The sequence below is a fragment of the Oncorhynchus tshawytscha genome, linkage group LG06, assembly GCF_018296145.1.
Source record: "Oncorhynchus tshawytscha isolate Ot180627B linkage group LG06, Otsh_v2.0, whole genome shotgun sequence".
Classification (NCBI taxonomy): Eukaryota; Metazoa; Chordata; class Actinopteri; order Salmoniformes; family Salmonidae; genus Oncorhynchus; species Oncorhynchus tshawytscha.
In genome coordinates this window covers 7,338,814-7,458,963 of record NC_056434.1, presented here as the reverse complement: position 1 = coordinate 7,458,963, position 120,150 = coordinate 7,338,814, and the positions used below count along the sequence as shown (strand labels likewise).

Below are 120,150 nucleotides of genomic sequence, written 5' to 3'. Positions count from 1 at the left end.
TATTTAGATTTTTTAAAAATTAAAAATAAACAATGACAACTAAAACATTGTGTTACTGTTATTGTTATTCATATGATTATTAATAATTCAAAATTAACCCCAAACATTTATTCAAAAGGTTCTTTGAGGATCCATCTAAAGGTGTCCTTTGAAGAACCCTTTTCAAATGTTCTTCTAGGAACTTATATGGGTTCCCCCACAGTTTCAATGTGAGGAACCCCTAAAGGATATTCCAGGAACCATTTATTTTTAGAGTGTAAAATGTAGAAAATAGTAAAAAAATTAAAATAAATCCTTGAATGAGTAGGTGTATCCAAACTTTTGACTGGGACCTTAACAGCTGCCCTGTGGAATTCCTGATTCCTGATTATGTTGAAGAGACTTCCACTAAAGAACACCCTCTGTTTTCTGTTAGACAGATAACCCTTTATCCACAATATAGCAGGAGATGTGAAGCCATAACACATACATTCTTCAAACATCAGACTATGATCGACAATGTCAAAAGTCGCACTGAAGTCTAACAAAACAGCCCCAAAATATTTTTATCATAAATTTCTCTCAGCCAATCATCAGTCATTTGTGTAAGTGCTGTGCTGGTTCAATGTCCTTCCCTATAAAGTCTGAAAGTCTGTTGTCAATTTGCTTACTGTAAAATAGCATTGTATCTGGTCAAACACAATTTGTTTCTAAACCTTTCTAAGGGTTGGTAACAGGCTGATTGGTCAGCTATTTGAGCTAATAAAGGGGGCTTTACTATTCTTAGGTAACGGAATGACTTTTGCTTCCCTCCAGGCCTGAGGACACACACTTTCTAGTATGATTAAATTGAAAATATGGTGGCTTCCACTGTTATCCTCAGTAATTGTCCATCCAAGTTGTCAGACCCCGGTGGCTTATCATTGTTGATAGACAACAATAATTTTAAAATCTCTTCAACACTCACTTTATGGAATTTAAAATGACAACACTTGTCTTTCACAATTTGGCCAGATGTACTTGGATGTTTAGTGTCAGCGTTTGTTGCTGGCATGTCATGCCTAAATTTGCTAATCTTGCCAATGAAAAAATCATTGACGTAGTTGTCAATATCATTTGGTTTTTGCGATGAATGAGCCATCTGATTCAATGAATGATGGAATTGAGTTGGACTTTTTTCAGAAAATGTCAAAGCTTTTTACTATCATTCTTTATCATCTATCTTTGTTTCATAGTGTAGTATATTCTTATTTTTCTTCAGTTTAGTCACATGATTTCTCAATTTAATGTACATTCGCCAATCGGTTGTGCAGCCAGACCTATTTGTCATTCATTTTGCCTCATCCCCCTCAACCATACAATTGTTCAATTCCTCATCCATTCATAGGGATTTAATTTTACATTCATTTTCTTAATGGGTGCATGCTTACTAGTAACTGGGATAAGCAATAAACCTCTCTGTTGATATCACATACATTATCAAGCATGTCACACATATTATTCAGAAAATGATTGTTAGCACTTGGTAGTCTACAGCAGCTTTCCACTAGAATGGGCTTAGGTGAGGCAGATGAACCTGTAGCCATATTACTTCAACAGTATTTAACATGAGATCCTCCCTAAAGCTTTACAGGAACGTGGTTCTGAATATAAACAGCAACACCTCCACCACTGGCATTTCTGTCTTTTCTGTAGATGTTATAACCTTGTATTGCCGTGTCTTTCCTGGTTGCATTATATGGTCCCTTGATGAGGTAGCCCCGTCTGTGACTTCAAAGTTAGTCTTGGCACCATAGGGAACCCGGGTTCTTATCCTGCCATTTACAAAAGCACACATGTCAAACTTACAAAACCACATGTGAAATATTGGGAAACATAGACAACAGACAGAGAGAGAGATACAGAGAGAGGAGTGGAATAGACAACAGACGGAGAGAGAGTTACAGAGAGGAGTGGAAGAGACAACAGACAGAGAGAGGAGTGGAAGAGACAACAGACGGAGAGAGGAGTGGAAGAGACAACAGACAGAGAGAGGAGTGGAAGAGACAACAGACAGAGAGAGGAGTGGAAGAGACAACAGAGACAACAGACAGAGAGAGGAGTGGAAGAGACAACAGACAGAGAGTTACAGAGAGAGGAGTGGAAGAGACAACAGACAGAGAGAGGAGTAGAAGAGACAACAGACAGAGAGAGGAGTGGAAGAGACAACAGACAGAGAGAGGAGTGGAAGAGACAACAGACAGAGAGAGGAGTGGAAGAGACAACAGACAGAGAGAGGAGTAGAAGAGACAACAGACAGAGAGAGGAGTGGAAGAGACAACAGACAGAGAGAGGAGTGGAAGAGACAACAGACAGCGAGAGAGGAGTGGAAGAGACAACAGACGGAGAGAGGAGTGGAAGAGACAACAGACAGAGAGAGGAGTGGAAGAGACAACAGACAGAGAGAGGAGTAGAAGAGACAACAGACAGCGAGAGAGGAGTGGAAGAGACAACAGACAGAGAGAGAATGATAAAAAGATGGAGGGGGTGAAAGAAAAGAGAGATAGGGAAGATACACAGTGAGGTTAATAACAGAGGGAGAGAAAGAGAGAGAGGGACCTAAAGGAAGATCCCAGAGTGAATTCCCAGAGTAGGACACGCATGGCTGAGTTGGACTGACTCACACGGCCTGGATCTATGTGGGGTGAGGGGTTCCTGCACGTCCAGCTGGAGAAAGAGAGAGAGAGATAGAGAGAAAGAGAGAGAGAGAGAGAGATGGGGGATGGAGGGATAGAGACAGAGTGGGATAGAGGGATAGAGACAGAGGGAGAGAGAGAGGGAGAGAGACAGAGAGAGAGAGAGAGAGAGAGAGGAGAGATGGATGGATGGATAGAGAGAGAGAGAGAGAGAGAGAGAGAGAGAGAGAGAGAGAGAGAGAGAGAGAGAGAGAAGAGAGAGAGAGAAAGAGGGAGAGAGGGGGGATGGATGGAGACAGAGTGGGATGGAGGGATAGAGACAGAGGGAGAGAGAGAGAGAGAGAGAGAGAGAGAGATGGATGGATAGAGAAAGAGAGAGAGAGAGAGAGAGAGAGAGAGAGAGAGAGCGAGGCCTCTGGATGCTGACAGGTGTAGCCTCCTCTACTCCAGCTGGGACATCACAGCTGACCTGGATACATTCCTGAGTCCCTCCCAACAACACATGCTCCTGTTCTCAGGGTTTTACACACACGCACACACGCACGCACACACGCACACACACACGTACACACACACACACACACACACACACATAAAAAGCACTGGGATGTTGCACAATGTGTCTACTATTCAACATGACAACCTGCATTTCATAGCTGATTAACTGATATTGAGGAAGAAATTGTAATTTTTCCCATAATTAATATGTTTCATACTATGTCCCATCTATCCAGTCTTATTCATTTCATTTTTAAGATAAGGTTTATTCATCATCTTTCACTTAGGTTTTATTTGAAGCCAAAATAATGCCCTCCCACTGGGCAAAAAAAAACTGGTTGAATCAACATAGTTTTTTCCACGTCATTTCAACCCAAAAAAATGTAATGTGATGATGTTGAATCAACGTGGGAAACTGATTGGATTTGCAAAAGGTCATGAATGTAAGGGATTTTATAAAAATCATTTACCCAACTTTTAACCTAAATCCAATGACATGGTGACATATTTTATTGATTTCAAGTTGATTTCTCATTTAAAAAGTATATGTACACCCCTTCAAACGAGTCGATTCAGCTATTTCCGCCTCACTCGTTGCTGACAGGTGTATAAAATCGAGCACACAGCCATGCAATCTCCATAGACAAACATTAGCAGTAGAATGGCGCTACTAAAGAGCTCAGTGACGTTCAACGTGGCACCATCATAGGATGCCACCTTTCCAACAAGTCAGTTCGGCAAATTTCTGCCCCGGTCAACTGTAAGTGCTGCTATTGTGAAGTGGAAACTTTGAGGCACAACAGTGGCTCAGTAGCGAAGTGGACACACAAGCTCACAGAATGGGACTGCCGAGTGCTGAAGCACGTAGCGAGTAAAAATTATCTGTCCTCGGTTGCAACACTCACTACTGAGTCCCAAACTGCCTCTGAATGCAATGTCAGCACAATAACTGTTTGTCAGGAGCTTCATGCAATGGGTTTCCATGGCTGAGCAGCCGCACACAAGCCTTAGATCACCATGCACAATGCCAAGCGTCGGCTGGAGTGGTGTAAAGCTTGCCGCCATTGGACTCTGGAGCAATGGGGTGGCAGGGTAGCCTAGTGGTTAGAGCGTTGGACTAGTAACCGGAAGGTTGTGAGTTCAACCCCCCGAGCTGACAAGGTACAAATCTGTCGTTCTGCCCCTGAACAGGCAGTTAACCCACTGTTCCCAGGCAGTCATTGAAAATAAGAATGTGTTCTTAACTGACTTGCCTGGTTAAATAAAGGTTAAAAAAAATAAAAAAATAAATGGAAATCGCTCCCTGGATTGATGAATCAATCTTCACAATTTTCTAGCCTGACAAACACGTTTGGTGGATGCCAAGAGAATGCTACCAGCCCGAATGCACAGTGCCAACTGTAAAGTTTGGTGGAGGAGGAGTAATAGTCTGGGGTTGTTTTTCATGGCTTGGTTAATCAGGTGTCCACATACTTTTGGTCGTGTTGTGTACCTTCAACAGTAAATTCAGCATATGACATTTGACTAATTAACCATGTACCCTGAACTAACCATGTACCCTGAACTAACCATGTACCCCCAACTACAAATGCCTAGGTGTCTGGTTAGACTGTAAACTCTCCAATCCAAAATCAAATCTAGAATCGGCTTTCTATTTCGCAAAAAAGCCTCCTTTACTCACGCCGCCAAACTTACCCTAGTAAAAATGTCTATCCTACCGATCCTCGACTTCGGCGATGTCATCTACAAAATAGCTTCCAATACTCTACTCAGCAAACTGGATGCAGTCTATCACAGTGTCATTCGTTTTGTTAACAAAGCCCCTTATACCACCCACCACTGCGACCTGTATGGTCTAGTCGGCTGGCCCTCGCTACATATTCGTCGCCAGACTCACTAGCTCCAGGTCATCTGTAAGTCTATGCTAGGTAAAGCTCCACCCTTTCTCAGTTCACTGGTCACGATAACAACACCCACCTGTAGCACGCGCTCCAGCAGGTATATCTCACTAGTCATCCCCAAAGCCAACACCTCCTTGGGCCGCCTTTCCTTCCAGTTCTCTGCTGCCAGTGACTGGAACGAATTGCAAAAATCGCTGAAGCTGGAGACTTATATTTCCCTCAATAACTTTAAACATCAGCTATCTGAGTAGCTAACCGATCGCTGCAGCTGTACATAGTCCATCTGTAAATAGCCCACCCAATCTACCTAGCCCATCTGTAAATAGCCCACCCAATCTACCTACCTCATCCCCATATTGTTTTTATTTACTTTTCTGCTCTTTTGCACACCAGTATCTCTACTTGCACATCATCATCTGCTCATCTATAACTCCACTTTGCTTTATCTTGGCCAGGTCGCAGTTGTAAATGAGAACTTGTTCTCAACTAGCCTACCTGGATAAATAAAGGTGAAATAAACATTTTAAATTAAAAAAACCTGAACTAACTATGTACCCCAAACTAACTGTGTACCCTGAACTAACTATGTACCCTGAACTAACTATGTACCCCAAACTAGCTGTGTACCCTGAACTAACTATGTACCCCAAACTTGCTGTGTACCCTGAACTAACTATGTACCCTGAACTAACTATGTACCCGGAATTAACTATGTGCCCTGAACTAACTATGTACCCCAAACTAACTGTGTACCCTGAATTAACTATGTACCCTGAATTAACTATGTACCCTGAATTAACTATGTACCCTGAAATAATCATGCACCCTGAACTAACTATGTACCCTGAACTAACTGTGTACCCTGAAATAATCATGCATCCTGAACTAATTATGTACCCTGAATTAACTATGTACCCTGAACTAACTATGTACCCTGAACTAATCATGCACCATTAACTAACTATGCACCCTGATCGGACTATGTACCCTGTACTAGCTATGTACCCTGAACTAACTACGTACCCGTGATTCCGGGTACATAGTTAGTTCAGGGTACTAACTATGAACTAATCATTCATCCTGAACTAACTATGTACCCTGAATTAAATATGTACCCTGAAATAATCATGCATCCTGAACTAACTATGTACCCTGAATTAACTATGTACCCTGAACTGACTATGTACCCTGAAATAATAATTAATCCTGAACTAACTATGTACCCTGAATTAACTATGTACCCTGTACTAACTATGAACCCTGAACTAATCATGCACCCTGAACTAACTATGCACCCTGAACTAATAATTCATCCTGAACTAACTATGTACCCTGAACTAACTATGTACCCTGAACTAACTATGTACCCTGAAATAATAATGCACCCTGAACTACCTATGTACCCTGAACTAATTGAATTCACCTCACTAGTTCATGTAATAAGGCAACCCTTGACACCTCCTCTATTGGTAAATGTATGTTTGGACCTCGAATGATAAGGACAGAAAATCAAATAGCTTGTTCCCTGAGACATTACAAAGTCTTTATTAAATTCCTATGAAAAAAAAACACCACTATATTAAATCCAATGTTAAATCCTTTGAATGAGAATGGCTTAATTTGTTTACAGTGGACTAATTAGCATTAGCAGAAAATGTGTACTCCTGAAAACTAGTTCATTTACAGTATGAAATAATCCGATTTTTTTAATATAGTGCAATCTGTAACAGTAGCTAGGTTTCCGTCCAATTGGCGACAGAATTTTATGTAAATACTCTAAAGTGTGCATGTAAAAAGTATGTGCATTTTCCCACCAGGAGTATTTCCAACAAACAGATTTTTTTAGATAAAATGCTGTGTGTGATGACGTAATGCACATTAAAACACTTTTGCGCTCAAGTTTTAACGTAGGCTACCGAATATATATTTTTTTTAAAAGTTGAACTGTGTTTCCGTTTGCATTTTCAACTCTGTGACTCTCTACGCTCTACACACAGATACATATAGATTTTGTGTTGTAGATATGTGATAGTAGAGTAGTGGCCCGAGGGAACACAATGTGTTGTAGATATGTGATAGTAGAGTAGTGGCTCGAGGGAACACAATGTGATGTAGATATGTGATAGTAGAGTAGTGGCCTGAGGGAACACAATGTGATGTAGATATGTGATAGTAGAGTAGTGGCCCGAGGGAACACAATGTGATGTAGATATGTGATAGTAGAGTAGTGGCCTGAGGGAACACAATGTGTTGTGGATATGTGATAGTAGAGTAGTGGCCTGAGGGAACACAATGTGTAGATATCTGATAGTAGATATGGCCTGATGTGTTGTAGAGTAGAGGGGCCTGAGGGAACACAATGTGATGTAGATATCTGATAGTAGAGTAGTGGCCTGAGGGAACACAATGTGTTGTGGATATGTGATAGTAGTAGAGTAGTGGCCTGAGGGAACACAATGTGATGTAGATATCTGATAGTAGAGTAGTGGCCTGAGGGAACACAATGTGTATGTGATAGTAGATATGTGATAGTAGATATCTGATAGTGGCCTGAGTGATAGTAGAGTAGTGGCCTGAGGGAACACAATGTGTTGTAGATATGTGATAGTAGAGTAGTGGCCTGAGGGAACACAATGTGATGTAGATATCTGATAGTAGAGTAGTGGCCTGAGGGAACAATGTGTTGTAGATATGTGATGTGTTGTAGATATGTGATAGTAGAGTAGTGGCCTGAGGGAACACAATGTGTTGTAGATATGTGATAGTAGAGTAGTGGCCTGAGGGAACACAATGTGATGTAGATATCTGATAGTAGAGTAGTGGCCCGAGGGAACACAATGTGTTGTGGAGAGTCTTATGAAAGGAAATGTCAGGTAATATTTGACCTGAGGAAGAGTAGCTACTGCCTTGGCAGAAGCTAACGGAGATCCTTAATAAGAAATAAGAAATACCCTTGATATTTAATGGACATTTGCATGAAGCTCACAACCACGCACATAACCACCATAAATGATGAAGTTATGAAGTTTATCATAACTTAATCCATCTGCCAATAAACAAAACAATATCCCACATTGTTCAGCGTATTTTGTTTTGTTGACATAAACCACGTTTCCATCCACAGTTTTTATGCGATTGGAAACATTAAGTTTCGGTATAATTTTATAAATGCCGACCCGATCATTTGTTCGTTCGACATGGTGGGATCTTTTTGTGTCGTTAAAATTGATCATGTGAGAAATGACGGTGGAAACGCCTTTAGGTGCAAATATTGATACAACAACCATCATACTGTATCAAAGTAAAGTTGGAGTCACGCAATGATATGGTGTGGTTCTCCCACTACGGCTCGGGGAACCATGCAATTTATTAGACTACAGATTAAATAAACTCCACAGGGTGATGAGCTTGATATCCTTTCCAATAAATATCAAGGGTATTATTCTGGTGACAGTTTAATTTGTCAAATGGCAGTCAAGCATCGATCATCATCATCATTTAATTTATTATCCATAATAATCCCATCATGAACAATACTCTACCCTAGGTTGAAGATACTGTGGTTTATTACTAAAGCCAGGCCCCTCAGAAGATTGGAGAGGCATGGCTTTAGTAGGGGCATGGCTTTCAGATAGTTATTTTTGGACACCTGTGAGAGTAAATGTCATTCCTGTTAATCTGTTCTGTTGTATTGTCATCACGTTAAGGTTGAGCACTGACAGTTTTGTAGCTTCAATGAGGCTTAATAAAGATGTGTATGAGTCCCTCAAGAGCCTATGCAAATCCCAAAGTTGGAATAGTTACCACTTTGTTACAATATGTAATCAGCAATGTTAATATTATATTAGAATATGTAATATGCATAAATATTCAAGGAAAGTTGACAGTTGTAGTGTAGAAACTTAATATGATGAACAGGAATGACATTTTCTCTCACGGGTGGCCACAAATAACTATTTGAAAACCTCCAATAAGCCATGCCTCCAATCGACAGAAAGGTTGAAAATCTGAGCTGTTTGGAGTGGGCGATGTGCTATAGCTTGACAGTGCCAGTGGGAAGGCTGCTGTTACACAATCTGTAATAACGCAGGTCGTAAAAATTGAACCCTTCCCATCACAAAAAAGATTCCGTTTTAACCTTTACACAAGCAGCCCAGTAACAGTGTACTGTATAAGGGCCAATCTCTGAAGCTTTTGCGAAAAGATATGTGTCATGTCACACGGGCTCCTCAAGGAAACTTTTTGACCTGGGGAAGGTTACCCCGTTTGGCAATCTTTTCAACCCCAAAAGTTTATTTGAGGCTCATTTACTTCTAAGAGTGAACACTACAAGCATGCAAACATACACACCCATGTGGATTAATATCAGCAGTCCTCAGTCCTCAGCTGAACGCCAAGGCCTGTCCACTAGTCTCCTACTACCGTGGTCAGGGGAGGTTGTCTTTATCTGGGCTACAAGACTGTCCGTCCCTCCCTCCCTTCCCCCAGCCTTTGGCTCATGGTTTGGGGGCAGATGCCATGCCAGTCCCCAGTGTGACTTTGGGGCCAAACCTATAACTCTTTCAAGCTTAAGGGAGATGCTTTGCTTTAAGCAGGAAGTCCCTGTCCCTCCTGCCTCACCGTGTGATGACCACACACGACAGATGGAGGTGTGTGTGTTTGTGTTTGTGTCCAGGGCCCTGGTCCAAAATACAGCATTTGGTGGACTTCTGGCTGACATTTAGGAAAAGCAAAACACGACAATCTGTTTTTAGGATACAGTAGGTACAGTAGAACTTTCATTCAGCTATTCATTTTTTATGTATGATAATATCAGTCAGTTAACATGACCTTTATGTTGTGTTCTATGATAATATCAGTCAGTTAACATGACCTTTATGTTGTGTTCTATGATAATATCAGTCAGTTAACACAACCTTTATGAATTATCAAGCCTTTATGTGCTTTGTGTGCTTTTAATTTAATTTAGAGAAATTCACAAAATGTGACGTTTGCTGATGAAGAGTTATTGCCTACAAAAAGATGCCATTACTATTTCTCATAACAGGTGTGTACTAGACCAGCTCAACTCATGTATAGATTGCATCAGTTGTAATTTTAATAGCTCTCAGGCCTACACAAGTATTGAGAAAATAACACACACTTTCATTTTGCTGAGAACAGGTGCTTTCAGAGTAGTCTGAAACTCTTAGATGAGCATTAAAACCATCAAGGTTAACTGTACTCTCAAAAGCTTCTCTCTTCTCGGCAAATTATGCAAATGTTCCGAAACGTCAGTCTAAATATAGGAGAAAGAACAAAGCGCAGATTAGCTCACTCTGTGATCTTCCGGTAAGACTGTTTTTCTCTGATCTCTCTCTCTGAGTGGCATTGGTTTTGTCTCCACACCTGCATGCTGGCAGTTGGATGCTGTTTGTGGGTATGTGATCCAAACTGAGATGTTTTTACATAGGAAACAAAGAGTAAAAAAAATGATAATAATTTGGATGTGGAGGTTGGGAAAATAAAATACTAGAATCAGTTCAAATCAAATCACATTTATTAGTCACATGCGCCGAAAACAACCTTTCAGTGAAATGCTTGCTTACGAGCCCCTAACCAATGATGCAGTTTTAAGAAATAAGGATAAGAATAAGAAATGAAAGTAACAAGTAATTAAAGAGCAGCAGTAAAATAACAATAGCAAGACTATATACAGGGGGGTCCCTGTACAGAGTCAATGTGTGCGGGAACCGGTTAGTTGAGGTAATATGTACATGTGGGTACTACATAACATTGCAAAAATCATAAACTTTCTGTCCAAAAATGATGCAGAAAAATGTATCCATGCTTTTGTTAGTTCCAGGTAAGACTACTGCAATGCTCTATTTTCCGGGTACCCGGATAAAGCACTAAATAAACTTCAGTTAGTGCTAAATACGGCTGCTAGAATCCTGACTAGAACCCCCAAAAATGATCATATTACTCCAGTGCTAGCCTCCCTACACTGGCTTCCTGTCAAGGCAAGGGCTGATTTCAAGGTTTTACTGCTAACTTACAAAGCATTACATGGGCTTGCTCCTACCTATCTCTCTGATTTGGTCCTGCCGTACATACCTACACGTATGCTACGGTCACAAGACGCAGGCCTCCTAATTGTCCCTAGAATTTCTAAGCAAACAGCTGGAGGCAGGGCTTTCTCCTATAGAGCTCCATTTTTATGGAATGGTCTGCCTACCCATGTGAGAGATGCAGACTAGGTCTCAACCTTTAAGTCTTTACTGAAGACTCATCTCTTCAGTAGGTCATATGATTGAGTGTAGTCTGGCCCAGGAGTGGGAAGGTGAACGGAAAGGCTCTGGAGCAACGAACCGCCCTTGCTGTCTCTGCCTGGCCGGTTCCCCTCTTTCCACTGGGATTCTCTGCCTCTATTACAGGGGCTGAGTCACTGGCTTACTAGGGCTCTTTCATACCGTCCCTAGGAGGGGTGCGTCAATTGAGTGGGTTGAGTCACTGATGTGCCCCCCTTGGCTTGTGCCGTGGCGGAGATCTTTGTGGGCTATACTCGGCCTTGTCTCAGGATGGTAAGTTGGTGGTTGAAGATTTCCCTCAAGTGGTCTGGGGGCTGTGCTTTGGCAAAGTGGGTGGGGTTATATCCTTCCTGTTTGGCCCTGTCCGGGGGTGTCCTCGGATGGGGACACAGTGTCTCCTGACCCCACCTGTCTCAGCCTCCCGTATTTATGCTGCAATAGTTTATGTGTCGGGGGGCTAGGGTCAGTTTGTTATATCTGGAGTACTTCTCCTGTCCTATCCGGTGTCCTGTGTGAATTTAAGTATGCTTTCTCTAATTCTCTCTTTCTCTCTTTCTCTCTCTCTCTCTCTCTCTCTCTCTCTCTCTCTCTCTCGGAGGACCTGAGCCCTAGGACCATGCATCAGGACTACCTGGCATGATGACTCCTTGCTGTCCCCAGTCCACCTGGCCCTGCTGGTCATTTATGAACATTTGAACATCTTGGCCATGTTCTGTTATAATCTCCACCCGGCACAGCCAGAAGAGGACTGGCCACCTCTCACACCCTGGTTCCTCTCTAGGTTTCTTCCTAGGTTCTGCCCTTTCTAGGGAGTTTTTTCAGAGCCACCGTGCTTCTACACCTGCATTGCTTGCTGTTTGGAGTTTTAGGCTGGGTTTCTGTACAGCACTTTGAGATAGGGCTTTATGAATGTGATTTGATTTGATGTAAGACTACATTATGAATGTACATTATGACTGTACTTACAGAGATACAGTGATGTATGACCTATTTTTGCAGACCGAATTTTGCTTTCATAATGATGCTGTGTGTGTTTGTGTGTGTGTGTGTGTGTGTGTGTACCAGTTTTATACACTGGGATGATGAAGTGTGACAGGGCTTAAATCTCTAAAGGAAGTGCTATGCTGGTTTCTGGTAAATGCTTCTGTCGCGCGCTCACTTCTAATACCGTTAGCGAGACCAGCATGACACGGCCAGTGGCTTTTTCTGCTGATACAAAATGGCAGGAAAGGGGAACCTTTCGTAACTACGTGGGTGACAAATACTGATTTTGAGAAAAGAGGACACGTGTTAGGTTATTTCACAATATGTGTCATTTTTCTGATTATCAGTCTTTCTCAACCACCGTGTCTTAGAAGGTTCCATTTTTTTAAACCATTTCCATTGTGAGAATATATACGGAAATAGTGCTATTATAGAACCAAAAAAGGGTTCAAGGGCTCGCTTAAGGCTTGATTGTGGTATTCAAAAAGTTCCTATGAATTTCTGCGGTGTAGCATGCCTGTAAAAGCTATGATCCTCCAACCATCCACTGATATGTGTTTTCATTTTGGCAGTAGATCAGATAACAGACCAGTATTGTGTAGTGCTGCACCATCTGTAGATCAGATAACAGACCAGTATTGTGTAGTGCTGCACCATCTGTAGATCAGATAACAGACCAGTATTGTGTAGTGCTGCACCATCTGTAGATCAGATAACAGACCAGTATTGTGTAGTGCTGCACCATCTGTAGATCAGATAACAGACCAGTATTGTGTAGTGCTGACCACCATCTGTAGATCAGATAACAGACCAGTAACAGACCAGTTTGTGTAGTGCTGCACCATCTGTAGATCAGATAACAGACCAGTATTGTGTAGTGCTGCACCATCTGTAGATCAGATAACAGACCAGTATTGTGTAGTGCTGCACCATCTGTAGATCAGATAACAGACCAGTATTGTGTAGTGCTGCACCATCTGTAGATCAGATAACAGACCAGTATTGTGTAGTGCTGCACCATCTGTAGATCAGATAACAGACCAGTGTACTGCACCATCTGTAGATCAGATAACAGACCAGTATTGTGTAGTGCTGTACCACAGATCAGATAACAGACCAGTATTGTGGTACCATCTGTAGATCAGATAACAGACCAGTATTGTGTAGTGCTGCACCATCTGTAGATCAGATAACAGACCAGTATTGTGTAGTGCTGCACCATCTGTAGATCAGATAACAGACCAGTATTGTGTAGTGCTGCACCATCTGTAGATCAGATAACAGACCAGTATTGTGTAGTGCTGCACCATCTGTAGATCAGATAACAGACCAGTATTGTGTAGTGCTGCACCATCTGTAGATCAGATAACAGACCAGTATTGTGTAGTGCTGCACCATCTGTAGATCAGATAACAGACCAGTATTGTGGTACAGCGTCAGATAACAGACCAGTATTGTGGTACAGCATCAGATAACAGACCAGTATTGTGGTACAGCATCAGATAACAGACCAGTATTGTGGTACAGCATCAGATAACAGACCAGTATTGTGGTACAGCATCAGATAACAGACCAGTATTGTGGTACAGCATCAGATAACAGACCAGTATTGTGGTACAGCATCAGATAACAGACCAGTATTGTGGTACAGCATCAGATAACAGACCAGTATTGTGGTACAGCGTATTCTATCGGTGAACAGAAAACAGACCACAGCTTGAGTACAGTGATTGAGTAAAGGGATGTACCAAATAGCACCCTATTCCCTATATAGTGCACTTTCCATAGGGCTCTGGTCAAAAGTAGTGCACTATATAGGGAACAGGGTGCCATTTGGGATGCCCTCCTTTATCTCTTGCATGTAATACTTTCTCCACTTCTCTCCATTTAATAATACATGACTGTATTATTGTGTGGCAGTGGCTCATATATGACCACATTCAGAACAAGGTACAGTGCATTCAGAAAATATTCAAATCCCTTGACTTTTTCCCACATGTTGTTGTGTTACAGCCCGCATGAGCTGTATATGAGCCGGTGCACAACTGACCGAGAGGACAAATACATTAGATGGTCTAGTTTGAGAAACAGACACCTCACAAGTATTCAACTGGCAACTTCATTAAATAGTACCCGCAAAACACCCGTATCAACGTCAACAGTGAAGAGGCGACTCCGGGACGCTGACCGTCTAGGCAGAGTTGCAAAGAAAAAGCCATATCTCAGACTGGCCAATAAAAATAAAAGATTAAGATGGGGGAAAAAAAAACACAGACACTGGACAGAGGAACTCTGGAACTCTGGAACACTTTGGATGGTGTACCAATACAATGGTAACTTCAAAACAGTTGCGGAGTTGAATGGCTGTGATAGGAGAAAACTGAGGATGGATCAACAACATTGTAGTTATTCCACAATAGTAACCTTAATTGAAAGAGTGAAAAAATGTGGCAAAGCAATTCACTTTTTTTCTTGAATACAAAGTGTTATGTTTGGGGCAAATCCAATACAACACATTAATGAGTACCACTCTCACTCTTTTCAAGCATACTTTTTTTTTTAAAACCTAGGAAAGTCAGAAGAAATTCTTATTCATAATGATGGCCTACCCTGGCCAAACCCTAACGACCCTGGCCAAACCCTAACGACCCTGGCCAAACCCTAACGACCCTGGCCAAACCCTAACGACCCTGGCCAAACCCTAACGACCCTGGCCAAACCCTAACGACCCTGGCCAAACCCTAACGATCCTGGCCAAACCCTAACGATCCTGGCCAAACCCTAACGACCCTGGCCAAACCCTAACGACCCTGGCCAAACCCTAACGACCCTAGCCAAACCCTAACGACCCTAGCCGAACCCTAACCTGTACAACACTGGGCCAATTGTGCGCAGCCTTATGGGTCTACCAATCACAGCCGGTTGTGATACAGCCAGTAATCGAACCAAGTTCTGTAGTGAAGCCTCTATCACTGATGCAGTGCCTTAGACTGCTGCGCCACTCGGGAGCACTGGTGGCTGCATCATGTTATCTGTATATTTGTAATCATTAAGGACTGGGGAGTTTTTCAGGATAAAAAATAAACGGAATGTAGCTAAGCACAGGCAAAATCCTTGAGAAAAACCTGGTTCAGTCTTTTTTTCCACCAAACACTGGGAGACAAATTCAGCTTTCAGTAGGACAATAACCTCAAATACAAGGTCAAATCCACACTGAAGTGCCTTACCAAGAAGACAGTTAATGTTCCTATGTGGCCGAGTTACAGTTTGGACTTAAATCTACCTGAAAATCTATGGCAACACCTACAAATAGTTGTCTAGTAATGATCAAGAACCAATTAGACAGTTGAATCCGTTTTTGAATTCAGGCTGTAACACAACAACATGTGGATTAGTTCAAGGGGTCTGAATACTTTCTGAAGGCCACTGTATACCACATTTAGTCATGAATATATTGTAGATTTGATTTGATTTGATTTGATTTAGATTCTGATGATCTGTTTACAATGGAGCTATAACCTGTGTCTATTCTGACATGTATGGAAGTTAACCCATTAAAGTATCTATGCAATACAGGTGCCATAACCCTTCAGTACACCCCCATGCCGTAACATAGTAAGCATACAAACAATTCAGCCTCTTGTAAAACAAACCTATTCACCTGTAACCTATAGTTTAAACAATATTGCATAAAATCAAAAAAGTAGCACATTTTGTTGTGTTGAACATCATAAGGGTAAATCGCCTATAGTAATATTCGCATGTATCAGATTACCTACTAATTAACTTCTGTAAAAAAAAAAAAATCTACAATTGTGTAGGCATATTTCATCTACAGTGGGGTCTGAAATTATCAACGCCTTTGATAAAGATGAGCAATAATCACTGTATTAAATTAATCATTCAAATACAAAGATATATTGTATGCTCAAAGAATGGTGGAAATGATATTATTTCATACTAATAACATTGCTCAGAGAAAGAGATTTTGTTCAATATGTAATACTTTTTCTCTCAAAAAGGTAGTCATAAAATTATTGACACCCCCTAAAGATTTGTATAAAAAAAAGTAGTCAAAAGTTGAGTATTTGGTCCCATATTCCTAGCACTAATTATTGCTATTGTGACTCTACAAACTTATTGTGACTCTACAAACTTGTTGGATGCATTTGCAGTTAATTTTTGGTTGCGTTTCAGATTATTTTGTGCCCAATAGAAATGAATGGTAAATAATGTATTATGTCATTTTGAAGTCATTTTTTAAAATTGTAAATAAGAATATAATGTTTCTAAGCACCTCTACATTAATCTGGATTATGATTACGGAGAGGCCTAAAATCTTGAGTGAATCGCTAATAATGATGAGTGAGAAAGTTTCAGAGTGTCAAAGAATATACCCCCAAGACATGCTAACCTCCCTTGTTATTGGTAATGGTGAGAGGTTAGCATGTCTTAGAGGTAGGAACTTTTTCACTCTGTAATTTTCTCACTCACTATTATTAGCAATTCACTCAAGATATAGGCCTATCATTATTCACAATTAATTCTGGATTATCCATAATCATGGTAGCATCAACATTAATGTGGCAGTATTTCGAAACATATTAGTATAATAAAATAATTTTGACCCCTACCTTTTTGAGAAAAACAAATATTACTTGTTAAACAAAATATATTTATTTGAGAAATTGTACTAGTATGAAAAAATATCATTTCCCATTTTGGGGGGAGCATACAATATTGCTCAGAATTTGGATAATTTATTTTAAAGAGTCATTATTGCTGATCTTTATCAATGTTGTCTCTCATTTTTATAACACGGTCTTGCATATAGCTTTCTCTAGACTTCTTTAAATTATGAGTATTATACTTGTATTTGTTATTAGACTTGTATTTGTTATTCTTGACCACAAAATCAAAATGATTTCACCAATTTGTTACTGTTCGTTTTTGCTGGAAATTGTGGACACCGCTCACCGCACACCGCACACACATTCTTTCACACAGATCACCCTCGCTTAGGAGGCGCCTCTCTCAGTCCGTTCCCGTGCTAGTCCAATGGAACAAAGACCAGCCTTATCAATGTATGCTTTCCTACTAGCCAATGGCGCGACTCCTCATAGCTCACATGACAGATTCCTCTCGCGTCTCTCCACACAGCGTTCAATCGCGGGATTCTAGCGTCACTGAAGAACCGAGTCCGGCGCGGCAGGACGTCAACGACAGCGCAACAATTATTAGGTATGAAGACAAGTTTTCAAGGGACCAGACACATTTTCGAATGGACTGACTGTTGGCAGCGGAAATTCTTGAGCCGTACGATACTATGAGTCATCTTCAGTCATCATCTTCTAAAATGAACCGTACGTAAGTGTTTTTATTACTTCACTCATATTTATTTTTGATGATGCGCGCCTATCAATGGTGACTCATTGCTTGTCTTGTTTTAAAAAGTTGAGCCATTTCTGTTTTTTGCTCTTCACACCTTGCACCCCACGTCCTGTGTTTGCACGCTGAGAGAACCATTTCGTCATTTCTAAAATACATGTATTTTATTTATAAAATGGTATAATTCATCCGTATACTTTGAGGTTCACGCCTATAGGCGTATCCTACCTCCCCCGTGGTTTTGGTTATAAACAGTCCGTAAAAGGTAGCCTAAGTGCTCTGTTTTTGACAGGATATATGTTAGGGCATGACAGCTTGAATAAAGGCCCGCCAAACACGCTGACCCTAAAAGTCAGTACAGGGCTGTCCAACCGGTCGACATGGCTGAGTGAGGGAAATTACCCAAGTTTCCAACAAGAGGACATGGAGCACCTGAGGGGAAAAGCTCAGCAACAGGGATGAGGGAAAGGGTGTATCATTCTCCAATTTCATTCTCCATTTCCATGCCAAATATTCTGACAAAACTACACTTAAATGTTGATATCTTTTAAGCTCAGTTATAAGAAGACTGAAGTCGGCAGTATTGGCTAGCCTACAAGAGTGTTCTCTCTGTCTCACTACCAAACGTGCCTTTGCTTGAGAGGGATCACATTCCAATCAAATTGAAAAGACAGGCTATATGAGGTTATGTTAACCCTATGATTGATTTCAACACAGAAGGGAGGGAAAAAAATTATATATTTTGAGCCTCAATAAAAAATGCTCTGAAATCGAGAAATTTAAGGATCTTAGAAAAGAACAGGAAATGAGATGTTTTGAAAGGCTTCCGATGGTTTTAACTAGATCTATAAAAATGTATTTGTCCCATTCCCGGGGGGAAAGAAAGGGGGTGAATGAGAAAAAAACAACCCAACACAGAAAGTCTCCCCAGTGGAAGATGCCTAATCAAATGTTTATAACCTCATTGTTTCCCTCCCTGCTTGCAGCTGGTAGGCTCCTTCTTCTTTGTCTGGTTCTTCTGTTATGTACACCTCACCCAACTGCCGCCAACTGCCGCCTCGAGACACCTGAAAGATAATGTTCCAGTCAGTCTGGAGAACAGCCAGTTGTTTTATATGCCCCCCCGTCCCCCCCCTCTACTGCTGCCCCTGTCTGCCTGCCTGTGTTTGCCTGCCTATCTTTTTGCTTGTCTGTTTCCCTGTTTGCCTGTCTGTCTGTCTGTCTGTTTGCCTGTCTGCCTCCTTCCTCCATCCACAATCAAGGAGCCAGCACACTATGCTTGTGGGTGGCCAGTTCCGCTGTCGTTGTATATGGCAGGGGATGGAGACACACACACACACACAGAGAAAGAGAGAGGAGTAAGGGAACATGAAAGACAACACTGCTACTGTTGAGAACGTGTGTGTGTGTGTTTTCTACCATAATATTTTAGCAAGGCTGTGAAACATAGTTAAAACAGAACCTAGGTTTTTTTTATTTTTTAATGCAAACGGAGTTGAGGGCTTATTCACACACAGTATGGCAGATTCTTTTTTGAAAGCTTTAAAAAAAATTATATATATATATTTTTTTACTGACTTGGATCATTAGCCTGCACATTCTGTCTCATTCCACGGCATAAAGGCATTATTTACCTTTGCACCTCATGCTCTTGCATGCGTAAATGGATCATGTTGTTTTAATTGGAACTTGTTCCTGTTTCAGTACTACATTGGTGGTTCTACTCAGGCCTTTTGAAGACGGTGTCATGTTCTAAATGATTTGGCCACACTCACTGCTATAAGCGAATGTCTGTCACCTGGGGCTGAACGCTCAGGCATGGAGGGTTCTAATGAGTAAACAAAAGGCTGACTTACCAAGCTCTCATTAGGACTTGCGAGTTCATGAAAACCCCTTCAATGGAAAAATTGTCTTTGGATGAAAGGAGCTTTTGTGAAGCCTAAAATATGGACTTTCTCACCCACAACTTCAATTTAGCCTGCTTTAATCTCATAACGACAAGCCTATATCTGTTATAGGAGAAAAACAAAAATCCCTCTTGTGGTCACGCGTCTTTCTTCTTGGAATGCCTTCGTTGATCTGTCGTCTGAGGAATGCTGAATGATAGGCTAGCTTTATGGAAAATGGCTGAATGATAGGCTAGCTTTATGGAAAATGGCTGAATGATAGGCTAGCTTTATGGAAAATGGCTGAATGATAGGCTAGCTTTATGGAAAATGGCTGAATGATAGGCTAGCTTTATGGAAAATGGCTGAATGATAGGCTAGCTTTATGGAAAATGGCTGATTTGAGTGGTCTGTGTGTGACACTCACAAAATGGCTGATTTGAGTGGTCTGTGTGTGACACTCACAAAATGGCTGATTTGAGTGGTCTGTGTGTGACACTCACAAAATGGCTGATTTGAGTGGTCTGTGTGTGACACTCACAAAATGGCTGATTTGAGTGGTCTGTGTGTGACACTCACAAAATGGCTGATTTGAGTGGTCTGTGTGTGACACTCACAAAATGGCTGATTTGAGTGGTCTGTGTATGACACTCACAAAATGGCTGATTTGAGTGGTCTGTGTATGACACTCACAAAATGGCTGATTTGAGTGGTCTGTGTATGACACTCACAAAATGGCTGATTTGAATGGTCTGTGTATGACACTCACAAAATGGCTGATTTGAGTGGTCTGTGCATGACATGCACAAAATGGCTGATTTGAGTGGTCTGTGTATGACACTCACAAAATGGCTGATTTGAATGGTCTGTGTATGACACTCACAAAATGCTCATTCATTCAGGTGAAATAAAAATAGACCTACAGCATTCCACGTCATGGAATATTTTTCCTAACATTTCTGGGTGACCACTGTGTATTCTATTTTTGAAACAAGATACAAATCTTACTTTGATCAAATTAAGACTTATATGATTGATTTTTTACTTTCTTGCAACCAAGCTTTTAAATTCCATATTCAAACCTTTTGCATATGTTTTAAGAGTATGTATAATGTACAGGAAATGGATCTCTCTATTGAAAGAATAATCCCCAAGCCTACAAAGTAAGGAACATGTGTGATAGGCTATGGAAAATATGAGGGCAGCTGGAAAGGAAAACAATCTGTTTTTCTAAGGCCTACTTTGAGTGTCATGGCATTAAGGACACTCCTAGATCTGTCCTCGGCTGAGGCATTAAGGACACTCCTAGATCTGTCCTCGGTTGAGGCATTTTAAGGACACTCCTAGATCTGTCCTCGGCTGAGGCATTAAGGACACTCCTAGATCTGTCCTCGGCTGAGGCATTTTAAGGACACTCCTAGATCTGTCCTCGGCTGAGGCATTTTAAGGACACTCCTAGATCTGTCCTCGGCTGAGGCATTTTAAGGACACTCCTAGATCTGTCCTCGGCTGAGGCATTTTAAGGACACTCCTAGATCTGTCCTCGGCTGAGGCATTAAGGACACTCCTAGATCTGTCCTCGGCTGAGGCATTTTAAGGACACTCCTAGATCTGTCCTCGGCTGAGGCATTTTAAGGACACTCCTAGATCTGTCCTCGGCTGAGGCATTTTAAGGACACTCCTAGATTTGGCCTCCTCTAAATCCCAAATAGAACCCTAGCCCCTATAACAGTGGTCACCAACCTTTTCTAAGTCAAGATCTGGGCGACCCAGACTATTTGCAATTGTCCCCCCCCCCTCTTATTTACACTGCTGATGCTCTCTGTTTATTATCAATGCATAGTCACTTTAACTCTACCTACATGCACATATTACCTCGACTAACCGGTGCTCCCGCACATTGACTCTGTACTGGTACACCCCCCCTGTATATAGCCTCCACATTGACTCTGTACCAGTACCCCCTGTATATAGCCTCCACATTGACTCTGTACCCCCTGTATATAACCTCCACATTGACTCTGTACCCCCCTGTATATAGCCTCCACATTGACTCTGTACCGGTACCCCTGTATATAGCCTCCACATTGACTCTGTACCGGTACCCCTGTATATAGCCTCCACATTGACTCTGTACCGGTACGCCCTGTATATAGCCTCCACATTGACTCTGTACCGGTACGCCCTGTATATAGCCTCCACATTGACTCTGTACCGGTACCCCTGTATATAGCCTCCACATTGACTCTGTACCGGTACCCCTGTATATAGCCTCCACATTGACTCAGTACCGGTACCCCCTGTATATAGCCTCCACATTGACTCTGTACCGGTACCCCCTGTATATAGCCTCCACATTGACTCTGTACCGGTACCCCTGTATATAGCCTCCACATTGACTCTGTACCGTAATACCCTGTATATAGCCTCCACATTGACTCTGTACCGTAATACCCTGTATATAGCCTCCACATTGACTCTGTACCGGTACCCCCTGTATATAGCCTCCACATTGACTCTGTACCGTAATACCCTGTATATAACCTCCACATTGACTCTGTACCGTAATACCCTGTATATAGCCTCCACATTGACTCTGTACCGGTACCCCCTGTATATAGCCTCCACATTGACTCTGTACCGTAATACCCTGTATATAGCCTCCACATTGACTCTGTACCGTAATACCCTGTATATAGCCTCCACATTGACTCTGTACCGTAATACCCTGTATATAGCATCGCTACTGTTATTTTACTGCTGCTCTTTAATTATCTGTAACTTTTTTTATTTTCCATTTTTTACTCATCTATTTTTTTACTTAACATTTATTTGTCTTAAAACTGCATTGTTGGTTAAGGGCTTGTAAGTAAGCATTTCACTGTAAGGTAAATACCTGTTGTATTCAGCACACGTGACAAATAAAACATTTGATTTGATCACTTTCTGAGTCAAAAAGCAAGCCAGCCTCTTCCTCTCCCAATTTTTTTTTTAAGAACATTGATTTGCTCTATAAGATAGCCTAGTGGTTAGCGTTGGGCCAGAAGATAGGGCAGCAGATAGTTTAACGTTGGGCCAGTAACCAAAAGAGTTTGAATCCCGAGCCGACTAGATAAAAATAATAATACATCTGTCGATCTGCCCTTGAGCAAGACACTTAACTCTAATTGTTCCAGGGTCGCTGTTGATAATGGCTGATCCCTGGCCGTGACCCCACTCTCCGAGGGTGTCTCGGGGGAGTGGGATATACAAAAAACACATTTCTGTTTCACAACACACTGTACAGGTTATACACTTACAGGGTACACACTATGCATCTAATTTTTGCCCTATTAGTTTAGATGTTCAGTAAATTTGAATTATCTTGGTTGAATTTAGCTAAATTGTAATGAGTAGGGATTTTTTGTTTCTTTTGGAAATTGATGTGCACTGGATTTTTGTTTCCTTTGGAAATTGATGTTGCACTGGATTTTGTGTTGCACCTTTTCATTCCACATTCATCTTAACACAAAACCACATTGCATTAGGGGTAGGTTGTAAAATAGTAGTAATATTTGCTTATGCGAATCACTGTTTGCCAATGGTTATTGAGAATTATATGAAATGGTTTTATGTATTTTGTATCCAGTCTATAAATCTGTACTGAAATAAATTATCTTTATTGCATGATAATATAACACCCATGCTGCTAAGGTCATTGGACAATCACAAAGCAACAGTTAAGGATTTTTGATGTCAGATTTACATATGATTGACCAATGTCACGGTCATGAATGTAGTAACAAAACAATAATTAGATGGGTGCTTATATTTGTCCTAATTCACAAATGTACAAGTGTGTTTATTTATGTGTGAATTGGAGAATTATTTTTTTTTTTTTGCATATCCCGACTCCCCCTGAGACCTTCTCGGAGACCTGGGGTCACTGACTGTAAATGGAGGATTCATTCAATTACCGATGTGCACTTTCCTGGGAAAAGTCTGCGGTCCATGAAGAGGTTAATTGTTTTAGAAAATGTTCTAAGGTGAGGATAATTGAGCTGCCGGTTGTTGCGTGTGTTATGGATTACTGCGTTTCTCCAAAAGAAAGAGAAGAAGGAGAGGGGGAACAGGAGGGGAAAAAAGGCCCATATTGTGCCACGCCACCGCAGGGATTGTCTGGCCTCCTCAGGAGAGCGAGCTAGTCCCGTTTTAACTCCGTGAGGAGACCCTGACCTTGCATGCTCCTCCCTGCTCCAGGTGCAAGCCCTCTCTCCGCCTGAGCTCACACACACTGGAGGACCTGGGGGAAACGCTGTGTGAACACACAGATCCTTTTCACATGTCTTTTCTCCTCTTTGTATTGGCTTGTGGTGAGGGTTCTAAACAGGAAGGTCTTAGTGTCATTGTATTGGCTCGGGGTGAGGGTTCTAAGCAGGAAGGACATTATATTGGCTCAGGGTGAGGATTCTAAAAGGAAGGTCATTATATTGGCTCGGGTGAGGGTTCTAAGCAAGAAGGTCACTGTATTGGCTCGAGGTGAGGGTTCTAAACAGGAAGGTCTTAGTGTCATTGTATTGGCTCGGGGTGAGGGTTCTAAGCAGGAAGGACATTATATTGGCTCAGGGTGAGGATTCTAAAAGGGAAGGTCATTATATTGGCTCGGGTGAGGGTTCTAAGAAGGGTTCTCTGGGTGAGGGTTCTAAGGAAGGTCATTCATTTGGCTCGGGGTTCTAAGAGGAAGGACATTATATTGGCTCAAACAGGAAGGTCTGTTCTAAGCAAGAAGGTCATTGTATTGGCTCGGGTGAGGGTTCTAAACAGGAAGGTCTTAGTGTCATTGTATTGGCTCAGGGTGAGGGTTCTAAACAGGAAGGTCATTATATTGGCTCGGGTTCTAAGAGGGTTTATATTGGCTAAGGGTTCTAAGAAGAAGGTCATTGTATTGGCTCGGGGTGAGGGTTCTAAACAGGAAGGTCTTAGTGTCATTGTATTGGCTCGGGGTGAGGGTTCTAAACAGGAAGGTCTCATTGTATTGGCTCGGGTGAGGGTTCTAAGCAGGAAGGTCATTATATTGGCTCGGGTGAGGGTTCTAAGCAAGAAGGTCATTGTATTGGCTCGGGGTGAGGGTTCTAAACAGGAAGGTCTTAGTGTCATTGTATTGGCTCAGGGTGAGGGTTCTAAGCAAGAAGGTCACTGTATTGGCTTGAGGTGAGGGTTCTAAACAGGAAGGTCTTTGTCATTGTATTGGCTCGGAGTGAGGGTTCTAAGCAGGAAGGTCATGGTATTGGCTCGAGGTGAGGGTTCTAAGCAGGAAGGTCATTGTATTGGCTCGGGGTGAGGGTTCTAAGCAGGAAGGTCATTGTTTAGGCTCGGGGTGAGGGTTCTAAGCAGGAAGGTCATGGTATTGGCTTGAGGTGAGGGTTCTAAGCAGGAAGGTCATTGTATTGGCTCGGGGTGTGGGTTCTAAGCAGGAAGTTCATTGTATTGGCTCGGGGTGTGGGTTCTAAGCAGGAAGTTCATTGTATTGGCTCGGGGTGAGGGTGCTAAGCAGGAACGGGGTGGTGATTTGTCCCGCATTCTTTTCTTTGTGGGTTGCCTAAACCCCACTCCATAAGCCCCTATATTCAAATGAATGAAGAAAAACTCAGATGGTATGGCATGGTGTAATAATCACAAGATCATAAAATCAGAGGCTTGTCATAATTATTACACCGTTTGATAACGCCAGAGCAAATGAGCCCCTGGCCGTAGTTGTAGCGATGTACGCTGAGAGTCAGGAAGCAAGTTCAGGGAGTGAATATATTCAATAAATAAACAAAACAACAAATACCGACATCAAATCAAAGTTTATTTGTCATGTGCTCCGAATACAGCAGGTGTTGTTCACCTTACAGTGAAATGCTTACTTACAGGCTCTAACCAATAGTGCAAAAAAAAAAAAATTATTAGGGAACAATAGGTAAGTAAAGAAATAAAAAGACAGTGAAAACAGTAGAGAGGCTACATGCAGTAGAGAGGCTACATGCAGTAGAGAGGCTACATGCAGTAGAGAGGCTACATGCAGTAGAGAGGCTACATGCAGTAGAGAGGCTACATGCAGTAGAGAGGCTACATGCAGTAGAGAGGCTACATGCAGTAGAGAGGCTACATGCAAATCAAATCAAATCAAATTTGATTTGTCACATACACATGGTTAGCAGATGTTAATGCGAGTGTAGCGAAATGCTTGTGCTTCTAGTTCCGACAATGCAGTAATAACGAGCAAGTAATCTAACTAACAATTCCAAAAAAAACTACTGTCATACACAGTGTAAGGGGATAAAGAATATGTACATAAGGATATATGAATGAGTGATGGTACAGAGCAGCATAGGCAAGATACAGTAGATGATATCGAGTACAGTATATACATATGAGATAAGTATGTAAACCAAGTGGCATAGTTAAAGTGGCTAGTGATACATGTATTACATAAGGATGCAGTCGATGATATAGAGTACAGTATCAACGTATGCATATGAGATGAACAATGTAGGGTAAGTAACATTATATAAGGTAGCATTGTTTAAAGTGGCTAGTGATATATTTACATCATTTCCCATCAATTCCCATGATTAAAGTGGCTGGAGTAGAGTCAGTGTCATTGACAGTGTGTTGGCAGTAGCCACTCAATGTTAGTGGTGGCTGTTTAACAGTCTGATGGCCTTGAGATAGAAGCTGTTTTTCAGTCTCTCGGTCCCAGCTTTGATGCACCTGTACTGACCTCGCCTTCTGGATGACAGCGGGGTGAACAGGCAGTGGCTCGGGTTGTTGATGTCCTTGATGATCTTTATGGCCTTCCTGTAGCATCGGGTGGTGTAGGTGTCCTGGAGGGCAGGTAGTTTGCCCCCGGTGATGCGTTGTGCAGACCTCACTACCCTCTGGAGAGCCTTACGGTTGAGGGCGGTGCAGTTGCCATACCAGGCGGTGATACAGCCCGCCAGGATGCTCTCGATTGTGCATCTGTAGAAGTTTTTGAGTGCTTTTGGTGACAAGCCAAATTTCTTCAGCCTCCTGAGGTTGAAGAGGCGCTGCTGCGCCTTCCTCACGATGCTGTCTGTGTGAGTGGACCAATTCAGTTTGTCTGTGATGTGTATGCCGAGGAACTTAAAACTTGCTACCCTCTCCACTACTGTTCCATCGATGTGGATGGGGGGGTGTTCCCTCTGCTGTTTCCTGAAGTCCACAATCATCTCCTTAGTTTTGTTGACGTTGAGTGTGAGGTTATTTTCCTGACACCACACTCCGAGGGCCCTCACCTCCTCCCTGTAGGCCGTCTCGTCGTTGTTGGTAATCAAGCCTACCACTGTTGTGTCGTCCGCAAACTTGATGATTGAGTTGGAGGCGTGCATGGCCACGCAGTCATGGGTGAACAGGGAGTACAGGAGAGGGCTCAGAACGCACCCTTGTGGGGCCCCAGTGTTGAGGATCAGCGGGGAGGAGATGTTGTTGCCTACCCTCACCACCTGGGGGCGGCCCGTCAGGAAGTCCAGTACCCAGTTGCACAGGGCGGGGTCGAGACCCAGGGTCTCGAGCTTGATGACGAGCTTGGAGGGTACTATGGTGTTGAATGCCGAGCTGTAGTCGATGAACAGCATTCTCACATAGGTATTCCTCTTGTCCAGATGGGTTAGGGCAGTGTGCAGTGTGGTTGAGATTGCATCGTCTGTGGACCTATTTGGGCGGTAAGCAAATTGGAGTGGGTCAAGGGTGTCAGGTAGGGTGGAGGTGATATGGTCCTTGACTAGTCTCTCAAAGCACTTCATGATGACGGATGTGAGTGCTACGGGGCGGTAGTCGTTTAGCTCAGTTACCTTAGCTTTCTTGGGAACAGGAACAATGGTGGCCCTCTTGAAGCATGTGGGAACAGCAGACTGGTATAGGGATTGATTGAATATGTCCGTAAACACACCGGCCAGCTGGTCTGCGCATGCTCTGAGGGCGCGGCTGGGGATGCCGTCTGGGCCTGCAGCCTTGCGAGGGTTAACACGTTTAAATGTCTTACTCACTTCGGCTGCAGTGAAGGAGAGACCGCATGTTTCCGTTGCAGGCCGTGTCAGTGGCACTGTATTGTCCTCAAAGCGGGCAAAAAGTTATTTAGTCTGCCTGGGAGCAAGACATCCTGGTCCGTGACTGGGCTGGGTTTCTTCCTGTAGTCCGTGATTGACTGTAGACCCTGCCACATACCTCTTGTGTCTGAGCCGTTGAATTGAGATTCTACTTTGTCTCTGTACTGGCGCTTAGCTTGTTTGATAGCCTTGCGGAGGGAATAGCTGCACTGTTTGTATTCAGTCATGTTACCAGACACCTTGCCCTGATTAAAAGCAGTGGTTCGCGCCTTCAGTTTCACACGAATGCTGCTATCAATCCACGGTTTCTGGTTAGGGAATGTTTTAATCGTTGCTATGGGAACAACATCTTCAACGCACGTTCTAATGAACTCGCACACCGAATCAGCGTATTCGTCAATGTTGTTGTCTGACGCAATACGAAACATCTCCCAGTCCACGTGATGGAAGCAGTCTTGGAGTGTGGAGTCAGCTTGGTCGGACCAGCGTTGGACAGACCTCAGCGTGGGAGCTTCTTGTTTTAGTTTCTGTCTGTAGGCAGGGATCAACAAAATGGAGTCGTGGTCAGCTTTTCCGAAAGGGTGGCGGGGCAGGGCCTTATATGCGTCGCGGAAGTTAGAGTAACAATGATCCAGGGTCTTTCCACCCCTGGTTGCGCAATCGATATGCTGATAAAATTTAGGGAGTCTTGTTTTCAGATTAGCCTTGTTAAAATCCCCAGCTACAATGAATGCAGCCTCCGGATAAATCGTTTCCAGTTTGCAGAGAGTTAAATAGAGTTCGTTCAGAGCCATCGATGTGTCTGCTTGGGGGGATATATACGGCTGTGATTATAATCGAAGAGAATTCTCTTGGTAGATAATGCGGTCTACATTTGATTGTGAGGAATTCTAAATCGGGTGAACAGAAGGATTTGAGTTCCTGTATGTTTCTTTCATCACACCATGTCACGTTGGCCATAAGACATACGCCCCCGCCCGTCTTCTTACCAGAAAGGTGTTTGTTTCTGTCGGCGCGATGCGTGGAGAAACCCGCTGGCTGCACCGCTTCGGATTGCGTCTCTCCAGTTAGCCATGTTTCCGTGAAGCAAAGAACGTTACAGTCTCTGATGTCCCTCTGGAATGCTACCCTTGCTCGGATTTCATCAACCTTGTTGTCAAGAGACTGGACATTGGCAAGAAGAATGCTAGGGAGTGGTGCACGATGTGCCCGTCTCCGGAGTCTGACCAGAAGACCGCTTCGTTTCCCTCTTTTTCTGAGTCGTTTTTTTTTTTGGTCGCTGCATGTGATCCACTCGGTTACACTGGTTGTAAGGCAGAACACAGGATCCGCATCGCGAAAAACATATTCTTGGTCGTACTGATGGTGAGTTGACGCTGATCTTATATTCAGTAGTTCTTCTCGGCTGTATGTAAAGAAACCTAAGATGAGCTGGGGTACTAGTGCTACATGCACTAGAGAGGCCACATGCACTAGAGAGGCCACATGCACTAGAGAGGCCACATGCACTAGAGAGGCCACATGCACTAGAGAGGCCACATGCACTAGAGAGGCCACATGCACTAGAGAGGCCACATGCACTAGAGAGGCCACATGCACCACATGCACTAGAGAGCCACATGCACTAGAGAGGCCACATGCACTAGAGAGGCCACATGCACTAGAGAGGCCACATGCACCACATGCAGAGAGGCCACATGCACTAGAGAGGCCACATGCACTAGAGAGGCCACATGCACTAGAGAGGCCACATGCAGACACCAGTTAGTCAGGTTGATTTGAGGTGGTATGTACATGTAGATATGGTTAAAGTGACTATGCATATATGATAAACCGAGAGTAGCAGTAGTGTAGCGACATGAAACAGCAACAATGACAACCAGGGAAGAAACCAAAGGGAGGGACATATAAAGGGCCGGTAATCAAGGAGGTGATGGAGTCCAGGTCAGTGTCATTATGCGCGTAACGCTGGTAACAGGTGTGCTCCCTAACGAGCAGCCTGGTGACTTAGAGGCCGGAGAGGGAGCACATGTGACAGTAGTTAACGTTTCCTGATGCTATTAAGGCGCTTTCTTTAAAATAAAAACATTCTCTGATGGACTGAACCATCTAGAGTACATGGCCCAGTGGTTAAGTGCTGTTAGGTTAATGAACTAAATTACGTCTGTTCTCCTGCCATCTGGATGGAGTGGCTAGACAGATGCTCTGCCCTATTTCATATAGATTTGGGAGTTGACAAGGAGGAATGTATAATTTCTACACAGACTGATCTCCATGAGAAATCAATCAGACTTTTGGCCTCATTAAGGGGAAGGTTTTTGATAAATTAACTTTATAAACCAACCGTCTTGCGGTTGTCGTTCTACTGCGGTCACAAAAATGTGCAGAGATTTTTCACCATTGTTGCTGGGATTGAACTGGCCAGTCGACGGCATGTGCCATTGATCTTGGTGAAGGCAGCACTTACAGCAAAACCTTTCCAAAGGGAGGGGTCTGCCTTTCCAAAGGGAGGTGTCTGCTTATCCTTGAGCTATCTGAAACGGAGCCGGTCAATGACATTTATCACAGAGAGAGAAAAGGGATCAGCGTTCAGTCCACTCGTCTGTCCTCCCTCATCTTGGAGCTCATGTTACACACGGATAATTCCCGCCATTCCCAGTGTGTGGAAAAAGATGAGGTGAAGCCTGGCGGTGGTCAGTAAGGGGAGCGTGGAGCAGAGGGCTGTTGGCAGGGCCAGTATTACTCCCCTTCTGCTGGAATCCGATTACGCAGCCGAGGCCTTGGGGCAGCACTATCTGACAGATATCCTTCCGACCGGCACAGAGTATTAGAAGATTGGATCTTGGAGACTGGCAAACCAAATGCTGATAGGCCTACAGAATAAAGCCCCACTGTGTGCATCCCGTCTCTGGTTAGTTATCCCTTCTCCCGGCTCTGGTTAGATTTTCATCCCTTCTCCCGGCTCTGGTTAGATTTTCATCCCTTCTCCCGGCTCTGGTTAGATTTTCATCCCTTCTCCCGGCTCTGGTTAGATTTTCATCCCTTCTCCCGGCTCTGGTTAGATTTTCATCCCTTCTCCCGGCTCTGGTTAGATTTTCATCCCTTCTCCCGGCTCTGGTTAGATTTTCATCCCTTCTCCCGGCTCTGGTTAGATTTTCATCCCTTCTCCCGGCTCTGGTTAGATAGTTTGGGATTTGACAAGGTGTCAGAGTCTTCGAGTGTTTGTCTCCGATTAGCTCCCCGCGGGGGGAGTGGGGGGAATGGAACAATGCCGCTAGGATCCGAGATGAAAGAAAATTATTTGCACAATTTCCTATGAGACCGGTATTTGTCCTGTCGGGTTGTTCTATCAAAGCTGAACAGCCACTGAGGAACATGATTTAAATGGTGGGTAAGTGACAAAGCTTTCCAGGTAAATGATGAACATGGCCACTCGACTTCCTCTCTCTTTTCAAACGACTGTAAATTCTACAGACGTCGTGAATCTGTCAGCTAAAGCTTATTTTCTTCAAATGGAGCATGTATTGCCTTTTAAGTGATAACGATGAAACCATTACTGTAGTTGACTGTTTTTCAAATTCAACCTTGAAAGATGGAATTGACAGCTGACTTGATCTCCAGCAAAAAGAGACATGATTTCGTCACTTGTGCCATTAATGTAGTGCTGGGTGATACCTAAACTGGAACCATGTTCAACTTCTCCCTGCATTGTTCTAAGAAACACAGCAGGGTTTTTGAAAGAATACACTACCACACACCGAAGAAAGGAAAGAAGGAATGTGGGAGAAGTGTGGAATGGTGAGGACAAGAGAAGAGTCCGGAAGAGAGGTGAGCTCCACACTTGCTTTTGTCCATCCCAAAAATGTGAAATACATTCTACAGTCGTGGCCAAAAGTTTTAAGAATTACACAAATATAAATTTTCACAAAGTCTGCTGCCTCAGTTTGTATGATGGCAATTTGCATATTACTCCAGAATGTTATGAAGAGTGATCAGATGAATTGCAATTAATTGCAAAGTCCCTCTTTGCCATGCAAATGAACTGAATCACACAAACATTTCCACTGCATTTCAGCCCTGCCACAAAAGGACCAGCTGACATCATGTCAGTGATTCTCTCGTTAACACAGGTGTGAGTGTTGAAGAGGACAAGGCTGGAGATCACTCTGTTATGCTGATTGAGTTTGAATAACAGACTGGAAACTTCGAAAGGAGGGTGGTGCTTGGAATCATTGTTCTTCCTCTGTCAACCACGGTTACAAGAAAACACGTGCCGTCATAATTGCTTTGCACAAAAAGGGTTTACAGGCAAGGATATTACTGTCAGTCAGATTGCACCTAAATCAACCATTTCTTCGGATCATCAAGAACTTCAAGGAGAGTGGTTCAATTGTTGTGAAGAAGGTTTCAGGGCGCCCAAGAAAGTCCAGCAAGCACCAGGACCGTCTCCTAAAGTTGATTCAGCTGCGGGATCGGGGCCCCACCAGTACAGCGCTTGCTCGGGAATCTGCATGCACAGTGAGGCGAAGACTTTTAGAGGATGGCCTAGTGTCAAAAAGGGCAGCAAAGAAGCCACTTCTCTCCAGAAAAAATATCAGGGACAGACTGATATTCTGCAAAAGGTACAGGGATTGGACTGCTGAGGACTGGGGAAAAGTCCTTTTCTCTGATGAATCCCCTTTCCGATTGTTTGGGGCATCCGGAAAAAAGCTTGTCGGGAGTGACAAGGTGAGCGCTACCATCAGTCCTGCGTCATGCCAACCGTAAAGCATCCTGAGACCATTAATGTGTGGGGTTGCTTCTCAGCCAAGGGAGTGGGCTCACTCACAATTTTTCCTAAGAAGACAGCCATGAATAAAGAATGGTACCAACACATCCTCCGAGAGCAACTTATTCCAACCATCCAGGAACAGTTTGGTGACGGACAATGCCTTTTGCAGCATGATGGAGCACCATAAGGCAAAAGTGATAACTAAGTGGCTCGGGGAACAAAACATCGATATATTGGGTCCATGGCCAGGAAACTCATCAGTCAGGATGTGGCCCAGATGTTAATTGACAGCATGCCAGGGCGGATTGCAGAGGTCTTGAAAGGGGTCTTGAGGTCTTGAAATATTGACTCTTTGCATTAACTTCATGTAATTGTCAAAAAAATCCTTTGACACTTATGAAATGCTTGTAATTATACTTCAGTATTCTATAGTAACATCTGACAAAAAATATCTAAAGACACTGGAGCAGCAAACTTTGTGGAAATTAATATTTGTGTCATTCTCAAAACCTTTGGCCACGACTGAACATCACACCCATGGGGGAAGACGTTCTATAGTACACCTCTATAGTACACCTCTTTGAGACATTGTTTTATCACCTGAAATCCAACACATTTTCACTTCACCCCGCCCTCCGTCAAACCCTTACCATTTTGAACGGGATACTGTGGTCACTGAAGAGTTATTTCATCAGCCAATAAGAGGAGGCATTACGCATAATGAAGTGGGGATCCTCAGTGGGACTTCCGACAGACTCGTGATGAGAAACGTTCATCTGGGCATCTCACCTTACAGGGTCTCCCTCCCTTTAATTGCAGACGGTATGATGGGATGATGCCTCCTTGGGGTCCATTCTACACAGCTGTATAGTACTTGGCGACGCAGTATAATGGAAACGTGCCTGTCTTTTACGGTAGAGAGATCCGCATTGCCTCTTGTGTGAGTACGGCAGCTTGTTCAATTTAGAGAGGAGAGGACGGACAATTAAACTATAGCTCCCAGGAGGACGTTCATTTGGTTAACGTTCATTTGGTTAGTGTCCCACTCATAAATGCCCCTCTGTCTGGAGTTGGCTGGGGGGGGGGTCTCTGAAGGGTTGCAGAGGCTGATTAGGAGCGTTGAGTGGGGGTGCAGTCAGGGTATCTCGACTAGGGAATTGACACGTCTATTAACCTTTTGAGATATGGTGCTGGAAACACTCAAGGGTCTATGTTGGGTAGTTTATTCTCACCTCTTACGTTTATTGACGATCTCTTTGGTAAATCTGATGGTTAGGAGGAGGAGGAGGATGCTGCTGCTATTGGCTGATGTTAAGTAGAGGAATAGAGAAGCCTCGAGTTTGAAAGAAAGTGACATTCTATTATTAAGATATCACCAACTATAAGAACACTGTGTACATTGATACATGTCACCGACGATATTATAAAGCATTTTAAACATACACAATTAAAAGTCCCCAACTTCCACGGGTGGATAACGTTTTAAAAGCTTATTGTAGAATTGGTATCTGAGCTGTTGCGTCGATTTCATCTGGAAGTTGGAATACCAGGAAATGACCCACATTCTTTGGTTGAAATGACAAAATCTTCCTGTGGTAGTGACATCAGTTTTAGAAGAAAATAATAATAAAAAAAAATTAATTGGAAATTAAATTGAGATGGCAACTTTGAGAGAGCAGTTTCTTTTTTTAAACACTTCGTAGTCTACCCGCTGGGCCGTAGTCTACCCGCTGGGCCGTAGTCTACCCGCTGGGCCGTAGTCTACCCGCTGGGCCGTAGTCTACCCGCTGGGCCGTAGTCTACCCGCTGGGCCGTAGTCTACCCGCTGGGCCGTAGTCTACCCGCTGGGCCGTAGTCTACCCTCTGGACTGAATGATAGTGCTTAACCAAATGCAAGAAACATATATAATGTTATAAATTACATATTGTGTCTATATATTACTGTTGTCAAGTTTTTTTTTTTTTTAAGTTTCAAATAATTCGAAGGGAAACACAAGTCATATTTTCAAGCTGACATCTCACATTATAATGTTTGGTTTAACTCCCCAAAGGCAGTCCTTCTAACCACAGAGAGTAAATATGACAGTCTCAGAATCGCTTCCGGGCGCTTCTTGGTTCTCGGACCAACGTGGCAGTTAAGTCAGGAGAACCCGAAGCTACTCCCCCCCTTCACACAAAACCTCCCTGTTCTGAGATTGACAGTTTGATTCGCAGATGTTCACATGGGACGCCTCCCAATCACCTGTGTACACTTTGGCTGGAGTCTTGATCACTCATCTCTGTCAGAGATGTGGTGTGGGCCTATAAAGAGCAAGACATGACATAACCGAGCAGTCTCAATTTGCTGCCAAGCCCTTCCCTACCCTGACTGTGAAGAGTCTATAGACATCAGCAGAGCAATGGGGTAGCTTCCACCATATTGCCTTCATCTAGCAGGTCGTACAAGCATTGAAGTACTGTATATTTAGTTCTTAAGGAATTTCTCTGGATTCACATTTTAAAAGAGAGAAGGAAAAATCCATAAAACCACATAAATGTGTTCATTTTTATTGCGGGGGTTCATGTTTGTTACATTGAAGGAAGATGAGGGATAGACTTTCAGAATTGTACAATAGGTTAGAACCATGTTTATTGCACTCGGGGTGAATTAGCATTTTCTCATTTGTATTAATCACATCCAGAATCAGTTTCGTCCCCAAATGAATAAGAAACCATCTCAGATACTGAATCCCTGATTTTAGAGCCAGTGCATTTTTATCTCCACATTTGAGATATATATAAGCTAGGTTTTCATTTCATTTATATATCTATATCTATATATCTATATCGTTCAGATTATCTTTGCACATTTAGGGAACTCTTTCCATATCTGCCCCCCTCTACCCTTGGGGATTGACAGCCCGTCTCAAACACAGACTAGCGTTTTCCCTCATGGCACGACGGGGTGTCTTCATCGGTCCTATTGATTGAGATCCCAGCAGGGGCTTAGCTTGGCAGGAGAGACAACAGACACCATCAAGGCTGCTCAGTTTTTCATTTTTTAAAATATTTTTTTTGTAGATATCACGCATGTAGATAAAAATGCACAGTCTCACTCACTCGCACGCGCACACACACACACACACACACACGCTCATGTGTACACTCCATCTCACTCACACAGTCAGTCTTGCACCCTCCAAATGAATAAGCAAGGCGCTTTGGCTGTGTACAGAGCTTAAGCCTGGGAAGACATTTTTTTCTAAACGTAATGTTTGTAGATTAGCTGAGGTTAATGATCCGATTGCCTGGGAGGCTAGGCGTCTTTAAAGTATGGGTTGGGGAAAATGAGCTGTTCTTAGCAGGGAGGCTCCCTGATTACCACCAGGCACCTACAGTACTGCAGGCAACATATAGCATAGAAATATAATTGCAGAATGTCCATTCTAGTCATTCGGTTTCTATGCCCACTATTTGGGAATGGGTTTGCTAAAGGAGCAGCTCAGAAAACTGTCTCCCATAATGAACAGACTGCATGTTTCTTTGTTTTAAAGGAGGTGTACCCCCCCCTACCTGGTTATAAAAAAAACAACACATAACCCAAGGCCTGAGCAATACCATGGCACATTATTACTGTAGTCTGGAATGTTTTATTTCCAAACAAATGCAAAAATTAAACCTTTTCTCGTTGTTCTTGTGAAGCCACAGAGCCTCTTAAGTCAAACTGTTTTGTCTCTCCCCGGTGTTTAGTTTGGACTTTTTGTTTATGTTCTGATATAAAGTCCTTATATAGGCCCCAGCTATGGGGTGTGGCTGACCTCCTGTAGTGGTTAGTTCAGAGGTCAAACCTTACTGCTGACCCCCTCTCCCAAGCACACTCTGGTATTGCAGAGTTGACAGAAAGGTGGAGGAATGAGAGCGAGAGACCCTCCCCTTCTCACCCTTCTCTTGGCTCTCACTCCCTCCCTGCGCCTGTCCAGGCATGCCTCCCCTCACAACCGATGTGGGCACAGAGGGAGTGAAAGAGCGACGGGGGCCGAGAGGAGAGGAGGGCGAACAAAGGAGCACTGTCATTGCCTCCCCAAGGTTTTTTGGGGAGGGTCGGCGGAGGCAGGCGGTGCTGGAGAGGAGGGAGGGTGCAGAGAATAAAATATTAAGAGGGGTTATATTGAGACAGACAAAGAGCACAAGCAGTGAGTTCACTGACACACACACACACACACACACACACACACACACACAGTAGGGTTCTCTTGCCCATGTTTCCTTGAAGCGAGGTGCGAGGAGTAGAAGGTCTGCTGTGTTTTACTGTTCTTTGTGTAATATTTGCTTAACCCTCTATCTGTGCGGCTGTATGATCAAAAAAAAAAGGGCCGGGGGGGTTCTAACTAGCTGAATAGGAGCACAGCTGTTAGCAATTTCATGAGTACACTCATAACAGTGGTGGATTCCCCTCTAGCTGACCCCCTCCCTCTCCACACAAGTTATCTCCCTGCAGTATGCTGCTGCTGTTCGGCCCGAACACAGTCCATTATTCTGGCTTCGCTGCTTCTCACCTTTTTTAACTACTGAATGCATTGAAGCTTTTGGACACCATCTTACCCCTGCATTAGAAATAGCTGCTCTCATCCACCCTGGTATTATTTCCAAGGATTTTTCTCCCCCTAATATTTTATATCTTTGTTGTAAACCATTTTGAAAGATAATCGAAATACTAATGTAATGATTGGGATTCAACAACCTGGGCACGACTCTCTCGACAAATGTAGTTTTTTAATGGAATGTTCCCTGCCCTCTGCCTGTTCCCTGCCCTCTGCCTGTTCCCTGCCCTCAGCCTTATGACGATGAGGATGACTCCATATGCTGGAACCATTTCTTTATCGGGTTTCCCTCTGTCCTATTGCATTTCATAGGCTATCAGAAAGCGGACAGGAAAATGGAGAGAGGGAGAAGGAGAGGATGAAGAGAAGTGGCCCGAAGGAATGGAAGAAGCCCCAGAGCAGAACCAGAGGGAGGGAGGGATAACTGCTGTGACATGAAAGAGTGATAGAGGTAAGAGACCTGAGGTCAAACTGAGCCTTGTGTGGTAGGGAAGGTGAGAGTGTGGTGGGGAAGGTGTAGTAGGGAGAGGGACTTGTCATTTAAAATCTTAACAGTGATGTTAGGTAAGTCAATTTTGTGGAGCAGGGCTTTGTAAACAAAAAAGGGTGTAATGATGTGATCTACGTGACTTTAAAGAGGCCCAGACAACCTTTTTGGTAAATAATTACAGTGATAAGTAATACAACGGTCTTCTGTGATTAAACAAAGGGCTCTATGAAAAACAACATCTACGGGTTTAAGAATAGAGGCAGCTGCACTTTGATAAATAGTATCTCCATAATCAAGAACAGGTAGATGGTTTGACTGCACAATCTGCTTCCTGGTGAACCAGAGAGAGACCAGATCTCTTTATGTAAAAAAATAAAATAATAATAATTCTTGGCACACCCATCCTGTTAGCGGGATCATTTTCGTCAACATTCGCTGAATTGCAGAGCGTCAAATTAAATGACTAAATTACTAAATATTTAATTTTCATGAAATCACAAATGCAATATAGCAAAGCACAACTTAGCTTGTTGTTAACCCACCTGTCATGTCAGATTTCAAAAAAGTTTTCCAGCAAAAGCTATCCAAGCATTTGTTAGGACATCTCGCTCAGCAGACAAAACATTACAAACAGCTAGCAGCAAAGTAGATTGGTCACGAAAGTCAGAAAAGCAATCAAATTAATCGCTTACCTTTGACCTTCGGATGTGTGCACTCACGAGACTCCCAGTTACACAATACATTTTTCCTTTTGTTCGATAAAGATTATTTTATATCCAAACACCTCCATTTGGTTGACGTGTTTTGTTCAGAAATCCACAGGCTCGTGCAGGTCATGACGGGCAGACACAAATTCCAAATAGTATCCATAAAATTTGTAAAAACATGTCAAACGTTTTTTATAATCAATCCTCGGTTGTTTTTACAATAAATAATCAATAATATTTCAACCGGACCGTAGCTTTTTCAATAGGAGAGAGAGAGAATGTCTGCTCCAAGCTGCGTGTGCAAAACTCTGCTGGCACCCAGCCATCCACTGACACGAGTGATCGTTCTCGTTCATTTTTCAGAATAAAAGCCTGAAACTATGTCTAAAGACTGTTCACACCATGTGGAAGCCATATGGAAAGGAATCTGGTTGATATCCCTTTAAATGGAGGGAAGGCATGCAATGGAACAGGGAGATTTGTTTCTCTTAGGCACTTCCTGGTTGGATTTTCCTCCGGTTTTCGCCTGCAATATCAGTTCTTGTACTCACAGACAATATTTTGGCAGTTTTGGAGACCTTAGAGTGTTTTCTATCCTAATCTTGACAATTATATGCATATTCTAGATTCTGGGCCTGAGAAATAGGCAGTTTCATTTGGGTATGTTTTTCATCCAAACATCAAAATACTGCCCCCTACACTCAACAGGTTAACAAGCTCAGTCGTGTGTTCTTTAAACGCTAAATCATTGTCAATCTAAATACCAAGGTATTTGTATGCAAGGACTCGTTTTGATTTATAGAACCATCCGATGAGTAAAGATGTCATCCTTCTGAGACAATTACCAGAACTTAAAAACAACATATATTTAGGTTTGCCATTTATTAAATACCAGTTTTAAAATAGTAAGGGCATCCTGTACAGCTGCAAAATCAGACTGACACAGACAGGTCAGCAGTCAGGGCAATTGAGTACATAATCGTATCATCCGCATATAAATGTTTTATTTTTAACAGATTGACCAATAGCAATTATATAAATGAGTGAAAAGAACAGGTCGTAGTATCGACCCCTGCGGTACACCTTTATGTACTTCTAGACTTAACCCCATCAATCACGATGGTCTGAGTTCTGTCACTAAGATAATCATGAAACCATGAACAGGCGTCAGACCTCAGGCCTATCGAGGACAACTTATTCAATAAAATAGCATCATCAACTGTATCAAAAGCTTTTGACAAGTCAAAAGCAGGACATTTAATTTTAGTGTCTAAAACATTGACAAGTTCATTAACAACTATGGTGGTTGCTGTAATAGTGTTGTTGTCGAGGACTAAACCCTGACTGTAGCGGTTGTTGTCCAGGACTAAACCCTGACTGTAGCGGTTGTTGTCCAGGACTAAACCCTGACTGTAGCGGTTGTTGTCCAGGACTAAACCCTGACTGTAGCGGTTGTTGTCCAGGACTAAACCCTGACTGTAGCGCTTGTTGTCCAGGACTAAAGTCTGACTGTAGCGCTTGTTGTCCAGGACCAAAGCCTGACTGTAGCGCTTGTTGTCCAGGACCAAAGCCTGACTGTAGCGCTTGTTGTCCAGGACCAAAGCCTGACTGTAGCGCTTGTTGTCCAGGACCAAAGCCTGACTGTAGCGCTTGTTGTCCAGGACCAAAGCCTGACTGTAGCGCTTGTTGTCCAGGACCAAAGCCTGACTGTAGCGCTTGTTGTCCAGGACCAAAGCCTGACTGTAGCGCTTGTTGTCCAGGACTAAAGCCTGACTGTAGCGCTTGTTGTCCAGGACTAAAGCCTGACTGTAGTTGTCGTTGTCCAGGACTAAACCCTGATTGATTTATATTCAAAATACATTACTCAGAATTTTTTTTTAGCAAAGTTGTACATTTACCAAGGATTCTAGAATCCTAGACAAGGAAGCCTTGGAATGGGGTGATATTTATTGAGATCACTACTTTCCCCGTCTTTATGGAGTGGCAACACAAGAGCTGATTTCCATACTTTTGGAATATTTCATATTTCCTGATAACAATGTTAAATAAGAAATGTGTGTTATTGAGCCAACAATGATGGGCTCTGGACACTTAAGCAGACCAGGATCCAATTGGTTGGCCCCTGTGGTTTTTATTGTCTATTGCAGCCTAACCCACTGCATCTCAGTGCTAGAGGCGTCACTACAGACCTGGGTTCAATCCCGAACTGTATCACAACCGGCCGTGATCGGGAAGTCCCATAGGGTAGCGCACAATTGGCCCAGTGTCGTCCCGGGTAGGGGAGGGTTTGGCCGGGGTAGGCCGTCATTGTAAATAAGAATTTGTTCTTTAACTGACTTGCCTTGTTAAATAAAAATACATTTAAAAAGCATTCTGGACTTCTTTTTTCTGTAAATAGTCTAAATGAAAAGCTTTGACAATCATTTATTTGATCATTCAAGAACTTTCCCCCATCAGCATCCAGCCCAATATCCTTGTGAATAGGCTTAGAAGTTCTTTCTCAAAGAAAGATGATATAACATGCTTTTTAAATGCATCAGTGAAGGCATTTGTTCTTCTGTAAATGTGGACTGTGTCTGAATTCATATGTTGTGGCAGAGAGGAGGAAGTAGGACCCTAGAGGGATTTGACAGTTTTCCCAGATTGCACAAAAGTGAAAATCCCACCCACCTGGTATTTCAGAAAATAGTATTTGCTTCACATCCAAGTCAACCTGGTTCAATCGACCGAATACTGGAATACAGAATAAGTCTTGTTTAGCTATACAATGACCATAGCATGGGAGGATAGATAAGATGGTCTATTGGTTGTTCTTAGGATTCAAATAAGTATTTTAAATGGCCAACTGACTAAAAGGCCTGAGACATTTTCATGGCGTTACCAAAAATATGAGCCCAATTTGATAGCTGGTGTCAAGCTAAAAGCTACTAATGTGAAGCAACTCTTAACACATGAAGGAGAGATTTACTCTGGGCTTTTAAACTACAACCCCCTACCACACGAGACACCCTTCATACCACACAAGGCGGGAGACTCCTTTGGCGTCTAGAGTTAGATAAATCCGCTTTTAATTTCCTTGCACCTTACGTGTGGAATGATTTAAAATGGGATGTCTTGGTGCCTCTAGGTAATTTCAGACGGTTGTTCGGGGACCTTTTTACAGAAGAATGTGTCTGTTTTTTATGATTGTGTTTAGCTTTTTGTGTATTGTTGTGTATAACATATTTGAATGTGCATTTTATTGTGTATTTTTAGGTATCAGCATTGACTGCCTGTCTAAATAAAGACCTTGGTCTCAGCATTGACTCTCTGTCTAAATAAAGACACCTTGGTCTCAGCATTGACTGCCTGTCTAAATAAAGACCTTGGTCTCAGCATTGACTCCCTGTCTAAATAAAGACACCTTGGTCTCAGCATTGACTGCCTGTCTAAATAAAGACCTTGGTCTCAGCATTGACTCCCTGTCTAAATAAAGACACCTTGGTCTCAGCATAGACTCTCTGTCTAAGTAAAGACACATTGGTCTCCGCATTGACTCCCTGTCTAAATAAAGACACCTTGGTCTCAGCCTTGACTCCCTGTCTAAATAAAGACACAATGGTCTCAGCATTGACTCCCTGTCTAAATAAAAAGACCTTGGTCTCAGCCTTGACTCCCTGTCTAAATAAAGACACAATGGTCTCAGCATTGACTCCTGTCTAAATAAAAAGACCTTGGTCTCAGCCTTGACTCCCTGTCTAAATAAAGACACCTTGGTCTCAGCCTTGACTCCCTGTCTAAATAAAGACACCTTGGTCTCAGCATTGACTCCCTGTCTAAATAAAGACACCTTGTTTTCAGAATTGACTCCCTGTCTAAATAAAGACACATTGGTCTCAGCCTTGACTCCCTGTCTAAATAAAAAGACCTTGGTCTCAGCATTGACTCCCTGTCTAAATAAAGGTTGTATGTTCAAAACAACATATGTGTGAACGGGTCAAAGCAAAAGGACGGAATACAAAGAGAAAGACAACTACTGGATTGTGTTGTAGGGTTCCCACGTCTCTGCCACTTAACCTCCGAGCACTCCGTCTTTCCCTCTCCCGGGCTAAAAGCTACAGTAAATCAAATGCTAGTCTGTAGCGTGGTCAGACCGGGGCTCTAAGATTCCAGGCCGAGATATAAAGAGGATGCGGAATGCCAGAGAGCTGTCATTTCTTCCCTCTCTTCTTCTTCCCTCTTTCTCTCTTCTGTGGTACAATTCAAAACCGGGTGGTAAGGAGGTAGAAAAGATTTGACACTGTAGCTTCAAACTAGCTGTTGTGGTAACTTAGTTGCTGTAGACGACTTCTCGGAAATAAACGCAAGTCCTCCTTACCCACACCTACATTGGTGTTCTCTCTCTCTCCTCATTCTCCAAGAGCCCTTTCACAGTTCACCCCCCCACCCCTTTCTGCAAGCTGTTGGCATCCAGTTGCTACCGCCAGTCCAAGTTCCAGACCCTGTCCTACTGGGCCCACCGTGGTTCCCAGGCCCTTGACTACTCTGTGACTGCTCTTCCATCCTACTGGGCCCTCCAACAAAGGCTTCATGTTTTCCCATTTTAAAGGCAGGAGGTGATGAAAGAGATTAAGGGGATATAGAGGGTACCTCCTTGTTTCTTTACAAGGAAACCTCCTGTAAAGAGCTTCTAAGCAAATAACCCCACTTTGCTTTACCTCCCCCTGGGTCCTATTCATTAGGACAAAACGTAGCAAAACTTTTTGCAACAGAAAATACAAGCAAGTTCAGGTGTTGCCTTCTGTTTCAGTAAGTTTTTCTTTTGTTTAGTGTCTAATGAATAGGAGTGTGGTTTTAAAGCCAGGATGTCACCTGACTGTTCTTATGGCTCCCTGTGATGCAAAGCTGTCTGGTGAATAAGAAACGCACATTTGTGTTATCCGTTGCAAGACGTTTTAAAACGTGATCTGTGCTCTAATGAACACTACCCTGGGTCTTTATTCATTGAGTCCAGTGGTTTCCTCTCGAGTGTGGCGTCTCCGTGAATGAGGGCTCAAACTGGGAGCACAGTGCATTTCAGCTCTTTCTGTGTCATTTTAGGATTGCAGACCTACCGGGAACTACCAAGACTTGTAGCCTCTAGCCTAAAGTTAGCCTTTTTCCATTTGCTAAAGGCAGGCAGGCAGGCAGACAGGCAGACAGGCAGGCAGGCAGACAGGCAGACAGGCAGACAGGCAGACAGGCAGACAGGCAGGCAGACAGGCAGGCAGGCAGACAGACAGACAGACAGACAGGCAGACATCCATCACCCACATCTAGACACTCAATATAGTCTTGATCACATGCAGTCTTGTTCTGGAGAGAGAGAGAGATGTGTGCATGGTCTAACGTTTTATATAAGGTCGTAAAGTTGTGTGTTTCCTGGTCCTTCTCTAATTGCAGTGTGTGAGTGATTTAACGAGGGGACCTCTCTTTAATGAAGGACTGTATGAATTAGCGTTGCTCTCCATTCTGTGCCTCTTTAGCCTGTAGATTGAGCGCAATCATGATTATTATCATTGAAAGAGATCATTTCCAAACTGCTACAAACAATTTTATATAAAAGTCTATTTCAAACCTTATTTTCAATGAGCCCCTTTTTCAGACCCTTTCTATATTTTTGACAGAGGCAAAGCAACTCTCCCTATTTTCTTTTTTACTCAGTAACTTCCTCAGCTTTCAAAGAGCAGTTTAGGCTACAGCATTTACTCTGGATGCTGGCTCAGCTTTAAAAGAGCAGTTTAGGCTACAGCATTTACTCTGGATGCTGGCTCAGCCTCTCGGTTGGAAGGGGTACGTCCCAATTAAGGATGGCTATTTTGAAATTGTTTTACTATTCGAATAACATCATGACATTTTCCGGATACCTGGATAGTCAACATTTTTTATGGCGCAAATGCACGTGGCAGAGGTAAACAGGACGGACTGCTTTTCACCGGTAGTTTTGACTACCGGTGAAAAGCAAAGTCAGATTTTTCACCCATGATAGAACTGATTCTGATGACAAAAAAGTGAGTTTTTTGCATTGAAAAAGATGGAAAGATGATAAACTGACTGCAGCGCTAGATGTACAGCAGTAGTTCAACGCACGGTTATAAAAACTACAATCAAAAATTTTGTTTTTAAATTTAAGCATTTAAAATGTCATGGTATATCCTTGTAGATAACAATGTCACAAGGATCATTCAAATGTCATTCAGACAAAGCTTTTTCACTGTCAAAATACTCAAGTCAAGTAGTTGGATACTAACGTCTGTTCGGATATTTGATTCAACTGTGTCTGTCCCTAGTCCCAATGTTTCCTTTCAGGTATATGAAAACTCCCCGCCCATGCTTATGCATGCAAATCCAATGATTTTAAAATGTGTTGGAAGTTGTGAACAAGACCACACTTCAGGAGGAAGGAGAGATAATTGGGACTTAACCTTAGTTGAGAGATCTAGTGTTAGTGTATCAGCTGGTTAGGTAAAGGAAGCCTTAAATTCTCAATAATTTTCTGAGACTGGAGACAAAGGCTCATATTCACTGCTGGATGTCAATAAAAGGTAGCATTAGGCTGCCCTTGGAGGCATTACCTCCCCCACACACACACACACGAAGGTGCCACACACACACACACACACACACCTTCTCCTGTATCCGTCATTAGTGGTTGTGATGGAGGCAGTTGAATCAAATAAGTTGAGAGGAAGGTGTAGTGTACCCCCGCGCCCCTGCTGTGTTCCCATCAGCGCCAGTTCACTGAAGCTAAAATGGTCGTCTCTCCTCAGTCTCCCCCTCTGTGTACGAGGATAAGTAGCTCTGAAGAAGGGATGCTATATGACTGCCTGGGTCGTATTCATTAGGCACCGAACAGAGGAAAGCGGACTGAAAAAGGAAGGGGCCACCTGAACTGCTACCGTGTGCCCTAATGAATACGACCCAGTCCTAAAGGATGTGGCCCTAATGAATACGACCCAGTCCTAACTGGAGGATGTGGCCCTAATGAATACGACCCGGTCCTAACTGGAGGATGTGGCCCTAATGAATACGACCCAGTCCTAACTGGAGGATGTGGCCCTAATGAATACGACCCAGTCCTAACTGGAGGATGTGGCCCTAATGAATACGACCCAGTCCTAACTGGAGGATGTGGCCCTAATGAATACGACCCAGTCCTAACTGGAGGATGTGGCCCTAATGAATACGACCCAGTCCTAACTGGAGGATGTGGCCCTAATGAATACGACCCAGTCCTAACTGGAGGATGTGGCCCTAATGAATACGACCCAGTCCTAACTGGAGGATGTGGCCCTAATGAATACGACCCAGTCCTAACTGGAGGATGTGGCCCTAATGAATACGACCCAGTCCTAACTGGAGGATGTGTCCCTAATGAATACGACCCAGTCCTAACTGGAGGATGTGGCCCTAATGAATACGACCCAGTCCTAACTGGAGGATGTGGCCCTAATGAATACGACCCAGTCCTAACTGGAGGATGTGGCCCTAATGAATACGACCCAGTCCTAACTGGAGGATGTGGCCCTAATGAATACGACCCGGTCCTAACTGGAGGATGTGGCCCTAATGAATACGACCCAGTCCTAACTGGAGGATGTGGCCCTAATGAATACGACCCAGTCCTAACTGGAGGATGTGGCCCTAATGAATACGACCCGGTCCTAACTGGAGGATGTGGCCCTAATGAATACGACCCGGTCCTAACTGGAGGATGTGGCCCTAATGAATACGACCCGGTCCTAACTGGAGGATGTGGCCCTAATGAATACGACCCGGTCCTAACTGGAGGATGTGGCCCTAATGAATACGACCCGGTCCTAACTGGAGGATGTGGCCCTAATGAATACGACCCGGTCCTAACTGGAGGATGTGGCCCTAATGAATACGACCCGGTCCTAACTGGAGGATGTGGCCCTAATGAATACGACCCGGTCCTAACTGGAGGATGTGGCCCTAATGAATACGACCCGGTCCTAACTGGAGGATGTGGCCCTAATGAATACGACCCGGTCCTAACTGGAGGATGTGGCCCTAATGAATACGACCCAGTCCTAACTGGAGGATGTGGCCCTAATGAATACGACCCGGTCCTAATTAGATGACTCATGCTGACTTTCCCGTTAACACTCATTAGGCTAAGCTCAGCTCCCTCCAACCAACCGTAATATACCAGGTTACTTATCTTCTCTTGTCCCGCGGCCCAGCAACTGCTAGCATCAGTTAAGGGTCATTAGCCACACGGCCTGGAATAAATGGCCGCTAACCTCCAACACAGTTTTGTTTTTGCACATTTCATAGCCGAGGAGGAAAGGAGGGAGGGGTACCTCTCGCTCTCTTGGCTTCCTTATTTTCTACTCTTCTTCTCTTCACCATAAAGGTTCTTTGGTTGTCCCTGTAGGGTATTGCTTATTGGTTCCAAAGGGTTCTACTGTACCTGGAACCAAAGAAGGTTCTCATACCTGGGACATCCAAAGAACCCTTTTTTTTCTCCAAAGTGTTCTTTGTGTTCTTTTGTTTTAGTGGCTTTTCGGGCACTGTTTAGTGCATGGGGATGTCACTGTGCTTTAGTGGAAGTGTCTAAACTATTTGTTTCCAAACAAAAACATTCAGGAGCGTGGCAGCCAGAGGATCATAGGGTTTTGGATCTGGCAGAGAGGCATTGTTACGGGTCCTGCCTACCCCTCGACTCTCTGAATATTACCATCTTAAAATTACAGGCCTCTGAAAGGCACTGCAGCAGTGTGTTCACAACAGCCGCTCATGCTTTTTGTTGTTGCCGGCACTCCTTCATTACAACGTCTCTGTTCCCTTCTTTCTCTCCGTTCATCTCCGTGTCTTCCTCTGTCTGTCTACGCATGGCTTGATATAAGAGCTTCATTTCTTCTTTTTTTTTTACTCATGTCTTTGAAGTCAAAAGGATTTGAGTGTGTCAGTGTGTTTTCCCGACTATCTCTGTAGACTGAGAACAACCTCAGCTGGAGTTCAATGTTGTTGTCGATGGGTAACGTTTACTTGTTGTTTAGGAGCCATTTTAATACAGTGCAACTTAAATGAATAGTCAGTGTAAACAAAGCCACGATAATGATAACATCCATAAGTATGCATAACAACTAGGGCTGTGGCGGTCACAAAATGTTGTCAGCCGGTGATTGTCAAGCAAATAACTACCAGTCTCACGGTAATTGACCGTTAATTAACATAAACACATTTAGTTTCCTGCATAGCCTACAAGCCACTGATGCAGACCTTTGGAACATCAGTGGCTTATTCATTTTTAGACAAGTCTAGAGAAACATGACACAAAGAACATGTAGTCTATTTCAGAAGAACAGAATAACATACTCTGAGTTGTCCTTATGTTAGGCCCTGATCTGGCTATGCTTAATGGCTGTGGCCTACAATAGTTAATTTAGCAGACAAGATTTGCTTAGAATTCTAGAATTCTGTGGCATTCTTTAAAAATATATTTATTTTATAGTATGAAGAATTCAATTGAACATAGCTGCTTTAAAATAGAAAGGATATTTTCTCCAAACGATTTCCAAGGGAGTTCGCACATGCAGGTATTCTGTGTTGAGGGGTTAACAAAGAACCAGGTCCTCATATCTGCTTCATTTATAGTTCCTTATAACTTTAGTTGTGATACAAATGTTGGGCTATATGTTTAGATTTTTAATATAATGTAAGGCTGCATGATGAGATTAATGATGATTTGAAAAAAGTCACATGAAAGGCATGAGCTCTACTTTGTTTAATTGCTGCACACACTTCATCAGTCTCTCATTCACAATTTGGCAAGTACTTGATAATATTCTCACCAGGTCTCGAATATCCCGGTGGCATCCCCCTTGTGTGGCCGTAATGTTCCCTAAAAAAATCCATGCCTGTTGCAGCCAAAGTGGCCGTTGTACCCTTGGGCTGATTATAATTTCCTTCTCCAGGCTGCCATGCGGGGAATCAACTCTCAGTCACATGGGCCTCTCAGATATCTTAATTCTTATTAGCCAATACCCATCATCATCATGTGATCGGGTCCTTATCACAGTTAAGAAGTAGGCTACAAGTGAAGACGGAGACAATGAGGACACAACTGTGCGCCCCTCTTATTGAATTCCGAGAAGCATATTGATGTTAGTAGAACCGCCTATTTTTCGTCAGCCAACAAGATGAGTAGGTCTAAGGAACAGCAAAAGCACTAGCCTATGTCAATCTACTCTCCCCCATAATACAAAAGTTGACCTGTTCTATTGGTCAACTTGTCCTTCTGTGCATTACATAAATATTCCAAATAAAAGGCTGGACAGTTCTGGGATGTGATAGATCTCAAATTAATACAACCACTAGCATCAAAAACACTTTTTTAAAAAGCACTGAGGCTGATGCAACAGATCAGAAAGTCTAGCTTACAACGTTAATAAATGACTAGCTCTAGATATGACTTCACATAAAGATATAAAGACGTATCCCACTGGGCATACACTGGTTGACTCAACGTTGTTTCCATGTCATTACAATGAAATTACGCTGAACCAACATGGAATAGACGTTAAATTGACGTCTGTGCCCAGTGGGATATGGCTGAGTGAGGATTGGTTTCCTAGTGAACTAGTGTTGTGCTGTAAGTAGAATGGCACCAGAGGATGAAGTCTGTTAGACTGGTGAGAGGGGGGGGGGGTTGTTTGAATGACAGCACTGTGTTAGTTTACTACACACGTTATGATTCGTTTGGGAGCCGTTCATTTGGCTCCCAAATGACTCTTTGTTGAAAATGCTTCAAATTCGACTTGGACCATGATTTTTGATCTCCAATGGAAAACCCTAAAAGTAGGGTGCCATTGTCAGAATGTGAAATGCGCGTTCAAGTACATTTCTACCTGGTCAAAGGATTTGATTACCTGCAAAAAAAAAATGTTTTCTTTTAACACACTGCAAAAATGAGCCGTGGACCAGAACGACTTGTTCTTCCCCATTATTGATTGTTTCTGCAGTGAGGATTTACCCTCTTCGGAGATTGATTTTGTAACTTTATCAGCAGATAATTGTTGTCTGGAGTGCAAAAAGCAGAAGTAGCATTATTCAAATCAGGGAGCCAAATAAACAGCTCTTTCACTATTTAGTCACCAGAGAGCTACTCTCTTTATTGTGTGTGGTTGTTAGAGAGGGCATGACTACATGGGTGGTCCCCATGGTTTTTACTGAAGTGTGCAGCACATGTACTTGCTAATGAGGGAATACATTGGCGAGTCTCTGTGCCGTGTCTGTCCTAATGAAGAATGCCCTCCCTGGTTTCAGCAAGCCCGTCTGTCTGCTCATTGATGCTTGGAGTTAGAGAGAAGGATAGAGAGGGCCGGGAACGGGAGGGCGAGAGAGGGAGGGCGAGAGGGAACGGGGGGCGGGAGGGCGAGAGGGAACGGGCGGGCGGGCGAGGGAACGGGAGGGCGGGGGAGGGAGGGCGGGGCGGGCGGGCGGGGGCGGAGGGGAACGGGAGGGCGGGGGAGGGCGGGGGAGCGGGCGGGCGGGCGAGAGGGAACGGGGGGGCGGGGGGCGGGGGAGGGAGGGGCGGGGGAGAGGCGAGGGAGGGCGGGGGAGGGCGAGAGGGAGGGGCGAGAGGGAACGGGAGGGCGGAGGGAACGGGAGGGCGGGCGAGAGGGAACGGGAGGGCGGGCGAGAGGGAACGGGAGGGCGGGGGAGGGCGGGGAGCGGGAGGGCGAGAGGGAACGGGCGGGCGGGCGAGAACGGGAGGGCGGGGGAGGGCGGGAGGGCGGGCGGGCGAGGGAACGGGAGGGCGGGGAGGGGGAGGGAACGGGAGGGCGGGCGAGAGGGAGGGCGGGGGCGGGAGGGAGCGGGAGGGCGGGGAGGGCGGGAGGGCGAGGGGAACGGGGGAGGGCGGGGAACGGGAGGGCGAGAGGGAGGGAGGGCGGGAGGGGGAACGGGAGGGCGGGCGAGAGGGAACGGGAGGGCGGGCGAGGGGGGAGGGGGGGGAGGGCAAGGGAGGGAGCGGGAGGGAGAGGGAACGGGAAGGCGGGGAGAGAGGGAACGGGAGGGGGGGAGGGAACGGGAGAGGGGGAGACGGGAGGGGGGGGGCGAGAGGGAGCGGGAGGGCGAGACGGGAGGGCGGGCGGGAGAGGGAACGGGAGGGCGGGCGAGAGGGAACGGGAGGGCGGGGCGAGGGGGAACGGGAGGGGGGAACGGGGGCGAGAGGGAGCGGGAGGGAAGAGGGGGAACGGGGGAGGGGAGCGGGGGAGAGGGAACGGGAAGAGGGAGGGCGGGAGGGGGGAACGGGAGAGAGGGAACGGGAGGGCGGGAGAGGGCGGGAGAGAGGGAACGGGAGGGAACGGGAGGGCGGGCGAGAGGGAACGGGAGGGCGGGAGGGCGGGAGAGAGGGAGGGAACGGGAGGGCGGGAGGGGGAACGGGAGGGCGGAGAGAGGGAACGGGAGGGAACGGGAGAGGGAGGGAGAGAGGGAACGGGAGGGCGGGAGAGAGGGAACGGGAGGGCGGGAGAGAGGGAACGGGAGAGAGAGGGAACGGGAGGGCGGGAGGGGGAACGGGAGAGAGGGAACGGGAGAGAGGGAACGGGAGGGCGGGAGAGAGGGAACGGGAGGGCGGGAGAGGGAACGGGAGCGGGAGGGAGAGGGAGAGCGGGAGGGAGAGAGGGGGGAACGGGAGAGAGAGGGGGAACGGGAGAGAGAGGGGGAACGGGAGGGCGGAAACGGGAGAGAGGGGGGAACGAGAGGGCGGAAACGGGAGGGAGAGGGGAAACGGGAGGGAGGGGTGGGAACGGGAGGGGGAAACGGGAGGGAGGGTGGGAGGGAGAGAGGGTGGGAACGGGTGGGAGGGAACGGGAGGGAGAGGGTGGGAGGGAACGGGAGGGTGAGGGTGGGAGGGAGAATAAATGACTCATTTTTAAAGTCACGGGAATAACGGACTCATTTTTCCCTCCTGCTCTCATCTCAGCTATAGCAGCACTGCCAACATCCCAGTCATATTTAACATCAAAGTGAGGTATGAACAATCGAGGCAATTTCTCACAAACTCAGGGTCAATCACAGTTCTTTCTCTGTGAATGCAAAACCATTTAAGTAGTTCAGGTGCTGTATTTCAGCACGTATTGTAATATTCCAGATTTTGGGAGATTATGTTTTATCAAAAATTGATTAGAAAAGTTATTCTAGAGTTCTTCAGTCTATATATGGTCTACAGTAGGGAACAATACATTGTTCAGATAGTATATTACCAGTATAAAGAAGAAAAGTGTCTGTCCTCCTTCCTTCCTTCCTTCCTTCCTTCCTTCCTTCCTTCCTAGACTGATAATCACCTAACCAGAGGTGTCTGTCGCCCCTTCCTTCTTTCCTTCCTTCCTTCCTTCCTTACTAGACTGATAATCACCTAACCAGAGGTGTCTGTCCTTCCTTCCTTCCTTCCTTCCTAGACTAATAATCACCTAACCAGAGGTGTCTGTCGTTCCTTCCTTCCTTCCTTCCTTCCTTCCTTCCTTCCTTCCTTCCTTCCTTCCTTCCTTCCTAGACTGATAATCACCTAACCAGAGGTGTCTGTCGTTCCTACCTTCCTTCCTTCCTTCCTTCCTAGACTGATAATCACCTAACCAGAGGTGTCTGTCGTACCTTCCTTCCTTCCTTCCTTCCTTCCTTCCTAGACTGATAATCACCTAACCAGAGGTGTCTGTCGTACCTTCCTTCCTTCCTAGGTGGAATAAAGTATCAACACATTAATCTAGGGTAACACTAATTAGATAGAACTATACTCTGTGACATGCATGCCACTTGGCACCCTATTCCCTATGTAGTGCACTACTTATGACCAGTGTCCAATGTGTACTGTTGCTAATAGGGTGCCATTTGGCATATAGTCTATTTGTCCTTAGTTGTAAAGCACATCTGTATTTTAACCAGGGGGAAATGTCAGAGGCCACAGTCGTGGCCAGTTGAGCCACGTGGACATCTCACACCATTGGACGGAATGCTCCCAGCTGCAACTAGTCTATTAAAGGAAATATTCACTCAAACTATATATAAAAAACTATATATATATATATATATATATTAGTCCAGTGTTCATACAGTCCCAACATGTTTTGCAAGTCAGCAGTAAAGTTTTCAGTATATTGCAACAACAAAAAAATAAACAAAATGACACTTTTTTCCCTGATATCTTGACTGCTGACATGCAACACATTTTGGGACTGTATCAACACTGGACAAATACCAAAAGGATTTTTCCTTTAAGCAAGTATAGAAATGTAATGAATAGAGCTGATAAAATTCCCTATTATTCATGATAGGCAATTACTGTATATCTGTTCTACATCATATATTTCCTATCTGAATGTTCTGTAATGTTGCAGATTGAATTGTAGCACCTCGATGCCTTCCGTCCTCGATGCCTTCCGTCCTCGATGCCTTCCGTCCTCGATGCCTTCCGTCCTCGATGCCTTCCGTCCTCGATGCCTTCCTACCTCAAGGTTCTACTGTGCGTTGTCTGTTTGGAGGGAAAGAGAAAAAAAAAGTTAGGTTTCACAAGAAACTCCTCATTCTCTACATGCGATATAAAAGGGTGCTGCAAAAAACCTGACAGTCAAGTTAGGTTGAGAGCAATGCACCGGAAAAACTGTAGATCACCCATGAGGTGCGTATCAATGAGGTTGTGAGTGGATTCATATCCACAAACAAAGGTGTGACCTTGGGTTTGATGTTTTGCTTCACGTGTGTGTGTGTGTGTGTGTGTGTGTGTGTGTGTTTGTATCTGTGTGTGTGTTTGTATCTGTGTGTGTGCCTGGTCAATAACCCTGTGGACATACATCCTGTACACTGCCCGTGGTAATAACCAGACAGACTGTACAATAATGTGTAGTAATGACTGGATATGTAATGATGAGAGTTTCCAAACTACTACTACATAGTACATACAATAAGTAGAACATACAATCTGCCTGTACTGGACTTATGCATGTGTTTGTTAAACATGAATGTTGTTAGTTCTCACTGCATAGGAGTTGTATTCACTAAGTGTGTCTTCCTCACACTGGCCTGTGTATCCACTCTGTCTGACACCCAAATGAGACCCGTGTCATCTTTTATACCTCACTCAACTCACTCACTCAGACACACACTCTCACTCACTCACTCACTCACTCACTCAGACACACACTCTCTCTCACTCTCTCTCACTAGTTATATTTTCCCACAATGAAACATTCCCACTGCACTTCACAAACACTGGAGCGATGCCATCCCAGGTTACCATGGAAACCCACCGCTCTTTCTCTCTCCCTCTGAGGGGGATGATTGATAACAGGAAGGGCGGACGATAACTGAGGGGGATGAATGATAACGATATTGCAGGTTACTATTCACTCTTACACTCCATGTCTCCTTGTTCACTGTCTCTTAATGTATCTCTCTTCTCTCTGTATTTCAATGTCTCCCTCTCTCTCTCTCTCTCTCTCTCTCTCGCTCTCTGTCGCTCTCTGTCGCTCTCTGTCGCTCTCTGTCGCTCTCTGTCGCTCTCTGTCGCTCTCTGTCGCTCGCTCTCTCGCTCTCTCTCGCTCTCTCGCTCTCTCTCGCTCTCTCTCGCTCTCTCTCGCTCTCTCTCGCTCTCTCTCTCTCGCTCTCTCTCTCTCGCTCTCTCTCGCTCTCTCTCGCTCTCTCTCTCGCTCTCTCTCGCTCTCTCTCTCTCTCTCTCTCTCGCTCTCTCTCTCGCTCTCTGTCGCTCTCTCTGTCGCTCTCTCTGTCGCTCTCTCTGTCGCTCTCTCTCGCTCTCTCTCGCTCTCTCTCGCTCTCTGTCGCTCTCTCTCTCGCTCTCTGTCGCTCTCTCTCTCGCTCTCTCTCGCTCTCTGTCGCTCTCTCTGTCGCTCTCTCTGTCGCTCTCTCTGTCGCTCTCTCTGTCGCTCTCTCTGTCGCTCTCTCTGTCGCTCTCTGTCGCTCTCTCTCTCGCTCTCTGTCGCTCTCTCTCTCGCTCTCTGTCGCTCTCTCGCTCGCTCTCTGTCGCTCTCTCTCTGTTGCTCTCTCTCTCTGTTGCTCTCGCTCTCTGTCGCTCTCTCTCTCTCTCGCTCTCTCTGTTGCTCTCTCAAAATAATGTCAAATAGGCTGAATAGAGACAATGTAAAGCCTGCCCTGTACACAGACAGATGTGTCTGGTCTGTCTCTCTCTTTAACTCTCACACACCAAGGTGTCTCCTGTCCTGTCTAAGTCCATATTCAGAGGTCCTAACACGTTCTGTTCTGTCCTGTATTCTGATTCGACCCAAAGTACTACCTCAGGGTTGTGTTCATTACCCAACAAAATATATATAATTAATTATAATATTAATTATAATTATAATTAACTGACTGAATCAAGGAGGTACTCCCTGGACCTGGTTCAATAAGAAACCCACCTTTTCATTTCCAGTTGCAAAACATTTTTTAAATGTTTTTTTTGTTGGTTGCATGCCCTAATGAGCGTAACCCAGATCTGCCTCACTGCCATCAGTGTCAGTGGGCTGACCGGAGGTGGGGACGTGGCCTAGCTGGCTGGACACGGTTTTATCACCCGTGGTCCCTCTGACTGGCTTCAACGTCTACTCAGTCCACGCCACACAAGGCTTTAGTGTGCGTAGTCTTTGGAGAAAAGCATGATGTGTTTTTAAAAAGACCAGAAACCACGGGGGTTTATACAGACTGGTGTGGAACTTCAGAAATGTTGTCCGATTATGGAGTGGATTTTTTCAAAGAATGAATGGGTTGTCAATAGATCTGTACTAAGGAGTGAATGGGTTATGTCAATAGATCTGTACTAAGGAGTGAATGGGTTATGTCAATAGATCTGTACTAAGGAGTGAATGGGTTATGTCAATAGATCTGTACTAAGGAGTGAATGGGTTGTCAATAGATCTGTACTAAGGAGTGAATGGGTTATGTCAATAGATCTGTACTAAGGAGTGAATGGGTTATGTCAATAGATCTGTACTAAGGAGTGTTTTATTGCACATTATACTAGATGTCTAGGGCCTATTGGCTTTAATGTATAGATTTAAATGAATGGATTGAATGTGTAGCCACGAAGGCACTTAGGCACTCTATGAAACACATGGCATCAATAATAAAGGTCTCTGTCAACCTCCTCTTCTCATCTAATACTGTGAGACTGAATGCCTCTGCCCCATTCCCCGGCTCAGCCCTGTGTGTCGTGTGTGTATTACCAGCACAAAGCTCAAATGGAGGATGGCTTTCTGTGTGTTGTTCACACTAGGCCTTGATGCTGGCAAAATGCTGCCATTTTGATGTTCACACTAGGCCTTGATGCTGGCAAAATGCTGCCATTTTGATGTTCACACTAGGCCTTGATGCTGGGAAAATGCTGCCATTTTGATGTTCACACTAGGCCTTGATGCTGGGAAAATGCTGCCATTTTGATGTTCACACTAGGCCTTGATGCTGGGAAAATGCTGCCATTTTGGTTTGGTCTGAGTTTTTTTTTTTTTGTCAGTGCTGGGTGTCGATAGGGGTGTCGCGGCCTGTCCTCCCCACTCCATAACAACCTTCCTGCCGCAGCATCCCCCACACACACACCCACAATGACTGTAATCAACCGCATCACACACATCCTGTCACAGGGACGGTGTGTTTCAACGTGAAAGAGAGACTGTGCATGTGTGTGTGTGTGGCTTTTTGTGCTGTTATAACTATTCTTCAAATAGCTTGTAGTATTTTTCAAATGTCAAAATAGTAACGGTGTATTAATATTTATTTCTTGCCTGCGTGTGTAACAGCAGATCACAGAAGACCTCAAGACCTTTCAGCTGTGGGGCCAGTAGACATACGCGCTCCTGGAGGTGAGAGGAGGAGGAGTGGGGGGCAGGTACTACTTACCCTGATAGTGTCCTGTAATACAACCAAACTACTTTACCCTGATAGCTTCCTGTAATACAACCAAACTACTTTACCCTGATAGCTTCCTGTAATACAACCAAACTACTTTACCATGATAGCTTCCTGTAATACAACCAAACTACTTTACCATGATAGCTTCCTGCAATACAACAGAACTACATTACCCTGATAGCTTCCTGTAATACAACAGAACTAATCCAGACTTCAACTGGGAGGGACTACCTGGACTTGTCCAATTTAGATTCTTTTTTTTTTTTTTTTGATTGCAGAGTGTTTTAACCGGTTTCCCTAATGAACATGACCGAGTTGCCTGGTTCTCCCTAGCCGGTGTCACAGTGTTGCCTGGTTCTCCCTAGCCGGTGTCACAGTGTTGCCTGGTTCTCCCTAGCCGGTGTCAGTGTTGCCTGGTTCTCCCTAGCCGGTGTCAGTGTTGCCTGGTTCTCCCTAGCTGGTGTCACAGTGTTGCCTGGTTCTCCCTAGCCGGTGTCACAAAGTGTTGCCTGGTTCTCCCTAGCCGGTGTCAGTGTTGCCTGGTTCTCCCTAGCCGGTGTCACAGTGTTGCCTGGTTCTCCCTAGCCGGTGTCACAAAGTGTTGCCTGGTTCTCCCTAGCCGGTGTCACAAAGTGTTGCCTGGTTCTCCCTAGCCGGTGTCACAGTGTTGCCTGGTTCTCCCTAGCCGGTGTCACAAAGTGTCCTGGTTCTCCCTAGCCGGTGTCACAAAGTGTTGCCTGGTTCTCCTAGCCGGTGTCACAGTGTTGCCTGGTTCTCCCTAGCCGGTGTCACAAGCCGGTGTCACAGTGTTGCCTGGTTCTCCCTAGCCGGTGTCACAGTGTTGCCTGGTTCTCCCTAGCCGGTGTCACAGTGTTGCCTGGTTCTCCCTAGCCGGTGTCACAAAGTGTTGCCTGGTTCTCCCTAGCAGTGTTGCCTGGTTCTCCCTAGTGTCACAGTGTTGCCTGGTTCTCCCTAGCCGGTTCACAAAGTGTTGCTCTCCTAGCCGGTGTCACAGTGTTGCCTGGTTCTCCCTAGCCGGTGTCACAGTGTTGCCTGGTTCTCCCTAGCCGGTGTCACAAAGTGTTGCCTGGTTCTCCCTAGCCGGTGTCACAAAGTGTTGCCTGGTTCTCCTAGCCGGTGTCACAGTGTTGCCTGGTTCTCCCTAGCCGGTGTCACAAAGTGTTGCCTGGTTCTCCCTAGCCGGTGTCACAAAGTGTTGCCTGGTTCTCCCTAGCCGGTGTCACAGTGTTGCCTGGTTCTCCCTAGCCGGTGTCACAAAGTTGCCTGGTTCTCCCTAGCCGGTGTCAGTGTTGCCTGGTTCTCCCTATCCGGTGTCACAGTGTTGCCTGGTTCTCCCTAGCCGGTGTCACAGTGTTGCCTGGTTCTCCCTAGCCGGTGTCACAGTGTTGCCTGGTTCTCCCTAGCCGGTGTCACAAAGTGTTCCCGTGTCGTCGCTGAGCTAGTTTTGTGTAACACCACCCTTCCCTGTGGTTGAAAGCAGATCTCTGAGCAGTAAAATAGTTCACACGGCTGCTACGATAGCAATGTGCCGACACGTCCCTTTTTGTTATTTTTCAGTCATTCGATCGCGCTAGGCGATTTGTCATTCTGGAGTTTCTGTTTCTTTTCAGAGGGAGGAGTCTGAATATGTGTTTAAACTTTAGTTAATAGGTTGTTCACTGTCCTTTTCCTTATTATACAAAAAAATAAATGATATCTTAGTTACAGTATTTTTCTAGTTTTTTTTTTGTCACTAGGATTGCTTCAGCGATATAAACCTTATGTTCCACCCTGTTATGCACAGTCAATTATTTATCTGCAGTCACGTGCTTTATGACTATAGACACATCCACTTCTGACACAGCAGTCTCCATCCAACCCATCATCTGACTTACAACCATGAAGTGGTTAAATGTCAGAGCTGCTGGCGCCATTAAGGGAAAGACTACCAACCCCCTCCTCCATTCCCATGTACTGTAAACTTCCCCCTTTTCCACCATCCACACTAACACGTCCACCTGTGATGCCCAGCCCTGTCACACTGATATGGGCTTGGATGTCAGCTCAGGGGCCCCCTCTCTGGTTCTCTCTGACTCCTGGCTTAACAAGTCTCTGTCATCTTGTCCTCTGGCCAGTAGAAGACCTTACAGTACACTGCCACTTCTGTCAATTCACACAATGTCAGTCCAATGGCTTTACTAAGGGGCCAGGGGTCAGGGAGTTTGATGTGGCCCTCGAGCATGGACTGACTGCACATTTGGTCATGTCTCTGGAGCAAGCCGTTAAAGGCCCGGTTAGGAGCGTGTTGTTTATTTAGCAGGAGGGAATACACAAAAGATAGTAGCTAATCAAGACTGGTCACTATATACACTGAGTGTACAAAAAATTAAGAAAACCTTCTTAATATTGAGTTGCACCCCCTTTTGCCCTCAGAACAGTCTCAATTAATTGAGGCATGGACTCCAATGCTTCCCACAGTTGTCTAGTTGGCTGGATGTCCTTTGGGTGGTGGACCATTCTTGATACACACAGGAAACTGTTGAGTGTTAAAAACCCAGCACCGTTGCAGTTCTTAACACACTCTAACCGGTGTGCCTGGCAACTACCACCATACCCCGTTCAAAGGCAATATTTTCTTTTTTTCCATTTTTTATTTAACCTTTTTTTAAACTAGGCAAGTCAGTTAAGAACAAATTCTTATTTACAATGACTGTCTACCCTGGCCAAACCCTAACCCGGACGTTGTGTGTGTGTGTCTGTGTAATTACACACACACACACACACACACACGTCAATTGTGTGTGTGTAATTGGATTGGCCTGGGCTATTTGGTTGCATTCAAAATCTGATCGTTTTTATTGATCTGTTTGTCAGAGTAGCCTTTTGTGGTATTTCAAACGGTTCTGTCATGCAAATTACATAGAATGTCATGAAATGTGTTTATAAAAGGCCATTTTTTCCCGGGTTTTTCCAGACCCTGTGAAAAAGGTGTGTGAAAATACTAAAACATCCCTGCTCTCTACTGTGTGCCACTATACTTATCATAAAGGAAAAAATTAATTTACCCCGCATTTTCCTGCTGCCATGCCCCACACCATAGTCTCCAGATGCTATCAATTATCATGACCCGAGCAGGTTGCGAGTCCGACACTGTCTCATCCTGAGCTCTGAGATGAGCCCTCTGGGTTATGGTTAGGGGCACCTCCACCCACTGAAGCTAGTTGACGCTCAGTTGAGGTAAGCAACGCATACGCGGATAGGCCACTGTGATACCACCCCTAGCATTCCCACAGTGCTGTTTACCAAAACTCTTAAATGAGTCAGGACTTTAGAGATGACTAAAATATGACTAAAGCCCCAACCGCTACCGAGAGAGAAAATAAACATGTTTTCCTGCCCAGTGCACAGTTTTTATACTGTGTTATATCAGTCAAAGACAAGTAAGGAGCTGAACTGACATTTAAACTCTCTGAGCAAAATAAGAATATTATGAATGTATTATATTAAATTACATCAAGACATTTAAACAGTCTGAAACCAAATTGATAATGGGACTTTTATTTGAAATTCAGGTTTATTTACCCAAATGGAAGAGATGTTATTTTGAATTGTTAATTCCTGCCTTTCTCCCTCTCGTTGTCAGCCAGAGGACAAGACCAGGGGCAAGAAGAGACCGTCTGCATTCATTTCCAAGCCTTTCGTCTCTCTACACACTTTTTCAACCCGGGGTGCAAATATGAAACGGGTTTCAGTCATTGAAGTAGAATGTAACAACAACAAAAAGGAATCGAGTGTCTTCTGTGAAACATTAAATAGCCATCCTCCTGATAACCCGGTAAAGAGAGCTGTCTGAAAAGTGACTTGAGATATGAGGGATAATGGCTGTGTCTTTGTAGTGTCCTTCTTGCTCTCAGAGAGAGAGAGAGGAAATGATAGGCCCAGTCGCCCGCTGTGCTCATCTCTCTGAATCTCCAAGCGTCAGACTGTCAACCTTGTTCCCTATCAGCCCCCGTTCGCCCCGGTGAACATTCAACGCTGTCGGTGAGTTTTGAGCTAAATTGACAAAGACCATCGACCGTTGATTGTACCCTGTGGCCAGCCCTTTTCGCTTGATGATCGACGTGCATGGCTACTAACTCATTATAACCAGAGTAAGAACACTATGGTCCCATCTGCCACACCACTACCACACCCTGCCCCCTCCACCCACGCCCCACCACTACCACTACCACGCCCCACCACTAACCCAACCCAGCCCCCTCCACCCAACCCAGCCCCCTCCACTCCACCCACCCCAGCCCCCATCCTGTATCCTTCCTTCAGAACAACTCTGCTGAAAGAAAAGCCTCTGGCCCCAAACCACAACAAAGGTCACAATCAACATTCATTGCTGTCGGTGGGTTTAACTATGTGGAAAAACTCGCTGAACAATGAATGCAACTGTGTCCCAGATTTTCACAGCAATCGACCATCAGAGGGGATCTCGTTCTGATATGCTGATTCTGGTATGTATGTATGTATGTATGTATGTATGTATGTATATATATATATATAGTATGTATGTACAGTATTGAATGAGAATGTAAGTATGACACTGCGTCATATCTCATCTTGATCATGCTCGTGGAGACTTCTTATGTGACTATGGGAGAGGGAGAGAATAAAATGTATATTTCATATGATTCTGTGTGGGTTTCTTTTTTTGACTGACGGTCAAAACGGATTTTAAAAAGGCAGATATTATAGGTCCCTCTTCCAACACAGCCTATATTTTTCTCATTGAGATACAAATCTAAGGTCTCTATTCCATCCGTGTCGCTATAGTTCACCGTTACAGTGTGATTTTAACATTTTAAATGGCATTACTAGAGACTGCATTCAGCTGACATTTTACATTTCTATCGCGGGATCTCTAAACGCTTCAGCAACACAGATCGAATAGAGCCTTAAATACTAATAAACTACAGACTGTCATTACCAAGGATTAGAGAGGGGAATTAACAAATTTTAACCCATCACTCTTTCACACTGTCAAACTTAGCACAAAGGCAACCTACTGTACGATTATTAGATTATAACACTAAATTGGTCTAGTTTGACAGATGGAGGACAGGATGACTGCGCGGCCAGGCACAACTCCAACACCATCATTACATATTCCCCCTCAGGAGACTGAAAAGATTTGGCATGGGTCCCTCAGATCCTCAAAAGATTTTACAGCTGCACCATCGAGAGCATCCTGACGGGTTGCATCACTGCCTGGTATGGCAACTGCTCGGCCTCTGACCGCATGGCATGACAGAGGGTAGTGCGTACGGCTCAGTACATCACCGGGGCCAAGCTTCCTGCCATCCAGGACCTCTATACCAGGCGGTGTCAGAGGAAGGCCCTAAAAATCGTCAGACTCCAGCCACCCTAGTCATAGACTGTTCTCTCTGCTACCGCATGGCAAGCGGTACCGGAGCGCCAAGTCTAGGTCCAAGAGGTTTCTAAACCGCTTCTACCCCGCCAAGCCATTAGACTCCTCAACAGCTAATCAAATGGCTACCCAGACTATTTACACCCCCCCACCCAATGCTACCACTACTCTCTGTTATTATCTATGCATAGCCACTTTAATAACCCTACCTGCATGTACATAACTACCTCAACACATTGACTCTGTACCAGTGCCCCCTGTATATCGCCTCCACATTGACTGTACCAGTGCTCCCTGTATATCGCCTCCACATTGACTCTGTACCGTAATACCCTGTATATAGCCTCCACATTGACTCTGTACCGTAATACCCTGTATATAGCCTCCACATTGACTCTGTACCGTAATACCCTGTATATAGCCTCCACATTGACTCTGTACTGTAACACCCTGTATATAGCCTCCACATTGACTCTGTACCGTAACACCCTGTATATAGCCTCCACGCTGACTCTGTACCGTAATACCCTGTATATAGCCTCCACATTGACTCTGTACCGTAATACCCTGTATATAGCCTCCACATTGACTCTGTACCGTAATACCCTGTATATAGCCTCCACATTGACTCTGTACCGTAATACCCTGTATATAGCCTCCACATTGACTCTGTACTGTAACACCCTGTATATAGCCTCCACATTGACTCTGTACCGTAACACCCTGTATATAGCCTCCACGCTGACTCTGTACCGTAATACCCTGTATATAGCCTCCACGCTGACTCTGTACCGTAATACCCTGTATATAGCCTCCACGCTGACTCTGTACCGTAATACCCTGTATATAGCCTCCACATTGACTCTGTACCGTAATACCCTGTATATAGCCTCCACATTGACTCTGTACCGTAATACCCTGTATATAGCCTCCACACTGACTCTGTACCGTAATACCCTGTATATAGCCTCCACATTGACTCTGTACCGTAATACCCTGTATATAGCCTCCACATTGACTCTGTACCGTAATACCCTGTATATAGCCCCGCTAATGTTATTCACTAATGCTCTTTAATCATTTGTTTTTCTTATCTTACTTTTTTCTCATTTTTTTTTTTTTTTAGGTATTATCTTAACTGCATCATTGGTTAAAGGGCTTGTAAAGTAAGCATTTCACCTGTTGTATTCGGCGCATGTGACAAATAAATAGTGATTAGATTTGTTATGTCCTGAAGGAAATAGCCCCACTAATCATCTTGGAGAAACAGTGCATCACACCTCCTCGCCTGTAGTGATTTAAAGGTATTTAGTAGGCATTCTATAATAAATGTAGAGAGAGAAGTTCTGTGAATCCATAAAGGGAATGATACTGTACCTCATAACAAGGACGATGGCAACTGATATTAAACAGAAGACCTCCAACTAGTTGTGTGTCTGGAATTTGATTACTTTAAATTCATTTTTACATTTTGTTCTCATAATCTAATTTTACATATATCTAGTCCTTTATCTTCCAGTGAATAATATCATGAAGAATTGGTGACCCATTATGCTGTTACTTATGTAACTGTAGTCCAACTTCAGATACTGTGGGTCTGGAATTATAGGATCCCTTGACTAAAATAATTCAAATACTGAGCTATATGGGAATGCTCAAACAATTATATTATTTCATACTAATACAATTGCTCATTAAAAAAAAAGCTCCCTGAAAGATAGGGGTCAAAATGATTGGATCCCCTGTTTTCAATACTCCCAGCAGCTGACCATATCACTGCCTGGAGTTGGCTAAACGGCCTTGGCACTTGGTTTGGAACCAGTGCTGTGGTCATGTGGGTTTGGCCTTTGAAAGAACAATACAATAACCCCATGCCTACTGTGAAATGTAGTGGTGGTTCTTTGATGTAATGGGGCTATTTTGCTTCCACTGGTCTTGGGTGCCCTTGTTAAGGTCAATGGCATAATGAACTTTAACAAGGACCAAGACATTTTTAGTAAAAAAAACTGGTTGCATTTGAATCTTCGTGCAAGATAATAACCACACACATCATCAAAATCCACAAAGATATGCTCATTCTCCGCACATGTGGTTTGATTTTGAAGAGGACAGTCCATAAGTGCAGACGAAGGATATCAAGGAAGTGGTAAGATTCTGTACGGAGGACTGGTCTAAGATAGCATCCCAATGTGTTCCCCAATGTCAAACATTTTAGAAAAAGGCTCAGTGCTGTTATCCTCACAAGGGGGAGAATGTTTTGAGAATGTTTTTATATATATATTACAAAATCTCTTTTTCTGAGTAATTGTGTTTAGTATATAATATAATTTTGTATGTATTTTTTTGCTAATTAAAATAAAGATCAAGAGATCCAATAATTCCACTGTTTATAACTCAAACAATACATGGGGAACACAAGGTTTTTCCAATGACAAAAGTTTGGGAGTGTTTCCATCCAAAGTACAATAGTAAAATAGATAACTCTATGAGGGAACAGACACCATCAGACCACTAGAGGGAACTCTGACGTGGTGATAGACACCATCAGAAGACCACTAGAGGGAACTCTGACGTGGTGATAGACACCATCAGACCACTAGAGGGAACTCTGACGTGGTGATAGACACCATCAGAAGACCACTAGAGGGAACTCTGACGTGGTGATAGACACCATCAGACCACTAGAGGGAACTCTGACGTGGTGATAGACACCATCAGAAGACCACTAGAGGGAACTCTGACGTGGTGATAGACACCATCAGAAGACCACTAGAGGGAACTCTGACGTGGTGATAGACACCATCAGACCACTAGAGGGAACTCTGACGTGGTGATAGACACCATCAGACCACTAGAGGGAACTCTGACGTGGTGATAGACACCATCATTGCAGGACATTCAGATCACTGAGTACAGTATGGTAAACATGTGTACCCATTTGAAGTTCACTGCTATATTATGAAATGTGTGTGTTCATTACAATACATGTATCCATATAAAATACAGTGCATCTCTACGTCTTGTCATTACATACATCTTCAGGTCCAATTACCTCCCATTGAAATCTAGCTGGTCGAAGAGAATCATACAGCAGAACTAGCATGTCCTTCATTTAGTTTCCGAGTGGCGCAGCAGTCTAAGGCACTTCTTCTCAGCGCAAAAGGCATCACTACAGTTCCTGGTTCGAATCCAGGCTGTATCACATCCGGCCATGATTGGGAGTCCCATAGGGCGGCGCACAATTGGCCCAGCGTCGTCTAGGTTTGGCCTGAGTAGGCCGTCGTTGTAGATAAGAATTTGTTCTTAACTGACTTGCCTAGTTAAATAAAAGGTAAAATTATAAACATAAAAAAATACAATATATATATAATTTTTTACAATTCGATAAATAAAAATCACTTAAGACTGTGTGAGAATCTCTAGCATTTCCTTGCCTCGTTTTCAAAATCATTGGATGAGGTCAGAGGTCCCTCCCCTCAGAACTTCTCATCAAAATGCTACAGTAGAAGAGAGGATGGGAGGACTCAAGGAAATTAATTTGCCTTTCTCCCATTGTTCAAATTATGCTGGTACGCAAGCACACCTTTTACAGTTTATTCTTCAGGTCTTGGCCAAATGCTGTTATAGTGAAATGTCAGGGTAAACTGAAATGAAAGGTGACAAACAGTCAATTACTTCGGTATTTTGGTTTTTTATAAGAACATCCTAATATACAACAAAGAAAAATAATGCTACATTGATGAAATAGTCTGTAGACAGTTGAAAGATTCTGTGGATGAGATGATTCCAACATGTAAACTTTTGCCAGTTTGACATAGTTTGACATAGCACAACCAGCATAGGCATATAGCTAATGATATTGACATTTGTTTGGAAACTTCATTTTAACTATGCATTTATCATATCACTTGTTAAAAGGGGGAATAGTTAAATCAAGTTAATCTGTAATTGATTTGACCGAGGTAAATAACGAAATCCTCGAAACGTGTGTAAATGTGTGTTTCCGTCCACCCAGTGTTTTGACCGTAGACATACATTGGTTGCGACACAATTATTTTTCCTTTAGTGCTTTCATTCTGGTGGTAGACTTTACCTACAAATACATACATAATGATCATACTACTAACAATACAAGCCTAATGGTTTTTCTGCTAAAGAAATACATGTATTTGCATCATATTGAACTGATGCTAAGGTAAGTGAACAAGCTTTCAATATCAGTCTTTCTTCCAATGACTCATTCTGTCTCTTTCTCAATTCATCACCTTTCTCTTCGGCTCCTTCTAAAAACGTATTGGAGAAGAAAGTCCTTCAGGAGGGACCTTGGTACTTCTCTTCCAATGAGGTTGAGAAGAAGGTCCTTCAGGAGGGACCTTGGTACTTCTCTTCCAATGAGGTTGAGAAGAAGGTCCGACAGGCGGGACCTTGGAACTTCTCTTCCAATGAGGTTGAGAAGAAGGTCCTTCAGGAGGGACCTTGGAACTTCTCTTCCAATGAGGTTGAGAAGGAGGCGAGGAGATGGGATTAGAGAAGGAGGCGAGGAGATGGGATTAGAGAAGAAGGCGAGGAGATGGGATTAGAGAAGAAGGCAAGGAGATGGGATTAGAGAAGGAGGCGATGAGATGGGATTAGAGAAGAAGGCAAGGAGATTGGATTAGAGAAGGAGGCGATGAGATGGGATTAGAGAAGAAGGCAAGGAGATTGGATTAGAGAAGGAGGCGATGAGATGGGATTAGAGAAGGCAAGGAGAAGGGATTAGATAAGGAGGTGAGGAGATGGGATTAGAGAAGGAGGCGAGGAGATGCGATTAGAGAAAGAGGCGAGGAGATGGGATTAGAGAAGGAGGCGAGGAGATGGGATTAGAGAAGAAGGCGAGGAGATGGGATTAGAGAAGGAGGCGAGGAGATGGGATTAGAGAAGAAGCCGAGGAGATGGGATTAGAGAAGGAGGCGAGGAGATGGGATTAGAGAAGAAGGCGAGGAGATGGGATTAGAGAAGGAGGCGAGGAGATTGGAGAACAGACAGAAAGGTGAAATGACAACCATTAGAGCTCCAAGGTGAATCTGGTTGAGCCTAGGTATGACATGGACACAAAAAATGTATTGAAAAATAACCTATATCTTGGTCCCGTGTTCCAACAAGCCAATCTCTTCTACATCAATAAGTAAAACATTTACACTTTAAAAGGCCCAGTACAGTCAAAAATGTGGTTTCCCTGTGTTTTATTAACTTCCCACACTATGAGCTTGAAATAATATTGTGAAAATTATGATAATACCCTTTCAGTGTAAGAGCTTGTTTGAAACTACCGCCTGAAATTTCAGCCTGTTTTGGTGGGATGGAGTTTTGGCCTGCCCGGTAACATCAACAGGCTGTAAATTTGTCCATTTTCAATGTTCCTCTCCCCACTCAGACCACTCCTAGACAGTCCCATCAAAATTCTTGCTTGAGAAATTGCTCTTTGTCTCAGAAGTTATTTTTGTTCCTTTTTTAACAATTTTAATTGAAAAAAAAAATTAAAATAAAGGTACTTAATTATTACTCAGAAATTATTTGATATTGAGATAAAAACAGCTGCAATGGACCTTTAAGCCCAAGTTTCATCTGAATGGAGTAAACTAGTCAACACCTTGTTCAATAAACGCTTTCATTTTCTGTTGGTGCAGTACCCAGCTCTACCCACTGGGGGGCACTACTGTCCCACCCTGATATCAGGAGGTCTGAGCTGCCTCTCTCCCTCAGCCAGGAAGATCTGCATAGCCCTGTAGAGCAGGTGCACCCCCAGCTCCCTCTTCCTCTTCAACTGCCACGTGGACACCACCCCGTAGTAGTCCCCTCGCTTCTGGTTGGTCAGCATCTTCAAGCCTGCAATGGGAAGGTTCCTTTTGTTGAAACTGTTTATCTTATTTCGTTGCATTCATTTTACTTTCGTATATAGGTAAGATATATTTTTGTTAAAGAATTTGTAGGACAAAAAAAAAAAAACTTTAAATGAGACTCATTAGAAATAAATTTGGGGAAAAAAATAGACCTAATCACTTAAAAGTGTCATGTAGTTCAGGATGCAGATCAAATCTCAAGATATCCATGGTAACATTATGTATTTTTTTAAATGTAACCTTTATTTAACTAGGCAAGTCAGTTAAGAACAAGTTCTTATTAACAATGACGGCCTACATTGGCCATACCCGGAAGACGCTGTGATACAGCCTGGAATGGAACCAGGGTCTGTAGTACTGAGATGCAGTGTCTTAGACTGCTGTGATACAGCCCTGGAATGGAACCAGGGTCTGTAGTGACGCCTCTAGCACTGAGATGCAGTGCCTTAGACTGCTGCGCCACTCGGGACCCATAGAACATAAAGTACAACCAGGCTACATAAGATGTTTTCCTCTCCTCGTCTTCCTCTCTCCATCTTCACTGACCGTTACGAACTACACCAGTGAAAGGAAATGACTGAAAGGCATCCTCAAAATATTGACTTGTTTTGTAGCCTGTATTTTCAGACGAGTAAAAGAAAGAAAGAAGGATTAGTCACTTTAGACTACTGAGATGGACCCCAAATAAAAGAATGGTCACTCACCAATGGCGTCCACCATGACGGCCTCACGCGTGTAGGCCTCCACGGGGATGACGTTCTGGAAGCAGTGCAGAGAGATCACCCCCTGCTCGGCCTTCCAAACCTGGAGGATGTGCTGCACCTTGGAGCACAGTTTCTGCCCCCCCCCCAAAAAAAATAGGAGGAACGATATGGACGTTAACATATATGTTTATTTTACCTTTATTTAACTAGGCAAGTCAGTTAAGAACTATTTTTATTTTCAATTTTTAACTGGTTATGGATTAACTGGTCTAGGCACAGTGGGTTAAGAAACTATTTTTATTTTCAATGGAACAGTGGGTTAACTGGTCTAGGAACAGTGGGTTAACTGGTCTAGGAACAGTGGGTTAACTGGTCTAGGAACAGTGGGTTAACTGGTCTAGGAACAGTGGGTTAACTGGTCTAGGAACAGTGGGTTAACTGGTCTAGGAACAGTGGGTTAACTGGTCTAGGAACAGTGGGTTAACTGCCTTGTTCAGGTGCAGAACGACAGATTTGTACCTTGTCAGGGGTTTGAACTTGCAACCTTCCGGTTACTAGCCCAACACTAACCACTAGGCTACCCTGCCGCCCCATTGATGTGTATTGATGTGGACCACATCCCATTTCACATGACTTTACACTTGGGTCATTTATATTACATTTGAACTTTGGTTAGTCATTGTTGTTTGTCAAGACAAATGACCCAATTCCCCCACTGCACCAATACGGTCTTTTCCAATACAACCAACCGACAGGAGGAAACTGCAGAGACCCAGAACGAGAGAAAAACAACTAAACGGATACGGAAGTTCAAGTTAAAGAAAAGTGACTCCAACCTTAGAAGTCTTATCTCCTCGGTGGTAGTCTAGAGCCTCGTACAGATGGCTGTAGGGTCGGGAGCGCTTGCCTTTGCCCACGTAGAATATAGCGCTGATGAAAGTCTGAAAACAATCCATAGGGCTCATGGAATGACTCCGATACGGTAGGTTCTTTGTTACTCTGATGCAGGAAAAGGTGCCGGAAGAGGAACATAAGGAAATTATGTTGTTTAAAAATGACGCTCAATATCAAATTTGCAATGAGTTTCACCCCATTGGAGGAGAAGGTCCAGGGTGATTCTCTGGTGAGAGGATGCAAGGAAAGATTAATTTAGGCATTGGAAAAGCCAAACGATTACAACTGACCTGGGGTCCAGTAGCAGGTAGTTGAAGCTGGACTTGATGACGCCCTCCCGCCACTTCCTGTTCTGGTCTGGTTGGTCAAACTGCTGGCACAGCGCCAGCTCATCCTCCTGGCAGTTGGGCAGCACCAACGTCCGCAGGGCCACACACAGCTCTGGACTGTGTCCCTGCGCAGGACCTAAAAACACACATAACTCAGTCATTCACCACAGCAGAAAAGAGTAGCATTTTCATAAGTACTACTAGTTCATTGGATAATCTGTCAAAAAGGTGGGTAAACACAACACCTGACTGGGTGTGTGAGCGAACCAACCACTTTAAGCTAACAACTAACTTGCACCAAGTCTGGAATCAACAGGACCCTTAACATCTTCTAGCCTCAATCCAGAAGACTGCTAAATAGTTAACCAAATAGCTACCTGGACTATCTGCATTGCCCCACTAACTTTTTTTGACAGAGCACATAAGCTGCTGTTACTGTTTATTAACCATCCCATTGACTAGTCACGTTATCGCTACCTACAGAATATACACTACATCACTAAAAGTATGTGGACACCTGCTTGTCAAGCATCTCATTCCAAAATCATGGGCATTAATATGGAGTTGGTCCAAGGCTTTCCACTAGACGTTGGAACATTGCTGCTATAACAGCCTCCACTCTTCTGGGAAGGCTTTCCACTAGACATTGGAACATTGCTGCTATAACAGCCTCCACTCTTCTGGGAAGGCTTTCCACTAGATGTTGGAACATTGCTGCTATAACAGCCTCCACTCTTCTGGGAAGGCTTTCCACTAGATGTTGGAACATTGCTGCTATAACAGCCTCCACTCTTCTGGGAAGGCTTTCCACTAGACATTGGAACATTGCTGCTATAACAGCCTCCACTCTTCTGGGAAGGCTTTCCACTAGATGTTGGAACATTGCTGCAGGGACTTGCTTCCATTCAGCCACAAGAGTATTACTGAGGTCGGGCACTGCTTTTGGGGCAATTAGGCCTGGCTCGCAGTTGGCGTTCCAATTCATCCCAAAGGTGTTCAAATGGAGTTGAGGTCAGGGGTCTGTGTGGGCCAGTGAAGTTCTTCCACACCGATCTCAACAAACCATTTCTGTATGGACCTCTCTTTGTGCATGGGGGCATTGCCATGCTGAAATAGGAAAGGGCCTTTCCCAAACTGTTGCCACTGAGTTTGAAGCACAGAATCGTCTAGAATGTCATTGTATGCTGTAGCGTTAAGATTTCCCTTCAATGGAACTAAAGGGCCCAAACCATGAAAAACAGCCCCAGACCATTATTCCTCCTCCACCAAACTTTACATTGGGGCAGGTAGCATTCTCCTGGCAACCACCAAACCCAGATTAGTCCGTCGGACAGCCAGATGGTGAAGCATGATTGATCACTCCAGAGAACTTGTTTCCACTGTTCAATGGTGGTGAGCTTTACACCACTCCAGGCGACGCTTGGCATGGTGCATTGGGGAATTTAGGCTTGAATGGCTGCAAGGCCATGGAAGCCCATTTCATGAAGCTCCCAACAGTTATTGTGCTGACTTTGCTTCCAGAGGCAGTTTGGAACTCGGTAGTGAGTTTTGCAACCCGAGGACAGACGATTTTTACACGCTACACGCTTCAGGACTCAGCGGTCCCGTTCTGTGAGCTTGTGTCCTACCACTTCGTAGCTGAGCCGTTGTTGCTCCTAGATGTTTCCACTTCACAATAACAGCACTTACAGTTGACCGGGGCAGGTCCAGCAGGGCAGAAATTCGACAAACTGACTTGTTGGAAAGGTGGCATTTTATGACGGTGCCACGTTGAAAGTCACTGAGTAAGGCCATTCTACTGCCAATGTTTGTCTATCGAAATTGCATGGCTGTGTGCTCGATTTTGTACACCTGTCAGTAACAGGTATGGCTTAGATAGCCAAATCCACTAATTTGAAGGGGTGTCCCTGCACATGGATTCAGTACTGGTACCCCATGTATATAGCCATGTTATTACCTGGTACTCTGTGTATATAACCCTGTTATTACCAGGTACTCTGTATATAACCCTGTTATTACCTGGTACTCTCTGTATATAGCCATGTTATTACCTGGTACTCTGTGTATATAGCCATGTTATTACCTGGTACTCCCTGTATATAACCATGTTATTACCTGGTACTTCCTGTATATAGCCATGTTATTACCTGGTACTCTGTGTATATAGCCATGTTATTACCTGGTACTCTGTGTATATAGCCATGTTATTACCTGGTACTCTGTGTATATAGCCATGTTATTACCTGGTACTCTGTGTATATAGCCATGTTATTACCTGGTACTCTGTGTATATAGCCATGTTATTACCTGGTACTCTGTGTATGTAGCCATGTTATTACCTGGTACTCTGTGTATATAGCCATGTTATTACCAGGTACTCTGTATATAACCCTGTTATTACCTGGTACTCCCTGTATATAGCCATGTTATTACCTGGTACTCTGTGTATATAGCCATGTTATTACCTGGTACTCTGTGTATATAGCCATGTTATTACCTGGTACTCTGTGTATATAGCCATGTTATTACCTGGTACTCTGTGTATGTAGCCATGTTATTACCTGGTACTCTGTGTATGTAGCCATGTTATTACCTGGTACTCTGTGTATGTAGCCATGTTATTACCTGGTACTCTGTGTATATAGCCATGTTATTACCTGGTACTCTGTGTATATAGCCATGTTATTACCTGGTACTCTGTGTATGTAGCCATGTTATTACCTGGTACTCTGTGTATATAGCCATGTTATTACCTGGTACTCTGTGTATATAGCCATGTTATTACCTGGTACTCTGTGTATATAACCCTGTTATTACCAGGTACTCTGTATATAACCCTGTTATTACCTGGTACTCCCTGTATATAGCCATGTTATTACCTGGTACTCTGTGTATATAGCCATGTTATTACCTGGTACTCTGTGTATATCTGTGTGTATATAACCCTGTTATTACCAGGTACTCCGTGTATATAGCCATGTTATTACCTGGTACTCTGTGTATATAGCCATGTTATTACCAGGTACTCCGTGTATATAGCCATGTTATTACCTGGTACTCTGTGTATATAGCCATGTTATTACCAGGTACTCCCTGTATATAGCCATGTTATTACCTGGTACTCCCTGTATATAACCATGTTATTACCTGGTACTCCCTGTATATAACCATGTTATTACCTGGTACTCTGTTTAAATAGCCATGTTATTACCTGGTCATTTTACATCGGACAAAAGATGTTTGGTTCAGTATTTCTCAAGTGAAATACCGATTTTGGCGCACCTCAAGAAAAATATTTGTGTACACGAACCTCAGAAAAAAAAACTTGACGAAGACCACGAACTGTTTCTGATGTGACGCCTTAACAGTGAAATGCTTCCCAACAATGCAGAGAGAGATCGAATAGAAAAGTAATAACACGTAATAATAAAACACAATGAGTAACGTTACTATATTATTACTTTTCTATTCGATCTCTCTCAAATATTTTTCTTGATGTGCGCCAAAATCGGTAGCTGAAGTCTATAGCCCCTTCATCAGCGTTTGGTCAACAGTAGAGATTTTTGTTGTCATTCAATGAAGGAGGAATCTGCTATTTTTTTCACTTGAGAAATACTGAACCAAACATCTTTTGTCAGATGTAAAATTGCGAGACTAAGATCTCCTCAACAAAAATGTTAAAATTAATGACAGATTTCTTGAGTTATCTAAATTCTGATTATTTTGAGGAAGTGTATACTGGCTATGGTGTCTCAAAATGGACAAAAAGTACTATTGCCATTTTCTTCTTGTTTTTCAAGTGAAGGTCTTTTAAGGGAGTATGCGAACACACTCGTTCGGTTCGTCTACGTGTGACCAATAAAATGTTATTTGCATAATCAACAGTGTTAACCCTTATCCTTTACATCTCTGATCTAACCTTAATGACGTCATCATGAAATTTGATTGAGAGTTAACACAACTGAAAGGAACATTACCTTGGGGTCGGTCCGGTAGTTGTTGTTGAGTGTCCGGCTCCAGCAACAGCCGCCTTAGCCTCTTCATGTACACTGGCCGGGTACGATGACTTATGGGTCCCGGACTCTCTCCCATCTCCACAAGCCTGCGTCTCAGCTCCTTGTCCGTCAGGCATTTGGTCTCTGACCACTCCTGAGCCACCACAGGCTCCTGGTTCTCCTTCCCTTTGGCCACCGTTCCTCCACCACCCTGCAGGGAGCGCCAGTCGTACAGCACTGTGTCCTCGCCACTGGACGTGCTCAGGCTGGAGCTGAGCGAGGTGTTGGCCGCAGGTGGGACGTGGGTCTCGATCAGTTCGTGACCCTGCTCCGTGTCCGTGTAGAGATACTCCACCGGTTCCTCCTGGTCTGGTATTACAGGACGTCCGCCTGGGGTGTAGGAGAGGCTGGCCAGCCGCTGAGGCTTGTGGAAGTGGGAGAGTCGACTCATGCTGTAGCGCGGGGTTGTGCCTGGGGTCGAGGGGGGCTGATCTCTTTTTGGAGAGAAGTAACTGGAGCTGGATGAAGATGGAGTCTGGGAACTTGACAAAGATGAGCTTGAGTCGGCCTTCTCTGTGGTCCAGGATTCCTCCACTCTTGGCCCAAAGCTACCAACTGTCCCCTCCTTGGTCACTGCATCACTGGAGCTGGACAAATCGTCGGTTAGAAATTCACCACTTTCAAGGACGTCTTTTCTCAGATAAGTGGGTAAAGTCTCTTTGTGAGGATTTTTTAAAGTAAAGTAATAATCCAGTAAAGATAATTTGTCAACTAAACTTGGAGTTACGATGACTGTGTCAGCCATGGTTTTAGAGATGAGGGTGTCCGCTTGGCTGGCACTAACACAAGATCCCCGACCTCTGTCGTCATCGGCGATGAGGAGGGTGTCTGCTTGGCTGGAACTAACATAAGATCCCCGACCTCTGTCGTCATCGGCGATGAGGAGGGTGTCTGCTTGGCTGGAACTAACACAAGATCCCTGACCTCTGTCGTCCTTGGCGATGAGGAGGGTGTCTGCTTGGCTGGAACTAACACAAGATCCCTGACCTCTGTCGTCCTTGGCGATGATGAGGGTGTCCGCTTGGCTGGCACTGACATATGACCCTTGACTTCTGTCGGCTCTGAGAGTGCTAGATTGAGGCTCTTGGCTCTCGTAGATGACAAATGAGTCCCCAGAAGTACTAGCTGTCCCGTTTCCAGAAAAGACTGGGGTGCGACTACGCCCGCATGGCGTGTCGTAAAAGACGTTGTCGCTGCCTTGCGACTTGATGTTTTGGCGGCGTGTGCGTGTCGGCGTAGGCAAGGTCTGCTCAAACAGCGAGGAGGTGGAGAGGAGGCTTTCGGGGGTCTTGCCGCTCATTACCGAGCAGCGACTCAGCCGCGAGTGCGTCCTACCAGTGACAAAGGGACTTGGGGTCAGAGGCAGGTCCTCCTCCAACACTGGAGTAGAACCAGGTCTGGGAGTGCATTCAGTTGGTCTTGTTGACAACTCTTCAACATTACCCGCTAAGACAGCATCTGGAAATATTTTTTCACAACCTGGACCTTTGGTTGGAGATATTTTGTCAGTCAATGTAAGGTTATCTACCATGGCTGGTAGTTCTACCATGGCTGGTTTTGACCTCTCTGAGCTGTTGGGAGTTTCATCAGTATCTACATTGTTAGTGTTCATAGGATTTTGTGTGTGTTTGTCGTCTTCGACACCTCTGCTTTTCACTTTACGCTCCTCTTCAGAGGCTGAGACCCGCCTGGGTGACGTCTCCAGGGTCGTAATGTAGTGGTCACTATCACAGCTGCTGTACCTACTAGCTCCGCTGCTACTGCTGCTGCCAGCAGAGCCACATAATGGGACCTTCACTTCTTCTACCTGATTCTCAACGACTTCTCCGTTCTCTTCCTCAAATGGGAAGTGTCCAACAAATGTTTTTTCCATGTCGATCTCAGTGCACTCATTATTATCCTTGGAGAATACAAACACATGTTCAGGGGAGGTGACGTCGATCCCCTGGTGATGTAGGACGGTGGCCATGCGCTCTGGATCCAGGAACTCTGAGTATTCCGAGAAGTCGAGAGTATAGTCTTTAGAGTAGGCAATACCCTGACCCCCTGGCTCCCGCCTCTGAGATTCTGAACTAAAAACGGGGAAGTATTCGTCCACTTCCTCTCTGAAGCTCACACTCTTGCGGCTCGTGCGCCGTGAAAAGCAAGGAGGGAGGAGATCCAACCGAGGAGGAGAGAGTCTGTTCCTGTTTACAGACGGATGCAGCGCACTACAGTCAGCGAGTGGTACGTCCTCGCGAAGTACAGGAAGTGCGGCTCTAGGACCTGCGACGGACATACGAGTGCTGGATAACATTGATGGAGGCTCCCAGTCAGAGTCCGTGTCCCACTCGTTGGTGTGGCGCACCTCAGGGTTAGATTTATAATCAGACGCCCCTGAATGGGATCCTCTTCTCCAACTGTGCCTGTTGCTAATAGCAGACAGTTCAAAGAACGAGGTCTGTCGTGTGCTACTCAGTGGGCCCTCCCCGAAGTCACTCAGCAAGGACATGCTGTGAGAGATAACACTGCAGTCTTCGGAGTCAGTGTAGCTTGACGCGTCACCTTGGCCATTGTAAACAGCTGCAGGAAATTGAAAAGGACAAAGTATTTAAGACTCTTAAGAAATCAGACAATTATAATAACATACACCATTTCTCATACGCTTTTATCCAACACATCTTACAACAGTCAGTCTGTGACCCAAGGGGATTGAACCCACGGCCCTGGAGTCACTAGCGCCTTGCTCTTACCAACCGAGCCACACAGTGATGCATCAGAGTTTGAGATGTGAAGCATCACAAACGGTCCAGACAAATGTCTTACAGTATTGGAATTGAGGCAGATCTTCCTCCTCTGTGTCCAAGGACTGAGACTCCTGAAGGAGGTGGGCACATCTGCGGTTGTCCTGTTGTTGTGCCAGATCACCTGGTTTGTTCCCTTCCTGACGAGAGCAATGAGACAACATAAGGAGTAGGTGAGAATGATGGCCATACTGTAAATGGGGTTATGAAAAAGGAAAAAGTGGTGATTGTTTCAAAATCTGGAGGGGGGAAAAAAGTAGATATTGTCCAGTGTTTAATTTCCTGGTAACATAGTGAGACTCAGATTTTTATCATTTTTTTGATGATGCAAAGTTTGGTAACAGAATGACGGCACAAACTGTTATTCTGTTACAAACTTTGCATCTGCACTGTTCTTTAAGTAAATGTGTTTTTGCTAAAAAAAAAAAGTTGAAATTGGTAAAAGTAGTCATTTTTTCATAGAGTTGTATGGTTTGTTTAACTTTGCAATATTTTAACATACATTTTAAAGTGAAAAATCTCACTATGTTACCGTGGAATTGCCCTGTAATAATGACCACCACACCAGAACAACTCAAAGTAGGCGAGAGAGAGAGAGAGAGAGACAGAGAGAGACAGAGAGAGAGAGAGAGACAGAGAGAGACAGAGAGAGACAGAGAGAGAGAGAGAGACCGAGAGAGACAGAGAGAGAGAGAGACAGAGAGAGAGAGAGACAGAGAGAGAGACAGAGAGAGAGACAGAGAGAGACAGAGAGAGAGAGATAGTTGATTCATGTTGTTTTACAGAACACTGTACAGAAGAACATAGTTCATATGTAAATGTAACCCTCCTCCTGCATTCTTGCAGCATTGTGACTACTTACAAGTCTTACAGTAACGTAACTCATACCTACTGTAGCCTAGTGCAAAAAAGCTGAGCGAAATCAGACCCAAATGTAATCTCTCCCACCTGATCCTTTAAGTTTGCATTCCCTCCATTCTTTAACAGCAGTTTGAGATTCTGATAGCAACCCCATAACGCTGCTACGTGCAGGGGTGTCAAGCCATCCGAAGACCTGGATGGAAAAAAAAGCTAATTTGATGCAAAGCTTTGCTGCCTGCATGTTTATGACATGTTATAAGAATGTAATGGAGCCGACAGACATGTCAGCTCAGATTCTAGCTCACAAGCATTTCACTACACCCGCAATAACATCTGCTAAATATGTGACCACTATAAAATTAGATTTTATTCATATTATAGCCATGTCGCAAGATGTACGGAATGTCTAGCTATACAACATAATGGCAAGCAACATGATCTGCACATTGGAAAACAGTAGATAACATTGATTTACAGTAGAGCCTATTTAGTTGAATTTAGGTCTACAGTACCGGATGTTGGGGTCTGCCCCATGTTGCAGAATTAACTTTAGGCAGCGTATACTTTTCTCCGTCTCTTTGCCAACTGCCAAATGCACAGCAGCAACACCTTTACTTCCGACAAGATTGGGATTTGCTCCTTGTGCGAGAAGAATCTGCACGGTTCTAAGAAATAAATGTTCAGAAAAGAGTCATGTTATTCTTTTGTCATACGTAGTGTTAAAATTGCACGTATGTAAATGTATTAAAATGAATATAAACCTTACAGACAACAAGGTTAAAGTTACATATCATAGAAGTAAATAGTTAACTAGCCCTGTTGTTATCTAGCTAACTATAAATAGTTGCCTTCTGTACAGTAGCACATCCCTTCCATCTGCGGTAACGTCAGCCTAGTATCTCTGGCCCTTCTCATAACTCTAATCATACATGTTTTCTATAGCTGTAAATTATGAAGCTACTGACTAGTAACACAGTAGCACAGATGGATACTCCTCGGTAGTAAACGTTAGCTAGTCAGGTAAAGAGATGACAGCACATTACCTTGGTTCTCCGTCATTCACAGCTTTGCACAGCTGTGTTGCCAGACTGGTCTTGCTTCGATGCTGCATGACTCGCGTACTTCTGCAATATTTCGTCTGGTCATCAAAGCTTTTATTTTAGCTACCGAACTAAAAGCATGCAACCCAAGTTCTCGTGCACGTCGGATGCAATTTAATTGAGATTGATCGGTTTCGTTTATTTATTTATGTTTTGCAATTTTGATAAATTCACATTTCATCTTCGATTTCCTTTCTTGGTTTGTTGTGTTGAAGTTCCCTCCAAGTTCATAAACCCCGCCTGTCCGTTTCCGGCAGACTAGATGCAGTATTGCGTATCGCTGCCTTTCTCAGGTCGGAGTGCGAATTACACATTTAAATATCTAATGACCTCACAATCCTAGTTGCAGGCCGGTTTGAGTTTATTTTTTACAGGGACAGTGCACATTAATCAATAACCTGGGCAGGTTATTAAAAACAATTACAATATAGACAATCGTTGAGCAGTGAGCACACGCAGAGCAACATAGGACAAGCAAGACATAGCATACAGACAGAGCAACATAGGACAAACAAGACATAGCATACAGACAGAGCAACATAGGACAAACAAGACATAGCATACAGACAGAGCAACATAGGACAAGCAGGACATAGCATACAGACAGAGCAACATAGGACAAAAAGCATCAAGACAAAGTTCATAAAAGCAACAAAGTGTTTCCACACCTGACAAGCAACAGACAACAGACAACATGGAAAGCGGCAATACACAGCTAGGGACCATGTTCACACATCTGATGGACATTTAGCCATGTCTTCATGCATTTTGTGAAAATGTGAAACCACAACAATTTCCTTGCTATTTAGTTATGCCTGTCATTTGAGGCCAAAATTGTTACAAGCGAAAATGTGGTGACACCCAACTCAGCCATCTCGCAGAAAAATGTCCTCCTATCCTCAGTATACCGCCTGCAATATAACAGGACATGCTTCACAATCTGTACCTCAACACATTCCTCACACCCCATCTGGGTTTTCCCCCACTAACACTAACCCACTTCCCAATCCACTATGACCCTGCATCAGCCTATTTTGCGCAGAAGTCCAATATCCCACCTACAGATAATACTGCTTGGTTTAATCTAGTATCTGTCAGCATTCGAACCAATTAGACTTTACCATCAAAACTGGGTGGTATGTATTTTTAATTTTTACCTTTATTTAACTAGGTAAGTCAGTTAAAGAACAAATACTTATTTTCAACGACGGCCTAAGAACAGTGGGTTAACTGCCTTGTTCAGGGGCAGAACAACTGATTTTTACCTTGTCGGCTCTGGGATTCGATCTAGCAACCTTTCGGTTACGGGGTTTATCTCAATGAAGTAAAGAGGAATCCTTTCCTTGTTTCGTTAGTTATGAGTTATTCTTAAATATTCTTTCACCATGTATTTAGTTAACTAGATATAGATCAGTCAATATTTATTTAGCTTAGCTATAGATCAGTCAATATTTATTTAGCTTAGCTATAGATCAGTCAATATTTTTTTAGCTAGCTATAGATCAGTCAATATTTATTTAACTAGCTATAGATCAGTCAATATTTTTTTAACTAGCTATAGATCATTCAACATTTTTTTAACTAGCTATAGATCAGTCAATATTTTTTTTAACTAGCTATAGATCAGCCAATATTTTTTTAACTAGCTATAGATCATTCAACATTTTTTTAACTAGCTATAGATCAGTCAATATTTTTTTTAACTAGCTATAGATCAGTCAATATTTTTTTTAACTAGCTATAGATCATTCAACATTTTTTTAACTAGCTATAGATCAGTCAATATTTTTTTTAACTAGCTATAGATCAGTCAATATTTTTTTAACTAGCTATAGATCATTCAACATTTATTTAACTACCTATAGATCAGTCAATATTTTTTTAACTAGCTATAGATCATTCAACATTTTTTAAACTAGCTATAGATCAGTCAATATTTTTTTTAACTAGCTATAGATCAGTCAATATTTTTTTAACTAGCTATAGATCATTCAACATTTTTTTAACTAGCTATAGATCAGTCAATATTTTTTTTAACTAGCTATAGATCAGTCAATATTTTTTTAACTAGCTATAGATCATTCAACATTTATTTAACTAGCTATAGATCAGTCAATATTTTTTCTAACTAGTTATAGATCAGTCAATATTTTTTTTAACTAGCTATAGATCAGTCAATATTTTTTTTAACTAGCTATAGATCAGTCAATATTTTTTTTAACTAGCTATAGATCAGTCAATATTTTTTTTAACTAGCTATAGATCAGTCAATATTTTTTTAACTAGCTATAGATCAGTCAATATTTATTTAGCTAGATATCGATCAGGGAAGGATATGAGACCAGAGTACAGGCCACTTTATGTAATAAATTATGAAATCTATGGCTACATTTCAATAGTTTTGTTTTTACACTTCCTTTCCTTTATCACAGCGTTTCCCAAACTCGATCCCCGGGACCCCAAAAGGCTTTTTGTTTTTTTGCCCTTACACTACATAGATGCTTCAAATGATCAAAGCTTGATGATTAGTTGATTATTTGAATCCGCTGTGTAGCGCTAGGGCAAAAACAATTAACTTGGGTTCCCTAGGACTGAGTTTGGGAAAGATTGTTTCATCCCGTACTTTTTGAATAAACAATCAGCACATAATTTACTCTGAAGAAATACCCAGCTACATGTATTTAAAAAAAAATGTCATTCTATATTCCAAAATGTTAATTTAAAAGCAGGACTTCATTTGTTGTCCACAGTATTGCGTTTCATAGTAGATTACTGACTGAAGCCATAGCCGTTTATCTTTTCCTTACAATAGTCATGTTACTAACTATGACAATAAAATGGTTAACAAGCATTAACTTCTTCAAGAATAATTGTTTCCTAACAAAAAAAAAATCATTTTATTTGAAATGAATTAGACTAATCGCAAGTACATTTGGATAAGTTTTTATGGAGTGTCAATGGAGAGTATACTGTAGATCAGCTCAGTTTACACAACGCCATTACTTTCCATACCCCTTTCCTAAATAACAAACATTACTATCCATACCCCTTTCCTAAATAACAAACATTACTTTCCATACCCCTTTCCTAAATAACAAACATTACTATCCATACCCCTTTCCTAAATAACAAACATTACTTTCCATACCCCTTTCCTAAATAACAAACATTACTATCCATACCCCTTTCCTAAATAACAAACATTACTATCCATACCCCTTTCCTAAATAACAAACATTACTATCCATACCCCTTTCCTAAATAACAAACATTACTATCCATACCCCTTTCCTAAATAACAAACATTACTATCCATACCCCTTTCCTAAATAACAAACATTACTTTCCATACCCCTTTCCTAAATAACAAACATTACTATCCATACCCCTTTCCTAAATAACAAACATTACTTTCCATACCCCTTTCCTAAATAACAAACATTACTATCCATACCCCTTTCCTAAATAACAAACATTACTATCCATACCCCTTTCCTAAATAACAAACATTACTATCCATACCCCTTTCCTTAATAACAAACAAACATGGGTTGAACATGATTACCCGTATCTTGATTGAACATTAGCAATGCAAACAAATAAGGTATATTAATATTGCAGGACAGAAGAGCTATCCGAGTGTTGCTATTGGTCCCGTGTAGGTCAGTTGGTAGAGAGTGATGCTTGCAACGGCAGGTTTGTGGGTTCGATTTCCCCATGGGGGGGACCAATACAAAGATGGATGTACTCACTACTGTAAGAAAATCTGCTAAATGACTCAAATGTAAAATGTCTGTGTGGTGGAATATCGGATAAATCTCAGTAGATTAATCATAGCTGGGTCTCTAAATGTTTCCAAAATCAGACAGATATAATGGAGAGGAGGGCAGGTATGAGGCCCATCAGAGGGAGAAGAGTGCAGGTATGAGGCCCATCAGACAGCGAAGAGGGAGATGAGGGCAGGTATGAGGCCCATCAGCAGCACTATGAGGCTGGGGTTGGTGGCTCCTGTGTGGTCAGGCTCTGGCTCTAGGTCTGGGATGAAGCAGTCTGTGTAGGGCTCAATGCATGCTGCGTAGGCCATGACGTGGGCGATGTAGCTCTGCTCCTGGACCCCGTGAAAGAGGTGAGCCATGGGGCCCTTGGCAAAGATGGCCACGTCCTCTGAGCCGTGGGTCTCAGAGTCCAGAGGTACGGCTGACTGCTGCTTGTAATCTTTGTGATCTGAAGGGGAGGTGAGAAGGAGTGCCAAAGTTAGGAGAGAGAAAATATACATGCAATTTGGAAACTGTAGGTCTTTTAAGGAGTTTTGAAAAGAGGGGAGGATAATTAATAAACATATACAATCATTGGCTTTCATGTTGATGTTCATTTCCTAGTATTATCTGCATGATAAATGCATTGAAACTATTTCAATCTTCAATAACTGATATCAGGGTTGGGGTCAATTTGAACTAAAGACTGTCAATTCAGGAAATAAACTAACATTTTAATTATATTTCAAATAACTTCTCAATAAACTGGAAGTATAAGATATTTTTTTTCAAAAGTTGATTTTAAAAAATTAAAAAATAAATGCAAATTACTTCCTAAATGTACTGCCCCGCCCCTAATTATTTTACCAACACCATTTTTCTATTTGATTAGACAATATTATCTTATTTTGCTGTCATTTTCCTCTACACATTCTGTCAAATTTAGAGTTCCTTAATATGATGCATCGCTTTAAAGCCTAACATACCTGCTTCCGTTGTGTTGACATCTGCACGAGATCCATTGACTAACTTGTATCCTGGTCCATTTCCATAGAGTGTGGTGGTAAAGCTCTTTTTATCTTCAGCCAGGTTACGGGACAGACCTTCAAGACACAACGCATACCAGCATGCCATTAGATTTTGTCAGTCTAACGCTAAGCTTGCTCAAATACACATAACAGCCCCCCTGACCACATAATTATATAAACCCCTATGTTTAGCACCCCAAAAATAGCATTAAAGCAAAATGGAATAGGGGGCCTGATCTATACACTGCGTTCTATGGACATATTTGATGGACCATGTATGATGTGGTCTACCTAGGGATGCAAAGAGTGTGTATATTACTGGAAACTTTCTAAGTTTACCTGTAAACTACCAACATCTTAGTAACTTTCAAGCAGGGGTTGGAACCAGTTCAGGGAACAAAACCGAAAACAGTAAAAGGGCGAAATCAGAACCCGGAACGAAAGTGATCTCTACTGTTCCAGAAAATAACCGTTATTTTCAAAGGTAATGGGAACCGGTTGATACATTTATTTGACTTTCTAGGCATTTTTTCCAGCCCCACAAAAAAACGCAACAAAGCGCCTATGCAAACCACTTACGCTGTCACTCAGAATCTTATTCCAGTGTCTGCCTTCCAGCTGAAAATCTTTGCCAGTGTGTGTAATTGTGTATGCTACCTGCTACCCCCTCCGAAGCCTAGGTTACTGTAGCCCCTCCCCCTCCGAAGCCTAGGTTACTGTAGCCCCTCCCCTCTGAAGCCTAACTGTAGCATACTGACGTTACAAGCGAGATTCTGAAATTAGGGAAATATTTTGGATTACATTATACTATAGTTATTACGTTTCACATTGGATTTATTAGCCACAAAAAGGTAAGATGTGTTTTTATTCTTGTGCCACTCTGGACACACAAGCTTGTTATCTAGCTCGCTCGCTCACTCGCTCGCTCGCTCTGGTCCAACGTTAAGCAAACTCTAGGAAGTTCAAAGGCATTCAAAGTTCCTCCATAGAAGCCACACACTCCTCTAATTCAGATAATACATGTCATAACAAGATGCCCAGCGCTTCAAGCCTCTCCCTCTCTTCTGACCAGCAAAATTTCAATCGCATCTCTCGCCACCACCTGTCTGTCCATCACACATGTAAACAACTATAGCTTGCACTTCCCATAACAAGCTGCTCTATCAGCACTGATTGGTGAAGTAATTTAAAATAAGTTGATTTCAAGAGGTTTAAAACGTAACAGAAAGGAACTATCCACTGAGTGTACAAAACATTAAGGACACCTTCCTAATATTGAGTTGCCCTCAGAACAGCTTCAATTCATCAGGGCATGGACTCGACCAGGGCAAGGTGTCGAAAGCGTTCCACAGGGATGCTGGCCCATGTTGATTCCAATGCTTCCCACAGTTGTGTCAAGTTGGCTGGATGTCCTTTGGGTGGTGGACCATTCTTGATACACATAGGAAACAGTGAAACCCAGCAGCGTTGTAGTTCTTTTCACACTCAAACCGGTGTGCCTGACACCTACTACCAAAACCCATTCAAAGGCACTTAAATCTTTTGTTTAGCACATTACCCCTCTGAATGGCACACACCATGTCTCAATTGTCTCAAGACTTGAAAATCCTTATTTTAATAACCTGTCTCCTCCCCTTCATCTACACTGATTGAAGTGGATTTAACAAGGGACATCAATAAGGGATCATAGCTTTCACCTGATCAGTCTATGTCATGTAAAGAGCAGGTTTTCCTAATGTTTTGTAGACCAGATATATGAGCCAGTAGTTTTGGGGGGGTTCAAACCAGTTCAGAACTTTATTTTGCAGTATGAAGGGGTAGGGGGGGGACTCTGTTCAGAACGAAACAACTGGAAAATAATTTAAGTTACACCCCGTTTTCAAGTTAATTTCAAGTTTATTTTAGATGAACCTTTATTCAGATGATCAAAATGTGTCTGTAGTAGTGGCGCCTCTGGCACTGAGATGCAGTGCCTTTGACCGCTGTGCCACTCGGGAGCCCCCGCGTGGCCTCATCACATGTAATGTACAGTGTATTCAGAAAGTATTCAGGCCCTTTGACTTTTTCCACATTTTGTTATGTTACAGAATTATTTGAAAATGTATTAAATCATTTTTTCTCCCTCGTCAATCTACACACAAAACCCCATGATGACAAAGCAAACATGAGTTTAGAAATTTTGGCAAATGTAAAAAAAAAAATAATAATAATAATATCACATTTACGTACAGTACCAGTCAAAGTTTTGGACACACCTTCTAATTCCGGGGTTTTTATTTATTTGGACAATGTTCTACATTGTATAATAAAAGTGAAGACATCAAAACTATGAAATTACACATATGGAATCATGTAGTAACCAAAACAAAGTGTTAAACAAATCAACATATTTTTTATATTTGAGATTCTTCAAAGTAGCCACCCTTTGCCTTGATGAAAGCACACTCTAGGCACAGCATGATGCTGTCACCACCATGCTTCACTGTAGGCATGGTGCCAGGTTTCGTTCAGATGTGACGCTTGGCATTCAGGCCAGAGAGTTCAATCTTGGTTTCATCAGACCAAAGAATCTTGTTTCTCATGGTCTGAGAGTCTGTAGGTGCCTTTGGCAAACCCCAAGAGGGATGTCATGTGCCTCTTACTGAAGGCTTCAGTCTGGCCACTCTACCATAAAGGCCTGATTGGTGGAGTGCTGCAGAAATTGGTGTCCATCTGTAAGGTTCTCCCATCTCCACAGAGGAACTTTTGAGCTCTGTCAGTGACCATCGGGTTCTTGGTCACCTCCCTGACCAAAGCCCTTCTCCCCCGATTGTTCAGTTTGGCTGGGTGGCCAGCTCTAGGAAGGGCCTTAGTGGTTCCAAACTTCTTCCATTTAAGAATGATGGAGGCCACTGTGTTCTTGGGGTCCTTCAAGGCTGCAGACATTTTTTGGTACCCTTCCCCAGATCTGTGACTCGACACAATCCTGTCTCGGCGCTCTACGGACAATTCCGTCGACCTCAAGGCTTGGTTTTTGCTTTGACATGCACTGTCAACTATGGGACCTTATATAGACATGTGTGTGCCTTTCCAAATCATGTCTAATCAATTTAATTTATTTACCACAGGTGGACTCCAATCAAGTTGGAAAAACATCTCAAGGATGATCAATGGAAACAGGATGCAGCTGAGCTCAATTTCGAGTCTCATAGCAAAGGGTCTGAATACTTATGTCAATACATTTTTTAATATTTTACATTTTTTAATACATTTGCAAACATTTCTTTAAAACTTGTTTTCTTGTTGTTGTTTGTCATTATAGGGTATTTTGTGGAGATTTCTGAGGACATTTTTTCAATTAATCAATTTTAAAAAATTGTCTAATGTAACAAAATGTGGGAAAAAAGTCAAGGGGTTTGAATACTTTCCAATGGCAAATAATCAAATAAGACATTTTTAAAATAAAATAAATTATGACAAGGCTGTAAAACAATGTCCTAAATATAAACCATCAACTTAGTGAATACCATTGATGTTTAATATGTTTTCTTTGGCAAATTACCGGTAGCTTTGTAACGCTAGGCCTAACTATGGACTTCATGATGTAGCCTACCTAAGACGGGGTTCCCTCTGTTGGAGTGCCCTCCAAAGGAGAAGACGTGGGAGTGGTCAGCAGTGACCACAGACAGAGTGTCCAGCTCACTGGTCAGTTCTGCCGCCCGCTCGATGGCATTGTCAAACTCCACCGCCTCCGTCAGGGCAAATTTGGCCCCGCTGCCATGGTGACCGTGATCAATTCTCCCCCTTGAAGTGAAAACCCCCCGCAGCAATTGTCAATACAATATGATCTTTATGAATTATATTTATTAGTCTCCTCACTCGCAGAATCTTTAAATAGATGTAATAGGCTGTTAAACTGTACTCCATCTAGGAGAGATGATGTCACTGTCAAAGCTCTACTCCATTTTGGAGAGATGATGTCACTGTCAAAACTGTACTCCATCTTGGAGAGATGATGTCACTGTCTAACCTGTACTCCATTTTGGAGAGATGATGTCACTGTCTAACCCATACTCCATCTTGGAGAGATGATGTCACTGTCTAACCTGTACTCCATATTGGAGAGATTATGTCACTGTAAGAAGGAACACCATGTACCAATTGTCAACAAAATGTAAGAACTAAAATGGAATGACATACTTGATAGTCATTGATTCATAGGGCTTGAGTTAAGTACCCTATAAAGGCATGATTTCGCCCACAATTACTCCCGTACAATACACTCCCAAACTACTGTCAAACTACTGTCAACTGCATTAGTTTACACTGAAAAGCTCTCATCCTCCTGATTTGATTATCCTGGCCTAGGTTCTCTTACACAGGACATCATTTGGGGATGCTGTTACCCAAGGTCATCCAGGGAAGTATCAATACTCATCTTCCACAAAGAGGTAGTATCCTTTGGGGTTCCTGCGGAGGATCTTGATGGCTTTGTCCACCATCTCAGTGAGGGAAGGGTCCAAGGTATGGTCACGCTCTAGCTCATAGCGGCAGTCACTTGGCTCAAACAGACCTGGATTAGAAAAAACAGAGAGAAATCCCCAGGTAAAATGGCCAATCCACTGTTACAAGATGTGGGTGAATAGAATGCAGAAAAGAAGCATTCAGTAATATTGACTATAAAACGTTTTAACAGTTGAAGTCGGAAGTTTACATACACCTCAGCCAACTACATTTAAACTCATTTTTTCCACAATTCCTGGCATTTAATCCCAGTAAAAAGTCCCTGTCTAAGGTCCCACAATAAGTTGGATCACCAATTTATTTTAAGAATGTGAAATGTCAGAATAATAGTAGAGAATGATTTATTTCAGCTTTAATTTCTTTCTTCACATTCCCAGTGGGTCAGAAGTTTACATACACTCAATTAGTATTTGGTAGCATTGCCTTTCAATTGTTTAACTTGGGTCAAACGTTTTGTGTAGCCTTCCACAAGCTTCCCACAATAAGTTGGGTGAATTTTGGCCCATTCCTCCTGACAGAGCTGGTGTAACTGAATCAGGTTTTTAGGCCTCCTTGCTCGCACATGCTTTTTCAGTTCTTCCCGGAAATTTTCTATGGGATTGAGGCTTTTTGATGGCCATTCCAATACCTTGATTTTGTTGTGCTTAAGCCATTTTGCCACAACTTTGGAAGTAGGCTTGAGGTCATTGTCCATTTGGAAGACCTATATGTGACCAAGCTTTAACTTCCTGACTGATGTCTTGAGATGTTGCTTCAATATATCCACATAATTTTCTTTCCACATGATGCCATCTATTTTGTGAAGTGCACCAGTCTTTCCTGCAGCAAAGCACCACCACAACATGATGCTGCCACCTCCATGCTTCACGATTGGGATGGTGGTCTTCGGCTTGCAAGCATCCCCCTTTATCCTCCAAACACAACAATGGTCATTATTGCCAAACAGTTCTATTTTTGTTTCATCAGACGAGAGGACATTTCTCCAAGAAGTACGATCTTTATCTCCATGTGCAGTTGCAAACCGTAGTCTGGCTTTTTATGGTGGTTTTGGAGCAGTGGCTTCTTCCTTGCTGAGCGGCCTTTCAGGTTATGTCGATATAGGACTCATTTTATTCTGGAAATAGATACTTTTGTACCTGTTTCCTCCGACATCTTCACAAGGTCCTTTGCTGTTGTTCTGGGATTGATTTGAATGGGCCAAAATTCACCCAACTTTTTGTGGGAAGCTTGTGGAAGGCTACCTGAAGCATTTGATCCAAGTTAAACAATTGAAATGCAATGCTACCAAATACTAATTGAGTGTATGTAAACTTCTGACCCACTAGGAATATGATGAAAGAAATTAAAGCTGAAATAAAGCATTCTCTACTATTATTCGGACATTTCACATTCTTAAAATAAAGTGGTGATCCTAACTGACCTAACACAGGGAATTTTTACTTGGATTAAATGTCAGGAATTGTGAAATACTGAGTATCAATGTATTTGGCTAAGGTGTATGTAAACTTCCGGCTTCAAATGTATATTTTTGCAAAGTGATACAGACATTGATGGAAGCTACAATCTAATATAAGCTGATCTACCACCTAAATTTAAAAAAGATATACATTTCAAATAATAATTATTGACTTCTAAAAGCTCAAGTGTTCCTTTCTAGCAGAGCAAGATGTACGTATATTCTTACCCATCAGGTAGTCTGTTTTTTCCGGATTCACTTTGTCAAATTCATCTTTGTTCCACACATACTTTGCATTCTATAAAGCAGAGGTACGGGTAAGGGTTTATTGAAAAGGGTTGAGAAATGGTGAAGAAGCAGGAAAGTGGAAGTTGTCTGATCTCATTGTGACTTATTGTCCAGATTCAGACTTTTTTTGTTCAGCCTTTTTTTGTTCAGCCAATAACACAAGGGTCACCAATTGCCAAGGTTGTCTAAGCTGGTATAACACCTTCAGTCCAGCATTACCACATTGCTGTGAATGAGTCATTGATACAATTGTAGTGAAGGTTTAGTGTCTGCAGCCATGTTTAACCTGTTTGTTATTGAGCCACACTGCGGTGAGGTCAATCTTGTCGTTACGGACTCCTTTGTATGATGGATACTCTGGGTCCGGTGTTTCCTTGGAAAACATATATTTTCGTCCTCCACCAAGAATGACCTGTCACAGGACACATGGAAGTGAATGGACAGTAGATGTTGGTTGGTTTCCATGTACGGATCAATGTTCATACTGTGGGATACATTTTGGTAGCCTGGTGGAAGCAGTTTGATCGCTAACCATTCTATTTAACTTCACTGACAATCAACATGTCAGCAATTGGGTTACTTTCAACCAATCAGTGGAAGGCTTAATTCAACACACAGTGAGGGAGTTTGATAAAGATGAAACGTGGTGCACCGGTCTATGGCCCGTGACGTGAACAGACCAAAGTGGTGAGGGAGGAGCACCCTGTTCAAATGGACCAGTAAAACCACGCTGCTTGGTCATGTTGTCAACAAGGCAGCATGATGCATCATTCAGAAATGTCTTTTCTATAAAACAAATGTTTGAATTTTCAAACGAGTTGTTACTGGGAAGTCAAACGAAGGCAGATAAAGCGTGTTTATCCAAAGCCATCTCTGTAGCATGTGAACACAGAATCCTACTCATTACGGCCAGAGTAGGCCACCTGGCTCACGCCCGGGAGGCAGCCTAGTTCCAAAATGAATTCCGGTGCAAACTCCTCCCATCAGGACAACACCAAACTCCTCCCATCAGGGCAACACCAAACTCCTCCCATCAGGGCAACACCAAACTCCTTCCATCAGGGCAACACCAAACTCCTTCCATCAGGGCAACACCAAACTCCTCCCATCAGGGCAACACCAAACTCCTTCCATCAGGGCAACCCCAAACTCCTTCCATCAGGGCAACCCCAAACTCCTTATATCAGGGCAACCCCAAACTCCTTCCATCAGGGCAACCCCAAACTCCTTCCACCAGGGCAACCCCAAACTCCTTCCATCAGGGCAACCCCAAACTCCTTCCATCAGGGCAACCCCAAACTCCTTCCACCAGGGCAACCCCAAACTCCTTCCATCAGGGCAACCCCAAACTCCTTCCACCAGGGCAACCCCAAACTCCTTCCATCAGGGCAACCCCAAACTCCTTATATCAGGGTAACACCAAACTTCTTCCATCAGGGCAACCCCAAACTCCTTATATCAGGGCAACCCCAAACTCCTTCCATCAGGGCAACACCAAACTCCTTCCACCAGGGCAACCCCAAACGGCTCCTACCAGGGAAACACCAACTACTCTCACCGGGGCATCGCAGAATCTTCCCACCTGGGTAACCACAAACTCCTCCCACCGGGGAAACACCAGAATCCTCCCACCGGGGCACTGCAGAATCCTCCCACCGGGGTAACCCCAAACTCCTCCCACCGGAGAAACACAAATCCCTTCCCACCGGGCACCCCATGACAATTATTCAATCCCCTCAGTGTTTATAATCAATTTTAGTTTCATAGTTCCGACTAGCACGTGAATGCGGCATAAGCCCAGACTGATAAGTAAAGTGAAATAGAATGGGGGATGCAGCGACTGGGCTGGTTCCACCATAACAGAATGGGGGATGCAGCGACTGGGCTGGTTCCACCATAACAGAATGGGGGATGCAGCGACTGGGCTGGTTCCACCATAACAGAATGGGGGATGCAGCGACTGGGCTGGTTCCACCATAACAGAATGGGGGATGCAGCAATCAGTCTGGTTCCACCATAACAGAATGGGGGATGCAGCAATCAGTCTGGTTCCACCATAACAGAATGGGGGATGCAGCAATCAGTCTGGTTCCACGAGGAAAACGTTTTGGGAGCAGGCTAACTTAACGTTTCAAAATGCTACATTCCAAAAAAGCTTGGAAAGTGTGGAATTACTTTTTTAAATGTAATGTTGTATGCTATTTTGAATTATCTTGCTGGATGAGTTAACTGACTCAACTGATATGTCTTGCAATGTAAACAATACACATTCAAAATGTTTCATTCACATAAGATAATACCCATTATGGTGCTCAATATCCTTGAAAGTCAGCCATCTTGTCTATTATCTAAGATGACCACCTCTGGAGTCTTACATTGATGTCAGTGTTGTGGACCAGCTGGTAGGCGATGTCACGGCATCCTGCTGTGATGTCTGCGGTGTTCATGTCAGAGTCGGCGTACCAACCTCGGTTGGCTGTGTGGGAGTAGGCGGCTCCAGGAGAGGCATGCTGCACACGGGCGGTGGAGACGATGCCCACCGACTTCCCTGAAATGCAAAACCACATGCTCATGTTCATAAGGCACCAACGGGAGAGAAACTGAGTGAAACTGAGGGAAAGTACAACTTGTTCAATAAGAAACATTCATTTATATTTTCTAACCTCCTGATGTTTTTCTATGGTCTCTAAACCATCTCAATATCGAGCTAACTATCAGACCCTTTTTTTCAATTTTCACCTAAAATTACATATCCAAATCTAACTGCCTGTAGCTCAGGACCTGATGCAAGGATATGCATATTCTTGATACCATTTGAAAGGAAACACTTTGAAGTTTGTGGAAATTGGAAATGCATGTAATATAACACATTAGATCTGGTAAAAGATAAAAGTTTTTTGTTTTTTATATCATCATTGAAATGCAAGAGAAAGCCCATAATGTAATATTGCAGTTTAGGCGCAATTTAGATTTTGGCCACTAGATGACAGCAGTGTCTGTGCAAAATTTTAGACTGATCCAATGAACCATTGCATTTCTGTTCAAAATGTTTTCTCAATTCTGCACAAATGTGGCTAACTGGTTTATTGATACATTTTCAAGTTCATAACTGTGCACTCTCCTCAAACAATAGCATGGTATTATTTCACTGCTACTGTAAATTGGACAGTGCAGTTAGATAATTGAAGTTTTCTGCCCATATAAGACACGTGTATCCATGCTAATCACATTCGCCCACGTTAGCTCCCGTAGGGGGACACCGATCCCGTAGATGTAACGCTCGTCCTCTTCTTCTGACGAGGAGCCGCAAGGATCGGACCAAAGGGCTGTTTGGTCCTTTGGTGGTGGGTGTTTCTGTAAGGATTCTCGTCCTCCTCTTCTGACGAGGAGTAGCGAGAAGGATCGGAGGACCAATGCGCAGCATGGTAAGTGTCCATAATGTTTAATCAAAATGAACACTGAAATACAAAACAATAAAGTGAACGAACGACAACCGAAACATTCCTGTCTGGCGACATACACAAAGACAGAAAATAAACACCCACAACTCAAAAGAGAAACCAGGCTACCTAAGTATGATTCTCAATCAGGGACAACGATTGACAGCTGCCTCTGATTGAGAACCATACGAGGCCGAACACAGAAATCCCAAATGATAGAAAAACGAACATAGACAACCCACCCAACTCACGCCCTGACCATACTTAAACAAAGATATAATAACAGAACTAAGGTCAGAACGTGACAGTAGAGGTTAAAAATAGTCCCAGGTAGTGTCTCAATACACTTAAAAATAGTCTCCTTTCCTTTTTTTTCCACTGATGACCACAGATGACCCCTAATTTAATGAAAGCTCTGGATGGATTTCCACCAAAGGTCCATCTCCAGTACAATCCCTTTTAGATCTGAAAAAAAAGGAGGCGAAAAGAGGAATCTATTCCACTAGATCAGGGTTTTTCCCAAACTAGGTCCTGGGCCCCACCCCCTGGGTGCACGTTTTGGTTCTTGACTTAGCACTACTGTACACAGCTGATTCAAATAACCAACTCATTGTCAAGTTTAGATTATTTGAATCCACTGGGTAGTCAGGGTTGTAACGGATTACATGTAAGGGATTACAAAAAAACTGGTAACTGTAATCCGTTTACGTTACCGGCAAAAATATTGTACTCAGATATCAGATATTTTTGAAAAACTAGATGATTACTTTGAGGATGACTTTTAAAATCAGAAAGGATGTTTGCGGAATATTTTTTTGTTGTTGACACGTTCAAATCAGCATTGAAAAAAGGCGCAAGTTTAAGTTTGTTCCACCTGAGCGAGTCTGACCAACAAGTCAGAGACCACTGTGATGTCAGAGACCACTGTGATGTCAGAGACCACTATGGTGTCAGAGATCACTATGATGTCAGAGACAACTATGAAGTCAGAGACTACTGTGATGTCAGAGACCACTATGATGTCAGAGACCACTGTGATGACACAACAAATGTGTTTGATGGATCGGGGAGAAAGAGCAGGAATAGGCTTTTGTAGGCTACAGTCCAAGTTATGTCTTCCAATGGTGCGACTGCTGTCGGCATCCAAGGATTATACCATTTGAATAAATGCTTGGAGGTAAGGATGATAGTAGTGGTGTAGTCTACGGTGACACGGATATCACTTACTATTGATACTATTGGGGCGGCAGGGTAGCCTAGTGGTTAGAGCGTTGGAAGTTTAAGTTCAAACCCCCGAGCTGACAAGATACAAATCTGTCGTTCTGCCCCTGAACAGGTAGTTAAACCCACTGCTCCTAGGCCGTCACTGAAAATAAGAATTTGTTCTTAACTGACTTGCCTAGTTAAATAAAGGTAAAATAAATAAAAAAATATCGACATAGCGCATTGATGTGAATCACACTGTTGCACTCTCATTTAGGAATTTGCACCTTACGGATTGTGGTTGGTGTGGATGGCTGTTCACAAATCTAAATGTGTATTTGAACCCAATAATGGTTGAATTCAAGAAGTTTAAAGATGCCTATCAATCATTGTTTTTGAAACCAGTGGACAGTCAGTGAAAAATGCGCTTTTGCAACAGCTGCATAGTGTAGATCCCAGCCTATGGAACAACAGCTGCATAGTGCAGATCCCAGCCTATGGAACAACAGCTGCATAGTGCAGATCCCAGCCTATGGAATAACAGCTGCATAGTGTAGATCCCAGCCTATGGAACAACAGCTGCATAGTGCGGATCCCAGCCTATGGAATAACAGCTGCATAGTGTAGATCCCAGCCTATGGAACAACAGCTGCATAGTGTAGATCCCAGCCTATGGAATAACAGCGGCATAGTGGAGATCCCAGCCTATGGAATAACAGCTGCATAGTGTAGATCCCAGCCTATGGAACAACAGCTGCATAGTGCAGATCCCAGCCTATGGAATAACAGCTGCATAGTATGGATCCCAGCCTATGGAATAAAAGTGGGGCTTTTATCGCTCAATCTAATTCATGATGATAAAAAATAAATATCCAAAGGTCTAATGGACACGTGATCAAACTCACACACTTTTGATAGACTTAAAGGGGAAATCTGTAGTTGCTAAATCCATTTAAAAAAAAAAATGTAATCATATTATTATATGTAGTATAAAGTGATGGGTTAGAAGAAGCCTACATAACCAACCCATTAAGTAAAATTTGAGTAAACTTTAACATTGACCTGCAATAGATGTCATTCAATTGGTAACATACATTTTTTGTCTTCTTCTAATGCCTCTTAAGGCGAAAGTAATGTAAAAGTGTTAAGGGAATTTTTATCAATAATGACTAATTATGTATACATTTCAATCAGGACTGACTAATCAGAATACTATTATGTTACTGTATATGTACTAATCAGAATACTATTATGTTACTGTATATGTACTAATCAGAATACTATTATGTTACTGTATATGTACTAATCAGAATACTATTATGTTACTGTATATGTACTAATCAGAATACTATTATGTTACTGTATATGTACTAATCAGAATACTATTATGTTACTGTATATGTATGAATTTTTTTTCTTAATCCTAGTACTGAATATAATGTGTGTAAATATAATCAAGAATTAGAACAATGACTGTCTGTTCCTTGGTAGAAATGAATGAACTATATCTTCAGACTGGCTAGAATGCTTATCTACACAAGAAGACCTTGGCTCGACCATAAATTATATTAAATTGGTAGGGAGACGATGTGGGAAGGCTTGAGATACTGCCTTTGTACCAGGGTGGGAGAAGAGACGGGTTGGTACTGGAACTAATGACGCCATTTTCAGTTTCTAACCTGTGGTAAACTGTATCGTGTTCAGTACTCTCGTGAATAAACTCTGCTTTGACTTTAAGACTGGGCTCTGTCCATTATTATAAAATAAGGGTCTTACAAATCCTTATGAATTGACAGAGTGTTTAATTGGGTATTAAAACATAGAGCAATTTAATTCCTGTAACAAAAAGTAACTGAACGTAATCAGATTACGTTATTATGCGTTTGGGGTAATCCAAAAAGTACATTACAGATTACAATTGAGGACAGGTAACTAGTAACTGTAATGGATTACATTCAGAACGTCATCTACCCAACCCTGTGTGTAGTGCTAGGGCAAAAACCAAAATGTGCACCCAGGGGGGGCCTCAGGACTGAGTTAGGAAAATCCTGCTGTAGACCCTTCAGACAAGGACCCTATTTAAACCCCCTACCTGCCATCTTGGCGCGGTGAAGGACAGATTCCACCTCGTTTCCGAAGGTGCTGTTGCAGTTGTAGCGCAGAGCTGAGGCACTGAGACCGAGGGTTCCATAGTTGGCCTTCACACCACACAGGTAGGCAGTGGCTGTGCCGGCACTGTCAGGCATCTGCTGGTCCACGTTGTACGTCTGAAGGGTCAAATACACACACACACACACACACACACACACACACACACACACACACACACACACACACACACACACACACACACACACACACACACACACACACACACACACAGATTTGTTGTAAACCAGTGAAACATCTTAATTTACATGTCTACGTTATACCAGGGTTGAGTTCAATTCTCCATTAAATTAATTGGATAAATATATAACTATTTTTTTTTGTGTAATTTATTTCCCTGAATGGATTATTTTACAGTGGAATGGAACCCTCCCCTGGTATAAACACTTTCAGTATAATGGTAGTATAATGATATTACTAGTATCCTGAAGTCATAAAGACCATCAGCTGGGTTAACTTCACATCTTTACAGCAGTAGGCCTGTTCAAAGTAGTGAGCATAATACATATTTGAAATGTCTGACATCAAAATGAAAAAAAAGGATGAGGTTCAAATGATATTGTCTTCATGAGAGGAGATTGGACAGACCTTAGACAGGGCTAAGTGTGGGAAGGTGTCCATTGCCAGACTAAACTCCTCTCCGTTCCCTCCATTCATCTGCCCTTTGAGGATCCTCGCTGCAGTCACTGTGGGGATGCCCATACCTGCATGGACATTGGCGGAGCACACAACCGTTTGACAACATCACCTGAATTGACAGATAATGTTTTTACAGCTTCTCCTGAAAGACACACAACCTTTTGATAACTTCTCCTGAATTGACAGATAACGTTTTTACAGCTTTTCCTGGGGCGGCAGGTAGTCTAGTGGTTAGAGCTTTTCCTGGGGCGGCAGGTAGTCTAGTGGTTACAGCTTTTCCTGGGGCGGCAGGTAGTCTAGTGGTTAGAGCTTTTCCTGGGGCGGCAGGTAGTCTAGTGGTTAGAGCTTTTCCTGGGGCGGCAGGTAGTCTAGTGGTTAGAGCTTTTCCTGGGGCGGCAGGTAGTCTAGTGGTTAGAGCTTTTCCTGGGGCGGCAGGTAGTCTAGTGGTTAGAGCTTTTCCTGGGGCGGCAGGTAGTCTAGTGGTTACAGCTTTTCCTGGGGCGGCAGGTAGTCTAGTGGTTAGAGCTTTTCCTGGGGCGGCAGGTAGTCTAGTGGTTAGAGCTTTTCCTGGGGCGGCAGGTAGTCTAGTGGTTAGAGCTTTTCCTGGGGCGGCAGGTAGTCTAGTGGTTAGAGCTTTTCCTGGGGCGGCAGGTAGTCTAGTGGTTACAGCTTTTCCTGGGGCGGCAGGTAGTCTAGTGGTTAGAGCTTTTCCTGGGGCGGCAGGTAGTCTAGTGGTTAGAGCTTTTCCTGGGGCGGCAGGTAGTCTAGTGGTTAGAGCTTTTCCTGGGGCGGCAGGTAGTCTAGTGGTTAGAGCTTTTCCTGGGGCGGCAGGTAGTCTAGTGGTTAGAGCTTTTCCTGGGGCGGCAGGTAGTCTAGTGGTTAGAGCTTTTCCTGGGGCGGCAGGTAGTCTAGTGGTTAGAGCTTTTCCTGGGGCGGCAGGTAGTCTAGTGGTTACAGCTTTTCCTGGGGCGGCAGGTAGTCTAGTGGTTAGAGCTTTTCCTGGGGCGGCAGGTAGTCTAGTGGTTAGAGCTTTTCCTGGGGCGGCAGGTAGTCTAGTGGTTACAGCTTTTCCTGGGGCGGCAGGTAGTCTAGTGGTTAGAGCTTTTCCTGGGGCGGCAGGTAGTCTAGTGGTTACAGCTTTTCCTGGGGCGGCAGGTAGTCTAGTGGTTACAGCTTTTCCTGGGGCGGCAGGTAGTCTAGTGGTTACAGCTTTTCCTGGGGCGGCAGGTAGTCTAGTGGTTAGAGCTTTTCCTGGGGCGGCAGGTAGTCTAGTGGTTAGAGCTTTTCCTGGGGCGGCAGGTAGTCTAGTGGTTAGAGCTTTTCCTGGGGCGGCAGGTAGTCTAGTGGTTACAGCTTTTCCTGGGGCGGCAGGTAGTCTAGTGGTTACAGCTTTTCCTGGGGCGGCAGGTAGTCTAGTGGTTACAGCTTTTCCTGGGGCGGCAGGTAGTCTAGTGGTTACAGCTTTTCCTGGGGCGGCAGGTAGTCTAGTGGTTACAGCTTTTCCTGGGGCGGCAGGTAGTCTAGTGGTTACAGCTTTTCCTGGGGCGGCAGGTAGTCTAGTGGTTAGAGCTTTTCCTGGGGCGGCAGGTAGTCTAGTGGTTACAGCTTTTCCTGGGGCGGCAGGTAGTCTAGTGGTTACAGCTTTTCCTGGGGCGGCAGGTAGTCTAGTGGTTACAGCTTTTCCTGGGGCGGCAGGTAGTCTAGTGGTTACAGCTTTTCCTGGGGCGGCAGGTAGTCTAGTGGTTAGAGCTTTTCCTGGGGCGGCAGGTAGTCTAGTGGTTACAGCTTTTCCTGGGGCGGCAGGTAGTCTAGTGGTTACAGCTTTTGGCCAGTAACCAAAAGGTTGCTGATTGATTCCCCTGAGCTGACAAGGAAAAAAATCTGTAGTTCTGCCCCTGAACAAGGCACTGTTCCCCGGTAGGCCGTCATTGTAAATAATAATTTGATCTTTAACTGACTTCACTTTTTAAATAAAGGTTCAATAAAAAATGCCTTGTGCTGGGTGGAAGATAAATCAAATGTACTGAATACCTTACTGTGAAATGCTGTGAAATGCTGAAAACAACAGGTGTAGACCATACTGTGAAATGCTGAATACAACAGGTGTAGGCCATACTGTGAAATGCTGAATACAACAGGTGTAGGCCATACTGTGAAATGCTGAATACAACAGGTGTAGACCATACTGTGAAATGCTGAATGCAACAGGTGTAGACCATACTGTGAAATGCTGAATACAACAGGTGTAGACCATACTGTGAAATGCTGAATACAACAGATGTAGACCATACTGTGTAATGCTGAATACAACAGGTGTAGACCATACTGTGAAATGCTGAATGCAACAGGTGTAGACCATACTGTGAAATGCTGAATACAACAGGTGTAGGCCATACTGTGAAATGCGGAATACAACAGGTGTAGACCATACTGTGAAATGCTGAATAAAACAGGTGTAGACCATACTGTGAAATGCTGAATACAACAGGTGTAGACCATACTGTGAAATGCTGAATACAACAGGTGTAGACCATACTGTGAAATGCTGAATACAACAGATGTAGACCATACTGTGAAATGCTGAATACAACAGATGTAGACCATACTGTGAAATGCTGAATAAAACAGGTGTAGACCATACTGTGAAATGCTGAATACAACAGGTGTAGACCATACTGTGAAATGCTGAATACAACAGATGTAGACCATACTGTGTAATGCTGAATACAACAGGTGTAGACCATACTGTGAAATGCTGAATGCAACAGGTGTAGACCATACTGTGAAATGCTGAATACAACAGGTGTAGGCCATACTGTGAAATGCGGAATACAACAGGTGTAGACCATACTGTGAAATGCTGAATACAACAGGTGTAGACCATACTGTGAAATGCTGAATACAACAGGTGTAGACCATACTGTGAAATGCTGAATACAACAGGTGTAGACCATACTGTGAAATGCTGAATACAACAGGTGTAGACCATACTGTGAACTGCTGAATACAACAGTTGTAGACCATACTGTGAAATGCTGAATACAACAGGTGTAGACCATACTGTGAAATGCTGAATACAACAGGTGTAGGTAGACCTTACCGTGAAATGTTTACTTACAAGCCCTTAACCAACAATGCAGTTCAAGAAACAGAGTTAAGATAATACTTACAATGTAAATGTTTTTAATAAAAAGTAACACTATAAAATAACAATAACAAGGCTAGAAACAAGGGGTACCGGTACTTAGTCAACAGGTCAGCCAAGGAATTAATTATACTCCTGAGCAAACATTCCATAACTCCAGGTGACAGTAAATCACCAACATTGGCTTTATACCTACTACGCATCTTATCACATTATTTATGAACTGCCAATACACTTAAAGAAGTAGAAGAAGAAATGTATCATTTTAGAATGGAGAAATCAGCACCTTAATGGTGCTGCCCAGGCTGTCACAGGAGACCTAGCCTCCACAATACCCTGACTTCAACTAAATTGAGACGGTTTGGGATGAGTCAGACCGCAGAGTGAAGGAAAAGCAGCCAACAAGTGCTCCGCATATGTGGGAACTCCTTCAAGACTGTTTGAAAAGCATTGCAGGTGAAGCTAGTTGAGAGAATGCCAAGAGTATGCAGAGCTGTCATCAAGACAAAGGGTGGCTATTTGAAGCATCTCAAATATAAAATATATTTTTATTTGTTTAACACCTTTTTGGTTACTATATGATTCCATATGTGTTATTTCATAGTAATGATGTCTTCACTATTTTTCTACAATGTAGAAAAAGGTCAAAATAAAGAAAAACCCTGGAATGAGTAGGTGTTCTAAAACTTTAGACTGGTCGTGTATGACTAATACAATTTACAACTTTCAGTCCACTTACCACTGCCTTGTCACAAGACCTGATAATGATTGCATTGTTCAATGAGCTACAGATGATCAGCTCTAACATTGATGGGTGACTACAGAATATCCCCTCTAACATTGATGGGTGACTACAGAATATCCCCTCTAACATTGATGGGTGACTACAGAATATCAGCTCTAACATTGATGGGTGACTACAGAATATCAGCTCTAACATTGATGGGTGACTACAGAATATCCCCTGTAACATTGATGGGTGACTACAGAATATCAGCTCTAACATTGATGGGTGACTACAGAATATCCCCTGTAACATTGATGGGTGACTACAGAATATCCCCTCTAACATTGATGGGTGACTACAGAATATCAGCTCTAACATTGATGGGTGACTACAGAATATCCCCTGTAACATTGATGGGTGACTACAGAATATCAGCTCTAACATTGATGGGTGACTACAGAATATCAGCTCTAACATTGATGGGTGACTACAGAATATCCCCTCTAACATTGATGGGTGACTACAGAATATCCCCTCTAACATTGACGGGTGACTACAGAATATCCCCTCTAACATTGATGGGTGACTACAGAATATCCCTTCTAACATTGATGGGTGACTACAGAATATCAGCTCAAACATTGAATGTGGGTGACTACAGAATATCACCTCTAACATTGAACGTGGGTGACTACAGATTATCAGTTGTAACATTGAATGTGGGTGACTACAGAATATCACCTCTAACATTGATGGGTAACTACAGAATATCAGCTGTAACATTGAAAAGTGGGTGACTACAGATTATCACCTCTAACATTGAATGTGGGTGATGTGGGTGCTGAATCCAGCTCAGTGAACATTTACAGTATATTGTGGTTGCATGCTACTTGTTATCTATTAAAGGGATAGTGTGAAATGTTGGTAACTAAGCCCTTATTCTACTTATTCAGAGTCAAATGAAGTCATGGATTTGAGGAACAGCTAGCATGCTGGTGAAGCCTCTCCCAACCCTAAATTAATTATCTTTACAATGAGTTTAACTTGATAAAATGTCAACCTTGTGATTTGAGAGAGAGAGCTATAGCTTTTTTCATTACTTTGATTGAAACTACATGGATACCAAATGGGAATCTATTGGTTTTCAGATCTGGGTTCGTTTTCTATCAAATACTTTACCAGTGCTTGATTGAGCATGTCTGGTGCAATGGGATGCTATGCTGCTATTGGATATCTCCATCACCTTAAAGTGAACACTGAGGTCAAATGCGAGGTCGTGTGTGGCTCACTTGGTAGAGCATGGCGCTTTCATCGCCTGGGTCGTGGGTTTGAATCCCAACGGGCGACCAGTACAGTATGCACTCGCTTCTCTAAATTGCTCTGACCCCTACTCTGTAGATTGTCTGCTAAATTATTCATATGTGCCAGCCAGCTACTCCTTAGATTTATCAAATGAAAGACAGGATATCAAATTGGATATCATAAAACAATTTTTATTAAACGATAGACTGACTAGAATTAATAGTTGAGAACGTGTTCACATCTGGTCTACCTGGTTAAATAAAGGTGTTCTCACCTGGTCTACCTGGTTAAATAAAGGTGTTCTCAACTGGTCTACCTGGTTAAATAAAGGTGTTCTCACCTGGTCTACCTGGTTAAATAAAGGTGTTCTCCACTAGCCTACCTGGTTAAATAAAGGTGTTCTCACCTGGTCTACCTGGTTAAATAAAGGTGTTCTCAACTAGCCTACCTGGTTAAATAAAGGTGTTCTCACCTGGTCTACCTGGTTAAATAAAGGTGTTCTCAACTAGCCTACCTGGTTAAATAAAGGTGTTCTCACCTGGTCTACCTGGTTAAATAAAGGTGTTCTCAACTAGCCTACCTGGTTAAATAAAGGTGTTCTCAACTAGCCTACCTGGTTAAATAAAGGTGTTCTCAACTAGCCTACCTGGTTAAATAAAGGTGTTCTCAACTAGCCTACCTGGTTAAATAAAGGTGTTCTCAACTAGCCTACCTGGTTAAATAAAGGTGTTCTCAACTGGTCTACCTGGTTAAATAAAGGTGTTCTCAACTAGCCTACCTGGTTAAATAAAGGTGTTCTCAACTAGCCTACCTGGTTAAATAAAGGTGTTCTCAACTAGCCTACCTGGTTAAATAAAGGTGTTCTCAACTAGCCTACCTGGTTAAATAAAGGTGTTCTCAACTAGCCTACCTGTTTAAATAAAGGTGTTCTCAACTAGCCTACCTGGTTAAATAAAGGTGTTCTCAACTGGCCTACCTGGTTAAATAAAGGTGTTCTCAACTGGCCTACCTGGTTAAATAAAGGTGTTCTCAACTGGCCTACCTGGTTAAATAAAGGTGTTCTCAACTAGCCTACCTGGTTAAATAAAGGTGTTCTCAACTAGCCTACCTGGTTAAATAAAGGTGTTCTCAACTAGCCTACCTGGTTAAATAAAGGTGTTCTCACCTGGTCTACCTGGTTAAATAAAGGTGTTCTCAACTAGCCTACCTGGTTAAATAAAGGTGTTCTCAACTGGCCTACCTGGTTAAATAAAGGTGTTCTCAACTAGCCTACCTGGTTAAATAAAGGTGTTCTCAACTGGCCTACCTGGTTAAATAAAGGTGTTCTCAACTAGCCTACCTGGTTAAATAAAGGTGTTCTCAACTAGCCTACCTGGTTAAATAAAGGTGTTCTCAACTGGCCTACCTGGTTAAATAAAGGTGTTCTCAACTGGCCTACCTGGTTAAATAAAGGTGTTCTCAACTGGCCTACCTGGTTAAATAAAGGTGTTCTCAACTGGTCTACCTGGTTAAATAAAGGTGTTCTCAACTGGCCTACCTGGTTAAATAAAGGTGTTCACAACTAGCCTACCTGGTTAAATAAAGGTGTTCTCAACTGGCCTACCTGGTTAAATAAAGGTGTTCTCAACTGGCCTACCTGGTTAAATAAAGGTGTTCTCAACTGGCCCACCTGGTTAAATAAAGGTGTTCTCAACTGGCCTACCTGGTTAAATAAAGGTGTTCTCAACTGGTCTACCTGGTTAAATAAAGGTGTTCTCAACTGGTCTACCTGGTTAAATAAAGGTGTTCTCAACTGGCCTACCTGGTTAAATAAACGTGTTCTCAACTAGCCTACCTGGTTAAATAAAGGTGTTCTCTACTAGTCTACCTGGTTAAATAAAGGTGTTCTCAACTGGCCTACCTGGTTAAATAAAGGTGTTCTCAACTAGCCTACCTGGTTAAATAAAGGTGTTCTCAACTAGCCTACCTGGTTAAATAAAGGTGTTCTCAACTAGCCTACCTGGTTAAATAAAGGTGTTCTCAACTAGCCTACCTGGTTAAGTAAAGGTGTTCACAACTGGCCTACCTGGTTAAATAAAGGTGTTCACAACTGGCCTACCTGGTTAAATAAAGGTGTTCTCAACTGGCCTACCTGGTTAAATGAAGGTGTTCTCAACTGGCCTACCTGGTTAAATAAAGGTGTTCTCAACTGGCCTACCTGGTTAAATAAAGGTGTTCTCTACTAGCCTACCTGGTTAAATAAAGGTGTTCTCAACTGGCCTACCTGGTTAAATAAAGGTGTTCTCAACTGGCCTACCTGGTTAAATAAAGGTGTTCTCAACTGGCCTACCTGGTTAAATAAAGGTGTTCTCAACTAGCCTACCTGGTTAAATGAAGGTGTTCTCAACTGGCCTACCTGGTTAAATAAAGGTGTTCTCAACTAGCCTACCTGGTTAAATAAAGGTGTTCTCAACTAGCCAGCCTGGTTAAATAAAGGTGTTCTCAACTGTCCTACCTGGTTAAATAAAGGTGTTCTCCACTAGCCTACCTGGTTAAATAAAGGTGTTCTCAACTTGCCTCACCTGGTTAAATAAAGGTGTTCTCAACTAGCCTACCTGGTTAAATAAAGGTGTTCTCAACTGGCCTACCTGGTTAAATAAAGGTGTTCTCAACTGGCCTACCTGGTTAAATAAAGGTGTTCTCAACTAGACTACCTGGTTAAATAAAGGTGTTCTCAACTGGCCTACCTGGTTAAATAAAGGTGTTCTCAACTAGCCTACCTGGTTAAATAAAGGTGTTCTCAACTGGCCTACCTGGTTAAATAAAGGTGTTCTCAACTGGCCTACCTGGTTAAATAAAGGTGTTCTCAACTGGCCTACCTGGTTAAATAAAGGTGTTCTCAACTGGTCTACCTGGTTAAATAAAGGTGTTCTCAACTGGCCTACCTGGTTAAATAAAGGTGTTCTCTACTAGCCTACCTGGTTAAATAAAGGTGTTCTCAACTAGCCTACCTGGTTAAATAAAGGTGTTCTCAACTGGCCTACCTGGTTAAATAAAGGTGTTCTCAACTAGCCTACCTGGTTAAATAAAGGTGTTCTCAACTAGCCTACCTGGTTAAATAAAGGTGTTCTCAACTGGCCTACCTGGTTAAATAAAGGTGTTCTCAACTGGCCTACCTGGTTAAATAAAGGTGTTCTCAACTGGCCTACCAGGTTAAATAAAGGTGTTCTCAACTGGCCTACCTGGTTAAATAAAGGTGTTATCAACTGGCCTACCTGGTTAAATAAAGGTGTTCTCAACTGGCCTACCTGGTTAAATAAAGGTGTTCACAACTGGCCTACCTGGTTAAATAAAGGTGTTCTCAACTGGCCTACCTGGTTAAATAAAGGTGTTCTCAACTAGCCTACCTGGTTAAATAAAGGTGTTCTCAACTTGCCTCACCTGGTTAAATAAAGGTGTTCTCAACTAGCCTACCTGGTTAAATAAAGGTGTTCTCAACTGGCCTACCTGGTTAAATAAAGGTGTTCTCAACTGGCCTACCTGGTTAAATAAAGGTGTTCTCAACTGGTCTACCTGGTTAAATAAAGGTGTTCTCAACTGGCCTACCTGGTTAAATAAAGGTGTTCTCAACTAGACTACCTGGTTAAATAAAAGTGTTCTCAACTGGCCTACCTGGTTAAATAAAGATGTTCTCAACTGGCCTACCTGGTTAAATAAGGTGTTCTCAACTGGCCTACCTGGTTAAATAAAGGTGTTCTCAACTGGCCTACCTGGTTAAATAAAGGTGAAATAGAAAATAAATATAAGGCCGCTGGCCTTCTTGATCATACCTGTTGCTCATCTGCCCTATATGTCATGAACATGCCATTCATGAGCAGGTGATGTAAAGTTATCCAACAATATTACTGATAAGATCACCATCATGAAATAGCTGAACTCTCAATCCAACCAACTGCGTTAGTCAGTTTTTAACGAGATGAAAGCTGATATATTTTGTTAAATTGTTTATTTATGATTTATTTATCATTTATTTATAATAAAGGGTCATTATTAACTCTCACTATGTTTTAAGTCTATTGTTTGTACACAGAGAGAATAGCATCCTTTCCATCCTCATCCTGCTAGTAATATATGCTTTAATGAGTGCTTCATAATGCATTATAAACTGGGTGGTTCCAGCCCTGAATGCTGATTGGCTGACAGCTGTGGTATATCAGACTGTATACCACGGGCATGACAAAACCATGTATTTTTACTGCTCTAAGAACAGCCCTTGGCCATGGTATATTGGCCATATACCACACCCCCCGTGCCTTATTATATCATGTGTCAAGTGTCTACGGGTTTTCGCTCCACCCTGGATGGATGTATTAAGGTCTCCCTCACATGGTTGTCTAGGTCTTCATTAAAAGAAAAACCAAAAACCTGCATGTTTAACACCCCTGTATTATATTCATAGTTGGTGGCAGGTAGGCCTGGTGATTAACGGCCAAGCTGACAAGGTAAAACATCTGTCGATGTGCCCTTGAGTAAGGCACTTGACCCTAATTCTCCTGTAAGTCTCTGAGGATAAGAGCATCTGCTAAATGACTAAAAATGTCTATAAATAGCCTCGTAGTTCCGCTATCCTAGGTAATATCACTAAATATCTGCAACCGAACCATGCTGCTGCCTGGAGGACAGAGTCCAACAACTGCAACCAAACCATGCTGCTGCCTGGAGGACAGAGTCCAACAACTGCAACCAAACCATGCTGCTGCCTGGAGGACGGAGTCCAACAACTGCAACCAAACCATGCTGCTGCCTGGAGGACAGAGTGCAACAACTGCAACCGAGCCATGCTGCTGCCTGGAGGACAGAGTGCAACAACTGCAACCGAGCCATGCTGCTGCCGAACAATGAGTGCTACAATGCGCAACGCCTCCTATGGACCAGATAAGGGATGGTACATTCCATGGACTGACTCTGTGTTTCTTCAGCCAGACCCCTTGCTCTGTTCTTTCCCCCTGACCCCTTGCTCTGTTCTTTCCCTCTGACCCCTGCTCTGTTCTTTCCCCCGACCCCTACTCTGTTCTTCCCCTCTGACCCCTTGCTCTGTTCTTTCCCTCTGACCCCTACTCTGTTCTTTCCCCCTGACCCCTGCTCTGTTCTTTCCCACTGACCCCTGCTCTGTTCTTTCCCCCGACCCCTACTCTGTTCTTTCCACCCGACCCCTACTCTGTTCTTCCCCTCTGACCCCTTGCTCTGTTCTTTCCTCTCTGACCCCTTGCTCTGTTCTTTCCCCTCTGACCCCTACTCTGTTCTTTCCACCCGACCCCTACTCTGTTCTTCCCCTCTGACCCCTTGCTCTGTTCTTCCCCTCTGACCCCTTGCTCTGTTCTTTCCCCCTGACCCCTTGCTCTGTTCTTCCCCTCTGACCCCTGCTCTGTTCTCCACCCCTGACCCCTGCTCTGTTCTCCTCCCCCCGACCCCTACTCTGTTCTCCCCCGACCCCTGCTGTTCTTCCCCCGACCCCTGCTCTGTTCTCCATCCCTGACCCCTGCTCTGTTCTCCCCCCCGACCCCTGCTGTTCTTCCCCCGACCCCTGCTGTTCTTCCCCCCCGACCCCTGCTGTTCTTCCCCCGACCCCTGCTGTTCTTCCCCCGACCCCTGCTGTTCTTCCCCCGACCCCTGCTCTGTTCTCCACCCCTGACCCCTGCTCTGTTCTCCCCCCCGACCCCTACTCTGTTCTCCCCCCGACCCCTGCTGTTCTTCCCCCGACCCCTGCTCTGTTCTCCATCCCTGACCCCTGCTGTTCTTCCCCCCCGACCCCTGCTGTTCTTCCCCCGACCCCTGCTGTTCTTCCCCCCCCCCGCTGTTCTTCCCCCGACCCCTGCTGTTCTTCCCCCGACCCCTGCTGTTCTTCCCCCGACCCCTGCTGTTTTTCCTCCTGACCCCTACTCTGTTCTTTCCCCCTGACACCTGCTACCCCCACCCCCCGACCCCTTCTTTGTTTGACCCCCCCGGCCCCAGCTCGTTCTTCACCCCTGACCCCTGCTCTGTTCTCCCCCTGACCCCTGCTGTTCTTCCCCCGACCCCTGCTGTTCTCCCCCTTGACCCCTGCTGTTCTTCCCCCGACCCCTGCTGTTCTCCACCCCTGACCCCTGCTCTGTTCTCCACCCCTGACCCCTGCTGTTCTTCCCCCGACCCCTGCTGTTCTCCCTCCCTGACCCCTGCTGTTCTTCCCCCGACCCCTGCTGTTCTCCCCCTGACCCCTGCTGTTCTTCCCCCGACCCCTGCTGTTCTCCACCCCTGACCCCTGCTCTGTTCTCCCCCTGACCCCTGCTGTTCTTCCCCCCACCCCTGCTGTTCTCCCCCTGACCCCTGCTGTTCTTCCCCCGACCCCTGCTATGTTCTCCCCCTGACCCCTACTCTGTTCTCCCCCGACCCCTGCTGTTCTTCCCCCGACCCCTGCTCCGTTCTCCCCCCGACCCCTGCTGTTCTTCCCCCGACCCCTGCTCTGTTCTCCCCCTGACCCCTACTCTGTTTTCCCCCCCGACCCTTGCTCTGTTCTCCCCCTGACCCCTGCTGTTCTTCCCCCGACCCCTACTCTGTTCTCCCCCAGACCCCTGCTGTTCTTCCCCCGACCCCTGCTCTGTTCTCCCCCAGACCCCTGCTGTTCTTCCCCCTGACCCCTGCTGTTCTCCCCCTGACCCCTGCTGTTCTTCCCCCGACCCCTGCTCTGTTCTCCCCCTGACCCCTACTCTGTTCTCCCTCCCTGACCCCTACTCTGTTCTCCCCCTGACCCCTACTCTGTTCTCCCCCTGACCCCTGCTCTGTTCTCCCCCCTGACCCCTGCTCTGTTCTCCCCACCTGACCCCTGCTCTGTTCCCCCCGACCCCTGCTCTGTTCTCCCCCGACCCCTGCTCTGTTCTCCCCCTGACCCCTGCTCTGTTCTCCCCCTGACCCCTTGCTCTGTTCTCCCCCCTGACCCCAGCTCTGTTCTCCCCCGACCCCTGCTCTGTTCTCCCCCTGACCCCTGCTGTTCTTCCCCCGACCCCTGCTGTTCTTCCCCCTGACCCCTGCTGTTCTTCCCCCGACCCCTGCTCTGTTCTCCCCCTGACCCCTGCTGTTCTTCCCCCCCGACCCCTGCTCTATTCTCCCCCTGACCCCTACTCTGTTCTCCACCCCTGACCCCTGCTCTGTTCTCCCCCGACCCCTGCTGTTCTCCCCCTGACCCTTGCTGGATGAACAACCTACTGGTAGTGGCGGCTATACTGTTCACCTCACCAGCAGCTAGAACTTCATCTTGGGACTGAGTTGTCTTGTGTCTTGTGTTTTTGAATGTTTGTAACCTTCCCAAGGCTTACAAGCATATTGCCTTTTAAAACTGTCTGTGGTGGCCTGGTATTGGTAGAACCTGTGTTTTGACACATGCATACAGCATACATCATTCAGCGAAGCGTATTCCCCTCCAAGCATTTTGCCCATTCTATAACCTATCCCTGGCCCCAAGGGTCACTTTGATTGCATATGGGGTGGGACAACATAACGGGTCTGTATGAAAATGTTTTGCCAATTCAAAGCTATTTTTTTTTATTGGGCTCTAGCTTCCATGAATTCAAATGTTACCCTTTAAATCACATAAATAGACACATTTATGTGTCCCCTCCCACCCCCCTTCGTCCTGTCCATAGTGGAAATCATGCCAACACTTAGCCCCATCTCACTCACCATCTCCCAGGAACAGAATAGTGTTCTTAGCCCGACGGACGTTTGGCTTCATATCCATAGCTTTGTGGAGGGCCTGCTTCCCCTTGTTGTTCCAGTAGCTGGGATGCTTCTCATTCTCTAAGGAAGAGCATCAACATTTTGTTACGTTTGTTTTTTATTCCTGACATAGTCCACTTAGTTTCAATAGCTCAGAGACTTTGGTTCTGGAAATATCAGGGTTGGAGGTTTACAATGGTTGTGATTTCTGCTTAGGTCAGATATTAATTGATGTTTAAGATCACTTTATTCGTCAATTTGCCTACAAGGTCCAACCAAAATGTTTACTTTAACCCAACCCCTCCAAAAGACACCTACAGTACCAGTCAAAAGTTTGGACACACCGAATCATTCCAGGGTTTTTACATTTTTTTTCTATTTTCTACATTGTAGAATAATAGTGAAGACATCAAAACTATGAAATAGCAAATCTGGAATCATGTAGTAACCAATTTCTTTTTAAATGAAAATATATATAACATTTGAGATTCTTCAAAGAATTGCCAACGTTTGCTTTGATGACAGCTTTGCACATTCTTGGCATTCTCTCAACCAGCTTCACAAGGATGCATTTCAATTAACAGGTGTGTCTTTGTAAATGTTAATTTGTGGAATCTCTTTCCTTAATGCGTTTGAGCCAATCAGTTGTGTTGTGACAAGGTGGGGGTAGTATACAGAAGATAGCCCTGTTTGTTAAATGACCAAGTCCATACTATGGCAATGACAGCTCAAATAAGAAAAGAGAAACGACAGTCCATAATTACATTAAGACATGAAGGTCAGTCAATTTCAAGAACTTTGAAAGTTTCTTCAAGTGCAGTAGCAAAAACCATCAAGTGCTATGATGAAACTGGCTCTCATGAGGACCGCCACAGGACAGGAAGATCCAGAGTTACCTCTGCTGCAGAGGATAAGTTCATTAAAGTTACCAGCCTCAGAAATTGCAGCCCAAATAAATGCTTTACAGAGTTTAAGTAACAGACACATCTCAACATTAACTGTTCAGAGGGACTGCGTGAATCAGGCTTTCATGGTCAAATTGCTGCAAAGAAACCACTACTAAAGGACACCAATAAGAAGAAGAGACTTGCTTGGGCCAAGAAATCTGTCCTTTTTGTCTGATGAATCCAATTTTTAGATTTTTGATTCCAACTGCCGTGTCTTTGTGAGAGGCAGAGTAGATCTTCGCATGTGTGGTTCCCACCGTGAAGCATGGTGGAGGAGGTGTGATGGTGTAGGCGTGCTTTGGTGCTGACACTTGTCAGCGATTTATTTAGAATTCAAGGAACACTTAACCAGCATGGCTACCACAGCATTCTACAGTGATACACCATCCCATCTGGTTTGCGCTTAGTGGGAATATCATTTGTTTTTCAACAGGACAATGACCCAACTCCCAACTGTATAAGGGCTATTCGATCAAGAAGGAGAGTGATAGAGTGCTGCATCAGATGATCTGGCCTCCACAATCACCCGACTTCAACCCAATTGAGAGGGTTTGGGATGAGTCAGACCGCAGAGTGAAGGAAAAGCAGCCAACAAGTGCTCAGCATATGTGGGAACTCCTTCAAGATTGTTTGAAAGGCATTGCAGGTGAAGATGGTTGAGAGAATGCCAAGAGTGTGCAAAGCTGTCATTTAGACAAAGGGTGGCTATTTTAAGCATCTCAAATATAAAATGTATTTGTATTTGTTTAACACCTTTTTGGTTACTATATGATTCCATATGTGTTATTTCATAGTGTTGATGTCTTCACTATTATTCTACAATGTAGAAAATAGTAAAAATAAAGAAAAACCCTGAGTGGGTGAGTAGGTGTGTCCAAACATTTGACAGGTACTGTACATAGATAAACAGGTTTTTGGAGAGGTGCGGCAGGCCATTGTTGTGGTGGGTTAAGTGCCTTGCTCAAGGTCACAACAGAAGGCAATGGCATCTAGGATTTGAAACCAGCAACCCACCGGTTTCCGGCTCGCCTCCCTTACCGGTAGGCTACCTCTCACTAGCCTTTATGCTGCTTTGCATTAAAGCATCTCCCCATATAATTGCTAATTCAGACACAACTTTAACATACAGTTAATACAGAAAGAGTATAAATGTTTGGCGCTCTTCAAAGAAGTACCGTCATACTATATGCACTGTACTTCAGCAAAACTGCGAGATGCCATATCTCTCTTAAATAGTTACAGTTGAAGTCGGAAGTTTACATACACTTAGGTTGGAGTCAGTAAAACTAGTTTTTCAACCACTCCACAAATGTCTTGTCAACAAACTATAGTCTTGGCAAGTCGGTTAGGACATCTACTATGTGCAAGACACAAGTCATTTTTCCAACAATTGTTTACAGATAGATTATTTCACTTATAATTCACTGTATCACAATTCCAGTGGGTCAGAAGTTTACATACACTAGGTTGAATGTGCCTTTAAACAACTTGGAAAATTCCAGAAAATGATGTCATGGCTTTAGAAGCTTCTGATAGGCAAATTGACATAATTTGAGTCAATTGGAGGTGTACCTGTGGATGTATTTCAAGGCCTATCTTCAAACTCAGTGCCTCTTTGCATCATGGGAAAATCAAAAGAAATCCACCAAGTCCTCAGAAAACAAATTGTAGACCTCCACAAGTCTGGTTCACCCTTGGGAGCAATTTCCAAACGCCTGAAGGTACCGCGTTCATCTGTACAAACAATAGTACGCAAGTATTAACACCATGGGACCACGCAGCCATCAAACCGCTCAGGAAGGAGACTCATTCTGTCTCCTAGAGATGAACATACTTTGGTGTGAAAAGTGCAAATCAACCCAGGACAACAGCAAAGGACCTTGTGAAGATGTTGGAGGAAACAGGTACACAAGTATCTATATCCACATTGAAATGAGTCCTATATCGACATAACCTGAAAGGCCACTCAACAAGGAAGAAGCCACTGCTCCAAAACCGCCATATAAAAGCCAGACTACGGTTTGCAACTGCACATAGGGACAAAGATCGTACCTTTTGGAGAAATGTCCTCTGGTCTGATGAAACAAAAATATAACTGTTTGGCCATGATGACCATCGTTATGTTTGGAGGACATTCGGCTTGCAAGTCAAAGAACACCATCTAAACCGTGAAGCACAGAGGTGGTAGCATCATGTTGTGGGGGTGCTTTGCTGCAGGAGGGTCTGGTGCACTTCACAAAATAGATGGCATCGTGAGGCAGGAAAATGATGTGGGTATATTGAAGCAACATCTCATGGCATCGGTCAGGAAGTTAAAGCTTGGTAGAAAATCGGTCTTCCAAATGGACAATGACCCCAAGCATACTTCCAAAGTTGTGGAAAAATGGCTTAAGGACAACAAAGTCAAGGTATTGGAGTGGCCATTACAAAACCCTGACCTCAATCCTATAGAAAATGTGTGGATAGAACTGAAGAAGCGTGTGTGAGCAAGGAGGCCTACAAACCTGACTCAGTTACGCCATCTCTGTCAGGAGGAATGGGCCAAAATTCACCCAACTTATTGTGGGGAACTTGTGGAAGGCTACCCAAAACGTTTGACCCAAGTTAAACAATTGAAAGGCAATGCTACCAAATACTAATTGTGTGTATGTAAACTTCTGACCCACTGGGAATGTGAAGACAGAAATAAAAACAGAAATAAATCATTCTCTACTATTATTCTGACATTTCACCTCCTTAAAATAAAGTGGTGATCCTAACTGACCTAAAACAAGTAACTTTTACTAGGATTAAATGTCAAGAATTGTGAAAAACTGAGTTTAAATGTATTTGGCTAAGGTGTATGTAAACTTCCGACTTCAACTGCACATGTGATACATGTCATATTGCATTACATTTATGTACGTTAGTCCCTATCATATTTTGTCACACTTTGTGTCACACATGACAGTTGTTACTCCTAAAATAATAAAAAAATAAAAGTCTGTCCATCATCCTGATGAGTAGATCTTTGTTGTTTCTCTTGTTAAAATATTTTTTATTAATTATTGTTCAACATGTATGTATATTCATTGCAGATAACGTAAGAATACCATAAATGAATTGCTTAATTGGTAAACATATACCTAGCAAATAAAACAGTTGTTTACCTGGAATGACAGATGAAGTCCAATCCACCGATAGAAATAGGATTAATCCAATGAGGGTATGTTGACTAGCCATGATGTGTGCTATATGCTTAGTAATGACATTAGGACATCTGAACAAAGTTAGGAAGGTTGAAGCACTGTTAGTGGTCCCATTTATGACCTGAATGTGGTGGGTTCAAAGGGCAAATGTGTAATCCTCGCCATGTGAGAGGACACACACACACACACACACACACACACACACACACACACACACACACACACACACACACACACACACACACACACACACACACACACACACACACACACACATGCAGAGTTGCAAAGAAAAAGCCATATATCAGACTGGCCAATAAAAAGAAAAGATTAAGATGGGAGAAAGAACACAGACATTGGACAGAGGAACTCTGCCTAGAAGGCCAGCATCCCGGAGTCGCCTTTTCACTGTTGATGTTGAGACTGGTGTTTTGTGGGTACTATTTAATGAAGCTGCCAGTTGAGGACTTGTGAGGCATCTGTTTCTCAAACTAGACACTCTAATGTACTTGTCCTCTTGCTCAGTTATGCCCTGGGGCCTCCCACTCCTCTTTCTATTCTGGTTAGGGCCAGTTTGCGCTGTTCTGTGAAGGGAGTAGTACACAGCGTTGTACGAGATCTTCAGTTTCTTGGCAATTTCTCGCATGGAATAGCCTTCACTTCTCAGAACAAGAATAGACTGATGAGTTTAAGAAGAAATTCATTTGTTTCTGTCCATTTTGAGCCTGTAATCGAACCCACCAATGCTGATGCTCCAGATACTCAACTAGTCTAAAGAAGGCCAGTTTTATTGCTTCTTTAAACAACAGTTTTCAGCTGTGCTAACATAATTGCAAACAGGTTTTCTAATGATCAATTTGCCTTTTAAAATGATACACTTGGATTAGCTAACACAACGCGCCATTGGAACACAGGAGTGATGGTTGCTGATAATGGGCCTCTATACGCCTTTGTAGACATTCCATAAAAAATTTCCCGTTTCCAGTTAGTGGGGCAAAAAAAGTATTTAGTCAGCCACCAACTGGCGGCGTAGTGTGTTACTGATGGTAGGCTTTGTTACTTTGGTCCCAGCTCTCTGCAGGTCATTCACTAGGTCCCCCTGTGTGGTTCTGGGATTTTTGCTCACCGTTCTTGTGATCATTTTGACCCCACGGTGTGAGATCTTGCGTGGAGCCCCAGATCGAGGGAGATTATCAGTGGTCTTGTATGTCTTCCATTTCCTAATAATTTCTCCCACAGTTGATTTCTTCAAACCAAGCTGCTTACCTATTGCAGATTCAGTCTTCCCAGCCTGGTGCAGGTCTACAATTTTGTTTCTGGTGTCCTTTGACAGCTCTTTGGTCTTGGCCATAGTGGAGTTTGGAGTGTGACTGTTTGAGGTTGTGGACAGGTGTCTTTTATACTGATAACAAGTTCAAACAGGTGCCATTAATACAGGTAACGAGTGGAGGACAGAGGAGCCTCTTAAAGAAGAAGTTACAGGTCTGTGAGAGTAAGAAATCTTGCTTGTTTGTAGGTGATCAAATACTTATTTTCCACCATAATTTGCGAATAAATAAATAAAAAATCCTACAATGTGATTTTCTGGATTTTTTTTGTCATTTTGTCTGTCATAGTTGAAGTGTACCTATGATGAAAATTACAGGCCTCTCTCATCTTTTTAAGTGGGAGAACTTGTACAATTGGTGGCTGCATTTCGCTACACTCGCATTAACATCTGCTAACCATGTGTATGTGACAAATAAAATTTGATTTGATTTGATTTGACTAAATACTTTTTTGCCCCACTGTATAATAGCCATTTACAACATTAACAATGTCCACACTGTATCTCAGAGATGTGTACAGTATATATATATATATATATATATATATACACACACACTACATAAACCTCTATATATTCTCTACACCACCTTATATATATCCACTACGTAACCCCCTATAGATCCACTACGTAACCCTATCTATATCCAGGGGAGTGTGCTACGCCAGTGTGCTTAGCTGCCAATTTACAACTAAAAACGATCTTAATTTTTTAAAATTTAACAAGTCAGTTAAGAACAAATTCTTATTTACAATAATAGCCTACCCGGGAACAGTTCTTACCCTGAACAACTACCTTGTTCAGTAGCAGAACAACAGATTGTTTACCTTGTCAACTCAAACCACCTTTCAGTTACTGGTCCAACGCTCTAACCACTAACGCTCTAACCACTAGGCTACCTGCCACCCCGAAAGTTAAAGTTAATCATCTGATCATATAACCTATCCTGTCCGGTGTCCACTTCATCAGCAAACTGTTGTCTACAGCGCATCCATGAAAACCAGATTGGGCAAGTCTGTCATATATCGCAACAGTTTGTGTGGCAAAACTATGCATAGAGTGTAAAATGGAACGGAAACACAATAAACTCACTCAGGTACATGAAAACTTAAGGAAAAGTGGTTAATGAAACACAGAAGGAAATAAGTTGTGGAAATTGGCCAAATATATCAGCCATGGCTGAGTGAAACAAAATGGCTGCAACGTGAGAATATTTTATTAAAGTTAAATTCAGACAGTATTTTTGAAGGTTTCATATATCATACATACCTCGGTACAGTAGTATAACTGACCTTTCCATTGTATGGTGAGTTGGATTCAAGGAGGAAGGAGAGCAAATCAACAAATTGAGTTTTTATTTTTGGAGATATTCAAAACAAATTTCTACAAATGTATAAAAATACAACGTCTTCATACAAAAAAACATTCATTTTCAAAATCAACAACAAAAACAAGATTATAATGCTAATATGAGGTACAATCTGAGGAAGACAATTGATCTGGTAACAAAAAAGGTCAAAATACACCATTTAAACCTTTGCTAAATGGCAGTTAACTTCCTGTTTACTTCTAAACTGTGTCCATAATACAGTTCAGTGGGAGCATTTCATCCTAAATGTTCTCAGAACAACAACAGAACAACCTTTGACTTCCTTTGACCATTGGCCAAGCCAAGGGATCTGAGCAATAACAGGGTAAAAAGACTGATGAAATTAGAATGAGCTGTATTTTCCATTCCCCAGACACATATGAAGCCTAGCACTTGTCTAAGAAGCATACTGAACATGCTTTTTAGTCTGGACTAGGCTTAACTTCAAAAGGCTCTTTTTTCTCCACTTCCTGTCTGAATGACGTGCCCAAAGTAAACTGCTTGTTACTCAGGCCCTGAAGCCAGGATATGCATATAATTGGTACCATTGGAAAGAAAACACTTGGATATTCGTATAAATGGTACAATAATGTAGGCAAGTATTACATAATAGATATGGTAGGAGAAAATCCAATGAAAAACCACCCGGAAATTTAGTTTTTTTGAGAGACCATGCTATTCCAATGGCCAGTATAACGGCATACTCACTTCAAGCTCCCAAGATGCAATTCCTACGGCTTCTACTTGGTGTCATTAGTCTATGTTCAAGGGTTCAGGCTTGTAACTTGAAAAACGAGTAAGAAATAACAGTTTTAGTACAGGGACACAGTCTTGGAAATCCGTGTTTGCGCACGACCAAGAAGACAAGACGCACCTTTCCTATTACTTCTTTCTGTAAGAAATATTATAGTTTGATTACATTTAAGGGTATCTGAGGAGTAAATAGAAACATATTTTGACTTGTTGAAACAAGGTTTAGGGGTAGATTTTCAGATTCCTTTCTTTGCAAGTTGAACAAGTGGATTACTAAAATCAATGGCGCCAACCAAACAGACTTTTTGGGATATAAAGGATTTTATCTAATAAAACGACACTACATGTAATTTCTGGGACCCAGGGACGTCGTTAGACCCCCAAATAAATCAATATATCAGTCAATATATTTTCTCTGTGATTTCTTTTTTTTTTGTCAACCGTTCCATCGCATCTTAAACTGCTTACCGGGCAGGCACTAGGACCTGGGGGAGGCTGCTGCACACGTTGGTGACAGTTAGGTCTACTTGTATCTAACATTTTGGTTAACGTCATTGCTGTGGCTTGAGACTGCTAGCTAACAGGAAACTGAGGAAAAGGCTCTGACAGGATGGATTCATGCAGATAGGCTACGATGTGAATTTGTGGTAAGTTAGAACAGAGAGAGAGAGAGTATTCACTATTATAGACTTTGGTCATAATCAAAGCTTTGTTAACCAATACGTGTTTAAGTGAAGCTGCCTGTAAGTTACAGTGTAACAGACGTTACGAGCTAGCTAACGGTAACGGTGTCTTTTAAACGCAACGTAAGTTATGTGGCAATGATATCTAGTTAACGTTGTATTTAATGTAGTTTTGCAATCTGTGCCAGGCTATAAATGAGACAGATGACGTAACATCATGCACATATCTTTTCATACTCAATTGTTTTTATTCAGTAGGCCATTGTAAAACAATGATAAGGTCATGTGTAGAAAAGGTGACATAGTGTTGATCACAGTGTCATTGTATTATCCTTATTTTTTTCTACTGTAGGCTAGCTATTGACTAACGTTAGATGGATATACGGACATTCTTCAAGTGAGGCAGTGCCAGCGGCTCTGACGAAGGCCAATCCTGAGAGAAATTAAGATTTTACCAGTTCAAACAAACAAATTAAAACTTAAACTGATTAATCGCCTATTAAGCCTTGAGTTATTGTCTATGTGAGTTGAATAACAATACTTGTCAAAACACAGCAGACAAGAATGAGGGAAAGAAGCTGGAGGCTGTTCGGGCTGAGGGAGCATGTCTGATGGTTAGTGATTAGAAAAAAAGCAAGTATATGTTTAAGCATTCAGTTAAAGTTGTACAGCATATGTCTTACCTTTGTTAGGCATAAATAAATGATGTTCATGATATCTTAAAGGGTCATGCAGAAAGAGAGGTTTCTGTGCAAGGCAGAGATCAACATGTGAGCTGTGTAAGTGAAAGAGGACAAGCATGCCCAGAGAAAGAGGGACAACAAACAGATCCAGAGAGAGAGGGAGAACAAACAGATCCAGAGAGAGAGGGAGAACAAACAGATCCAGAGAGAGAGGGAGAACAAACAGATCCAGAGAGAGAGAGGGACAACAAACAGATCCAGAGAGAGAGGGACAACAAACAGATCCAGAGAGAGAGGAGAACAAACAGATCCAGAGAGAGAGGGACAACAAACAGATCCAGAGAGAGAGAGATCCAGAGAGAGAGAACAAAAACAGATCCAGAGAGAGAGAGAGAGGGAGAACAAACAGATCCAGAGAGAGAGGGAGAACAAACAGATCCAGAGAGAGAGAGAGGGACAACAAACAGATCCAGAGAGAGAGAGGATCCAGAGAGAGAGGGGACAACAAACAGATCCAGAGAGAGAGGGAGAACAAACAGATCCAGAGAACAAAAACAGATCCAGAGAGAGAGGAGAACAAACAGATCCAGAGAGAGAGAGAGGGACAACAAACAGATCCAGAGAGAGAGAGGGACAACAAACAGATCCAGAGAGAGAGGGAGAACAAACAGATCCAGAGAGAGGGAGAACAAACAGATCCAGAGAGAGAGAGAGGGACAACAAACAGATCCAGAGAGAGAGGGAGAACAAACAGATCCAGAGAGAGAGGGAGAACAAACAGATCCAGAGAGAGAGGGAGACAAACAAAGAGAGAGAGGAGAACAAACAGATCCAGAGAGAGAGGAGCACAAACAGATCCAGAGAGAGAGAGACAACAAACAGATCCAGAGAGAGAGAGAGGGACAACAAACAGATCCAGAGAGAGAGAGAGGGACAACAAACAGATCCAGAGAGAGGGGAGAACAAACTGATCCAGAGAGAGAGAGAGAACAAACAGATCCAGAGAAAGACAACAAACAGATCCAGAGAGAGAGAGAGGGACAACAAACAGATACAGAGAGAGAGGGAGAACAAACAGATCCAGAGAGAGAGAGAGAGACAACAAACAGATCCAGAGAGAGAGGGACAACAAACAGATACAGAGAGAGGGAGCACAAACAGATCCAGAGAGAGAGAGAGAACAAACAGATCCAGAGAAAGACAACAAACAGATCCAGAGAGAGAGAGAGGGACAACAAACAGATACAGAGAGAGAGGGAGAACAAACAGATCCAGAGAGAGAGGGAGCACAAACAGATCCAGAGAAAGAGGGACAACAAACAGATCCAGAGAGAGAGGGAGAACAAACAGATCCAGAGAGAGAGGGAGCACAAACAGATCCAGAGAAAGAGGGAGAACAAACTGATCCAGAGAGAGAGAGAGAACAAACAGATCCAGAGAGAGAGGGACAACAAACAGATCCAGAGAGAGAGGGACAACAAACAGATCCAGAGAGAGAGAGACAACAAACAGATCCAGAGAAAGAGAGGGACAACAAACAGATCCAGAGAGAGAGGGAGAACAAACAGATCCAGAGAGAGAGACAACAAACAGATCCAGAGAGAGAGGGAGAACAAACTGATCCAGAGAGAGAGACAACAAACAGATCAAGAT

General features: G+C 43.5%; 2 protein-coding genes and 1 long non-coding RNA gene across 4 annotated transcripts; 1 reads left to right on the top strand and 2 right to left on the bottom strand.

The window, feature by feature from the left end:
• Positions 1 to 17,223: 17,223 nt before the first annotated feature.
• LOC112251965 lies at positions 17,224 to 60,822 on the top strand. 2 transcript variants are annotated; one of them, XR_006083559.1, is made up of 4 exons: positions 17,224 to 17,694; positions 37,355 to 37,493; positions 56,029 to 56,091; positions 59,784 to 60,822. It is a non-coding gene; the product is annotated as an uncharacterized LOC112251965 (long non-coding RNA). The 2 variants fall into 2 exon arrangements; XR_002953787.2 differs by having other exon boundaries at positions 17,237 to 17,690.
• A 4,408-nt stretch (positions 60,823 to 65,230) lies between these two features.
• Positions 65,231 to 78,397, bottom strand: ankle1 (ankyrin repeat and LEM domain containing 1). The gene is made up of 9 exons (XM_024408252.2): positions 78,108 to 78,397; positions 77,577 to 77,729; positions 77,152 to 77,257; positions 76,226 to 76,343; positions 73,343 to 75,982; positions 69,327 to 69,501; positions 68,979 to 69,141; positions 68,143 to 68,275; positions 65,231 to 67,424 (listed from the first exon to the last, which is right to left on the bottom strand). The coding sequence occupies exons 1-9, from the start codon at positions 78,173 to 78,175 to the stop codon at positions 67,252 to 67,254; spliced, it is 3,729 nt and encodes a 1,242-aa protein (XP_024264020.2). The 5' UTR covers positions 78,176 to 78,397; the 3' UTR covers positions 65,231 to 67,251.
• A 2,694-nt stretch (positions 78,398 to 81,091) lies between these two features.
• On the bottom strand, positions 81,092 to 113,774 carry alpi.2 (alkaline phosphatase, intestinal, tandem duplicate 2). Its single transcript, XM_042322895.1, has 11 exons — positions 113,644 to 113,774; positions 109,512 to 109,628; positions 96,595 to 96,710; positions 95,930 to 96,104; positions 91,570 to 91,742; positions 89,481 to 89,606; positions 89,135 to 89,204; positions 87,365 to 87,499; positions 86,540 to 86,731; positions 82,906 to 83,022; positions 81,092 to 82,388 (listed from the first exon to the last, which is right to left on the bottom strand). Exons 1-11 carry the CDS (start codon positions 113,714 to 113,716, stop codon positions 82,099 to 82,101), a joined length of 1,584 nt encoding a protein of 527 aa, XP_042178829.1. The 5' UTR covers positions 113,717 to 113,774; the 3' UTR covers positions 81,092 to 82,098.
• Positions 113,775 to 120,150: the final 6,376 nt, after the last annotated feature.

Coding starts and splice junctions, on each gene's coding strand:
- ankle1 (XM_024408252.2), bottom strand. CDS start 78,175: ATGCAGCATCGAAGCAAGACCAGTCTGGCAACACAGCTGTGCAAAGCT. Junction 76,344..77,151: donor ATGCAAACTTAAAGGATCAG/GTGGGAGAGATT, acceptor TGCTCTCGTCAG/GAAGGGAACAAACCAGGTGA. Junction 69,142..69,326: donor TACCTGCTACTGGACCCCAG/GTCAGTTGTAAT, acceptor TTCCTGCATCAG/AGTAACAAAGAACCTACCGT.
- alpi.2 (XM_042322895.1), bottom strand. CDS start 113,716: ATGGCTAGTCAACATACCCTCATTGGATTAATCCTATTTCTATCGGTG. Junction 89,607..91,569: donor TCCACAACACTGACATCAAT/GTAAGACTCCAG, acceptor GTCCTGTGACAG/GTCATTCTTGGTGGAGGACG. Junction 83,023..86,539: donor CAGAGGGAACCCCGTCTTAG/GTAGGCTACATC, acceptor TGTGTCTTGAAG/GTCTGTCCCGTAACCTGGCT.